This window comes from Microcaecilia unicolor, chromosome 14 (genome assembly GCF_901765095.1).
Source record: "Microcaecilia unicolor chromosome 14, aMicUni1.1, whole genome shotgun sequence".
Lineage (NCBI taxonomy): Eukaryota > Metazoa > Chordata > Amphibia > Gymnophiona > Siphonopidae > Microcaecilia > Microcaecilia unicolor.
This window is the reverse complement of record NC_044044.1, coordinates 32,673,493-32,816,300: the sequence shown is the minus strand read 5'-3', so window position 1 is coordinate 32,816,300 and position 142,808 is coordinate 32,673,493. Positions and strand designations below refer to the sequence as shown.

The 142,808-nt window shown below is 41.8% G+C and overlaps 20 protein-coding genes and 1 pseudogene across 20 annotated transcripts; 4 read left to right on the top strand and 17 right to left on the bottom strand.

Moving 5' to 3' along the window:
- Window positions 1-2,936: 2,936 nt before the first annotated feature.
- On the bottom strand, window positions 2,937-3,908 carry LOC115458442 (olfactory receptor 5V1-like). The gene is made up of 2 exons (XM_030188408.1): window positions 2,997-3,908; window positions 2,937-2,966 (listed from the first exon to the last, which is right to left on the bottom strand). The coding sequence occupies exons 1-2, from the start codon at window positions 3,906-3,908 to the stop codon at window positions 2,937-2,939; spliced, it is 942 nt and encodes a 313-aa protein (XP_030044268.1).
- A 3,538-nt stretch (window positions 3,909-7,446) lies between these two features.
- On the bottom strand, window positions 7,447-8,391 carry LOC115457421 (olfactory receptor 1009-like). Its single transcript, XM_030186840.1, has one exon. It carries the CDS (start codon window positions 8,389-8,391, stop codon window positions 7,447-7,449), a length of 945 nt encoding a protein of 314 aa, XP_030042700.1.
- A 5,805-nt stretch (window positions 8,392-14,196) lies between these two features.
- Window positions 14,197-15,141, bottom strand: LOC115457420 (olfactory receptor 1019-like). Its single transcript, XM_030186839.1, has one exon. The coding sequence runs from the start codon at window positions 15,139-15,141 to the stop codon at window positions 14,197-14,199; it is 945 nt and encodes a 314-aa protein (XP_030042699.1).
- A 4,271-nt stretch (window positions 15,142-19,412) lies between these two features.
- On the bottom strand, window positions 19,413-20,357 carry LOC115457419 (olfactory receptor 1019-like). Its single transcript, XM_030186838.1, has one exon. It carries the CDS (start codon window positions 20,355-20,357, stop codon window positions 19,413-19,415), a length of 945 nt encoding a protein of 314 aa, XP_030042698.1.
- A 2,996-nt stretch (window positions 20,358-23,353) lies between these two features.
- Window positions 23,354-24,334, bottom strand: LOC115457418 (olfactory receptor 151-like). The gene has a single exon (XM_030186836.1). It carries the CDS (start codon window positions 24,332-24,334, stop codon window positions 23,354-23,356), a length of 981 nt encoding a protein of 326 aa, XP_030042696.1.
- A 5,639-nt stretch (window positions 24,335-29,973) lies between these two features.
- Window positions 29,974-30,909, bottom strand: LOC115457417 (olfactory receptor 226-like). Its single transcript, XM_030186835.1, has one exon. It carries the CDS (start codon window positions 30,907-30,909, stop codon window positions 29,974-29,976), a length of 936 nt encoding a protein of 311 aa, XP_030042695.1.
- Window positions 30,910-37,222: 6,313 nt separating this feature from the next.
- LOC115458428 (olfactory receptor 5V1-like) lies at window positions 37,223-38,158 on the bottom strand. Its single transcript, XM_030188394.1, has one exon. It carries the CDS (start codon window positions 38,156-38,158, stop codon window positions 37,223-37,225), a length of 936 nt encoding a protein of 311 aa, XP_030044254.1.
- A 6,903-nt stretch (window positions 38,159-45,061) lies between these two features.
- On the bottom strand, window positions 45,062-45,991 carry LOC115457416 (olfactory receptor 5V1-like). Its single transcript, XM_030186834.1, has one exon. It carries the CDS (start codon window positions 45,989-45,991, stop codon window positions 45,062-45,064), a length of 930 nt encoding a protein of 309 aa, XP_030042694.1.
- Window positions 45,992-50,999: 5,008 nt separating this feature from the next.
- LOC115457415 (olfactory receptor 1009-like) lies at window positions 51,000-51,929 on the bottom strand. Its single transcript, XM_030186832.1, has one exon. The coding sequence runs from the start codon at window positions 51,927-51,929 to the stop codon at window positions 51,000-51,002; it is 930 nt and encodes a 309-aa protein (XP_030042692.1).
- A 4,265-nt stretch (window positions 51,930-56,194) lies between these two features.
- LOC115457414 (olfactory receptor 1052-like) lies at window positions 56,195-57,175 on the bottom strand. The gene has a single exon (XM_030186831.1). It carries the CDS (start codon window positions 57,173-57,175, stop codon window positions 56,195-56,197), a length of 981 nt encoding a protein of 326 aa, XP_030042691.1.
- Window positions 57,176-65,631: 8,456 nt separating this feature from the next.
- Window positions 65,632-66,573, bottom strand: LOC115457413 (olfactory receptor 1019-like). The gene has a single exon (XM_030186830.1). It carries the CDS (start codon window positions 66,571-66,573, stop codon window positions 65,632-65,634), a length of 942 nt encoding a protein of 313 aa, XP_030042690.1.
- Window positions 66,574-72,430: 5,857 nt separating this feature from the next.
- Window positions 72,431-73,491, bottom strand: LOC115457412 (annotated as a pseudogene).
- Window positions 73,492-78,000: 4,509 nt separating this feature from the next.
- Window positions 78,001-78,927, bottom strand: LOC115458435 (olfactory receptor 5V1-like). The gene has a single exon (XM_030188402.1). The coding sequence runs from the start codon at window positions 78,925-78,927 to the stop codon at window positions 78,001-78,003; it is 927 nt and encodes a 308-aa protein (XP_030044262.1).
- A 4,937-nt stretch (window positions 78,928-83,864) lies between these two features.
- LOC115458431 (olfactory receptor 1009-like) lies at window positions 83,865-84,791 on the bottom strand. The gene has a single exon (XM_030188397.1). It carries the CDS (start codon window positions 84,789-84,791, stop codon window positions 83,865-83,867), a length of 927 nt encoding a protein of 308 aa, XP_030044257.1.
- Window positions 84,792-89,853: 5,062 nt separating this feature from the next.
- Window positions 89,854-102,778, bottom strand: LOC115458429 (olfactory receptor 5V1-like). Its single transcript, XM_030188395.1, has 2 exons — window positions 101,829-102,778; window positions 89,854-89,877 (listed from the first exon to the last, which is right to left on the bottom strand). The coding sequence occupies exon 1, from the start codon at window positions 102,776-102,778 to the stop codon at window positions 101,852-101,854; it is 927 nt and encodes a 308-aa protein (XP_030044255.1). The 3' UTR covers window positions 89,854-89,877; window positions 101,829-101,851.
- Window positions 89,917-90,843, bottom strand: LOC115458434 (olfactory receptor 5V1-like). The gene has a single exon (XM_030188401.1). It carries the CDS (start codon window positions 90,841-90,843, stop codon window positions 89,917-89,919), a length of 927 nt encoding a protein of 308 aa, XP_030044261.1.
- LOC115458430 (olfactory receptor 151-like) lies at window positions 95,240-96,166 on the bottom strand. The gene has a single exon (XM_030188396.1). It carries the CDS (start codon window positions 96,164-96,166, stop codon window positions 95,240-95,242), a length of 927 nt encoding a protein of 308 aa, XP_030044256.1.
- Window positions 102,779-107,692: 4,914 nt separating the features above from the next.
- Window positions 107,693-108,550, top strand: LOC115457411 (olfactory receptor 5V1-like). Its single transcript, XM_030186829.1, has one exon. It carries the CDS (start codon window positions 107,738-107,740, stop codon window positions 108,548-108,550), a length of 813 nt encoding a protein of 270 aa, XP_030042689.1. The 5' UTR covers window positions 107,693-107,737.
- An 8,636-nt stretch (window positions 108,551-117,186) lies between these two features.
- LOC115458436 (olfactory receptor 5V1-like) lies at window positions 117,187-118,113 on the top strand. Its single transcript, XM_030188403.1, has one exon. The coding sequence runs from the start codon at window positions 117,187-117,189 to the stop codon at window positions 118,111-118,113; it is 927 nt and encodes a 308-aa protein (XP_030044263.1).
- Window positions 118,114-127,213: 9,100 nt separating this feature from the next.
- Window positions 127,214-128,140, top strand: LOC115458432 (olfactory receptor 1019-like). Its single transcript, XM_030188398.1, has one exon. It carries the CDS (start codon window positions 127,214-127,216, stop codon window positions 128,138-128,140), a length of 927 nt encoding a protein of 308 aa, XP_030044258.1.
- Window positions 128,141-133,988: 5,848 nt separating this feature from the next.
- LOC115458433 (olfactory receptor 1019-like) lies at window positions 133,989-134,915 on the top strand. The gene has a single exon (XM_030188400.1). It carries the CDS (start codon window positions 133,989-133,991, stop codon window positions 134,913-134,915), a length of 927 nt encoding a protein of 308 aa, XP_030044260.1.
- Window positions 134,916-142,808: the final 7,893 nt, after the last annotated feature.

Sequence of the window (142,808 nt, the reverse complement as noted above, 5' to 3'; positions counted from 1 at the left end):
TGATGGGGAAGCTGGTTGTGCTTTTTGATATATAGAAGCCTTTTGTCTGGCCAACAGTAAAGGATGTTGGAGATCTGTAGAAAATATTCTTACATTTGCTGATGAAAGGCTTCATGACTTCTTCATCTTCCCAAAATGAGAGATACTGAGCTTCATATATGATGATAGGATTCCTAACTGAGGGATTGCAATGTCTGTTAATATTTCTTACCTCCAGGATGAGCGACGGGGCTGCACCAGCTCTGATAACGTAATCCTCAGCTCTCAGTATATTTATACTCTCTAAAGGTCCCTCTGAGAAAGGATCCCTGAAGTTCATGATGAATAATCATAGATCAGCCACCAGAAATTCTCTGTTACTCTTTCATCAACGAAAACAATGGGTCTAAGTCATAGAAGCCAGCTTTGTGGGTGCCAGGGGTGGCTGAGCACCCCCGTTTTCAAGCAATCTCCTTCACTGTGTCAAGGGAAGGGAAGGTAATTTGTGTTGTATTTGGCAACCTCCAATCATTTTGAAATGGTCTAAGTTATCCCCAGCACACAGCAGAGTGCACAAGATCTCCAAAATGTGCAGAAATTGATTGTTTCCTGTATGTTTTTATTAACCAGGAACCTCCTGAAACTCATGCAATAAAAATACCCAAGATAGACTGAATGCCTTGCATGAAAACAAGAAAAATGTTTTGTCCATAAAAAAAATGAAGTCCTACCACAGTGGGTGATATCTTTCATCCTCACTGATATTGTCCCGAATAATTAATAATTAACATGCTCATTTGCATGCATTGGATAATTTTATTCTGTTTCATTTGCCACAAATGAAGTAATTTTTAAATGGTTTTCTTTTTTTTTTTCAAAGAATTTTATCCCATACATCAGAATAACTTGAGTACAGAAATATTCCCAAACCAAGAAATACTGAAAATTAATTCACAAAATCAAAGACAAGGAAATATTGGGGAATTAGACCACAATGCTGAAGGAACCAAGATTAACATCTCAGAGGGAAGGCAAAGCAAACGTTTCTTCCAACCATCAGTTTGCCTTATTTTCCTTTAATAGGTCTGAGAATCTTGGGAGACCAGTTCAAATTCCACTGTGGATCCTTGTGATCTTGGACAAGTCACTTGGGGATCCTTTCACTAAGGTGCGTTGAAAAATGGCTTGCGGTACTGTAGGCACGGGTTTTGGGTGTGCGCCGATCCATTTTTCAGCACGCCTGTTAAAAAAGGCCTTTTTAAAATTTTTGCAGAAAATGGACGCGTGCCAAAATCAAAATTGCCGTGCATCCATATTGGGTCTGCGACCTTACCGCCAGTCGTTGACCTAGCAGTAAACTCTCACGCGGTAACTGGACAGAAATGATCTTCATGCATCAAATGCCACTTGGCATGCGTCCGATACGCATGTGTGAAAGTAAAAATTATTTTTTGTCTGCACATATCGGATGTGCACAAAAAATGAATTATCGCAAGAGCCATGAGGTAGCTGGGCAGTAAGTCCATAAGTCCATTTTGGCGCATGTTGAGCACGTGTGGAGGGGCATAATCAAATTGGGGCGCATGATGGCCCCGAAAAGCGGCGTACTCGACCGCATTATTGAAACAAGATGGGCGGCCATCTTTTGTTTCAATAATACGGTCGTGGATGGCCAAATCTCAACATTTGGGCCGCCCTTACAGATGGCCGCCCTTAGAGATGGCCGACATTGGTTTTCGCCAATAATGGAAACTAACGGCGGCCATCTCAAAACCGGCCAAATCCAAGCCATTTGGTCATAGGAAGAGCCAGCATTTGTACTGCACTGGTCCCCCTCACATGCCAGGACACCAACTGGGCACCCTAGGGGGCACTGCAGTGGACTTCACAAATTGCTTCCAGGTGCATAGCTCCCTTACCTTGTGTGCTGAGCCCTCAACCCCCACCGAAAACCCATTCCCACAACTGTACACCACTACCATAGCCCTTAAAGGGTAACGGGGGGGGGGGGGCACCTAGATGTGGGTACAGTGGGTTTCGGGTGGGTTTTGGAGGGCTCCCATTTACCACTACAAGTGTAACAGGTAGGGGGAGGATGGGCCTGGGTCTGCCTGCCTGAAGTGCACTGTAGTACCCACTAAAAACTGCTCCAGGGACCTGCATAGTGCTGTGATGGAGCTGGGTATGACATTTGAGGCTGGCATAGAGGCTGGCAAAAAATGTTTTTTAATTTTTGTTTTTGGGTAGGAGGGGGTTGGTAACCACTGGGGGAGTAAGGGGAGGTGATCCACGATTCCCTCCGGTGGACATCTGGTCAGTTCGGGCACCTTTTCAAGGCTTGGTCATGATTATACCGATTTGGCCGGCTTTAGGAGAAGGCCAGCCATCTCCCAATTTGTGTCGGGAGATGGCCGCCCTTCTCCTTCGAAAATAAGCTGGCTAGTCACTTACACGGCTTAGTAAAAGGGCCCCTTAACCATCCATTGTAACATCCCCTGGGGTCAGGAAAATACCTCCTGTACCTGATCTTATCTCACCTTGAGCTACTACTGGAATTGGTGGGAGAGAAATCCCTTCCCTTTCCTTACTATGCATTAGCTCTAATCCTTTGGAGGTGCAAAGTTACAGCAGGGGACTTTTCCACAGTCACGAACAGTCTTCCATTCCTTTCACAGTATCACAGCAACCCACTCCTTTTCCATCTGTGAGACTAAGGGGTCCTTATATTACGATGCACCAACAGATGTAGCTCACTGTTAGCACACGCTAAATGATAAGAAACTCATAGGAATATAATGAGCATCTTATCATTTAGCGCACACAAAATCCATCTTAGTAAAATGACCCCTAAATGGAAGGTTAGCTAAATAAGGTTTGTGCAACAGAAAAATTAGAAAAATCAAGTCTTCGGCTGTTTCACTAGCACTTGAGTTTATCTCTTGGTTAGATGTGGTGGTTTAACCTTTGCTCACAAGAAAAATGTTCTTCTGAGTTGAAGGAAACTGCGTTCTTTTTACAACTTTTCTTATGGCTTCTTTTAGCTCTCTGTTTTTCAGGCTATAAATGATAGGATTTAACAAGGGGATTAAAACATTATACAACAGAGCAATTAGCTTGTTTAGGTCCAGGGACTGCATGGATGTTGGTTTTACATACAGACATGTCAGAGATACATAGAACAGAGTAACCACTGTGAGGTGGGAGGAGCAGGTGGAGAAGGCTTTGCGTCTTCCCTCCGAGGAACGGATCCTCAGGATGGTGGAGATGATGTAGATGTAAGACGTCATGGTTAACAGAAAGCAGGGCAACACTACAAGCACAGCCAAAACATAAGTCATGTGATCGATGGTGGAAGTGTTGGTGCAGGAGAGTTTCAGCAATGCCGAGATATCACAAAAGAAATGGTTGATCTCCCGGGACCCACAATAGGATAAATGTGATACAAGGACAGTGTGTGTCACTGGTTCTACAATCCCATAGATCCAGGATCCAATGGCCATCAGTACACAGAGTCTCAGATTCATAATTACACTGTACCGAAGGGGGTGACATATCGCCACAAAGCGGTCATAAGCCATCATGGTAAGCAGCAGAAATTCTACACATACTGAAGATAAGAAATAATACATTTGTGTAAAACACCCGACTGCAGAAATATGGTGACTGTTTCTTAAGGAGACGTCCATTAGTTTGGGGAGAGTGACTGAGGTGTAAGAGATATCGAGGAAGGACAAGTTACAGAGGGAAAAGTACATGGGGGTCTGCAGACGAGGGTCCAGGCACGTCACGATTATTATAGTCAGGTTCCCCATCAGGATGATCAGGTAAATCAGTAAAAACAGGAAGGAAAGGGGGATTTGTAGCTCTGGGAACTCGTAAAACCCCAGAATGAGGAATTCTGTCATTGTGGTAATATTTTCCTCTTCCATTAGATTCTTCTAAGTTTGCCAGGGGCACCTTGAAAATTGAAAAGACAGTTAAAAAAACTGAATATGTGCCCATTGAAACATTCAAAATTTAATTAGCAGTGTGACTTTCTATGGGAACTGTCAATTGAATGCAAAATGCATAATTTCACTGTTTTGACTCTGCTTCTCCTTCACTTTCCAGTCTCTTTCTGAGTAAAGTTCTCTGATCTCTATATACTCTCTTTTCTCAGTGCCTTCTCTCATCCCCTGATTTTTCTTCTCCGTCTGTCCTCACCAAACACTCTTCACCTCCAGATTTTACCTCATTCCTACTTCTCTTGAAAGAAATATCTCCAAGTAGATCCCACTGTATCACTTATCACATTGTCTCATGTCCTCTGCTCAAGCACTGCAGGAGTGATGGTACATTAATTCTAAAAATAACAATCGATAATACTGCCTACCGGACTCTTGCATTTATTACCTCAGGATAATGAATGTTTCTGTGCTCACTCTGCTCCTCAGTTCTCAGAAGTGTTTATGCACATTGCAGACCTTTCTGGAAAAGTATTCCACTGGACTGGACTGGTGGATGCACACTGGACTGTGGAGCTTTTCACTCTCCGAGATGTTCTGATGACGTTTGCTTGGTGACAATGAGTTGGGTGGTGAGGTTTAGATTTTGAGATCTGTAATTTATGTTATGTTATATTAATATCGTTGTCTCAGATGACTCTCCCTCTGGAGACAGTAGGGTGTGAGCATTAATTGGACTGTTTTGTTTTATTTTTAATATAGAAAACATGTCTTCCCATTGACAAAATGTGTTGCTATTTCATCAGCAAGATCTAGGGACTCTTTTACAAAGGGCATTAAGCACTTCACGCACAATTAATGTCCTGAAACAATGAGCCAATCAGTGGTGATAATTGCCCAATAGCAGCCAATTATTAATTGGCTATAATTGGAATTTACGCACTGACTGCATAGATGTTGGTTTCACATACATACAAACAAGCCAGCATTATGTAGAAGAGTGTAACGACCATGAAGTGGAAGCAGCAGGTGAAGAAGGCTTTGCGTCTCCCCTCTGAAGAACGGATCCTCAGGATGGTGGAGATGGAATTTACGCACTGACTGCATAGATGTTGGTTTCACATACAAACAAACCAGTGTTATGTAGAAGAGGGATAACGACTGTGAGGTGGGAGGAGCAGGTGGAGAAGGCTTTGCGTCTCCCCTCTGAAGAACGGATCCTCAGGATGGTGGAGATGATGTAGACATATGTAGTTAGTATTCACAATTAGCTTTACTGAAGGGTTAGTGATGATAATTGCCCAATAGCAACCAATTATCATTACTAGTTGGCTATAACTAGAATTTATGCTTGTGTCTTTTTAGGTGTTGTGACGCAACAGTGACTTTTTTTAATCCTGTAAAACTGCCTTATTTCCTGAAGTGTACATCTCTAGTTTGGCCAGCAGTTGGTGCAGGTTTATGTTTGAAGCTGCTGCAGTATCAAGCCTGTTTTCTTTGTTTAAGTCTTTTCAAAAGGCAATCTGCAGGTACACTCTCACCGTTACCCCCTTCTATTATATGGTGAGCCCTCCAAAACCCACCAAAAATCTACTGTACCCAACTGTACACCAGTAACAATAAGTGGCAACTTATTCAACTCAACTTACTAGACGTTCCTTAGGGAATGTCCAAAGATCTCAAAATAAAAACAACAAGCTTGTACTGCTGGGAGACTCCATTATTAGGAGAATCAACTTGGAATCACAGTTCGAGGAATAGAAAAAGATGAAATGCCTCCGGGATTCTGAGCTCCAGTAACACAAATCCAAATGTTAGTGAAATCATCAGGTATAAAATCTCCACTTTCTTCTTTCTTATTATTCATTTGGGATCGAATGACCTGGCTAGAAGATACGTCCAAATTTTGGGGGAGGGAATTAAACCCTTAGTCTGTACTATAACATTTTCAACATTTCTACCTGTTCATGGAAGGGAGATAAAGCTGGCTGTGCGTTGCAGCCTCTCAACACTTGACTCTGAACCAGGGATGTATTAATTATTTCCGGTTGCCATGTGCTAATAGCAACATTAGTGCATGACCTGAAAATAAAAAAAAAATAATAATTGAAAAAGCCCTTTTTTAGGGACACAACAGAAATGGGCTTAGCGCACAGGAATATCCCATATTAGGACATGCTAAATCCATTCAGTAGCTCGTCTTAGTAAAAAGGCCCTGCAATTAGGTCCTCTGAAGAAACATTTTGGGCCATCAAGCTGAGTTCCTTCAGACAATCCAGTTTTAGTTCATTATTTAACGTAATTAGTATTCGCAATTGCCTTTACTGAAGGGTTTCTTTCATTTAACATTATTTTGATGGTGAGCAATTTTCAGGTTACAATGAGTTGAGATGTGATCTCTCAATTTTATCATGCAAAGAACTTGAATCTGAAAGCAGAGTAATACCTGAAATTACAGCAGCATAAAAAGACATTATAATACGTGAACATACAAATCACCAGAGTCCTTCCTTTCTTGCCTCAAATCCTTCCTTTCTTGCCTCAAATCCTTTCACGTTGGTCCAATGAAAGGCTTCATGACTCAGTCAGTTCCAGTTTTCTCCATGATCTACATAACCACTAACTTCTGCAGTATTTTCGGACAAGGAAATAATATCACAGCACCTCTTATCTGTTTCCAGTAGATGAGACTCTCCATTTTTTCCCAATGATGTCACCTCCGGGTGCCTGGAACACAAGTCACCTCTGGCCCTTTAAACCTGGGACTTCATGCATGCGTGTGTCCTAAGATGCAAGCATCTGCCAGGAGCATGTGGAAAGAGAGGTGTGCCAGGCTGGAGGAGGCTGTGGGATACCAGGGGCAGTACACAGATGGCTGGGAACACAGATCCTGACACTGGCTTAGATTTCAGAGGCCTTCACAGACTCACGGAGGGGCGAGGTGAGCTGGGGTGTGGAGGCACAGCACCGACTGTGACAGCTACTTCATTATCTTGACTTTAGAAGAAGCACAAAGTCCAATAATACCCTCAAGCAGTGAACTTTATTTTGTAACAAGAATACTTTTTTTGATAGCTGGTGCATTGGTCCGAAGAGATTTCCCTCTATCCCCAAACCATAAAATAACTCTATAGTCTGAATTCAACTATAGCTGATGTTCAGACATTCAAAGATCAATTTCGTTCATGGGCAACTCAAAAGGTGTCCTGTAGGGAAAGATCCCAAAGAATGTAAATTTGGATATGATCAGCATAAGTAAAGGGGTCCATATTCAGACAACGATGGTCAGGATGAAAGGAAAACAATAAAACCAGGTTTACAGATCTCAAGTAATAAGACATTTATTTCTCAATTTGCAGAATCCTAGAAAGACTTCAATCTCCACCCATTCTGCTTCTAATAAAGCGACATCTATAATAAACAGTACTCTAAAGATGACCTGTTGCACTTAATTTCCACCCAAGGATATATTTACTTCTTCGAGCAACTCAATGTTTAAACCTTCACTAACAGTGAAAATATTTTATTGACAATCAGGAATTTGCTTTCTGTTGAAAACTTTCCTTATGGCGTCTTTCACCTGCTTGTTTTTCAGGCTATAAATGATGGGGTTAAACAGGGGGATTAAAACATTATACAGCAATGCATAGAACTTGTTGTGATCCACTGATTGTGTGGACGTTGGTCTGATATACAAACCTGTCAGAGTAACATAGAAGAGAATAACGACCATGAGGTGGGAGGAGCAGGTGGAGAAGGCTTTGCGCCTCCCCTCTGAAGAACGGATCCTCAGGATGGTGGAGATGATGTAGACGTAAGATGTCAGAGTTAACAGAAAGCAGGGCAACACGAAAAGCACAGCCACAGCATATGAGACATATTCAATAGTGGAGGTGCTGGTACAGGAGAGTTTCAGCAGTACTGAGACATCACATAAGAAATGGTTAATCACATTGGACCGACAATAAGAGAAATGTGACATAAGGACAGTGTGAGTCATTGGCTCCAGAAACCCAAAGATCCAGGTTCCTGTGACCATGAGAATACAGAGTCTTGGATTCATCATTACTGAGTAATGCAAGGGGTGACATATAGCCACATAACGGTCATAAGCCATGAATGTAAGAAGCAGAAATTCATCACATATTGAGATCATGAAAAAATAAGTTTGTGTAAAACACCCAACTGCAGAAATATGTTGCTTCTTTGTTAAGCAGATGTCCAGCAGTTTGGGGAGAGTGACTGAGGTGCAAGAAATATCCAGTATGGACAAGTTACAGAGGAAAAAGTACATGGGGGTGTGGAGACGAGGGTCCAGACATGTCAAGGTTATTATAGTGAGGTTCCCCATTAAGATGATCAGGTAAATCAGTAAAAAGAAAAGGAAAAGAGGGATTTGTAGCTCAGGAAATTCAGAAAATCCCAGAATGATGAATTCTGTCACTGAGGTGTAATTTTCATCCTCCATGGGTCCTGGGAACAAAAAGGGAGGCAAAGGAAGAAGTGACAGAGAACTCATTCTGTGAAAGTCAAGCAACAATTTAGATGAGAATTAAGACATCAACATGGGCTACCCATTAAAATAGATTATTTTACTGTTAACCCCAGTTAATAGTTACCAGGTCTCATGATATTTTAGCATAGATCCCATTTTATACAATGAGTTAGTGGTAACATAACACGTATACCATGTTGATAACTATCCCCCTTAATGTCAAAATTGAAATATGATGGGCTATAATTCCTATAATTGAATAAGCTTATGGAGATGTAATAAGCCAAGAACAATCAAGTCATCCGAGTCCCTTCTATAGATGTCCAAAATTCTTGGCTTCTATAAATCTAAAGGCACAACCAGCTTCCAGATCAAAAATCAGCAAAAAATGATACAGGGCAAATAGTATTAATTTATTATTTTCTAACAGTATCATCTGAAAGGAACACCTATATGGCAAAAGCATACCATGAGAGAAATGTCATATGTTTAAGCATTTGTCCATCAGGAATCCTATGTTCACCATGCAAACTGTGTAAAAATTCAATAATTCAGTAATATATATATAGAAAAAGTCTACTGGGTGATACTCTTTCAGTGGCATCAGGTTTTCCTTAAATATTGACAGCTGGGAGCTGAGTAAGATCCAGGTACTCAATGCTGGGCCATGTCTGGGTTAAATGAAGCCACAGGGAGGGGTGATTTATAGCCCAAAAAAGGAGTAGGGAAAGACGGCTCTTCTCAAACAACGAAGAAGACGTGGATGGATTGAACGCTTTATTGCAATTCGTAGGGAACCAGTGCACCTCCACCTTTTCTGTGGTTTTCTTCTCTCCTCAGGGGTGATTTATAGCCCACCACCCACAGAACTAACCGGATAAAGCCAGGACAGTTTAACCTTTACCTGTCCTCACTTTATTCGTTAGATATTCGGATTCCAAGCTGAAAATCATTTCTATCTGAATAAATTCTGGGACCACCTTGACTCTGTTCGGGCAGTGCCAGGGTGGTCAGAGCCAATATTTAGTGCCAATACCAGCTCAGCGTGGTTTAACCGACCCGGAGCCTTTCTTGCCTAATTACTCCACACTGAATATTGACCCGATTGCTTTTAAACATGTAAAATAGAAAATTAAAATGAACTTCCCTTTGGAAGGAGACTCGGCATGAGAATAACTCAACAGTAGCATTCTTTTGACGTTGCCTTCATCAGGGTCATAAACAAATACAATTGAAATTCTGTTTTAACAAGCTCATAGCAATTAAAAAAAGAAAACAAGCTATTTCTCTTCAATGAAAGCTCTGGTGTGTTTTGAAACTCTTTGGTGATTTCTGATGGGGAAGCTGGTTGTGCCAACAGTAAAGGATGTTGCAGATCTGTAGAAAATATTCTTACATTTGCTGATGAAAGACTTCATGACTTCTTCATCTTCTCACAATGAGAGATACTGGGCTTCATATATGATCATAAGATAATTAGTAACTTAGGGATTACAATGTCTGATAATATTTCTTACCTCCAGGATGAGCGATGGGACTGAACCAGCTCTGATCACATACTCCTCAGCTCTCAGTATATTTATACTCATTGCAGGTCCCTCTGAGAAAGGTTCCCTAAAGTTCATGATGAATAATCATAGATCACCCAGCAGAAATTCTGTATTACTCTTTCATTAATGAAGTTTATGTGTTTAAGTCATAGGCGCCAATGGAAATGTAATTTCTATTGTGTTTGGCAACCCCTAATGATTTTGAAATGGTCTAAGTTAACACCAGCATACAGCAGAGTGTACCAGATCTCCCAAAACATGCAGAAATTGAGTGTGTCCTGAATGCTTTTATTAACCAGGAAAATTCTGAAACGAATGCAATAAAAATACCCCAGGAGGAGCCTTCTTAAAGAAGGCTGTTGCCATGTGCACTCAACCACCTTTCTTGACCCTTTGAAAGGTTAACTTCAGGCCATTCCACCATTTCCTGCGGGAGTACAGGGCCCAGTACCCCACATCAGCATCAACAGTTTCAGAATTAACTGCACTGGCAGCCCACCAAGAAAAGCAGGAAACACCTGGCTTCCATTCCTGCCCCCCCTCCCTCTGTGTCTGCCCCAGAGTGCTTCCCTCCATTTACTCCAGGGGGAGCTCCTGCCCTTCTCTGATGGCAGCTAACTCTCTTCTACTGTCCTAGATGTAGTCAATTGAAGAATTCCCTCCCTGATGTTTGTGCTGCACCTCCAGGGCTCAGCAGAGAGAGAGGGGGGGGGGGGGCTGTGGTTACTTTGCTGGAGCAGCTACTAAGTAGGTGGCTGTCATAGGGGGGCAGCTCCATGGGCCGGGGTGAGCATACAGAGGTTCTGGCATGGTAGGGGCAGCTACAAGATCTGATGAACCTCTTGCCAACTGCTATTGAGTGTGAGGGATCCCCACCATCTCTCACCACACAGCCTTTAAAAACACCTCCACCTCCTTGGAACTCTCCTCCTCTTCCTCTCTCTGGGATCTTTCTTGTTTCCCCCATATTTTCCTCTTAGACTGCACTTCCATCCCTCATCTCCCCACTTTGACCATTGACCATTGTTAAACTGAATAAAGGTATAATACAATTGTTATAGCTGCTGTAATGTTTTTTTCCTTGAAAGGTAGAGTCCCCATCAGCTAAATGCAAAGCAATTCCTGCAGGTTATAGGTCATATAGATAAAGGGCAGAGAGCGAGCTCTGTATTCAGTGTGGAAACCTATTCTGAAAGGAACCCCCTCTCTATGCCTGGGATCTGCCTAGGTGCACCTCCGGACTGTGTCACACAGACCAGTACAGAAGGTCGGGCAGGTGGGGCAGGGACAGCTCTGACCATAGGGAAAGCCCTTGCAGCCAACTTCCCCTCTGTTATCTTTCCTGCTGTTAGCAGAGCTCAAGAATTCAGTGTTCTTTTAACATAAAAATTCAATGTACATTTGTCATAAAACAAGCAATCCTGCATTGAATTTTCAATCGGACTTTGAAGGGAGGATTTTTTTCAACCGATGATTACTTTTTTTTACCGTGTGCTCTAGAATTTGCTGAATTTTGCAGATCGGTTTCACTGGTTGGCCACAGTACTATGAGGTTTTTTGATTAGTGTATCAGAGCCAGTTCTTTCATTCACGGAGTGTTGTGGGTGTGCATCACAGTTATTGAGTGAATCTGATCTGTTATCGTTTTACTTTGTCAGCAAAGTGTACAGTTTCAAGAATACTTTTGCTACAGGGGAACAAATATGGAACAGAATTTGTCAATAGAGGAGAATGTTGCGGAGGTTAGTTTTCTAACAGGGCTTGTAAGTGAAATGTCAAAAAAATGTTCTTATTATGTAAAGGCAACGTGAGGTACCTATGTCCCTTTATAAAATAAGTGTGCAAAATGATTCCCAATAGCACAGAGTTTCTCCTGCTCTGAAGACGTGCATGTACTCTGCGTGTACTCATATATTTTATGAAATATATTTATATATTTCTGGATTTAGCTCATGCCCTTCCAGCAATTTGTGTTTTGATCCAACTGAATGTGAAACAACATCTTTGTGGGTGGTGTCAGATTAATGATGTTACAATAATCTATATGAGATAAAGCTGTGGCCTGCAAACTTTGATCAATAAAGAAATTACTTTATAGTACATAAGCACCGCCATACTGGGAAAAGACCAAGGGTCCATCAAGCCCAGCATCCTGTCTCCGACAGTGGCCAACCCAGGCCCAAAGAACCCGGCAAAAAACCCAAAAAAACAAAACAAAAATTTAAATGAATAATGTTCAATGGACTTTTCCTTCAGGAATCTGTCCAAACCCCCTTTAAACTCAGCAAGGCCAACTGCTGTCACCACATTCTCTCCGGCAACGAGTTCCAGAGTCTAACTACGCGCTGAGTAAAGAAAACCTTTCTCCTATTTCTTTTAAATCTAGGATTTATTTTAAAAGGAGGCACCAAGAATTTGAGTAAGTAGCGGTGCTGAAGTCACATACATTATGACCAGGGAAAAGAAGCCATTTACTCGTGCAAGTAGACATGTAAAGTCAATGGCATGTCCTTTGCCATTGGGAATACACGTGGGCACAGTGCATAAATAAAAGTGTAGATAACTATCTTAAAATCTAGGTGCATTCTGTAGAAATCAAGGTGCTGGCTTGTGCATCAGCTCTAAGGCCTGCAGGGTAGGCATCGGTTCTGCTTAAAATAGATGCCTTCTTTTAAAATTACCCTCTATTGGCTTAATCAGCTGTAGATTGCATGGCTACTGTCACTGACCACCAGATGGGTGAGTTCTTGGACTGCAGCTGGGCAAGTACCGTTCCCTCAACCCAAGGGTCGGAGCATCTCAGCTGACGGCAGCCGAGTACTTCTTGAAGAGAGCAGTCTAGCTAATGGCTCTAAAAAGAGCCCTTGGTGGCAGGCCTGGCAGAACCTGGAGTAAGGCAGGAACAGTCGGCGGTAAGGCTGGAGAGAAGGCAAGATAAAGACAGAGAAAAGCAAGGCTAGAGGCAGGGCAAGCTGAGGCTGGAGACAGGGCTAAGCAGGCTAGGCAAGGCAAGGCAGGAAACAGGATGAGGCAGTCCAGGAAAAGGCTGAATGTAGGAAGACCTGTTGCCAAGGTAATGAAGAGGATGGCCAGACTTTCTAAAATAGGTCTCCAGCCCAATGATGTCACCTCCGGGTGCCTGGAACAGAAGTCACCTCTGGCCCTTTAAACCTGGGACTTCATGCATGTGTGTGCCCTAGGATGCAGGCGTCTGCCGGGAGCATGTGAAAAGAGAGGTGTGCTGGGCTGGAGGAGGCTGTGGGATACCAGGCGCAGTACACGGATGGCTGGGAACACTGTGAAGGCCTCTGAAATCTAAGCCAGTGTCAGGATCTGACTCACGGAGGGAGGGGCAAGGTGAGCTGGGGTGTGGAGGCACAGCACCGACCGTGACAGCTACTTGATCCTTTAGAAGAAGCAGAAAGTCCAATAATACCCTAATATCTAGGTCAGACTCAGCACGTAATCTGGGCCCTGTCATTGGATATTTGGCAGTTTGATGGCATCTGGAAGTTCTCAAGGTGCAGCTGAATATCAATGCCTGGCTCAGACAGGACCCTTCGTTGCTTTGTTAAATTGCTTTCAATATCGGCTTGATTGCATTTAAATCCCATCCTCAAAATCAATTATTCCAAAACCTGTCCTGGGGGAACCCTGGCCAATCAGGTTTTTAGAATATCTGCAATGAATATGCATGAGATCGATCTTCATACATCGCCTTCTTCATATGCAAATCTATCTCATGATATTCATTGTAGATATTCTGAAAACTTGACTGGCCGTGGTTCCTCCAGGATGGGTTTGGGAACCCCTGCTCGAAATAATTCCCCTTACTGGTTGCAGAACATTAAATAAAATAGAGGGACGTGCAGAGCCCTGAGAACCCCCAAAATCTATAGACCAAGAATTAGAAAGGTGGCACCCATCCAACTTGTGGTGCCCTGCCAGTAAGGAAAGAAGCAGTGAAGTAACGATCAATATGATGAAAGGAAAACAATAAAACCAGGTTTACAGATCTCATGTAACAAGACATTTATTTCTCAATTTGCAGAATCCTAGAAAGACTTCAATCTCCACCCATTCTGCTTCTAATAAAGCGACATTTATAATAAACAGGACTCTACCTGTTGCATATAAGTTCTGCACTTAATCTTTAATTTCCACCCAAGGACATATTTATTTCTTCGAGCAACTCAATGTTTAAACCTTCACTAACAGTGAAACTATTTTATTGACAATCAGGAATTTGCTTTCTGTTGAAAACTTTCCTTATGGCGTCTTTCACCTGCTTGTTTTTCAGGCTATAAATGATGGGGTTAAACAGGGGGATTAAAACATTATACAGCAATGCATAGAACTTGTTTTGATCCACTGACTGTGTGGACGTTGGTCTGACATACAAACCCGTCAGAGTTCCATAGAAGAGAATAACGACCATGAGGTGGGAGGAACAGGTGGAGAAGGCTTTGCGCCTCCCCTCTGAAGAACGGATCCTCAGGATGGCAGAGATGATGTAGACGTAAGATGTCAGGGTTAGCAGAAAGCAGGGAAACAAGAAAAGCACAGCCACAGCATACGAGACATTTTCAATAGTGGAGGTGCTGGTACAGGAGAGATTCAGCAGTGCTGAGATTTCACATAAGAAATGGTTAATCACATTGGACCCACAATAAGAGAAATGTGACATAAGGACAATGTGTGTTGTTGGTTCCAGAAACCCAAAGATCCAGGTTCCTGTGACCATGAGAATACAGAGTCTTGGATTCATCATTACTGAGTAATGCAAGGGGTGACATATCGCCACATAACGGTCATAAGCCATGAATGTAAGAAGCAGAAATTCATCACATAGTGAGATCATGAAAAAATACACTTGTGTAAAACACTCAACTGCAGAAATATGTTGCTTCTTTCTTAAACAGATGTCCATCAGTTTGGGGAGAGTGACTGAGGTGCAAGAAATATCCAGTATGGACAAGTTACAAAGGAAAAAGTACATGGGGGAGTGGAGACGAGGGTCCAGACATGTCAAGGTTATTATAGTGAGGTTCCCCATTAAGATGATCAGGTAAATCAGTAAAAAGAAAAGGAAAAGGGGGATTTGTAGCTCAGGAAATTCAGAAAATCCCAGAATGATGAATTCTGTCACTGAGGTGTAATTTTCATCCCCCATGGGTCCTGGGAACAAAAAGGGAGGCAAAGGAAGAAGTGACAGAGAACTCATTCTGTGAAAGTTAAGCAACAGTTTAGATGAGAATTAAGACATCAACATGGGCTACCCATTAAAATAGATTATTTTACTGTTAACCCCAGTTATTAGTAACTGTGCGTCTTAACAGTAGCCAACGTTGATAACATCCCCCCTTAGTGTGAAGAGTTTCAGTCTCTGGAATCCAGAGCTAATATTGTGATGTCATAAAGCCTCATTTCCACCAATTGGAGAAAACCTCATCACTGATGTCATAATGGCTTGATCATCCTATACTCGGCTCACTTCTGATATTGTGATGTCATAATCGAACGGGGTGCCCAAGTTTTCATGAGGTCGTCCTCGCAGGACGTCCCGGCAAAGGGGCAGAGAAACCTGTATTATTGAAACAAGATGGGCGTCCATCTTTCGTTTCGATAATACGGTCGGGGATGCCCAAATCTCAACATTTAAAGTATTGAACCAATTGCTTTAAACATGTAAAATAGAAAATTAAAATGAACTTCCCTTTGCAAGGAGATTCAGCATGAGCATAACTCAACAGTAGCATTCTTTTTGCAACTTTGCCTTCATCAGGGACATAAAGAAATACAATTGAAATTCTGTTTTATCAAGCTCATAGCAATTAAAAAAAGCAAGCTAGTTCTCTTCAATGAAAGCTCCTGGTGTGTTTTGAAATTGCTAAAAATAAATTGCTGAATTATTGAATTTTTAAAACAGATCTGGCACAATGATATATGAAATGTTTTGCACATAAATTTCCTGATGACTAAATGATTAAAAATATTCAGACAGAAATTCAACAATATTTAACCATTTCTTTTGGCTGCCATGTCTGTCTGTTGATATTGAGTTACACTTAACCCTAGTTGTGCTGCAGAATTTCATCAGTGATCACTGTGACACCATCTGGGAAGCACCAGAGCAGAGGCAGAATCGGGGTGGACCCAGACGTTATCCCAGCAATGCTGCCTCTATAGTTAATGGAGGAAGTACGACCAGATATATTGCAGTCCTGCCTGGGCTAAACCTGGATAGCTTCCAGAAGCCACCGATGATCCAAATATTTAGTACCAGTGACTGAATATCTCCCTATGGAATTTCTCTAATGCTAAGCCTAGGAATACAGGGATACCTTTCAGATAAGATATACCAGGAGCATTTTGCACTGTATCACTTTCTGGTGATTTCTGATGGGGAAGCTGGTTGTGCTTTTTGATATATAGAAGCCTTTTGTCTGGCCAACAGTAAAGGATGTTGCAGATCTGTAGAAAATATTCTTACATTTGCTGATGAAAGACTTCATGACTTCTTCATCTTCTCACAATGAGAGATACTGGGCTTCATATATGATCATAAGATAATTAGTAACTGAGGGATTACAATGTCTGTTAATATTTCTTACCTCCAGGATGAGCGATGAGACTGTACCAGCTCTGATCACAAACTCCTCAGCTCTCAGTATATTTATACTCATTGCAGGTCCCTCTGAGAAAGGTTCCCTGAAGTTCATGATGAATAATCATAGATCACCCAGCAGAAATTCTGTATTACTCTTTCATTAAAGAAGTTTATGTGTTTAAGTCATAGGCGCCAAGGGAAATGTAATTTCTATTGTATTTGGAGTGTGGTAGCCGTGTTAGTCCACTCTTAAGGTAATCAATAGAAATCAAACAAAATAAAACATGGAAAAGAAAATAAGATGATACCTTTTTTATTGGACATAACTTAATACATTTGCTTATTTCCGATCTGACGAAGAAGGGCAACCTTCGAAAGCTAATCAAGAAATGTATTAAGTTATGTCCAATAAAAAAGGTATCATCTTATTTTCTTTTCCATGTTTTATTTTGTTTGATTTCTATTGTATTTGGCAACCCCTAATGATTTTGAAATGGTCTAAGTTAACACCAGCATACAGCAGAGTGTACCAGATCTCCCAAAACATGCAGAAATTGAGTGTGTCCTGAATGCTTTTATTAACCAGGAAAATTCTGAAACGAATGCAATAAAAATATCACAGGAGGAGCCTTATTAAAGAAGGCTGTTGCCATGTGCACTCAGCCTCCTTTCTTGACCCTTTCAAAGGTTAACTTCAGGCCATTCCACCATTTCCTGCCGGAGTACAGGGCCCAGTACCCCGCATCAGCATCAACAGTTTCAGAATTAACTGCACTGGCAGCCCACCAAGAAAAGCAGGAAACACCTGGCTTCCATTCCTGTCCCCCCTCCCTCTGTGTCTGCCCCAGAGTACTTCCCTCCATTCACTCCAGGGGGAGCTCCTGCCCTTCTCTGATGGCAGCTAACTCTCTTCTACTGCCCTAGATGCAGTCAATTGAAGAATTCCCTCCCTGTGCTGTGGGATGTTTGTGCTGCACCTCCAGGGCTCAGCAGAGAGAGAGGGGGGGGGGGGCTGTGGTTACTTTGCTGGAGCAGCTACTAAGTAGGTGGCTGTCATAGGGGGGCAGCTCCATGGGCCGGGGTGAGCATACAGAGGTTCTGGCATGGTAGGGGCAGCTACAAGATCTGATGAACCTCTTGCCAACTGCTATTGAGTGTGAGGGATCCCCACCATCTCTCACCACACAGCCTTTAAAAACACCTCCACCTCCTTGGAACTCTCCTCCTCTTCCTCTCTCTGGGATCTTTCTTGTTTTCCCCATATTTTCCTCTTAGACTGCACTTCCATCCCTCATCTCCCCACTTTGACCATTGACCATTGTTAAACTGAATAAAGGTATAATACAATTGTTATAGCTGCTGTAATGTTTTTTTCCTTGAAAGGTAGAGTCCCCATCAGCTAAATGCAAAGCAATTCCTGCAGGTTATAGGTCATATAGATAAAGGGCAGAGGGCGAGCTCTGTATTCAGTATGGAAACCTATTCTGAAAGGAACCCCCTCTCTATGCCTGGGATCTGCCTAGGTGCACCTCTGGACTGTGTCACACAGACCTGTACAGAAGGTCAGGCAGGTGGCAGCTCTGACCATAGGGAAAGCCTGGGATTTCGTGCATGTGTGTGCCCTAGGATGCAGGCATCTGCCAGGAGCATCTGGAAAGAGAGGTATGCCAGGCTGGAGGAGGCTGTGGGATACCAGGGGCAGTACACGGATGGCTGGGACCACAGATCCTGACACTGGCTTAGATTTCAGAGGCCTTCATAGACTCATGGAGGGGCGAGTTGAGCTGGGGTGTGGAGGCACAGCACCGACCGTGACAGCTATTTCATTATCTTGACTTTAGAAGAAGCACAAAGTCCAATAATACTCTCAAGCAGTGAACTTTATTTTGTAACAAGAATAATTTTTTTGATAGCTGGTGCATTGGTCCGAAGAGATTTCCCTCTATCCCAAAACCATAAAATAACTCTATAGTCTGAATTCAACTTTAGCAGATGTTCAGACATTCAAAGACCAATTTCATTCATGGGCAACTCAATAGGTGTCCTGTAGGGAAACATCCCAAGGAATGTAAATTTTGGATATGATCAGCATAAGTAAAGGGGTCCATATTCAGATCACGGTGGTCAGGACATTAAGCCTGGTTTAGAATATCTAGGTCAGACTCAGCACTTAATCTGGACCCTGTCATTGAATATCTGGCAGTTTGGTGGCATCTGGAAGTTCTCAAGGTGCAGCTGAAAATCAGCGCCTGGCTCAGACAGGACCCTTCCTTGCTTTGTTAAATTGCGTTCAATATCGGCTTGATTGCATTTAAATCCCCGCCTCAAAATCAATTATTCCAAAACCTGTCCTGGGGGAAACCTGGCCAGTCAGGTTTTTAGGATATCCGCAATAAATATGCATGAGATCGATCTTCATACATTGCCTTCTTGATATGCAAATCTATCTCATGTATATTCATTGTAAATATTCTGAAAAAACTCCAGGACAGGTTTGGGAAACCGTGCTCGAAATAATTCCCCTTATTGGTTGCAGAACAACATTAAATAAAATAGGGGGAAGTTTCCTTGCAGCGAATTAACTATCAATACTATGAAAGAAAAACAATAAAACCAGGTTTACAGATCTCATGTAACAAGACATTTATTTCTCAATTTGCCAGAATCCTAAAACGACTTCAATCTCCACCCATTCTGCTTCTAATAAAGCGACATCTATAATAAACAGGAGTGCAAAACTTATGTGCAACAGGTCATCTTTAATTTCCACCCAAGGACATTTTTACTTCCTCAAGGAACTCAATGTTTAAACCTTTACTAACAGTGAAAATATTTTATTGACAATCAGGAATTTGCTTTCTGTTAACAACTTTCCTTATGGCGTCTTTCACCTGCTTGTTTTTCAGGCTATAAATGATGGGGTTAAATAGGGGGATTAAAACATTATACAGCAATGCATAGAACTTGTTGTGATCCACTGATTGTGTGGACGTTGGTTTGACATACAGACCTGTCAGAGTTACATAGAAGAGAAGAACAACCATGAGGTGAGAGGAACAGGTGGAGAAGGCTTTGCGCCTCCCCTCTGAAGAACGGATCCTCAGGATGGCGGAGATGATGTAGACGTAAGATGTCAGGGTTAGCAGAAAGCAGGGAAACAAGAAAAGTACAGCCACAGCATACGACAAATGATCAATAGTGGAGGTGCTGGTACAGGAGAGTTTCAGCAGTGCTGAGACATCACATAAGAAATGGTTAATCACATTGGACCGACAATAAGAGAAATGTGACATAAGGACAGTGTGAGTCATTGGCTCCAGAAACCCAAAGATCCAGGTTCCTGTGACCATGAGAATACAGAGTCTTGGATTCATCATTACTGAGTAATGCAGAGGGTGACATATCGCCACATAACGGTCATATGCCATGACTGTAAGAAGCAGAAATTCATCACATATTGAGATCATGAAAAAATACACTTGTGTAAAACAACCAACTGCAGAAATGTGTTGCTTCTTTGTTAAGCAGATGTCCAGCAGTTTGGGGAGAGTGACTGAGGTGCAAGAAATATCCAGTATGGACAAGTTACAAAGGAAAAAGTACATGGGGGTATGAAGACGAGGGTCTAGACATGTCACAGTTATTATAGTGAGGTTCCCCATCAGGATGATCAGGTAAATCAGTAAAAAGAAAAGGAAAAGGGGGATTTGTAGCTCAGGAAATTCAGAAAATCCCAGAATGATGAATTCTGTCACTGAGGTGTAATTTTCATCCTCCATGGGTCCTGGGAACAAAAAGGGAGGCAAAGGAAGAAGTGACAGAGAACTCATTCTGTGAAAGTCAAGCAACAGTTTAGATGAGAATTAAGGAATTGAAACTGAGGGGGGAAGGTATCAACATGGACTACCCATTAAAATAGATTATTTTACTGTTAACCCCACTTATTAGTAACATCATGGATCATATTTCAAGCCTCATATCTGACAGAGGGAATACAATGTCTGATAATATTTCTTACCTCCAGGATGAGCGATGGGACTATACTGGCTCTGATCACATAATCCTCAGCTCTCAGTATATTTATACTCACTAAAGATCCCTCTGAGAAAGGATCCCTGAAGTTCATGATGAATAACCACAGATCACCCTGCAAAAATTCTGTGTTACTCTTTCATTAATGAAGACTATGTGTTTACATCATAGGAGCCAGATCTGTGGGTGTCGGGGGTGATGAGCACCCCCAGTATCAAATGAGTTCCTCCACTGTGCCAAGGGAAGTGTAATTTCTATTGTATTTGGCAACCGCCAATCATTTTAAAATGGTCTAAGTTATCCCCAGAACACAGCAGAGTGAACAAGATCTCCAAAATGAGCAGAGATTGGTTGTGTCCTGAATGTTTTTATAAGCAAATATTCTGCAACTAAATTGAGCTGAATATTCAGCCTCACATGTTGCTGTGTTAAGGCAGATAAATATCTGACCAAAACTACATGGGCAACTTGACGAGGTATCTTTGGTTGTTTTACGGTTACTGGCAATGTCTTGGCCATGACACGTTTGGTGTACAAATGTGTGGAGGACATCAGGCTGATGGTGAAAATTGAATTCTGGGTATGATAAAAGCCACAGTACTTCTTCAGAGGGTCCCAACGAGTTTATCGGTCATATATCACCACTCTCCAGTAGGGTGAACTTCACAGAACAGCAACATCAAGAGGCAGCTAGTGAGGGTCAGATTTTCTAAGTCCATCACCAGTGTGGGCCTCATACTTAGTGCAGTGGCTGCTGGGTAAAGTGCCAACACTTGTTACGTTCATTTAGCAGAATTATTTTTTTTAACTTATAAGGCATTTTCAGCAGCACATGTTCAAAGTTAGACCTATTTCCAGTTCTACACTGTTCGTCTTTGGAACAGTCTACCAGTGCAGATTTGTTCTTTGAGGAATTTATTTGCATTTAGGAAGATGTTAAAAAAACATATCTGTTCTCTTAATTTAATTTTTTGTTTTATTGAATTTTTGTTGCCTCAGTTCATCTTGTTGTTATGTTGCCTTGAATTCCTTTGGAAAGAGTTGGTGGGTTAAAAAAAACCTGATAAAATAACATAACATAACATATTTCAAAGGCCAAATTTTAAACTTATAACTTATCAACGTGGGCTATTTTACCACACATCCCATTTTATGCGATGAAACCTAGTTACTAATAATGGGATTAACAGTAAATAACATGTCTTAATGGTTTCCCACATTGAGAACCTTCCCTTTAATTGGCTGAATTTTGCTGCTAAAAGGACAGGGGTCATTGGCAACTATGGACCAGCTCTAACCCCACCTCCAACAAGGTGTATCTCTATAACCCACCATCATAGGTCACAGAGGTCAAACTTATCTGTCTAAATGCTGGTAAATGTAAAAAAAAAAAATCTTATGTAGGTGGCATTGACGCCAATTGCATGAATCTTGTTGAAAATCATTCTTTGTTTATGTTGGGAGAAAAAAGAGGGTTTAAGGAGACCCTCAGCCTGTGCAGCAGGAAGATAGAAAATGTATATATATCCATTGAATTATGGGTTAAGAAGTTGTAGGCGAGATAATTTTATTGCATGATCTTATTACAGAAGTGACCAGCAGTAACTGTGAAAGACACAATCAGCACATTAAAGCACAGAAAATGTACTTTTGACCTAATGTTTAACATTTTTTAACTGACTTTTCAAACAAGTCAATACACAATAGTAGAATGTGCTGTAACCCTCCCCCAGAGTATTCCTACCCAAATGATGCTTCCAAACTAATTCTTACTGCTGTATGCACTTGAGGTGCCAACAATTCCAGAAAGGGTTTCCATATTTTCATAAAACATTTTTTAACTGCCCTCCCTATGGTTTTCACTAACATACACTCTAGTGCAGACCTATAATTATTTTGCAAAACCATATGCATGAATTGTTGAGAATAAAGTGGACTCATCAATTACTGAGGTTATCAAGGACTTTTTCTCTCCATCCTTCCTAATCCTTACCCCTCCTTATCTCTTTCTCTTTTATTCATACTATCTTAGTTTACCTCTCCATATTCAATTTATACATCCCTAACCCCACTATTACTAAGTTTACTACAACTTGTAATATTCCCCTTCAAAACTTTGTAATTCTAATTACTATGTAAGCCGCATTGAGCCTGCTGTGTGTGGGAAAGCGCGGGGTGCAAATGTAATGAATGAATAAATGAATGAACGAATGACGTTTTATGCAAACTCACTCCCAACATAGTGCTTAACTGGACCCACAAAGCTTCCCAAAAACACTCAATGCTGGGGCAAGTCCGTGTAACGTGAACTCTTTGCCAGAGGACGTAGTAACAGTGGTTAGCGTATCTGGGTTTAGAAAAGGTTTGGGCAAATTTCTGGAGGAAAAGTCCATAGTCTGCTATTGAGACAGACATGGGAAGCAACTGCTTGCCCTGGCATTTGTAGTATGGAGTGTTGCCACGATTTGGGTTTCTGCCAGGTACAAGGGCGGGACAAATTGCTTGTTCTTTTGGCCGCTGTCGGTGACAGGGTGCTGGGCTCGGTGGACCCTTGGTCTGTCCCAGCATGGCGATGCTTATGTACTTATGTAATGCACTATTTATTTCTAGGATAAGCAGCATAAAACCTGTTTTACTGTTCTGTGATCTTGCAGGTACTTGGCAATGCTTATGTTCTTATGCATAAGTGTATGCCCAACTGAAAGTCATTGAAATGTTGGCAATAAACCCTTATGGCATATTGTCAGTTTATTGAACCTTTACTAAAATGGAAAACGTTCATCTGAACACGAGAAAACCTCTTTCTGTTGAAAACTTTCCTTATGGCTTCTTTCACCTGTTGGTTTTTCAGGCTATAAATGATGGGGTTAAACAAGGGGATTAAAACATTATACAGCAATGCACAGAGCTTGTTTTGATCCATTGACAGTGTGGACGTTGGTCTGACATACATAACTGCCACAGTCACGTAGAAGAGAATAACAACCATGAGATGGGAGGAACAGGTGGAGAAGGCTTTGCATCTCCCCTCTGAAGAACGGATTCTTAGGATGGCGGAGATAATGTAGACGTAAGATGTCAGAGTTAACAGAAAGCAGGGAAACATTACAAGCATAGCCAAAACATACGACAGATGTTCAACAGTGGAAGTGCTGGTGCAGGAGAGTTTCAACAGTGCCGTGACATCACAGAAGAAATGGTTAATCTCTTTGGTCCCACAATAAGAGAAACCGGAGAGAAGAACAGCGTGAGTCACTGGTTCCAGAAACCCTATGATGCTGGTTCCTGTGACCATGAGTATACAACGTTTCTGATTCATGATTACTGAGTAACGCAGGGGGTGACATATCGCCACATAACGGTCATAAGCCATGACTGTAAGAAGCAGAAATTCTCCACATACTGAGATCATGAAAAAATACACTTGTGTAAAACACCCAACTGTAGAAATATGATGCTTCTTTGTTAAGAAGATGTCCAGCAGTTTGGGGAGGGTGACTGAGGTGCAACAGATATCAAGGAAGGACAAGTTACAGAGGAAAAAGTACATGGGGGTGTGCAGGCGAGGGTCCAGGCACGTCACTGTTATAATAGTGAGGTTTCCCATCAGGATGATCAGGTAAAACAGTAAAAACAGAAGGAAAAGAGGAATTTGAAGCTCGGGGAATTCAGAAAACCCAAGAATAATGAATCCCGTCAGAGTGGTGATATTTTCCTCATCCATGGGTCTTGGACAGGGAAGAGATGGAAAGAATGAAGAGATGTTAAGAAACAGACAACTCATTCTTGGGAACACAAGTTCTGCCAATATGGAATGTGTTGCCCACTAAGATATAGCGCATAATTTCAATATACTGATCATGAAACTGGAAAAAGACATTATCTTATGACTCACAATTGGGAAGATAGTTGATATAACCATGCGATTAGTAGATAGATAATAGGAAATTTTATTGAATGATCACATTGACCTGTCCACTGAATTAATATAGTCTATCAATACAACAGTGGTCCGTATTTCACTGTAATGTTGGCCAGCATTGTCACTTAAGATGAAATCCAGGCCATCATTTGCTGAAAAAGTTTCTGAAATCAGACGGGCAGTTCTATAGATGTAAAGATATGGGTCGTTAGGATGAGTTATAGAATTAAAAAAAATTCCAAGCTAAGTTGAAACTTACTTGGCTTCCAGTTTTACAGTATTAGAGATAGGTGATGGCTGTTTTTTTTTACAAACACTGACTATATTTGCACCCGTCAGAGCTAAAGTACTGGCTTTAAAATCTGCATCCTGTTTTTAAAGTGAGCATTAGACACCGCCAGACAGGCATTAACTGTTTGAGCGCTGGAACACTTACCCCCCTGTTTACAAAGCCGTGCTAGCAGCTACTGGTGCAATAATGGCGACACAGCCTATTCACTTTGGGCTGTGTCAGCATTGCTGCACAGCTTTGTAAAGGGGGGGTGGGGGTGTTAGATATTCCTTCATGATTTCAGAAACCAGCAAAGAAGCTGAAAAAGTCTATTGAGTTTTGTAATTGGTCACAATAAGCTTCTTAGCACAGGTACGGGACCCTTTAATACAGGAGGGTAGGCGATGAAGCAGCTCAGTCACCCCTTGGGGGTGGGGGCACCACTGCTTAAGAACCCCTGCTCCAGTTGTATATTGTGACTTTCATTGCACTGTTCAAACCCCTTCTGATTGTTTTCAGTCCAGTCTGTTTTGTAACACATATCTTTATAGCAAGTTATTGTAACAACCCCCTGGTAGCAATCCCTCTGGGGTGGCGGTAGGCTCCCTTCAGCAGTCCAAAAACAAAGTCCTTCCAGACCACACAGCTTTTAGTTCAAACCTGTTTATTCCCCCTCCTCCACAAAACTCAGTTGCAAGGGTGAATGTCCCATTCAGTTCCAAAACATAGCACAAAGAAAAAACTCTGCATTTAAATCCAAGTTCTCCCAGTTCCAACCTCCCAGGACACAGCTACTTGACTCCTGTGACCACCCACTGCCTTCAATCCCTGCAACTCTGCCCCAGAGTATGATCACAGTCCATGTCAATTGGTTCCTCCCTCCTAACTCTCCTTCCTCCAAGCACTCCATTAACTCTGCTTCTCTGCTAGTTTGTTGGTTAGAGCCTTCCCCTTCCTCCCAGGTGGGAGGAATCTTGAACTGATTTCTGACCCAAGGGAATTGAGCTTTGTCATGACGGCTCCCCCTTCTGGCCCTTGTCTGCCATAGCAGCTGCTCTTTCCAGTCCTTACCTCCCTCCCTCCCTTCCACCTGGTGTCCCTAACAGGTTTTGGAACCTACCATCCCGATTCCTTCTCTCAGGGTCTTGTGGGGAATGTAGTCTGGCCCCATACCTCCTCCTAACCTGCTTAGACCCTCCAACCTCCTTACAGTATATAGTGCAGCTTTTGTTTTTTCCTCTTGTAGATCTTTCCACTCTGATCAAGCTTTTGTTTAATTCATTGGATTCATTCTGAGTTTGGACTTATTTATTTTATATATGAACTACCATCAACAACTGTAGCTTTGTGATTACTGCACAAGACCTAAGGGACAGTCTACATCCTACGTGGAACTATAAACAAGATAAATGAATAAGCATATGAAAAATATTAACCTATCTTACTTTTGTTTCATTGAACCAGATGTTATGATGGTTTAAGTTGCTCAGCCATAAGAAAATCCCCCTTTTCATGCATTTAGAGCACTTTTCACTGAGCACTATTTTCACCTATTTTTTGTATATGGTTTTATTGTTTAGATTATATTTTTGAATAAAGATACATTTTTTGATGCAAACAGCATGTTATATTGTCTTCAGTTTTTGATTAGTCTGTTTTATTGACACAATATTGTTATCTGTCAGTCAATTTACTGTGGTGATTTGTACAAAGTCTTTGTAGAAATCACCACAAGTCTTGATGCTCTTGCAGTATAATCAAATGTCAAATTGGAAAAACAAATCAGTCTTTTTAATTCCATTTTTTTCATTTTATGTAATTTTTTTTATAAAATGCAGAGTCTAAAAAAGGAAGCCACACAAAGTGTGGAGGTGCACTCAATCCCCACGAAACAATATAGAGAGAAAAGGAGAAGAGGGGGGGGGGGGAGAAATAGACTCTTTCCTATCTATAGGGGAGACGTATATTTGAAAAAAGTACCGTGTTTCCCCCAAAATAAGACAGTGTCTTATATTAATTTTTGCTCCCAAAGATGCACTAGGTCTTATTTTCAGGGGATGTCTTATTCGGGTGTAGTAGGGGGACTGTGGCTGTCGGGAACGGTATTGAAGTGGGGGGCGGTATCCTGCAGGAGTAGGCCGTGGCTCGCCTATCTGCCCACAGTGACCGCAGGACTCGAGCGGAGCAGAGCCGCCCTGGCCAGGCTGGGAATGGAGGAGGGGTATGAACTAGGGAAGGTAATGGAATGTGGGGCTGGGCTGCTCTGGCTGGGGGTCTCGGGAGGTTGTTAGAGGGCTTAGGGCGCAGGATCATCCCTACCGTATTACAAACGATAAAAACAAATTCAACGGTAGCTCCGTTCCCCGTTGGTGGCGCTTTATGCGCTCCTCCTGTACATTCGCAACACTTTCCATCCTTCTAGTCTGACTTAGCTCTTGGGCGATGGAGCAGCGCCGAAAGGGCTCGGTTACTCATTTTCTTTTCTTTCATTATTTCTGCAAGGGGGATGTTTCTTTTCTTTCCAGGCTCACTTACCGGTAGTTGATCTTCACAAAAGCGTGAAGGAGGATGGTAGGAGTCTGCTGGACGATAGATTTTCCACCTCAGTCTTGTTTCTTTAATGTTATTTCGTCTTTGGGTTGCAGCAAAAAAAATTAAGGTTTCTGTGTCCATGTCCCATCGGGGCCAAACAAAAACTTTGCTAGGTCTTACTTTCGGGGGAGGCCTTATATTTAGCAATTCAGCAAAACCTCTACTAGGTCTTATTTTGGGGGAAACAGGGTATAATATTTATTGGAACAGGTTGACTCAACACAGCCGTGTTTCGGCGCCGTAGCGCCTTCTTCAGGAGTCTTCCAACGGTATATCGAGTGCTTGAATGATTAATACTCCAAGATAAACCAATTTCAAAGAAAATGCAGTTCCTTCTCTTCCACAGCAGTGGCAGAGATGCATACAGTAAGCGTGGCCATAGTAACACATCCCACGTGTATAAGGTAAACACAGTTCACAAAGGGGCTTCCTAAAGGAAAAGTCCATAGACCATTATTAAATTGGACTTGGGGAAAATCCACTATTTCTGGGATAAGCAGTATAAAATGTTTAGTACTTTTTTGGGGATCTTGCCAGGTATTTGTGACCTGGATTGGCCACTGTTGGAAACAGGATGCTGGGCTTGATGGACCTTTGGTCTGTCCCAGTATAGCAACGTTATGTACTTATGTACTTGGGATTCTAAATGGAATCTTGCTGCTCTTTGGGGTTCTACATGGAATTTTCCTACACTTTGAAATTCTGCATGGAATCTTGTTATTCTTTAGAATTCTAGAATCTTGCTACTCTTTGGGGTTCTACATGCAATGTTGCTACTCTTTGGGTTTCTGCCAGGTACTTGTGACCTGGATTGGCCAATGTTGGGCTTGATGCCACGTAAGAGTATACACATGACAAAACGGAGCTACCGCCCGACTACTACATGGCTCTTGTGGTAATTTCAATTTTTGCACGCGTCCGATATGCTGACACAGGCAAATAATGCCATCAATGATGTATGTAGGGTAAAGGCACTTTTAATCATTACACAGTGAAATAGGGATTCACAACAATTTGAGATGTAAATGTCTTGTGTCCTCCCTTCTATGTGTTTTAATCTCGTGAATGTGCATTTTGATGTTATCAATCTGCTGCAGAAGGTATTCACTTTGTCTCACTTACAGTTTCCATGTATTGGAGACAGAAAAATTAAATTCATCACATAATAATAAAAGACTTCTCTTTATTAAGGACAGAATAGATGAACATTGATGTCCTATAGCCCCTGGTACAAAATAAGTATCTGAATGTATGTAAACCGCTTTGAATGTAGTTGCAAAAACCTCAGAAAGGTGGTATATCAAGTCCCATTTCCCTTTCCCTTAATATGCAGAACAGTAAGGAGTTAATTTTATAAAGTCATTTTTGCTCACGTGAGTAAATGGTCTCTGGCAAAGTACACGCGGTCATATAATTCCACGTATTTTACAGTGCTGATATTTTAAAAGAGTGGAGTTTGGGAGGAGTGAGCTGGACTTGGATTATAAAATATGCTGATTTCTTTGCATTCTTCAGTCTGTATTTGCAATGCCAGTGTGATTTCTGCAGTTATGCTGTGATTTATTAGACAAGTAGGCACCTATTCATTTTTATAAAATTTGCACCTGAAAATAGGTTTAAACTAGCTGCCCCCTTATAAATTCACCTTCTACATGTGTAGGTTTATGTGCAGTTGCCACTAAGGGGTAACTAATGGTTAGTGCAGTGGCCTGAGAACCAGGTTTGATTCCCACTTCAGCTCCTTGTGATCCATTGCCCCAGGCCTCAGATTGTGAGCCCAGTAGGGACAGAGAAAGTCCCTGCATATAATTTATTTATTTAGATTTTGTTCACACCTTTTTCAGTAGTAGCTCAAGGTGAGTTACATTCAGGTACACTGGGTGATTCTCTGTCCCTGGAGGGCTGACAATCTAAGCTTGTACCTGAGGCAATGGAGGGTTAAGTGACTTGCCCAAGATCACAAGGAGCAGCAGCGAGATTTGAACTGGCCACCTCTGGATGTCAAGACCGGTGCTCTAACCACTAGGCCACTCCTCCACTCTACTTTGGCTGTACCACAGAAAGGCGGTATATCAAATCCATGACCCCTTACCCTTTCACAATTTGGCCACAAACACTGCACTTAACCCTCTAGTGACGGCTGCTGTAGAGATAACTGCCTTATCTGCCAATTTTCTGTGGGCAATATCCGGATAATACCACTGATCATCCTGAGACTATCCGGATAATGTCACTGAAAATTCTTATAAATGACCTTGAGACTATGTGGATAATGCCGGGGAGGTGCGTAGGCATTCTTCATATAGTCAACGCTTTTTACCCACTACCCATCTAGCTATGCGGATTAATTTAGGCCACTAAAAAGTCTGTGTTAACTTAAACCACTGCACAATTTCGGATACTGGCTGAATTTCGCCGTTATCTAACTGTTCATGGTGGTCATCACAGTGTCGTTTGCTACCTGGAAAGCAGCTCTGAGTATGAGGAATACATTCAAACACCGGCATTAAAGAAGACCACTGATTATTGGCCTGACAGAGGAACATTTTCCATACTAGAAAGGGTTAAACACTGACTCTCAGTAAATTAATTTCTGTAAAAAAACTTTCCTTATGGCTTCTTTTACCTGTTTATTTTTCAGGCTATAAATGATGGGATTAAACAGGGGGATTAAAACATTGTACAACAGAGCAAAGAACTTGTTCTGATCCACTGACTGCATAGACGTTGGCCTCACATACAAGCTGGCTGTAGTCCCATAGAAGAGAATAACGACCGTCAGGTGGGAGGAGCAGGTGGAGAAGGCTTTGCATCTCCCCTCGGTGGAACGGATCCTCAGGATGGCCGAGATAATGTAGACGTAAGATGCCAGGGTTAAGATAAAACAGGGCAAAGCCACAAATACAGCCAAAATGTAGGTCACATAGTTAAAAGTAGATGTGTTAGTGCAGGAGAGCTTTAGCAGGGCAGATGGGTCACAGAAGAAATGGTTAATCTCATTAGACTCACAGTAGGAAAAATGAGAGAAATGGTAAATGAGTCCCACAGGATCCAGAAACCCCAGAATCCAAGTGCCTGTGGCCATCAGAACACAGAGTCTCAGATTCATAACCACACTGTAACGCAGAGGGTGACATATCGCCACGTAGCGATCATAAGCCATGGCTGTAAGCAGAAGAAGCTCTTCACACATTGAAACCATAAGAAAATACACTTGTGCAAAGCATCCATTTTTGGGAATAGCTCGTTTCTTTCTCAAGAGGATGTCCAGCAGTTTGGGGAGTGTGATTGAGGTGTAAGAAATGTCCAGCATGGACAGGTTGCAGAGGAAAAAGTACATGGGGTTGTGCAGATGAGGGTCCAGGCACGTCACGGCTATTATAGTGAGGTTCCCCATCAGGATGATCAGGTAAATCAGTAAAAACAGAAAGGAAAGGGGGATTTGCAGGTCTTGATGTTCAGAAAATCCCAGAATGATGAATTCTGTCACTGTGGTGATATTGCCAATTGCCATTCGATTCTGGGAGGAAAAGAGATACAAAGAATGAGATGATGCTGAGGGGCCCTTTTTACAGAACAGCGGTAAGCCCAACGCTCGCTCTTCCGGGACTACCACCGGCCTAATGTTGCCACTGGCGGTAGTCTTCCGGGACAAGCGTGTGTCATATCCGGGGGGAAAAGAAAACCCCCAGAAATGGCTTACGTGGCGATAACCCTGCAGTAATCAGGTATCGCCGTACGCTGCCTTTTTGCCACCTTAAATTGGGTGATGGTAAGGGCTCCCCTCCACATGGCCATGCGATAAGACTTCGCTTAAGGCATGGCCATGTGTGTCTGGGGGCTTTTTTACCTGCTGTGGTAAAAATTGCCCCTGTCACTAGCGCAGGGCCCTTTTTCCTGCATCTTGATAAAAGAACCACGAGTATAAACATAAACATATTTTATGTGTGAACCATGTGACCCCACTAAGACAAACAGAATATCTTTACCGCTGCTTTTGACTCCTAACCACTACTCACTTGCCCTGTACCCTTTTATCCCCACCTCTTTAATTCCCTTACCTCTTAGTTGTTCTGTCTAATTGTCCTACTTAGATTGTAAGCTCTTTGAGCAGGGACTGTCTTTTTCTTGTATGGTGTACAGCGCTGCGTATGCCTTGTAGCGCTATAGAAGTGATAAGTAGTAGAAGTATCTTATGTATGAACCATGTGACCCACTAAGACATACAGAATGTCTTTGCTATATTTCAATTTCCATTTATTCATTCATATTTCAGTTACCCTAACCATACTGAGTTACACAAGGCATAAAAATAAATTTTGTATTCTATTCTATTTGCAAGGAGCCTGGGAAACATTCTCAAATGAATTTACATAAAATGTGTTCATTATTTGTCTGTAGTGTTGACCAGTTGAGTCCAATTTTCAAACCTTCAAACTTGCACGTTGGGTTGAATCTCTTGGTCTTTCTTTCCCTGTGTCGTCTTCTATGAATTGAAATGAAACCCTTAGATCACAGAGGGCACAATTACCGAACCACCTCCTCAGGCCCCCCTTTAGATTGTGAGCCCCCCCCCTTAGATTGTGAGCCCACTAGGGACAAAATGTAAAGTGCTTTGATTGTAGCACAGAAAGGCAGTATATCAAATCCCATCACCCTTTTCCTTTCGGAGATGACCCAAGCTTACCCGGCTGAGTCTCAGCTTGGAATGATGGATGCCCACGTTGTGTTGTCTTCAGGAGCACTGGGAAAGTTGGGAATCAGACCAGGCGAAGGTTACTGTTAACACTTTTATCTTCAGGACTTATTACCCGCCTAATCCCTTAATAAGGTTCAAAGCGAGGTAACAAAAGAAATTACTGGTTCAATAGAGTGAATGCTGGTTTATTTCTCTTTCTTTTTAAATATTAATGTTATTTAAATTGTGAACTTGGATCCTTATAATTATGGAGTGAAAGAGCATATATCTCTTCTTTCCTTATTTCTTTCCGATTTCATATTATTCTTAAGCCTTTTCACGGTTGAAAGTATAAACTGTTATAGTAATCGGGTAAGAATCTCACAGGGCTGTTTTTTTCATCTTTTCTTTTTCTTCTTCATCTAAATGTTTTCTCAGGGGACCCATCATTTACCACTATACCCTCTAACTTGAATCTTCATTCTCAAAATTTAAGATGGGTCTAAAGAACTTTAAAAAAAAAAAAAAAAAGCTTTAAAGACTATTTTGCTTTTAAAAAAAAAGCTTTCCACTGCTAACTTCACCTTACAGCCACCTTCTCTCCACTACCGGGATTTATTGCACACAACGCGTGTTCCTATGTGTGCAAGATCACCTTAGAGCCTATCTTTGTGTGTAACACTCACTTTCCACGTGGAAATGGCTGGATATTTATTTATTTAACCCATTTATACCCCACATTTTCCCACTTAGTTGCAGGCTCAATGTGGCTTACACAATACTGTAGAGGCAGGCTCCGGTTCGGTAAAATACAAATACACAATATAGTATTAGGCATATAAGAAACAGCAAAACTGTTAATTTGGGTTGGGGGGGGGGGGGGTAGGCCTTCTTAAACAAATTGGTTTTTAGTGAGTTCCTGAAGTTATGATGGTTGTGGATAGATGTCACGGTTCTGGGCAAAGCGTTCCACAGTTGTGCACTTATGCAAGAAAAGCTGGATGCATACATTGATTTGTATCTAAGTCCATTACCCCATTCTTGATTTACATATGAAACACAGGGCTAGCGCTGTAAGCGTGCTAGCGGGTAACGCTAGAGACACCCGTATGTTCCTATGGCTGTCTCTAGCTTTAGCACGCGCTAAAAAACGCTAGCACACCTTAGTAAACAGGACCCAAAGATGAATATGGAACAGCCTGATGTCCAGTTATGCATTTTTACAGGATTGTTCCAAGAGATGTGGTTAAGGAGTTTAATTACCAAGCTAAAGGTTTGGGTTTGCCAGTGCCCCCGATACCCTGCATTGACCCTGCCCGGCTGTGTCGAAACTGGAAGCTGCAGTCGGCAATAACGTTCTTATGGAGGTTAATAGTGGGGTTGTCTGTTTCAGCAGCAAATGAACCTTATGCTTGTTCTCCCGCTGTTCACGTTCCACTGATTAAAGCTCTGTTAGAAAATATGAAAAGTTTTATGCTAAAATGTTACCTCTGTATACAGAGCCTCTTTCCTCGTTCCTTACTGTCCTGGTTTATCTTTTATGCTCAGTCTTCAGAACCAGGTGCAGTTCTGCCTCTTCTCCTGAAGGCAGATATATACTATTTATTTCTAACATCACTGCTGATTTCAGCTCTCAGAAGTATTCATACTGACTGCAGGAACCTCTGGGAAAGGATTCCCAAGGTTCACAATGAGAAAACAATAGAGCAGACAGTACAGATTCAAGGGAGTTTTGATTTGTGTCTTTGCATATTTTAAATGCATTACTCTTCTTCATGAAATGGAAGCACAGATTTTACCCAAAAGGACCAAATCTGCAAAGTGGGCAGAAAGATGAGTGTGGGGGGTCAGGAAACATTTGAAAGTGGAAATTAGCCAGCAAAATGTTGCTATGATATTGTTGGACCTGCTGTTTTAATAATGAATGTGACAATGCTGCAGCCACAATAATAAAATCACTCTTTGAGCAGTTGGCACGGTAGTGGGTGGAAGACTGCATGATATGAGCTTGGCAGTTTGCTGACTTTCCTTGTGATGCTAGTGCTTAATCATGAAGGTAGAGGCGGGTGCGGCGTACAGTATAGAGGGTGAAGTGCTTCAGTGTGCGAAGGAAGAGCGGGACTTGGGGGTGATTGTGTCTGACGACCTTAAAGCTTTCAAACAGGTAGAAAAAGCGACAGCCAAAGCCAAGATGCTTGGGTACATAAAGAGAGGCATGACCAGCAGGAAAAAGGAGGTGATAGTGCCGTTGTATAAATCTCTAGTGAGGCCCCATTTGGAGTACTGCTTGCAGTTCTGGAGACCGCACCTACGGAAAGATATAAACAGGATGGAGTCGGTCCAGAGGGCGGCTACGAAATTAGTATGCGGTCTTGAACGCAAAAATTATAGGAACAGGCTTATGAACCTCAACATGTATACGCTGGAAGAGAGGAGGGAGAAAGGAGACATGATAGAAACGTTTAAATATCTCAAGGGCATTTATGTACAGGAAGAGAGCCTTTTTCAACTGAAGGAGAGCTCTGGAATGAAGGGGCATATGACAAAGTTAAGAGGGAATAGGCTTAGGAGTAACCTAAGGAAGTATTATTTCACAGAAAGGGTGGTGGAGGCGTGGAATGGCCTCCCGGTGGAGGTGGTGGAGTCGAGGACTGTTCCAAAATTTAAAAAGGCATGGGATAAGCATGTGGGATCGCTGAGGAACAGGATGAATTAAGGATTACAGAGGATGGACGGACTGGATGGGTCATATGGCCTTTATCTGCCCTCATGTTTCTATGTTTTCTATGCCATTATCTGCCCTTAGAATAACTGGCAACATTGAAAGGGCCACTTGGTGTTCAGCTGACATCATCTGTCATCTTACCATGTTAATGTTTGAGAAAAATGTCCAAAAACTCACAGACAACCACAAAATAATAAACAAAGCAAAAGTGGAAGACAATAGGTAAGAGTGCTGAGAACCAGGCCATTTACACAAATACTGCACAGGAAGGAGCATGTTTCACAGGGGTTTATGCAGCTCAAGCAGTGTGTATGTGGGGGAGCGAGAGGGGGTGAGCTTGGGGTAGGCTTATGTGCACTGTGCATAGGCATTCCCGAGGTTGTAAATCTATGCAAGACTGCGTGCATTACACCTCCAAGGACGCTAAGGTCCTCCCAAGGAGTATCCATATCCACAGCCTCTCCAAGAGACATTACACGATTTGTTCCATCTTTGCTTATACCCTACACTGTAAATTAAAATGTTCTATTACGTGTTGTGTTGACATTGCAAGTAGTATACTAACCCATACTTTGTATTGTTATTTGAATATTTTTACTGCTGTAATTGTCTATTGCTCGTGTTTGATCTATTCTTACTGTACACAGCCTCGAGCAAATTCTTTCAAAAAGGTGGTAAAGAAATCCTAATAAGTAAATAATAAAATAAATTACACAAGTATAATTTATTAAAGCCACCTATATTGTCTGTATAAAACAGGCAACTTTCTGAGGCATTAGCCTTGTAACATCAAAATGTGTTTTGTTTCGAGCATTGAACAGTTTAATAATTATATACATTAACAGTCCAATCTTTATCCATGTTTTTGTGAGCTAGTGAGGGCATTGCCTGGAAATCTGACTTCCTAGGTCCGTCTGGTATTGCCGGAGAGTCCCTATCAACGTACAGGCAATGACCCAGGCGGGTTCTGGGGTGTGTTGGTTCCAGCTCTACTTTCCTATGGGCTGTGGTACTGCCGGGTCATGCCCCTTGGTCTTCTTTTTCTTCCCTTGCTGGATGACACTGTTCACCTGAACCCTGGCAGCTTTGACCCAGCTGAATTCTGGGGAGTTTGTACCCGATTGCCTGCAGTTTCTCACTGTGCCTCCTTTTATCATCAGCTTATCACCTCTCCCCTTGCCTCTACCTTCAAGGGAGTGAAGGATGGGGTAGTTTACAATGCTTGCAACCTCCCAGAGTAAATCTTCAAGTGTTTAGGCATTTTTTATATACGTGAAAAGTAAAGCTAATGTGCTGTGTTCCATCTGACATGAGGAAGTTACGAAGTGGACTTCCATTTCCACTCACACTATTTTAGCACAGGTTTCCATTTTATACGATGAGACCTACTTACTAATAACAACAGCCCAAGTTGATAACTTCTCCCCCCCCCCCTTAGTGTGAAGAGCTTCAGTCTGGTAACCAGAGCTGATCTGGAGGGGCATAATCGAACGGGGCGCCCAAGTTTTCCTCAGGACATCTTCACAGGACGTCCCCGCGAAGGGGCGGGGAAACCTGTATTATTGAAACAAGATGGGCGTCCATCTTTCATTTCGATAATACGGTCGGGGACGCCCAAATCTCAACATTTAGGTCGACCATAGAGATGGTCGTCCTTAGAGATGGTTTTCGGCGATAATGGAAACGGAGGACGCCCATCTCAGAAACAACCAAATCCAAGCCATTTGGTCATGGGAGGAGCCAGCATTTGTAGTGCACTGATCCCCCTCACATGCCAGGACACCAACCGGGCACCCTAGGGGACACTGCAGTGGACTTCACAAAAGCCTGATTGTGATGTCATAATGGCTCATTCCACCAATAAGAGCCAACCTCAGTGATGGGACAATGGCTTGATTGCCCTATATTTGGCTCACTTCTGATATTGTGATGTCATAATGTTTCATTCCACCAATACAAGCCAACCTCATCAGTGATGCCATAATGGCTTCATTGTCCCTATACTTGGCTCACTTTTATTACATAGAGCAGTGATTTCTATTTCTAGAGACCTTAAGGTGAAAGTTATCAATGTGGGCCTACCATTAAAATGTGATATGTTACTGTTAATCCCAGTTATTAGTAACTATCTCTCATTGCATAAAATGGAACCTGAGCTAAAGTAGAACATGTTAGTGGTATAATAAAATAAACAGTAGCTCACATTGATAACTTCCACTAAATCAGGGATACCTTTACTTTTCAAATGCTTAGGCAGATTTCAAATGAGTAAATTTACCCCCTGCAGGATAGTGGAAGGTTGTACTATTGAAAACAACTCAACCATCATTCCCAGCCCTCATTACTGAGATTTCTAATAATAAGTTATCAAAGAGCAGCCATACCCACCTTACAGATTAATGTGCAAAAATGTTCTTTTGATTTTTAGAAAACATGTCTTCTCTTAAATGTGTTTCTCAGAGCTCTGTGTACCTCTTTGTTTTTCAGACTGTATATCATGGGATTAAATATGGGAACTAGAATATTATACAGCAAAGCAAAAAACTTATTTTTATCTACTGACTGCATGGACGTTGGCCTCAGATACAGGCAGAACACTGACCCATAGAAGAGAATAACGACTGTGAGGTGGGAGGAGCAGGTGGAGAAGGCTTTGCGTCTCCCCTCTGAAGAACGAATCCTCAGGATGGCGGAGATGATGTAGACGTAAGATGTCAGGGTTAAGATGAAACAAGGCAGGTCTAGAGTCACAGCTAAAATATACGTCATGAGGTCAACAGTGGAAGTGCTGGTGCAGGAGAGCTTTACCAGAGCTGAGAGGTCACAGAAGAAATGGTTGATCTCTTTTGACCTACAATACGAGAGATGAGGAAGAAGGACAGCATGTGACAGAGGACCCAGGAACCCAGAGATCCAGCACCCTGCAGCCAGGAGAACGCAGAGCCTCAGATTCATAATTATAGTGTATCGCAGGGGGTGACACACTGCAACATAGCGGTCAAATGCCATGACGGTAAGCAGGAGAAGTTCTTCAAATAACGAGAACAAGAAAAGATATACCTGGGCGAAACACCCAACTGCAGAAATACGCTGCTTCTTCCTTAAAAGGATATCCAGGAGTTTGGGGACAGTGATTGAAGTGTAGGAAATATCGAGGAAGGACAAGTTACAGAGGAAAAAGTACATGGGGGTGTGGAGATGAGGGTCCAGGCACGTCACGGTTATTATAGTGAGGTTCCCCATCAGGATGATCAGGTAGACCAGTAAAAACAGAAGGAAAAGGGGGATCTGCAGCTCTGGAAATTCAGGAAAACCCAGAATGATGAATTCTGTCACTCTGGTGAAATTTTCAACTTCCATTGGATTCTGGGTGGAGAAGATGCTGGAAATGAAGTGATTGAGGAGATAAAGCTGTAGACATGACTGAATATCTTTGTAATACAATTCATTAACCGAAAGAACCTGAGACAGAAATTTTAGTCTTGTTCACATGCCTGAAAGCTGGGCAATTAATTCACGTAATTATTCACTGAGGGGCCCTTTTACTAAGGTGTGCTGAAAAGTGGCCTGTGGCGCGTGTTTTGGACGCACGTAGGTCTTTTTTTGTGGCCGAAAATGGGTGCGCAGCAAAATTAAAACTAGCACGCGTCCATTTTCGGCCTGAGACCTTACGGCTACCCATTGACTTAGCGGTAGGGTCTCACGCACTAACCAGGTGGTAAAAGCCAGCGCGTGTAAACTGCCAATTACCGCCAGGTAAGTGCCACATGGTAGAAAATATTTTCTACTGTGTGTTTTGGACGCGCGTCAAAAATGGAATACCACCCGGGACATGCATTAGCTGGGTGGTAGTTCCAATTTGACATGCATTGGATGAACATAGGCACCTACATCTACTAAGTAAAAGGGCCCCTCAGCTCATAGTCTATATGGACATTTGCTATGGGAAGTCGTCACAAATTAGGATGCTTACTTCCTGAATGTGTTAGGTGTCTACGTACCAGAATTACCCTCTATATAGTGCCTCTGTCATGCACGCACGCATGCAGCGAGACGCTTTTCTCTAACTGTCTGCGTATCTTCAATAGCACATGGGTGGACGCGATTGATCTTACCCCACTGAATGCTCTGGCTAGAAGGTTGATCACTCGTGGCAAGACATTGAACCCATCTAGATCTACGACTAATAAAGCCCCTGTTCCAAATTTGTCACCCCCTCATACTAGATGCTACCCTCATTCTCAGTATCACTGTTCACGTCTTTCCTTGAACAGACTCTGACCAGGTTACTGTGTGTTGCTGTATTACTGTGTTGAAGGTCTGGCGAAAATCTCACAGTGCTGTTTCTGCATCTCTTACAGAGGTCATTTTTCCTTTGCCCAAGGGATTGGTTAACACCAAAGTTATTCCCTTCCTGTTGTTTATTGAATTAACTGTGTAATCCTAAACATTTTCTCATCAAAACCTCCTAATCGCTGCCAATCAAACTTTTCTTTGGATAGGACGTGGCACCTGATATTGGACCAGCATTAAAGCATTTTACAACATGTCAAGCCATTAACATTACCTGAGTCCATTCTTCAGATGTAGAAATACAGAGATGAGGCTGTGCCTGATCCATGGAGCTTACACGGGACATTTTGCAAAGCTCTTTAGGTGGGTAAAATGTGTTCCTGTCATGACCATGTCTAAACACGGCTAAAAGAACATGTGTTCTTCCATAATCTCTGTATAGTCAGCTGTGTTATAAGAGGGCGTCTCATGGACATGTTCAGGCCAGGAGGAGAATAATGTGTACAACCGGCATTATTTAACCCTTCACATAGAGAAGATTACTGCTCTGCATTTCATCTGTTCCTTGAAAAAGGGTGACACTGTATCTCAATGTTTTACAAAGTGTCGTTGGCTTCCAATTTTCCCAGGGGTAATGTTTACATTTCTCTGTCTTGTTTATAAAGTGTTACATGGGCTAGCCCCATGATATTTTTCAGCCCAGTTTGTTTGTTTTTTCCTGAAAATAAAGGATCACCAGATCTACTGCCATGTTATTTCTTTATTAAAAGCCTTGGTCTTGTAATAGTTTTTAGAGGAGGAAATCTTCTATCTTCCACGTCAATCTACTTTCAGTTTCGAAAGTATATTAAAACTTTCTTATATAGGAAATTTGTGTTATAAATAACAAGCTAACTAGTTATTAGGTTGTATTTCGTCTTGTTCTTCCTGGAAATGTCCAGCATCTTTTGAATTGTGATCCGCTTAGAACCGAGAGGTATTAGCGAAACACGAGCCATATTGTCATGTAATGTAATGCTTATAAATCACTGGCACCTCTCCTGAGTACCTCCTGCTTTAAATGCTGCATTTTATCTCATCTCACCCAGTCCTAAACGGTGCTGTCGAACTGACCTCGGATTGTAAATGCTTCATCTTTCTTCTCATCTGTTACCTCCCTGCAAAAAGCATGGATGTCACACCTGCCTGACCTTGCTGTCTTTCCTCTGTGCCTTTTTCCCACCTCCGAATGTCCTTTTCCCTTTACCTCCTCCCCTCTAAATACACCTCCATAATCTCTTATGTCTTGAACAGATTGTAAACTCTGTTGAGCAGGTTACACCCCTCCATGCCCTGTATAAACTGTTTTGTTTAAAATTCCATCTTCTTTCTCTTTAGGGATGCTGTGTGTTTATCCCACAAAGTTTTGAATGGCATCAGTTTGTGTCTCCACCACCTCCACTGCGAGGGTATTCCAGGCACCGACCCACCCTCTTCACGAAAATATATTTTCTGTTGTTACTCTGAAGCCAATCATCCTGCAACTCCAAACCATATCCTGTCATTCTACCGCTTCCCTTCCCTTTAAATATCTGAACTACATCTCCTTTCTTCTAGGGTGGACATATTCAGGTCTTCTAGTCTCTTCTCATACAACGTTTGGTGCAAACTCCATCCCATCTTTTCTTGCTTTCCTCTGAACCCCTTCTAGTGTTATCTATAGAAATGATAAGTAGTAAATTCTGCGTCAGTCCTCAGAAGATTCTGAAATGAGAAGGCCAGGGTCCTCCGCTGTCTGTTCTCTGCACCTGTCACACACTGCCTCCCCTTTCCTCCCTCTATGACTCCTCAGGGCATGAGCGGTACAGAAAGGCCTGAGGAAAAAGGTCCTTTCCTACATACCCTAGAATGTGCTAGAAGGCATCAGTTTCACATCATGCTCCTTACCTCCAGGATAAGGGAAGGGCACTGCGTCAGTTCTGATCTGGTAATCCTCAGCCCTCAGATATCTTTATGGTCACAGCTGGTCCTGCTGGGAAAGGGAGGTGATGATGCAAAATCTTAGTTCAGTCGGCAGATACTGCAGAGAGTCGTGGTGTTCACATTGGATTAGAATCCGTCACCACTTTGTGCCAACAAGGAGGTTTTGGAAACGGCTGGCAAACTCTGCAAGTACTTTTTAGCTATGGGCTTTGCCCTAAATCAGAAAGGAAAAGGACTCTTGTAAAACCTTTTCAACCCTGACTGTATTATCTTCAATGAAACAGCAAAGTCTGTGTGGAGTTATTTTCCTCACCTGACCTAAGCGGGGCCCGGGGGAAGCCTCTTCTGCCTGTGACTAAAAGTAATGCGCACTGTGGAACACCAGGTCTAATTGTAGACGTGGTAGGGGACGGAAATTAAGCAGCTGGACAATTTTTAGTGTTTGCTGCAGAGGATATAGTGAGTTCTAGAGTTCAAGGTCTATGGAAGTATAGAGAAACAGGAAAGCAAGTAAAGATTCCCCCCCAAGCCTTACTTTCCTCTTTGTACTGTATATGATATGGGGAAAATAATACATTTATATAGGAAGGAATATTCAGCCCATGAGTTCACCTAACCCTGGATATTCAATGCCTGGACAATCTGAATATCCGGGTATATTAGCGGGCAAGACCCTTTAGAATATCGACCCCATAATATCTGTTCATTATGCCATACATGGCAGCATGACATTACTACATTGGTCTGGTATGGATTGGAAATTGATACGGTTGTGTCACAGTTTTTCACCCTTTCATGTCATCTTGTAGATAATCCAGGAAAACCTGTAACTTTCCAGAACTTTGTCAGTCAATCAGGAAAATGAGATTGCCAGATCCGCTGCTTTTGTGCATGAAACTTATTCTGTTTCCCTCTTTTTTATTATTCAGATTTATAGACTGCATCTTCCCCGGGGGCTAGGGTAGAAAAGCGATCATTGTGATAAAAGCAGGGCAAAACCAGAGTAAATATAAAATGGTAGAGTTAAAATAGATGAAAAGATACCTCACATCCTTTTATAATTACAGAAAAAAAGAGTAACAGAAATACTGTTAGAACCCAGCTCAGATGCTGTATAAGGCATGAGTGAATAAATTATTTTTCAGACAGGGTTATAAGTCAACCAAAGATGGAATTTGGAGTCATGGTGGGGCATAATCGAAAGGGACGCCCAGGTTTTGCTGAGGACGTCCTCACAAAACATCCCACTGGAGGGGCGGGGAAACCCCTATTATCGAAAAAAAGATAGACGTCCATCTTTCGTTTCAATTATATGGTCGGGGACACCCAAATCTTCAAATTTAGGTCGTACTTAGAGATGGTCGTCCCTAGACTTGGTCGTTTCTGATTTTCGCCGATAATGGAAACCGAGGACGCAAGCCCTTTGGTTGTGGGAGGAGCCAGCATTCGTAGTGCACTGGTCCCCCTGACATGCCAGGACACCAACCGGTCACCCTAGGGGGCACTGCAGTGGACTTCAGAAATTGCTCCCAGGAACATAGCTCCCTTACCTTATGTGCTGAGCCCCCCAAAACCCACTCCCCACCACTGTACACCACTACCATAGCCCTTACGGGTGAATGGGGGCACCTACATGTGGGTACAGTGGGTTTCTGGTGGGTTTTGGAGAGCTCACATTTACCACCACAAGTGTAACAGATAGGGGGGGGATGGGCCTGGGTCCGCCTGCCTGAAGTGCACTGCACCCACTAAAACTGCTCTAGGGACCTGCATACTGCTGTGATGGACCTGAGTATGACATTTGAAAGATATTTTTGAGGGTGGGAGGGGGTTAGTGACCACTGGGGGAGTAAGGGGAGGTGATCCCCGATTCTTTCCGGTGGTCATCTGGTCAGTTCGGGCACCTTTTTGTGGCTTGGTCATAAGAAAAAAAGGACCAGGTAAAGTCGTCCAAGTGCTCGTCAGGGACGCCCTTTTTTTTCCATTATGGGTCGAGGACGCCCATGTGTTAGGCACGCCCAAGTCCCGCCTTCGCTACGCCTCCGACACGCCCCCATGAACTTTGGTCATCCCCGCGACGGAAAGCAGTTGGGGACGCCCAAAATCGGCTTTCGATTATGCCGATTTGGAGGACCCTGTGAGAACGACGCCCATCTTCCTTCTGATTTGTGTCGAAAGATGGGCGTCCTTCTCTTTCGAAAATAAGCCTGATAGTGGACTACACAGTATATTGAAGTAGCAATGGCTACAAAGCAAAGAGAATGTTTATACGTTGTTTTTTTTATTGATTTCAAAGCTAATATATCACAGTTCCTGTTGGCTACAAGGCAGTTCACAAATCATATAAAATACAGGCAATACAAATAATACGAAAAACCATAAAAGTACCTGGACAATAAAAATACCTAACCAAAGTCTCTAAAAGAACTGGGCTTCAATTTGCAGAAAGAAAGAGGATTAAAATGATTAAACAATCAATGCACAAGGACGTACATGGGAAAATTCCCTCATATTAGTAGTCGTCGTTCTGGGGATTCTATTATAAGGCATGCTGCAAATAGTGCAGTACTCGAGAAGGGACACACAGTAACGGAGGTGTCCTTTTACTACTACTACTACTACTACTATTTAGCATTTCTATAGCGCTACAAGGCATACGCAGCGCTGTACAAACATAGAAGAAAGATAGTCCCTGCTCAAAGAGCTTACAATCTAATAGACAAAAAATAAATAAAGTAAGCAAATCAAATCAATTAATGTGAACGGGAAGGAAGAGAGGAGGGTAGGTGGAGGCGAGTGGTTACAAGTGGTTACAAGTCAAAAGCAATGTTAAAGAGGTGGGTTTTCAGTCTAGATTTAAAGGTGGCCAAGGATGGGGCAAGACGTAGGGCTCAGGAAGTTTATTCCAGGCGTAGGGTGCAGCGAGACAGAAGGTGCAAAGTCTGGAGTTGGCTAACTGTTGGCTAATTCATACTGTAAGGCAGTTTTTTCCCAAGTCCGGTCCTGGAGTACTCTTTGCCAGTCAGGTTTTCAGGATATCCACAATGAATATGCATGAGTTTGATTCACACACACTGCCTCCATTATATGCAAATCTCTTTCATGCATATTCATTGTGGATATCCTGAAAACCTGACTGGCAAGGGGTACTTCAGGACCGGACTTGGGAAAACACTGCTCTAAGGGTTCCTACAGGGGGTCCTTGATTGGAAGCTATTCTAGATAGAATATTAGCTGAACAGGCTGGAGATGCAAGTGAGTGCACGAGTACTTACAGCACGTGTAATTAAACTCTGGAATTCATGTGGTAAAGGCGGTTAGCTTAGTGGGGTTTAAAAAAAGGCCTGATTGGCTTCCTAAAGGAAAAGTCCATAGACCATTATTAAATTGACTTGGGGAAAATCCACTGCTATTTCTGGGATAAGCAGCATAAAATATATTGAACTTTTTCAGGATCTTGCCAGATATTTGTGACCTGGATTGGCCACTGTTAGCAGCAGAGGGGTAGGGTGCACACAAGTATTGCCACACTGGGACAGACCAAAGGTCCATCAAGCCCAGCATCCTGTTTCCATTACGCACTATTTAAGATATGTGTAGTTACAGAACATCAGTTAGGTGAATATTTGGCACTATTCTAATCATTTATGCAAACGCAATCCAGTTGCTCCCGTCCATGCTGATTCCAATCTCAAAATGGCTGCAGTGACCTCCTGTGGCAGTCTTGCCAAGTCATGGCAGACATTTTGACTGCGGAACTGGCAGGGGCAGGAGTGATTGGGGATCACTTCTATCCCAAAGAGGTCACTACTCTACTTTTTGAAATCTGCCAGGTACTTGTGAACCAGACTAGCCAGTGTCAGACATGGGATATTGAGCTTATGGACCTTGGTGTTAAGCACATAATAATGTGAAAAGGCCAAACTGCATAACAAATAATACAATTTAAAAAAATCATATCTTGAGTCATATATCTTCTATAATTTGGTGATTAATGCATAGAAAATATTACTTATATCTACTGAAAACTCTTCTCAGGGCTTCTTTGACCTCTCTGTTTTTTAGACTGTAAATTACAGGGTTAAACATGGGAACAAAAGCGATGTACAGTACAGAAAATGCTCTGTTTTGATCCACTGACTGCGTGGATGATGGTCTGACATACAAACATGTGAGAGTCCCATAGAAAAGAAGAACGATTGTGAGGTGGGAAGAACAGGTGGAGAAGGCTTTTCGTCTCCCCTCCGAGGAACGGATCCTCAAAATGGTGGAGACAATGTAGACATAAGATATCAAAGTTAAGGCAAAGCAAGGCAGCTCTACAAACACGGCCAAGATGTAAGTCACATGATCAATGATGGAGGTGCTGGAACAGGAGAGTTTCAACAATGCTGAGAGATCACAGAAGAAATGGTTAATCACATTGGACCCACAATAAGAGAAATGAGATATAAGTATAATGTGGGTCACTGTTTCTATAAAGCCCATGATCCAGGTCCCTGCAGCCATCATTCCACAGAGTTTCCAATTCATGATCATAGTGTAACGCAAAGGGTGACATATCGCAACATAACGATCATAAGCCATGACTGTAAGCAAAATATATTCGACACCTATTAAGAACAAGTAAAAGTATAACTGTGTGAAACACCCAACTGCAGAAATATGCTGCCTCTTTCTTAGGGAGATATCTAGCAGTTTGGGGAGGGTGACTGAGGTGTAAGAGATATCAAGGAAGGACAAGTTACAGAGGAAAAAGTACATGGGGGTGTGCAGACGAGGGTCCAGGCACGTCACGGTTATTATAGTGAGGTTCCCCATCAGGATGATCAGGTAAATCAGGAAAAACAAAAGGAAAAGAGGGATTTGCAGATCTGGAAATTCAGAAAACCCCAGAATAATGAATTCTGTCACTCTGGTGATATTTGGCTCTTCCATGGTTACTGAGAAGAGAAGAAGACACACAAAGAAATATATGACATATACAATCATTCTATGAACACAAGACCTGTAGACATGAAATACGTTAACCACTGAGACATTCAGAGAAACATAATAACATGATCAATCTAACTGATAGAAATCAACTTCAATATTCAGCAATCAATCCACTGTTGGGTGACTGCAGCGAGATAGAAAGTCTTCTCATGGAACAAAAGTATGAACAAACCCAAGATCAAGAAAAGTAACCTTCTCCCCTCCTCTCCCCCAGCCCATATTTAAAATAAAATAACCCTGTAATATAATCAAAGCTACTTCTTATTCATAGGTTTAGTTAAGGACATGCAAAATTGAACCCCCCCCCCCCCCCGACTCACCTCTTTGGAGATCCTGATGGTCACCATTTTATTTCTTGTTGCAAACCACTGAGATCAGATCAAACCACTGGTGGACAAGATGTTCTCAGATAAGATTGGGTGATTCTTCAGTGAGATGGATGGTTCTGGTGAAAGAAAGAGAAACATAGCTGGAATAATCATGAACTTGTTTTCTCATTGCTCAGATTCAGAGACAAGCAGTGGCTTTCCTAAGTCTCCATGACTAATAATGTTTGATAGACTTTTCCTCCAGGAACTTTGCCTAAACCCTTTCTAAACCCAGATAAGCTAAGGACTTCCACTCATCATCTAGCTACAGATTTCACAATGTAATTGTTCAGTAGGTGAAGAAATAGCTTAAATAGTGCTTCATAGATTCTACCCTGATTTTGGTACTGTTGGAGAGGGAGTGAATGGCATGGAGGAAGGAGTAGGTAAATATTTATCTTTTCCATCTCCTTCTCCTTCTCTTCTCAACAGGCTTCTCTGCTTCTACCTAGAAATCTGGCCTAATTTTCCACCCTCTTCAGAGACTCTAGTTAGAGTCTGCTGCTTCCTCCTCTGAATCCTTCACATGGAAGCCTATTTCTTCATAGCAGTCTTTGTATAATTCTTGTGTCCTGTCCTCCATTTCTCACTGGGGACACTGGGTGTCCTTCAAACATGACAACACTAGGAATACATCAAGTAAACTCTATGATCAAACTCCTTACCTCCAGGATGAGGGATGGAATTGCACCTGCTCCATTCTGGTGATCCTCAGCTCTCAGACGGACTTATATTCACTGCAGGTGTCTCTGAGAAAGGATTCCTGGAGGGATGATGAAATCACAGAACACAGTGAAGTGTCAAAGGAGCTTTGCTTATTGCATTTGGTTAAAACCTGAGCTTCCAATGCTAAGTGTCTACATTAGTCACAGCACAGGACAGAGCATACTGAGCCTAAAAATTGTGCAAGATTAATGTTCTGTGTTGGTGAAGTTTCAATAACTAGGAGCAGGAATCTATCTCTAGCAGCACAGAGTGGAATAAAGGTGCAGACAATATGAACATGTGATCTTTATCTGCCATTATTTACCCTGAGGACAGAATCAAAATCCTTGCCAAGGCAAAACACATACTTAACTCATGGTAGAGGGAACTTTGAATATTAATCTACCTGTTGGGGGGGGGGGGGGGGTTAAGTACCCTATTGTTCAATAACTTTCCATCCCTGGGAACTGGTCCAGAGTCTATGGGTAGAGAGAAACAGTGCATGTACCTAAATTTGAATATTCAACTGAAAAGTGATGTGCAAAACAAGTAGGTGAAATCTCTGAGGGTCCCTTTTCTGAGGGCAGTAATTAGTGTAAAATCCTGTGCAAGCATGCGCTTTGCTTATTTGTATAAAATTCATGAATAAATGCACAAACATGGGATGGCTTGATTGTAGCCCCCTATATTAAGATGCAAAGTTGCCACGGTAAAATCCAAGAGAATGTGTTAGTCTTGAGAAGACTAACACTAAAAGCTGTGACCTTCCCACCGCCCTCAACTGAACAAGTGCAGCCCTACAGTGTAATAGATGACAAATGATTGGAAGTGGCATCTTAGATTATTGCAATGCTTTATATATGTGCTTACCAGCAAAAGTCTCTAAGAAAGTTGAAATGCTGCAGAATACAGCAGCTAGGTTTTTGCTTGGTGGTTACAAGATGGGAAAATGCGTAAATCCCCTTCTCCCTTTCTGGTTACCGATAAGCAACACTGAACATCCAAACCGTCAACTTGTATAAACAAAGTACTTAACACCCGGAAACAACTCTATTTAAAGGAGAGATTATATCATCATGTTCCTCAGACCCTTAAATCATCTTTGGACATTTTTAGAAATTCTGTCACTTGCTAGTTGGACAAACAAAGCCCTGTGGTGTGGATTTATCATTCACTGATGTCTCTGTGGTAACTTGTGGTTGATTTTATCTTTTTAGAAATAAATGGGCCTTTTTCCTCAGGCCTTTCTGTACCGCTCATGCCCTGTTTCACATCATGCTCCTTACCTCCAGGATACGGGAAGGGCACTGCGTCAGTTCTGATCTGGTAATCCTCAGCCCTCAGATATCTTTATGGTCACAGCTGGTCCTGCTGGGAAAGGGAAGGTGATGATGCAAAATCTTAGTTCAGTCGGCAGATACTGCAGAGGGTCGTGGTGTTCACATTGGATTAGAATCTGTCACCACTTTGTGCCAACAAGGAGGTTTTGGAAATGGCTGGCAAACTCTGCAAGTACTTTTTAGCTATGGGCTTTGCCCTAAATCAGAAAGGAAAAGGACTCTTGTAAAACCTTTTCAACCCTGACTGTATTATCTTCAATGAAACAGCACAGTCTGTGTGGAGTTATTTTCCTCACCTGACCTAAGCGGGGCCCGGGGGAAGCCTCTTCTACCTGTGACTAAAAGTAATGCGCACTGTGGAACACCAGGTCTAATTGTAGACGTGGTAGGGGACGGAAATTAAGCAGCTGGATGATTTTTAGTGTTTACTTGCTTTCCTGTTTCTCTATACTTCTAAAGACCTTGAACTTACAAGCTATGCCTAGAACTCACTATCTCCACTGCAGTAAAGAGCACCCCCCCCCCCAGCCTTACTTTCCTCTTTGTACTGTATATGATATGGGGGAAAATAATACATTTATATAGGAAGGAATATTCAGCCCATGAGTTCACCTAACCCTGGATATTCAATGCCTGGACAATCATGGCTTCCAACATTGAATATCCGGGTATATTCACCGACCTGGAAGTAAACCAGGCACCGGTCAATATTCAGATTGGTGCCCGCTTAATTCATTATATAAAGTAAGGGCAGACTGAATATCACTGTTAAGCAGCTAAGCTGATGCTCACCCATGCTCCGCTCCTGAGCCACCCCCGACCCAGCCCATTAGGGGACGGCTGGTTTGCAACAATATTCCGTGAAAGTACTCGGTTAAGTACCGCTGAATTTCTGGGAGTGGCTAGATTAGTGGGGTTTAACCGGGCAGGAGCCACTCCTGACCGGTTAAGTAGTTTATAGTTTATTTGAGATTTGTTATACCGCCTGGGCCAACTGGCAGGTGTCGGCGGTTTATAACAATTAAAACAAACAGAAAAGGAACTATAACAGATTGATAGGATAGATAAGCAAGCAAGAAAGAAACATGAACTCCTAGAAAACAGGGCTCAGGGCAGGGCCAAGGGTGGGTAAAAAGGGGGTAATGTAGGGAAGAATAGGACGAGAGGGGAGGGGATTGGGGGATTGGCAGGACAACAATGGTCAACCCCCAAAACTACAACCTAAGGTGGGTCAAAGGCCTGAGTAAAGAGCCTTCAATTCTGATTTAAAACTCTGCACAAACATGGAAGGGATTCCAGTTGGGCAAGTCTGGGAGTGGGCAAGACCCTTTAGAATATCGACCCCATAATATCTGTTCATTATGCCATACATGGCAGCATGACATTACTACATTGGTCTGGTATGGATTGGAAATTGATACGGTTGTATCACAGTTTTTCACCCTTTCATGCCATCTTGTAGATAATCCAGGAAAACCTTCCTGTAATTTTCCAGAACTTTGGTAATCTCAGGAAAATGATTGACTGACAGATCCGTTGCTTTTGTGCATGAAACTTATTCTGTTTCCCTCTTTTTTATTTTTCAGATTTATAGACTGCGCTTTTCTACCCTAGCCCCCGGGGAAGATGATCATTGTGATAAAAGCAGGGCAAAACCAGAGTAAATATAAAATGGCACAGTTAAAATAGACGAACAAGGTACCTCAAATCCTTTTATAATTACAGAAAAAAGAGTAACAGAAACCCTGTCTGAAAAAGAATTTATTCACTCGTGCCTTATATAGCATGATTTTAAAGCAGTTTACATAACAGCAGAAACTACAAGAAAACCTTAAAATACCATCTGAGCTGGGTTCTAAGTCAACCAAAGATGGAATTTGGAGTCGTGGAGGGGCATAATCGAAAGAGACGCCCAAGTTTTGCTGAGGACATCCTCGCAAAACATCCCGATGGAGGGGTGGGGAAACCCACGTCCATCCTTCGTTTCGATAATATGGTCGGGGACACACAAATCTTAAAATTTAGGTCGTATTTAGAGATGGTCGACCCTAGACTTCGTCGTTTCTGATTTTCGCCGATAATGGAAACCGAGGACGCCCATCTCAGAAACGACCAAATGCAAGCCCTTTGGTCTTGGGAGAAGCCAGCATTCGTAGTGCACTGGTCCCCCTGACATGCCAGGATATCAACCGGGCACCCTAGAGGGCACTGCAGTGGACTTCAGAAATTGCTCCCAGGAACATAGCTCCCTTATCTTGTGTGCTGAGCCCCCCAAAACCCACTCCCCACAACTGTACACCACTACCATAGCCCTTATGGGTGAAGGGGGTCACCTACATGTGGGTAAAGTGGGTTTCTGTTGGGTTTTGGAGGGCTCACATTTACCCCATAAGTGTGACAGGTGGGGGGATGGGCCTGGGTCCACCTGCCTGAAGTGCACTGCACCCACTAAAACTGCTCTAGGGACCTGCATACTGCTGTGATGGACATGAGTCATATATCTTCTATAATTTGGTGATTAATGCAGAGAAAATGTTACTTATATCTATTGAAAAGTCTTCTCAGGGCTTCTTTCACCTCTCTGTTTTTTAGACTGTAAATCACAGGGTTAAACATGGGAACAAAAGCGATGTACAGTACGGAAAATGCTTTGTTTTGATCCACTGACTGCATAGATGATGGTCTGACATACAAGCACGTGATAGTCCCATAGAAAAGAAGAACGATTGTGAGGTGGGAAGAGCAGGTGGAGAAGGCTTTTCGTCTCCCCTCTGTGGAACGGATCCTCAAAATGGCAGAGACGATGTAGACATAAGATATCAAAGTTAAGGCAAAGCAAGGCAGCTCTACAAACACGGCCATGATGTAGGTCACATGATCAATGATGGAGGTGCTGGAACAGGAGAGTTTCAACAATGCTGAGAGATCACAGAAGAAATGGTTAATCACATTGGACCCACAGTAAGAGAAATGAGATATAAGTATAATGTGGGTCACTGTTTCTACAAAGCCCATGATCCAGGTCCCTGCAGCCATCATTCCACAGAGTTTCCAATTCATGATCATAGAGTAACGCAAAGGGTGACATATCGCAACATAACGATCATAAGCCATGACTGCAAGCAAAATGTATTCGACACCTATTAGGAACAAGTAAAAGTATAACTGTGTGAAACACCCAACTGCAGAAATATGCTGCCTCTTTCTTAGGGAGATATCTAGCAGTTTGGGGAGGGTGACTGAGGTGTAAGAGATATCAAGGAAGGACAAGTTACAGAGGAAAAAGTACATGGGGGTGTGCAGACGAGGGTCCAGGCATGTCAGGGTTATTATAGTGAGGTTCCCCATCAGGATGATCATGTAAATCAGTAAAATCAGAAGGAAAAGAGGGATTTGCAGATCTGGAAATTCAGAAAACCCAAGAATAATGAATTCTGTCACTCTGGTGATATTTGGCTCTTCCATGGTTACTGAGAAGAGAAGAAGACACACAAAGAAACTGGTTAACGTATTTCATGCCTACAGGTCTTGTGTTCATAGAATGTGTTGTATATGTCATCAATGAGACATTCAGAGAAACATAATACCGTGGTCAATCTGATGAATACTGAACTTGATTTCTATCAGTTAATCAATCCACTGTTGGGTTACTACAGCCAGATGGAAAGTCTTACCATCTGGCTTTGTTCATACTTTTGTTCCATGAGAAGTCTTCTCATGGAACAAAAGTATGAACAAAGCCCAAGACCAAGAAAAGTGACCTTCTCCCCTCCTCTCCCCCCAGCCCATATTAAAAAAAAAATAACCTTGTAATATAATCAAAGCTACTTCTTATTCATAGGTTTGGTTAAGGACTTGCAAAATTGAAACTTTCCCCCCCGACTCACCTCTTTGGAGATCCTGATGGTCACCATTTTATTTCTTTTTGCAAACCAAAATGCCTGGCTGAGATGAGATCAAACCACTGGTGGACAAGATGTTCTCAGATAAGATTGGGTGATTCTTCAGTGAGATGGATGGTTCTGGTGAAAGAAAGAGAAACATGGCTGGAATAATCATGGAATTGTTCTTCAACTAGTTGTTTCAAGGAGAAGGTTGCAAAATTTGAAGGAAAATTATTTTTTGGTTACTCCTATGTTCATGAAACAATAATCCATGGCATGAATGAGTTCTAGGCAGATGGGGTAATTATTTAAAAGGTTTTTCATGTGTAAACCCTTTTTTAAATTGCTGAAAAGCCTTTTCTAGAATTGTGTGGCCATTTAATCCCATTTATGAACACATGCTGACGAGATGACACCTACGTGGCACAGCTGTGATGTAAATTCATGAGTTTATACTTAGAACCTGCCCCAATGCCGATGCTCCAAAGTTGGTGTATTATGTTTGTTGATTTTATAAAAGCACAGAAGCCCCCTACTCTGCCTTTTGAAATAGCAAAACATCAAACTATCCAAGGAGAGGAGCATAAAAACCAATCAACCAACAAACTTGCCAGTCACACAAACTACATGGAATGTAGCACAAAAGTGAACCCTGCGTTCACCAATAGGAGAAAAAGGTCTCAGATGTCACCGGCTGCCGCTATGTTTTTTTTTTTTTGTTACATTTGTACCCCGCGCTTTCCCACTCATGGCAGGCTCAATGTGGCTCAATACGGCTTACATGTGGCTCTAATTCAGCCATTAAATATTGGGGTACTGGAGGTTTTCTTAGTTTGACTAAATCAATACATCTGTGATTAGCTTTCTGAAAAGGTGCTGCCTTCCTTATGTCAGTAAAAAAAGCCTTATCATCAACTTGTTTAATTAATTTCAAATATGTTTCTATCCCCCAAAGCTCCACTCTGATATATCTCTGCTCTCATCCCTTCCTGTGCTACCTCCCTCCAGATATCACATAAGGACATAGGATATAGGGCTTGATGAATCTATGATGTCACCCCTTAGAGCATTTTCTGTTTCTACACTGCCCAATTCAATTCACAAGCACCCAGTAGGATCCCTCAGAGCAGCTTCCTTTCTCATTGCTCAGATTCCGAGACAAGCAGTGGTTTTCCTAAGTCTACATGACTAATAATGTTTTATAGACTTTTCCTTCAGGAACTTGCCTAAACCCTTTCTGAACCCAGATATGCTAAGGACCTTCCACCTCATCATCTAGCTACAGATTTCGCAATGTAATTGTTCAGTAGGTGAAGAAATAGTACCAAAATCAGGGTAGAATCTATGAAGCGCTATTTAAACTGTTGGAAAAGATACATATTTAACTGCTCCTTCCTCCATGCCATTCACTCCCTCTCCATCTCCTTCTCCCTCTCTTCTCAACAGGCTCCTCTGCTTCTACCTAGAAATCTGGCCTCATTTTTCACCCTCTTCAGAGGCTCCAGTTAGAGTCTGCTGCTTCCTTCTCTGAATCCTTCACATGTTGACCCCCCCCCCCCCCCTAGCACAGCTCTCCCCTCTTCACTCACTGTTGGTAGGAAATGGAAGTCTATTTCTTCATAGCAGTCTTTGTATAATTCTTGTGTCCTGTCCTCCAATTCTCACTGACACTAGGAATACATCAAGTAAACTCTATGATCAAACTCCTTACCTCCAGGATGAGGGATGGAATTGCACCTGCTCCATTCTGGTGATCCTCAGCTCTCAGACAGACTTATATTCACTGCAGGTGTCTCTGACACTTTACTGTGTTCTGTGATTTCATCATCCCTCCAAGAATCCTTTCTCAAAGGAGCTTTGGTGTGTGCATTTGGTTAAAACCTGAGCTTCCAATTCTGAGTGTCTAAATTATTCACAGCACAGGACAGAGCATACCAAGCCTAAAAAATGTGCAAGATTAATGTTCTATGTTGGTGAAGTTTCCATAACTAGGAGCAGGAATCTATCTCTAGCAGCACAGAGTGGAATAAAAGTGCAGACAATATGATCAAGTGATCTTTATCTGCCATTATTTACCCTGAGGACAGAATCAAAATCCTTGCCAAGGCAAAACACATACTTAACTCATGGTAGAGGGGACTTTGAATATTAATCTACCTGTTGGTGGGGGGGGGGGGGGGGGGGGGGTTAAGTACCCTATTGTTCAATAACTTTCCATCCCTGGGAACTGGTCCAGAGTCTATGGGTAGAGAGAAACAGTGCATGTACCTAAATTTGAATATTCAACTGAAAAGTGATGTGCAAAACAAGTAGGTGAAATCTCTGAGGGTCCCTTTTCTGAGGGCAGTAATTAGTGTAAAATCCTGTGCAAGCATGCGCTTTGCTTATTGGTATAAAATTCATGAATAAATGCACAAGCATGGGATGGCTTGATTGTAACCCCCTATATTAAGATGCAAAGTTGCCATGGTAAAATCCAAGAGAATGTGTTAGTCTTGAGTTACATTCAGGTACACTGGATATTTATATGCCTCTGTCCCTGCAACAGCAGTTGAGGATGTCCTTCGATATGCTTCCTTCCCTGCGACCATCATAGGTCATAGAGGTCAAGCCTATTTAAGTGCTGGAAATGATATAACGTTTATGTAGGTGGTGCCGGCTAGGGATGGGCTTTTTGCAACAATATGGGATATGTCAATGAGTATCCCATGTTGTTGCATATTGTTATCAAAAGAAAATGAGCAGAAAAAAATATTTGCAAAGAAGACACCCATTACTCACGTGCATATACCCCCTAATTCTGTAAACGTCGCACACAATTTAATTAACAAGCTCATTAGCACCAATAATTGGCTTTTTCATGAACTATTATTGACACTAATTAAATTTAATTGAACTTGACTTGTGTAAATTTAGGCATGGGATCCACACCTAAAATTTACCTGCAATTTGAAAAAGGGGGTGTGGAAAAGGGAGAGTCATGGGCGGAATTGGGGAGCTCCTAAAATTTATGCGCATTGTTATAGAATAACGGGTACATTTGCACAATGTTTCAGTTGGTGCAAATGTACCCGGGCAAATTCCCGGGCATAGGAGCTATTCTATAAACCGTGCCTAACTTTAAATGCAGCTCACAGAACAGCGCTTTTTCAGCGCTGATTTTTAGAATCCAGCCCATAGTGTGCACTCAACGACGTCGCTCCCATGACGTCAAAACTGGGCAAACAAAAATGAACAACATGGGAAATGATATGAAAGGAACATTTTCTGCCTCCCCATCCCCAACGTTGACACTGACTGCGCAAGCCTTGTTGCATATTATCCTCTCTGTAGGTAAGAGGAAAAAGGAAAGTTTTAGAAGACCATCAGTCTGTGCGGGTTGAAGTCAGCTAATTCATTTTACATAGATTCATTGAAACAAGGGGTCAAGAAACAATTTGTTGGTGAGACATTTTTCTTGGGAAACTCAATACAGAAGTGACCAGCAGTAACTGCGGAAGAAACAATCAACATATTAAAGCAGAGAAAATGTTCTTTATTTGACCTTTGTGCGTACATTCAGGTCATTGTAAAAGACCCCCTTAATATTTTGTCTCTGATACTTAGAAAGTGAGAAATTAGTGTACTAAGGCGTTAGCGTATTTAGCACATGCTGAACACTAGAGATACAAGTAGGAATATATGGACATCTCTAGCATTTCACGCACGCTAAAAATGCTAATGCAACTTTGTAAAAGGACCTCTAAATTTCTCCCGGAACTTACAAAATGCATGACCTGAAGTACATAAGTTTATGTACAAAAGAAAGTCTTTGACAATATGTCTCAAGGATTTATAGCCAACATTTCATTTTATTGCACGTTTGCCAACATGGAAAATGTTCTTCTGAGCTTGAGGAAATCTTTTTATATTGAAAACTTTCTTAATAGCTTCTTTCACCTGCCTGTTTTTCAGGCTATAAATGATGGGGTTAAACAGGGGGATTAAAACATTATATAACAATGCATAGAGTTTGTTTTGATCCACTGATTGTGTGGACGTTGGTTTGATATATAAACCTGTCAGAGTGACATAGAAGAGAATAACCACCGTGAGATGGGAGGAACAGGTGGAGAAGGCTTTGCGCCTCCCCTTTGCTGAACGGATCCTCAGTATGGCGGAGATGATGTAGACGTAAGATGTCAGGGTTAACAGAAAGCAGGGCAACATTATAAGCATAGCCAGAATGTACGACAAAAGGTCTATAGTGGAAGTGCTGGTACAGGAGAGTTTCAACAGAGCCGAGAGATCACAGAAGAAATGGTTAATCTCTTTGGTCCCACAATAAGAGAAACCAGAGAGAAGAACAGCGTGAGTCACTGGTTCCAGAAACCCTATGATGCTGGTCCCTGTGACCATGAGTATACAACGTTTCTGATTCATGATTACTGAGTAACGCAGGGGGTGACATATCGCCACATAACGGTCAAAAGCCATGAGTGCAAGAAGTAGAAATTCTTCACATATTGACATCATGAAAAAATACACTTGTGTAAAACACCCAACTGCAGAAATATGATGCTTCTTTGTTAAGGAGATGTCCAGCAGTTTCGGGAGGGTGACTGAGGTGCAACAGATATCGAGGAAGGACAAGTTACAGAGGAAAAAGTACATGGGGGTGTGCAGGTGAGGGTCCAGGCACGTCACTGTTATAATAGTGAGGTTTCCCATCAGGATGATCAGGTAAAACAGTAAAAACAGAAGGAAAAGGGGAATTTGAAGCTCGGGGAACTCAGAAAACCCAAGAATAATGAATCCCGTCAGAGTGGTGATATTTTCCTCATCCATGGGTCTTGGACAGGGAAGAGATGGAAAGAATGAAGTGATGTTAAGAAACAGAGAACTCATTCTTGGGAACACAAGTTCTACCAATATGGAATGTGTTGCCCACTAAGATATAGCGCATAATTTCAATATACTGATCATGAAACTGGAAAAAGACATTATCTTATGACTCACAATTGGGAAGATAGTTGATATAACCATGCGATTAGTAGATAGATAATAGGAAATTTTATCGAATGATCACATTGACCTGTCCACTGAATTAATATAGTCTATCAATACAATAGTGGTCGGTATTTCACTGTATTGTTGGCCAGCAGTTTTCAATGTTGAATTCCTCCAACTTTCACCACAGCTTATCCTCAAGGCTTTTTCTGTCCTTAAGGTTTTTTTCTGTGTTTTGATCTGTCACTTAAGATGAAATCCAGAACTGAGGGAGGCCATCATTTCCTGAAGAAGTTTCTGAAATGAGATGGGTAGTTATGTAGACATAAAGATATGGGGTGATAGCTTGGAAAAGTTTAAATTCTATAACTCATCCTAAGCTGAAGCTTTGTTGGTTTCTGGGTTTACGATATTAGAGAAGATTTACTCGACCAGTTCTTAGGTAGGAATAATACTAGAGGTCTCAGATTTTAGAAGAATTTGGGAGATGTATCATCTTAACATTGTGAAATGATTCTACAAGATTTCTCATTTTCTTCTGAAGTTGATAGGAAGTTTGATTGAAGCAATTTTCAAACTACTCACTTAAGGGATAGTTTTAAAACCATTAAGGTTTAGGCTTATTAAAAAGTATTGCTCACAGTAGATTTGTCTTCCAGACGTTTTCTGAGCTAATTTAAAGCGATTGTGATGGTTGTGTTCGTCCATGTGGAGGGGCGTTTTGGATATGATGTCTAAATCTAATTTTTGACATTTTTTCAGAAAATGTCCAAAACTCAAGTAATGAACAAGTCCATTTTCAAACCAGAAAGACGTCCAGCTTTTTGTTTCAAAAATGACCATTGGCTGGACGTGTTCTTTTTGGACCATTAAAAAAAATGCCCAAGAGAAAAACATACAAAAACAAGAAATTGGGATGTCTGAGGGAGGCCAGGATTCTTAATAGACTGGCCACACAGACATCCCAGTAGAGCAGTGGGGCACCCTAGGGGGCGCTGCAGTGGACTTCACATAAAAGGTCCCAGGTACACATCTCACAATTACCCCCTTATATTGTATGTTGAGCTCTCCAAAACCTACGAAAAACCTACTGGTACCCAACTATGCAGCACTACAAATAGCCATTATGTTTGCAGGTGTCACCTATATGTGGGTACAGTAGGTTTTTGATGGGTTTTGTAGGGCTCACGCTTTCCACCACAAGTGTAACAGTTAGAGTGGGCTACGGGCCTGGGTCCTCTTCTCCACAGTGCACTGTAATGACCACTAGGCTGCTCCAAGGACCTGCTTTCTGCTCTAATAGGACTGGTCATAACATCTGAAGCTGTCCTAGAGGCTGGTATGTACTGTTTCTTTCACATCTTGGGGGTGGGGGAGGTCACTGACCACTGGGGAGTAAAGGGTGTCATGCCTTAATCCCTCCAGTGGTCATCTGGTCACTTAGGGCACCTACCTAGTTGTGATTGAAAGAGGTCTAGACCAAAACGTCAAACTTTTAGCCCGTTTCCATTTGCTTTGTTCCATTATGGCAGAAAAATGTCCACATTTTGGGAACACCCAAATCCCACCCCCACAACACACTCCCCCATGCCCCCTTGTGATTTGGAGGCACCGGATATGAACAGCATGGAAAAGTCTTAAAAAATGGGTTTCAAAAATTGCGATTTGGACATTTTGGCAAAAAGAGAAAAAAAAGTCTATCTGCAGCTTTTGTTCTTTCTGGACGTTTTTCTGTTTTGAAAATGAGACTTTTAATTAAGCAGAAATAAGGGTAAACCCATATGAAGAAGGGAATATGCCTGTGAAATGCTTCTGTTATCCCTCAAAGCTCCACCCAGAGCTTGGCTTAGCTCCTGTGTTTTCTGCACAAGAACAGTAAAAATCCATCAAGCCCAGTCTGCTGTTTCTAACAGAAGCAAACCCAGGTCACAGGCTCCTGGTAGGACCAGATCTACTCCCTGAGAGAAGCAGTGGCTTTCCCAGGTCTCTCCTGGCTAATAATGGACTTTTCCTCCAGGAACCTGTCTAAATCCTTTTAGAACTCAATTATGCTAACTACTTGTCCCATGCAAATTCCACAGCTTAATTATTGATTAAGTCAGGAGGTCTTAACCTTTTTGTGCCAGGGACCCCTTTTACAGTCTGGTAAAGCCTACGGACCCCTTCTCAGGAAAATATATTTAAATACATAAACTAAAATACCGAGATATAGATCATATTATAAAAGAAATCAATTATGCTTAAATACAGTTATCAAAATTTCAGTTAGAAGTTAGTGACCCCAGGTTAAGAACCCCTGCATTAAATGAAGAACTATTTGGCTTCCTATTGGAAAGGATAAACATTTACCTGCTCCTTCATCCATGCCAGTTCACTCCCTCCTCTTCTCAACAAGCTTCTCTTTCTCGCTACTGCAAATTTGGCCTCATTTTTCACCCTCTTCAGAGGCTCCTCTGCATCCCTCAAATGCTGCCCCACCCACCGGCACAGCTATGTGACTCCTTACTCACCGCTGGTGGGAACAAAACTTTTTATCCCCCGCAATAACTGGTTCTTTCCTCATGGAAGTCTTTGCATAATAATTCTTGTGCCCTGTCCTCCGTTTCTCACTGGGGACGTTTCAAATATGACAATGCTACCAGCAATTCATCAAGATAGGCTCTGTGATCAAACTCCTTACCTCTAGGATGAGGGATGGGCTGCACCAGCTCCGATCTGGTATGCTGTACTGTCAGAAGTATTTATACACAATGCAAAATCCCTCTGGGGAGGGTCCCTGGGGTTCAGACAGAAATCACAGATCATACAGCAAAGATTCAAGGGAGCTTTGGTGTGTGTGTTTGGTTAGAATCTTCCCTTCCATTTCATGATCAAGGGCAAAGGATCTATATTAAATAATCAATATTGTGATGCATTTGAAAGTAAGGATGCCTTTCTAATGCCAGTTTGTTAAAAAATGCAAACATTTTAAGGAACTAACTCCTCACAATTTACATAAAATTAACGGACTAATTCTCCACAAATTGCATGAAACTCAATGTTCAAAAATAAGACTGCATACATAATTTATGTTTTTATATTTATAATCTGGGCGATCATGGTTCCTTTCTTGGTTGACGTAGACGCTACTGGGTTAACTGTTTAATCTCAATAATCTTCATAAATGTTAAAGTCAAACTTTCTGTACCCTTAACAGCAAAGACTGGAAGAATGGAGCAGACTGGTTGAACATTTGGGATTAGACTCAGTAAAAAAAATGCACACTGAGGACTATTCTAGAAACGGTGCTCTGAGTTGGGTAGCACTGGACTCTTCATCCAACTTTGGGTGCGAGAATTTACACCATCTGAAACCTGGTATAAACATTCCTTCAGATCCCCAAATTCAATAATACTGCACACGCATTTTTAATGAAAGCCCATGACCCGTACATGCCCCTCCCATGGTCACGTCCCCTTTTTACTTGTGCACTAAGGGACAGATATTTAGACTGCCGGAGGCAGCTTGGCTCGCTCCTGCTGCCGACGGTGAGACCAGATATTCAATGCCAGATCATTTCCGGTTTATTTTTGGCTGGTTTAAACGTGATCAGACAAACCAAGATTCAACACTTTCCAGTTAAGTTTATAGCGGTCAAAGACAGGCCTGCTATTTTGGTGATTTGGCTACCAAATTTAGTCAGACATCACTGAATATTAGCGGATAATCGGTTATACAATTGGTAAGCCGCTAGCCCCTAGATTCTATATAGTACACCTAGAGATCCGTGTCGAAATTGGCGTGGGTTCTATAACAATGCGCGGAACTCAATTGGCATAGTAAGCCAATGAGCTCTAATAACAGCACTTAACAAACAAAAAATGAGCACTAATTGGCACTGATTAGAATTTAGACGCACAACTCGCTAAGCGAATTCTATAATGATGTGCACCAAACTTCTAAAGTGTGCAGGCAAAAAGGGGGCGGGGAAATTGGCATTTCATGGGTATTCCAAAATTTACATGCCTACTTAAAGAATGCACTGGAAGTTACACCACATTTTCGTTGGTGTAAATAGATGCGCGTAGATTTAGGTGCTGAAATATCAACTATGCGTATTCTATAATTGGCGCCTAAATCTAGGTTCCAATTATAGAATACGCTTAGTCAGCACTGATTTCAGCACCGATATTTTAGACACCATACATAGAATCTCCCCCTAAGTGCTGACCGAAAATATTCGGCGGGAGTTAACTGGCTATCTCCTGCTGGATATTCGAAGACAGCCAGTGAAACACTATTTAACCAGCCAGGAGCCATTTCTGACTGGTTAAATAGCGCTGAATAACAGGGGATAAAAGATACATGCATTCATCTTTACAGAATAGCGTTGTGCAAGATGTACCCGTAAATCCTAATTGCAGCCAATGAACTCCTCCAATAATTGGTTGCCTGTAGAGGCCAGGATTGAGTTTAAGTTTTCTCGCTTGATTTATAAGGTCTTCGTATTTGGTAACCCATTTAAAATTTCAGTCTAATAATAGAGTTGTAATTTGTTTTTTTTTTTTTTGCTCTCTATTAGGGGAATAAAAAGATTTAGAGTATTTAATAGCTTTTTAACTGTGCAAGCACTGAAATTATGGAAGGATTTGTATCCATGTGTTAATTTCCAGTTGGATTTTAACCTTTTTAAGAAGAATTTAAAAACTTTAGCAGATTTCTACTTCATTAAGCTTCCCAAGAATTTCTCTTGGCTTCTTTGATGCAAGCCGCTCAGAATCTTGAGATAGATTCGGTATAAAAGTGCAGGGTGTAATGTCTATATGTCTACCATGGATATCTTTGAAGGTAATTTTAAGAGGCGCAAGTTATGGACAGAAATGACCTTTTACAAAACTGACTGGGCTACGGTGGGGAGGGGGGGAGACCTCTATGGTGGTAATTCACTGTGGACCCAATATTCAGCCAGCAGCGGGCAGCACTTTTGCTCAAATTATACCCCCCCCCCCCCCCGAACATGTCTACACCCTGGTTGCTTAAAACTATGCATTGTTCTGAAACATGCAAACATTTACACACGGGGTAAGCTGTTAAGAGGTCTTTCATTTGTAAAAAAAATACCTCATAATGTTCTTCCACGTGCCCAAGTCACTCACCCCCCCCCCCCCCCCGTTTACTAAGCTGCGCTAGCGGCTGCTGTGCGCTAATGCCGACACGTCGGCATTGCCACGCAGCTTAGTAAACACAGGGTTAGAAAATTGTCAGGATTCGGAATGATCATGTTTACTACACAGGCTTTAGGGTGGATGCAAAGTGTTCGTGGAGGAACACTTTGAAATGGAATTTAATGCAATTTTCAAACAGTTAAGTAGCAGCACCAGTTTTCCCCCTCCACGAATGAAAGTTTTGGAACTGTAAGTAGCGATCCCCATTTCTTCTTTGAACTTTGTGGAATGGCTAAAACACATCTGGTTCGATATTGGGGCTTGGAAGGAATTTTTGAGCACCAACTCAGAAGTCCTTTACGTATGAATTTTCAACATGTAAACTGCTCTGAGATAGGACCAAGGTTGGAGCTGGGGCAGATTCCTACCTATAGATGGCAGCAATATTCAGCCGCTTCCATAGTCGTAGTGGCTGAATAACCCTCCATAATGGCTGAATTTATTTATTTTGTTATTTTTGTTACATTTGTACCCCATGCTTTCCCACTCATAGCAGGTTCAACGTGGCTTACATATTATATACAGGTACTTATTTGTACCTGGGGCAATGGAGGGTTAAGTGACTTGCCCAGTCACAAGGAGCTGCCTGTGCCTGAAGTGGGAATCAAACTCCCGAATATCTGTATAGCAGCGATGATTGGTGCTATCTTCATATAGGACCGAATTCTGTAAATGGTGTTGAAGAAAACAGAGCTTAGTGCTCTTCTGTAAATGGCGCTCAAAGTTAGGCGCTGTTTAAAGAATAGCGCTAAACGCCGGGATGTGTGACTGCTTTCAGAGCACCAGTATTTACACTAACTGAACCCTGGTGTAAATCTTTGATCCCCCTTATTCTGTAACAACATGCAGAAATTGCGGGAACACCCCCTGATGTGCCCTCTTTCTGGAACTATGCATAACATTTTCGCACTGATCCAGGTGCGTAAATTTGCACACGTACATTACATAAGGTATGATGTGATACTTCGTTTGTATACCTGACCTTGATTTGTCCTTGCCATTTTCAGGGCACAGACTGTAGAAGTCTGCCCGGCACTGATTTTGCTTCTGAATTACTGGTGTTGCCATCTAATCACTGCTTCCATGGTTCCATGGTCTACTATACAGGATTCCTTTGTGTTTATCCAACACATTTTAAAATTAATTTTCATCTCCACCACCTCCTGCTGGAGGGCATTCCAAGTATCTACCATCCTCTCTGTGAAAAAGTTCTTCCTGACATTATTCCTGAGTCAGCCCCCTGTAACCTTAATTCATGTCCTCTAGTTTTAGCACCTTCCCATCTCTGGAAAAGGTTTGTTCATAGATTAGTACCTTTCAAATATTTGAATGTATCAACTTTTCCTCCAAGGTATACATCTTCAGGTCATCAACTCTCTCCTCATATGTCTTGTGGTGCAAACCCCATAAATGTGGATTACTTAAAAAGATTCAGATGATGTTTAAAAAATGCTTCCTGTGGTGTTTAAATATTGGTCCAACTGTATGAATATTTTAACAGCCATTCATTCATTGAGTTATGATTTTGGCGCTCATAGTGACATAAAATATACAGAAAAATTGGTACATAATGATATCAGGCCCTAAAGCAATAGAACATATTTATAATTATAAATCACACAACTCAGTTAATTCCCTCTCAAGAATACAGAAACTCAGCTCTCAAGAGAAGCTCAAACAAAGAAAATCATTTTAGAAGCTTTTGGAGACGTAGTTGTTTATCAGACAGGATTAGGAGGTCATCTCGGCATTCAGGATGAAAATAAAGGCACACCTTAGTGCTCTGAACAATGTACAAGATGGTATAAAATGGGACGTACAATACGGTGAAAATGACAGAGGCAGATGGCATTTCATAGACTAACTAATTTATTGAGCATTGAGCTTTCGAGGATCAGCTTCCTTGTCATCAGGTGCATGAACTGTAATTCATAATACAGTGTAGGATAATGTAGTACAATAGAACAGAGTTGAGATAATATTATTAACTGATTCTTATTATATATCTGTACTTTTCCATAGTATTCCAGATGTGAAGAGAGGAAGAGACAAAACCTAACACATTACTGACAAGGCAGGTGTTCAGCGGCCTTTGTAGGACAGGCTCCCACAATGCGGTATTGGAGCGTCTAAATGGAGGGGGCCCAGTTGTAGACTTTCTCCCTTACAACTAGAGTTATGCTCATGCATGTTATTAGTACCTAGGTCCCGTTGCATAATAAAATAACTAATGCTAATGGTATTAGCATGCACTGGAAACATAGAAACAAACAAAATGATGACAGTTAAAGACCATCTAGTCTGTTCATCCACAACATCTACTGATCTGTACTATCCCTTCCTCTCCCTCAGAGATCCTATGTGCATGCCTCAAGCTTTCATAAATTTCAGCCTATAGCAGTAACCTAAGGAAATGCATCTTAGTGGAAAGAGTGATGAATTCATGGAAGGACCTATGGTGGAGGTGGTGGAGATGAAGACAGTATCTGAATTCAAGAAAGCTTGGGACAAGTACATAGGCTCAGGAGTGATATAAGAAAATATGGGAAGGGTGGTGGATGTGTGGAGGTGGTGGAGATGAGGACAGTATCTGAAATATAGAAACCGAGAAAAATGAGACAGATAAAGACTATGTGGCTTATCCAGTCTGCCTACCCATGCCATCTACTATCCCTTCCTGTCTCTTAGAATTCAGATACAGTCTTCATCTCCACCACCTCCACGTAGGTCATTCAATGAATTCACCATCATGTCCACGAAGAGTTATTTCCTTAGGTTTCTCCTGAGCCTGTCTCACATTCATCCTATGCCCCTTCATTCCAGAGCTTCCTTTCAATCGAAGATGCTCATCTCCCTTTCATTTATACCACAGCAGTATTTAAACATCTCTATATAGGAAAATTTAGCTTGTAAGCCTACACAAAGTTAAATTACTGTAGTACAGTCATTAGGAAAGGGGACGTATGATAAATATAAAGATACATAGCATTTTTATTATTAAACAGATAATAAACTGACTTCCACAGGTCTTTAGAATGATCAAAGAATATCTATTCACACCCAGAAACTGCAGATAATGTTATTTTAACCTTAGGAAAATAATTTTCTATTGAAATTGAAAACTGCTCTCAAGGCTCCTTGAACCTCTTTGTTTTTCAGGCTGTAAATCACAGGGTTAAACATAGGGATTAAAATGTTATATAACAAAGCAAAGAGCTTGTTTTGCTCCAGTGACTGCATGGAGGTGGGTCTGATATACAAACACATTATAGTCCCGTAGAAGAGAATAACGACCGTGAGGTGGGAGGAGCAGGTGGAGAAGGCTTTGCGTCTACCCTGCGCAGAACGGATCTTCAGGATGGCAGAGATGATGTAGGCGTAGGATGCCAGGGTTAACAGAAAGCAGGGCAAGTCTACAATTGCGCCCAAAATGTAAGTCATGCAATCAATTACATAGGTGTTGGTGCAGGAAAGTTTTAGCAGTGCCGAGGGGTCACAGAAGAAATGGTTAATCTCATTACATCCACAATAAGAGAGCCGGGAGAGCAGGATAGTGTGTGTCACTGGGTCCAGAAACCCAAAGATCCAGGTCCCCACTGCAATCAGTATACAGACTCTTGGATTCATAATCAAAGTGTAGTGAAGGGGGTGACATATGGCCACGTAGCGGTCATAAGCCATGACAGTCAGCAGAAGAAATTCTACACATACTGAAAACATGAAAAAATATGTCTGTGTGAAACACCCAACTGCAGAAATCCTCTGACTCTTGTTCAAGAAGATATTGAGCAGTTTGGGGAGAGTTACTGAGGTGTAGGAAATATCGAGGAAGGACAAGTTAGAGAGGAAAAAGTACATAGGGGTGTGCAGACGAGGGTCCAGGCATGTCACGGTTATAATAGTCAGATTCCCCAACAGGACAATAAGGTACATCACTAAGAACAGAAGGAAAAGAGGGATTTGTAGGTATGGGATATTAGGAATACCAATAATGATGAATTCTCTTGCTGTGGTGACATTTTCCCCTTCCATTGGATTCTGGCTGGAGGAGAGATTGAGGAAAAGACCCAACTTTATTCAGAGAATGAGTTGAGTATCTTGCAATGAGCTGTAGGAATGAAAAACATGTTCTCACTGAGAAATACTTGAATATCCTTCTGATTGAGATCAATACGAAACAAACCCAGACAAGTGTTAGATAGCAGAGCTCTGCCGAATATCAAACGTTAACAATGGGAGGTAAAATTAACTCTGCATAAATGTTGAATTTCAGTCTCTAGACTGAAGAAGGTTGAACACAAAATGATCTTTCTCTGAAACTAACAAAGAACCTACAAATGTCTCTCACCCAACATGCTTTCAGGTGCACCTTCTGTTTTTCTTATTTTGGGATTGTTTTCATTATAATATATTCCACTAAATCCAGTCCTGAATGGGGCTGTTGAAATTTCCCCAGAATTCAAATGATTCCTCTCAGGATTAAACTCAAAAGGAAATGGGCAGTCCTAACATTGCTTGGCTCCCGTCCAGTCCCAGAACTCAGCCCCCTACATGTGCAGTAGGCTGAGTCCATATCTCTTTGGTGTCCCCGGCTGCCTCATGGCACACAGCATGGACATTGCACCTGCTTACCCATTACTCCAAAGCCTCCTGCTCTCTCTAAGCTCAGCTTAAGCTCTGGCTTTAGCTTCTCAGCAGACGCCTCTCTCTCCACTTCAAAGCTCATATCTTTACCTTCTTAGAGACACCTAAGCCAACTTAACCTTTTGCTCCCTGTTCTCTCTATCCATCACACACCATCTCCCCTCAGCAAAACAGTCTCTTAAGTATCTTACCCCTGTGTCAGTGCTGTCTTCCATATCACTGTACGCTCTTTGCTAAGAGTCCAGGACACATTTACTGCCTCAGCTCTTTCACCATTTTCCACGGTCTTTGTATAACAATATCCTGATCGCTTTCTCTCTCTCTCTCTTGTGCCCAGCACAGCAGAGATTTATTGAGCTTCAGACAGGTAATACATGGTATCCTTAGAGTTCTTACCTTCAGGATAAGAGATGGGAGTGTGTGGTAATCATCAGACATCAGAGGTACTTTATCCTCCCTGCAGGTCTCTCTAGGAAAGGACCTCTGAGGCAATGCAAAGGATCAAGCAGAAGGGCAAAGATATGAGCTAACTTAGTGATACTAGTTTCGTCAGCAAGAGTAATGGACATATTTTAACCAAAAGCATAGAACAAACTCACTAAACCTCCTGCGTCTTCTGAAATATCACGTTTTGTGCAGGTCAGTGGTCTTGTCACGGAGCCCACGTAAAGTGTGTCCCACCCTATTATGCCCTGATGCCGTTAAGACAAATCATGGAATGGGTTTCTAAATGGCAACATGTACTGGGCACTGCTGTGTGTCAGACACACACGCACAGGAGCTGGAAAAACTTCCAAGAGCTGTTCTCCACATGCTGTTTCCAAAGTTACCACTGTGTATCTGGCCTGGAAGGGAGAGGGTCTGAAGGGATAGAATGAAACATACAGAACATTCTATTGATTTGGGAATAATAATAAAATAAAGTGTGATAATATATCTAACCATTAGATGGCACTGTCAACAGACTTGAAAGAATGCATTTTATAGTTTCACCACTAGGAGCCCATACACAGACCAACCACTAGTAAACTACATACTTCAGTCACTAGGTGTCACTGCACATAGCAACCGGGTTCAGTTGCCTACTGTTACCATAGAGACCAAACATTAAGAAAACTATCTAGTTTAGTCACTAGGCTTCTCTGTAAAACGTGCAACAGCGAAAGTGAGATACCCTTCTGAATCACAGGGATAGAGGGGTGTGTGTGTGTGTGTGGGTGCATAGTGAGGTAAGCATGCAGAGTTTGCATTATGGAATTATTTCTGTGTGCACGCTTTGGTATCTATCAGCCTGTGTAGGGAGTGTGTTTGTAGGTTTGGGTGTCTATGCATATCACATGGCTTTGTATGTTTATCTATGTGTGTTTTTTTTTTGTTTGCACTCTTGTGTGTTTGCATGTATTTATATGTAGGTCTGTTTTTTGGGCATGAATATCTGTATATGTATGTCTTTACATTTTTCATACCCTGCCGGTCTTACCAATTCGTAGTGGCTTGTGAGGATACATCTGTGTTGGCTCTGTGCAGCTGCGATAGGAGAGGATCAGTTTGAAATGAACATTCCCGAAATGACTATGTTTCAAAGTTTCCACGTTGCAGGTACAGAATGACATCTATAGAAATGTATTGGAACACTTTTTTTTTTTGGTGTGGGGGGTGAGGTGCTATTTTCTGGAACTCCCCATCTGGTCCATTTTGGAACTTGGTATGTTTTTTCACAGGAGCGATACACCCCCCTAATGACCCCCCTTCCTCCCACTGTGCCACAGCCACCACAGAGGAGACAATGCATGGGGGGGTTCACCCCCATTTCCCATTCACCCTGTATGCCTTAAATGCTCTCACAGCCTTCAGGACGACCTTCTGTCTTCACTAGTTTTTCCTCCATGCCAAAGTTCGTCCCATTCTATTAAATTCCCCGAGTTAATTTGCTCCCAGACTGTGAGAAAATTATGCATAAGGAGTCAAGGATGCCTGGGGGGGGGGGGGGGGGTGGAAAGGAAAAAAAAGGAATTCTGGATCAAATTATGGGTAGAAATGATGAGCATCAGTTGTTGTGTTATACTTAACTTCTTTAACCAGTGTGAGCAGAGAATCCATGACTTATGTAAGAAATGTAGACTTAATCCAGTAGTTCATGGCGTGGAGGAATAGAAATCAGAACTGGTTTTCTATTGCAAGTGCTAATCCTGACACTGAAGCTGAAGAAAGTCAAAATGCACAGGGCAAAGGAGAATAAAGGTAAAAACATGAAAGGAAGCAGCTATCAGGCCTGCAGGCACTTTTCACATGCAAACCCACAAGCTTTCTTTTTCAGATTTGCTGTGGGTAGACTACAAAGCAGTCTTAGGGCCTCTTTTAACCCAGAATTTTACCCGTGCTAAGCCCAGATTCAAAACAGCACTTTCTTAGGACAAACAGTACAATCTCAATTATCCGATGTAAACGGGACTGAGCTCTAGTCAGATAAGTGAAACGTTGGATCATAAGGAAAACAATGGTAACCCCTTAAAAATGCCCGTAAAACAGACTTTGTGCATAAGGAACAGGCATAGGGTGTCTGTATTTAAAATATTGTTTATTAACATAAGTACATAAGTACATAAGTAGTGCCATACTGGGAAAGACCAAAGGTCCATCTAGCCCAGCATCCTGTCACCGACAGTGGCCAATCCAGGTCAAGGGCACCTGGCACGCTCCCCAAACGTAAAAACATTCCAGACAAGTTATACCTAAAAATGAGGAATTTTTCCAGTCCATTTAATAGCGGTCTATGGACTTGTCCTTTAGGAATCTATCTAACCCCTTTTAAACTCCGTCAAGCTAACCGCCCGTACCACGTTCTCCGGCAATGAATTCCAGAGTCTAATTACACGTTGGGTGAAGAAAAATTTTCTCCAATTCGTTTTAAATTTACCACACTGTAGCTTCAACTCATGCCCTCTAGTCCTAGTATTTTTGGATAGCGTGAACAGTCGCTTCACATCCACCCGATCCATTCCACTCATTATTTTATACACTTCTATCATATCTCCCCTCAGCCGTCTCTTCTCCAAGCTGAAAAGCCCTAGCCTTCTCAGCCTCTCTTCATAGGAAAGTCGTCCCATCCCCACTATCATTTTCGTCGCCCTTCGCTGTACCTTTTCCAATTCTACTATATCTTTTTTGAGATACGGAGACCAGTACTGAACACAATACTCCAGGTGCGGTCGCACCATGGAGCGATACAACGGCATTATAACATCCGCACACCTGGACTCCATACCCTTCTTAATAACACCCAACATTCTATTCGCTTTCCTAGCCGCAGCAGCACACTGAGCAGAAGGTTTCAGCGTATCATCGACGACGACACCCAGATCCCTTTCTTGATCCGTAACTCCTAACGCGGAACCTTGCAAGACGTAGCTATAATTCGGGTTCCTCTTACCCACATGCATCACTTTGCACTTGTCAACATTGAACTTCATCTGCCACTTGCACGCCCATTCTCCCAGTCTCGCAAGGTCCTCCTGTAATCGTTCACATTCCTCCTGCGACTTGACGACCCTGAATAATTTTGTGTCATCGGCGAATTTAATTACCTCACTAGTTATTCCCATCTCTAGGTCATTTATAAATACATTAAAAAGCAACGGACCCAGCACAGACCCCTGCGGGACCCCACTAACTACCCTCCTCCACTGAGAATACTGGCCACGCAATCCTACTCTCTGCTTCCTATCTTTCAACCAGTTCTTAATCCATAATAATACCCTACCTCCGATTCCATGACTCTGCAATTTCTTCAGGAGTCTTTCGTGCGGCACTTTGTCAAACGCCTTCTGAAAATCCAGATATACAATATCAACCGGCTCCCCATTGTCCACATGTTTGCTTACCCCCTCAAAAAAATGCATTAGATTGGTGAGGCAAGACTTCCCTTCACTAAATCCGTGCTGACTTTGTCTCATCAGTCCATGTTTTTGTATATCCAGCAACAGATCAAACATGGTTTCCTTGTAGCGTGTGACGCCAGAGAGCTGAAAGAGAACCTGCGCACTTCTTAATGGTAATGCGATGACATCACTAGGGGGGAGGGGTTGTCAGATATACCGGATGGTCAGATGGTCGAGACTGTCCTGGATCCCCAAACCTTTTTTCAGGTCACGCGCTAATGTTTGCTATTAGGAGGCATAAGTACTTCCTGCATTAACTCTGCGTTTGCCAGTTAGCTGGCAAACACTTCCCCACCCTTACCACGCCCCAGACAAATGATGGGAAAGTACCACAAAACACTTTAACATGGTCACGTGGATTAACTGCTAGTAAAGTGCTTAATGCACCTTATTAAAAGAGTAAAGCTGCCCACTGGATCCAGATTCACAGGGCATGCTGGGATTTGTAGTCTTGCTCTTCATAGGAAATAGAATAGAACTACAAGTCCCTGCATGCAATGGGGGTAAACCCAGGACTGGATCAAACCTGTCCTGCAAATCTGGATCCAGTTGGCAGCCTTATAATACAGGCCCATAGACTTTACCCCTCTTTTTTTGTATGGAACACAACATGTGCAATGTATAGGATGCACAGGTAACATAAGTTCTTTATTTTCATTTTCCTGTACTATTTGCAAGGTGTTTTTTTTTCATTTGGGTTTTTTTTTTTTTTGCTATATCTTCATTTACTAAATTGACCCACAAAGTTTATAAACACAACTCATGATGAACTACCCAAAACCCCTCGGATCATAATCTGTACCCACTAAGAGCATCACCCAACTCTCTCCTGACTCCCATCCCCCCCCAACCAGGATTAGGCAATGCATCTTCCCCATCCCCTACCAAAGAGGGAGCCCAAACCCCCTGGAACTTACCAGGGATGTCAGTGGTACATTAGGGGCAGGAACAATCCTCAATCCCACCCAGCCCCAACGCCCTGAAGCAAAGGTAGGTATGACCCCTGGACTGGATTACTAGGAGCCGGAGTCATATCAGCACTTAATCGGTCAACTGCCCCATAACGCTCCCAAAATAGCTGGTTTGCAGTTTGGCGCCAACCGGTTATCTTCAGCGGTACGAACCACTAACCCTAACTGCTGAAAAGGCGATTTAACTGGCCAGGTGATGTTTCTGGCAGTTAAATCATGTTGAATATTGACCCATACGATTTTAGCATGAGGTGGATATTGTAAATGTCAAATATTACATCTTGATTTTTATCTGAACTCCTTACTGTCGTCTTTGTAATTAACATGTGCCCCTGATCAATATACAAAACAGGAATATTTAATTGCAGACATTATCTTCAGAATAAGAAATATACTTATTAACAACATGACAGCAATACAACACCCAATCAGTTTCACTTCATCCCTATCCCAGACACCAAACAGGAACATTTATTTTCTGTTAAAATTTTTCTTAAGGCAGTTTTCACCTCTTTGTTTTTCAAGCTATAAATGACAGGATTGAGCACAGGAATTAAGACATTATATAGCAGAGCTAAGAGTTTGTTTTGCTCCAGTGACTGCAGGGATGTCGGTCTGATATACAAAGACATCATAGTCCCATAGAAGAGAATGACGACTGTCAGGTGGGAGGAGCAGGTGGAGAAGGCTTTGCGTCTTCCTTCCGTGGAACGGATCCTCAGGATGGTGGAGATAATATAGACGTAAGAAGTGAGAGTTGTAATGAAAAAAGGCAGACCTACAAACACAACCATGATTAATGTCACAATTTCAATGGCAGAAGTACTGGTACAGGATAATTTTAGCAGTGCTGAGAGATCGCAGAAGAAATGGTTAATTTCATTGGACCCACAATAAGATAATCGTAATAGAAAGACAGTGTGGGTCACTGGTAGAAAAATTCCAAAGACCCAGGACCCGACTGCCATCAATACACAGAGTCTCAAATTCATAATCAAAATATAGCTCAGAGGGTAACATATCGCAACGTAACGGTCATAAGCCATAACTGAAATAAGAACAAATTCTGTAGTTGTTAAAAACATAAAAAAATACACCTGTATAAAACAATGATTTACAGAAATCCTCTGCCTCTTCTTCAGGAAGATGTCCAGCAGTTTAGGGAGGGTGACTGAGGTGTAAGAGATGTCGATGAAGGACAAGTTACAGAGGAAAAAGTACATAGGGGTCTGCAGACGAGGGTCCAGGCACGTCACGGTTATTATAGTGAGGTTCCCCATCAGGACGATCAAGTACATCAGTAAAAACAGAAGGAAAAAGAGAATTTGCAGCTCTGGAAATTCAGGAAACCCCAGAATGATGAATTCTGTCAGTGTGGTAATATTTTTTTCTTCCATTGGATTCTGGAAGAAGAAGAGACCTCGTACAGTGAATATATTATGGGAAATCTTTCAAAGGGCGGCTGCTGCATATCGTAAGCTGATAATTTTTCTGTTTCTCTTTATTTCTAACATTCAGCAGGACTATCCTTGTAGATCTGACAACTGAATACCTTGCTGGTCAACTTAAGAACCTAACTTTGTTCAACTTTAAACTACGGCCCCAACCCAAAACGCCCCAGGACATCAACTGGTCCATGTAAAAAGTTATGTATTTGTTAACCCAGCATCATTTTTTTTAACGAAACTCCTGAAGATCACATCAGCATTATTGAATATCAACCTGATAGTTCATGATCCCTTATTCTGGTAGAAAATATGTAAATCTGAAATCTAAGACCATGTTAGTGCCACAAGCTACGTCTGTTGTTTGTGAAGGTGCAGCAGGGCAGAGACTGAATAGGGCAGATGCCCCAATATTCAGACGGAAGCAGGAAATGCGGTTAGCTACCAACGCCAGCTCCGACCCTGGATATCTGGCACTGAATACTGAGTTTCAGGTTTGGCGGCTGCAACTAATTGCTCTCTTAACTGCTCAACTTAGCCACTTAATCACTGAATAGTCGGCTGCGTCTTGTGGCTAGCTGTTCAGTAGCGATAACTTGCTATCTTGCGTTGAATATTAGCGCTATTTAACTGGCCAGGGGCCATTCCCAGCTGGTTATCAGGCCTGTGATTTATTCATTCATTTCAGTATTTATACTTCGCTTAGAACTAAGTGGTTTACAGTTTCATTTTACAGGTACTGGTCTGTCCCTAGTGGGCTCATAATCTAAGTGGTACATTGTACTACTGTTGTACCTGGGGTAATTGAGGGTTAAGCCACTTGCCCAGGGTCACATGGAGCTGCAGAGTGAATTAAACCTGGTTGCCCAGAATCTCAACCCATGGCTGCTCAGGCAGCAGCAGGAATCAAATCCAGTTCCTGAGGTTCACAAACCATCATTTTCTATTTTTTTTAATAGGTTATGAAGACCTACTACATTGGAATATAGCTGGGCAGCTGCTGTGGCTGAATTGGTGACTGAATTATTCAGGGTTTCTGGCTAGAAATGTGAAGAGAAGGACACTGGATAAGATCTGCTATATGCATTCCCCAGTTTTCCCATCTTCTGGCTCCATGTCTGGCTTATCTGCTCTGAGGCACAGGAAATCTTAACATGTTTACTCTCCATATAAGAATAAGTTTCCAGACACTTCAAAGTACACAAATGATAGGAGATACAAATTTTACTCACCCCCTCTACAGTACAAAATAACCATACAAAATCTGCCAATAATTCTTATGATAAACCTTTAATACACTCATAAGAACATAAAATGCAAGATATACGATGCTGGGTCAGATTGATGATCTACTGAGCTCAGCATCCTTACTCTGAGAGTGGGCAGTCTGGGTCTCCTGAATTACCTGTCAAATCCCGAAATACAAAAGTCTGGTCCATGTGCCTCATTCCAGAAGTAGGACATGGACACATCTCAGACTGTCTGGCTAAATAAAATTTCAAAGTCCTGTCCTCTAGAAACGTATCCAAAACGTTTTAAAACTCTGTGACAGATGGTGAGGGCAGAGCAGAAGTCAAACATTATTGCAAGTGAAGTCATTCTCTCTAAAGCATCTCACCATCCACTCTCAAAAGCTCCTCTATTCCTGAAATTAAAGTTCTAGAAAGAAGCATCAGATGCAACGTCCTTACCTGCAGGGTAATGGCAGGAACTGATCTGAGGATCCTCAGTATTTACAGCTATTTATCCTCACCGCACACAGCTCTGGAAGGATTCCAGAAGACGAAAAGCAACACTTGAGGTAGGTTCGTTTTCTCCTTTGTGGTTAGCTAACCACAAAGGAAAAAAAAGAACCTTCCTCATGAGTTTGGTTAGAGTATGGGACACCCTTTGAGTGTAAGTTTTTCATTCATTTCTATAGGTATCACTGGAAGAAGTAATGCAGAATTAATAATAATAACAATTATACAGCATGTGATAAACTGAGTTTAATTTTCAGCAGGACATTTTGAAAAAAATTGGAACCTCTAATACCACCAAATATACAAGTCTCAATTATGGGGTCGATAATCACTACGGTTTAACCAGGCAGGAGGTGGCCGTTCCCTGATAATGAGTGATACATGGGGGGCTTTTTTACTGAACTGCGGTAAAATCTGCAGGTACTGTACTAAGGGGTAAGTTTTTCAAGGCATGTTAGCATTTTTAATGCGCCTTCAAAGTTAAAATGCGTTCAACGCTAACGTGCCAATACATTCCTATAGGCGCAATAGTGTATAACGTTTGTCAACCATTAATGTGCGTTAAAATTGCTAGCATGTCTATAGCATTCCTTTATAAACCCAAGTCTTAATGCGGGACTTCACTGTGTGATAGTTGCAAATGTAACACAGCAACCAGTAGGGACATTCCCAACATTTGTCTTTACAGGTCCCGCATTAATGTTCCATTCATGCGCACTACTCTGGAGCAGTGGATGTGCCTACCTTGGTTGCCACCAGGGATGGAGCACCCCCCCCTCCGTAAAGCAAGGGGTGGGCTGAGCAGTCGCTCAGCTGCAGGCTGTGCCGGGCCCCTGCCCAGGAACAGAGTTGACTATCGCACGACTGCTCAGTGCAACCCTTACTGCTTGGAACTAAGGTGGACCGCCCCCAGCACCCCACCCTTGGTATGCTAGAGCTCTGGAGTTAGCATGGAAGCACTTCGCACCTCCTACTGAGAAGGCAGTAAGTGATCCCGCGTTAACAGCCCATTAGTCAGTTCGTGTGCAGTATTTGCAGCTCGCTAACCACAAACCACCTTCCACGCCCATTCTCTGCCCATGAAACCCCCGCACACAAAATGCTATTATCACCCCCGAACTGCGAAATATTGCCAAGCCCCTTAATGCAATAAACAGCGTATTATGTGTTTAAAGTGGTTTAGCAAATGGGCTCTTAACAGAGTCATGTCACCAATTATCAGCTGATCTTCACACCAACATCTGGCGAGTTCTAAAGTGGTCTGGTGCAGAGCCAGGAGTGACCTGGTACCAGCGATGCTCAGTGGATAAAGTTAGGACAGTTAAAAGGCCAACGCAGTCTCAGAGGATCCTGAAAAGTGTGTCATTCTTATATTATGATGCAAAGCTCACAGTGTGACTTCAGGATAATTTATTTTACATGAAATGGGTGTAGGGGAAAGGAAAAACATAATGCTGGGTTTGCATACAGGTTAGAGTGGGAGGCCCGCAGAAATGGTTAAATGCATTTAAATGTGGTCATTATGCAGCCCGCAGCTAACAGCCTGTTGTGATGCTTTTGAACTTTGACCCCAAAGAAGGAGCTGATCTGAGAGCTGTTGGCCAGGCTTTGCAGGGACACAACAGGTCTACATTTTGGCTATATGAGTGGACAGCATTGTGCAGAAATTGGGAGCTGTGATTGTAATGCAGATTAATTTATTCTTGGGCAGCACTGAAGATAAGAGAATATTTCTTTTTTTATTAAGATAGTACAGCAGATACACATCACAGGCTACGAGCCAGATTAATGAAGAAAAGTTTAATATCACATGGCTGAATTTTCCAAAGCAACTTAGTGGTCACAGTACAATGACCTCACATAACGCGATAATTTTCTAAGGGAAACAGACTCAGGAAAAGTAAACCTACACATCTGCCACGTTTCCCATCCTCACCCCAGGATCACCTCCCCAGCGTTCACGTGTACGTTTAAGCACATTTTCAGAAGTCCAGTTCTGCACATTTATACATCGAAATTCCTTTGAAAACGAACAACCGATGTTAACTGCAAAAGTCTTTCTGAACATCAACACCATTGTGTAGAAAAGTGGACAGGCGTTAAGAAATTCAATTATGATGATGAAACTGTATATGTTATAAAATCCTATTATTTAAAAATTTCTGCTCCCGTACATGGAGGCAAATACTACAAATCTCAAAGATTATACCCGAGACTCATCACTCTTTATTTGAATTTCCGACAATCCTTTCTCATTTTTGGTAAATCACGCGTGCCCTCGATCATTATACAAAACTGAAATACAGAATTCCCAACATTAAGGTTATTCTATTGTACCTAGGTAGATGTGCTGATGATTGGGAGTTACACATCAATAAGGAAGCGACTAAGCAGTATAGAGCGACATGGAAGGGGGGGTGTATACAAGGACGAAGCATGGTCGGACTATGGGTGTGTGTTATCAGTTATGCCTGTCACTTTTTGCATAGAGTCGCTCCATTTATACCAGGTCAATTGCAAGTGTAAATAGGTCACGTCTAAACTTAACATGTTTGCATGGAAACACCTAATATTCTGTAATCGTATATTCACGATCAACACTCAGCATTAATCTGCTTTGATTCAACTTTAGAAAAAAGTACATATATTTTGAAAGCACAAGGGCTGTACAGCAGCCAACGTATTCGTCTTCATCTCAAGCCCACTTACCGTACAGGGTTTATTTTCCATTTAAAACTTTTCTTAAGGCAGTTTTCACCTCTTTGTTTTTCAAGCTATAAATGACAGGGTTGAGCACAGGAATTAAAACATTATATAACAGAGCAAAGAGTTTGTTTTGCTCCAGTGACTGCAGGGATGTCGGTCTGATATACAAAGACATCATAGTCCCATAGAAGAGAATGACGACTGTCAGGTGGGAGGAGCAGGTGGAGAAGGCTTTGCGTCTTCCTTCCGTGGAACGGATCCTCAGGATGGTGGAAATGATGTAGACGTAAGAAGTGAGAGTTGTAACGAAAAAGGGCAGACCTACAAACACAACCGTGATTAATGTCAGAATTTCAATGGCAGAAGTACTGGTACAGGATAATTTTAGCAGTGCTGAGAGATCGCAGAAGAAATGGTTAATTTCATTGGACCCACAATAAGATAATCGTGATAGAAAGACAGTGAGTGTCACTGGTAGAAAAATTCCAAAGACCCAGGACCCGACTGCCATCAATACACAGAGTCTCAAATTCATAATCAAAATATAGCTCAGAGGGTAACATATCGCAATGTAACGGTCATAAGCCATGACTGAAATAAGAACAAATTCTGTACCTGCTAAAAACATAAAAAAATACGCCTGTATAAAACAATGATTTAAAGAAATCCTCTGCCTCTTCTTCAGGAAGATGTCCAGCAGTTTAGGGAGGGTGACTGAGGTGTAAGAGATGTCGATGAAGGACAAGTTACAGAGGAAAACGTACATGGGGGTCTGCAGACGAGGGTCCAGGCACGTCACGGTTATTATAGTGAAGTTCCCCATCAGGACGATCAAGTACATCAGTAAAAACAGAAGGAATAAGAGAATTTGCAGCTCTGGAAATTCAGGAAACCCCAGAATGATGAATTCTGTCAGTGTGGTAATATTTTTTTCTTCCATTGGATTCTGGAAGAAGAAGAGACCTCGTACAGTGAATATATTATGGGAAATCTTTCAAAAGGCCGCTTTTGCATATCGTAAGCTGATAAATTATCTGTTTCTCTTTATCTCTAACATTCAGCAGGACTATCCTTGTAGAACTGACCACTGAATACCTCACTGCTCAACTTAAGAACCTAACTTTGTTCAACTTTAAACTACGGCCCCATCCCAAAACGCCCCAGGACATCAACTGGTCCATGTAAAAAGTTAAGCATTTGCCAGCCCAGCATCATTTTTTTAAAGAAGCACCTGATGATCACATCAGTATTATTGAATATCAACCTGATAGTTAATGATCCATTATTCTGGTAGAAAATATGTAAGTCTGAAATCTAAGACCATGTTAGTGCCACAAGCTACGTCTGTTGTTCGTGAAGGTGCAGCAGGGCAGAGACTGAATAGGGCAGATGCCCCAATATTAAGCCGGGGGCAGGAAATGCGGTTAACTACCAACGCCAGCTCCGACCCTGGATATCTGGCATTGAATACTGAGTTTCAGTTTTAGAGGCTGCAAATAATTTCTCTCTTAACCGCTCGACTTAGCCAGTTAATCACTGAATATTTGTGCTTTAGTCAGCTGCGTCTTGTGGCTAGCTGTTCAGTAGAGATAACTGGCTATCTTGCGCTGAATATTAGCGCTATTTAACTGGCCAGGGGCCATTCCCAGCTGGTTAAATAACACTGATTATCGAGCCTGTGATTTATTCATTCATTTCAATATTTATATATCACTTAGATTATGAGCCCACTAGGGACAGACCAGTACATTGTAAGTGGTACATTGTACTATTGTTGTACCTGGGGCAATTGAGGGTTAAGCCACTTGCCCAGGGTCACATGGAGCTGCAGAGTGAATTAAACCTGGTTGCCCAGAATCTCAACCCATGGCTGCTCAGGCAGCAGCAGGAATCGAATCCAGTTCCTGAGGTTCACAACCCATCATTTTCAATTTTTTTTATAGGTTATCAGGACCTACTACATTGGATATAGCTGGGCAGCTGCTGTGGCTGAATTGGTGACTGAATTATTCAGGGTTTGTGGCTAGAAATGTGAAGAGAAGGACACTGGATAAGATCTGCTATATGCATTTCCCAGTTTCCCCTCTTCAGGCTCCATGTCTGGCTTATCTGCTCTGAGGCACAGGAAATCTTAACATGTTTACTCTCCATATAAGAATAAGTTTCCAGACACTTCAAAGTACACAAATGATAGGAGATACAAATTTCACTCACCCCCTCTACAGTACAAAATAACCTAACAAAATCTGCCAATAATTCTTATGATAAACCTTTAATACACTCATAAGAACATAAAATGCAAGATATACGATGCTGGGTCAGATCGATGATCTACTGAGCTCAGCATCCTTACTCTGACAGTGGGCAGTCTGGGTCTCCTGAATTACCTGTCAAATCCCGAAATACAAAAGTCTGGTCCATGTGCCTCATTCTAGAAGTGGGACATGGAGACATCTCAGACTGTCTGGCTAAATAAAATTTCAAGGTCCTGCCCTCTAGAAACGTATCCAAAACTTTTAAAAACTCTGACTTGACTTGCCATGATGTTTGAGTTCTGCTCTGCCCTCACCATCTGTCAAATTCTCTCTAAAGCTTCTCACCATCCAGGCTGAAAAGCTCCTCTATTCCTGAGATTAAAGTTCTAGAAAGAAGCATCAGACGCAGCGTCCTTACCTGCAGGGTAATGGCAGGAACTGATCTGAGGATCCTCAGTATTTACAGCTATTTATCCTCACCACACACAGCTCTGGAAGGATTCCAGAAGACGAAAAGCAACACTTGAGGTAGGTTCATTTTCTCCTTTGTGGTTACAAAGGAAAAAAAAAAGAACCTTCCTCATGAGTTTGGTTAGAGTATGGGACATCCTTTGAGTGTAAGTTTTTCATTCATCTCTACAGGTATCACTGGAAGAGGTAATGCAGAATTAATAATAATAACAATGATACAGCATGCGATAAACTGAGTTTAATTTTCAGCAGGACATTTGGGAAAAATTTGGAACATCTAATACCACCAAATATTCAAGTCTCAATTATGGTGTCGATAATCACTATGGTTTAACCAGGCAAGAGGTAGCCGTTCCCTGATAATGAGTGATACATGGGGGGCTTTTTTACTGAACTGCGGTAAAATTTGCAGGTACTGTACTAAGGGGTAAGTTTTTCAAGGTGTGTTAGCATTTTTAATGCGCCTTCAAAGTTAAAATGCGTTAAACGCTAACGTGCCAATACATTCCTATGGGTGCAATAGTGTATAACATGTGTCAACCCTTGATGTGCGTTAAAAACGCTAGCGTGTCTATAGCATTCCTTTATAAACCAAGGTCTTAATGTGGGACTTCACTGTGTGATAGTTGCAAATGTAACACAGCAACCAGTAGGGACTTTCCCAACATTTGTCTTTACAGGTCCCGCATTAATGTTCCATTCATGCGCACTACTCTGGAGCAGTGGATGTACCTACTTTGGTTGCCACCAGGGATGGAGCACCCCCCCCCCCCTCCATAAAGCAAGGGGTTCTCTGAGCTGTCACTCGGCTGCAGGCTGTGCCGGGCCCCTGCCCAGGAACAGGAAGTTGATGGGGGGGGGGGGGGAGGGGATTTCCTGAGACTTCCTGAGCCGGTACTTCAAGCTTCAAAACTAAGGTAAAAGCCCACCTATTTGATGCTGATTTTAAGATGGCCAGAGATGAACTCCTAACCCTTGTTCACTTGTTCAGAATCCTTATTTTATCATCCTCACTTTAATATTGCCTTATCTCTTGTTTGTCCTGTTTGTCTGTCTGTTCTAATTAGATTGTAAGCTCTGTCAAGCAGGGACTGTCTCTTCATGTTCAAGTGTACAGCGCTGCGTACGTCTAGTAGCGCTATAGAAATGATAAGTAGTAGTCTTTGGGATTCCGGAATCTTGCTATTATTTGGGTTCCGGAATCTTGCTCTTTGGGATTCCGGAATCTTGAAACTCTTTGGGATTCCAGAATCTTGCTACTCTTTGTCCTTATTCCTTATTATCCTGTTTGTCTGTCCTAATTAGATTGTAAGCTCTGTCGAGCAGGGACTGTCTCTTCATGTTCAAGTGTACAGCGCTGCGCACGTCTAGTAGCGCTATAGAAATGATAAGTAGTAATAGTATTCTTCAAACAGCAACAGAAGGGACATCGATCCAACGTAAATCCCCACATCCAACAACACAGCTCAACCAATGATCGTACTGGACAATATACAATCTTCATTCTAGTCATCCTTCATGGTGCCTGACACACACCTACCTCATTTGACTACAATACAACCTTGTATTTGTTATCAACCGACTGGCGAACGCCTTTACGGTACTATGTAAGCCACATTGAGCCTGCAAATAGGTGGGAAAATGTGGGGTACAAATGTAACAAATAAATTACTACTATTTATTTATTTATTTTGTCTTTGAGATTCCGGAATCTTGCTACTTTCTTGGATTCTGCACAGAATCTTGTTACTCTTTGGGATTCTGGAATCTTGCTACCCTTTGTCCTTATCCCTTATTTGCCTTGTTTGTCTGTCCTAATTAGATTGTAAGCTCTGTCGAGCAGGGACTGTCTCTTCATGTTCAAGTGTTCAGTGCTGCGTACGTCTAGTAGCACTTTAGAAATGATAAGTAATAGTAGTAGTAGACCAACAGAGTTGACTATCGCACGACTGCTCAGTGCATCCCCTTGCTGCCTGGAACTAAGGCGGACCGCCCCCACCACCCCACCCTTGGTACGCTAGAGCTCTGAAGTTAGCATGGAAGCACTTCGCACCTCCTACTGAGAAGGCAGTAAGTGGTCCCGCGTTAACAGCCCATTAGTCAGTTCGTGTGCAGTATTTGCAGCTCGCTAACCACAAACCACCTTCCATGCCCATTCTCTGCCCATGAAACCCCCTCACACAAAATGCTATTATCACCCACGAACTGCGAAATACTGCCAAGATCCTTAATGCTAGCAGTTAGTGTGCAACAAACCATGTATTATGTGTTTAAAGTGGTTTAGCAAATGGGATCTTAACAGAGTCATGTCACCAATTATCAGCTGATCTTCACACCACTGTCTGGCTAGTGCTAAAGTGGTCTGGTGCAGAGCCAGGAGTAACCTGGTTCCTGGCACCAGCGATACTCAGTGGATAAAGTTAGGACAGTTAAAAGGCCATAAGTCCTGCTATCTGAAAAGTGTCTCATTCTTATATTATGATGCAAAGCTCAGAGTGTGACTTTAGGATAATTTATTTTACATGAAATGGCTATAGGGGAAAGGGAAAACATAGCTACGGGCTGCATAATGACCACATTTAAATGTGAGAGAATGTTAGTGGTTTGAGTGTGATAAACTTGCATGACTATGAGTTAGCAAGAGAAAAATACGAGGATCAAATTTATATGTATTATTAATGGAATAAAGGTATTTTTTGCATTTCCAACGGTTGTTAATATGTGATTGTTTACTTAAGCCCGACCAATTATTGAGTGTGTCACTTCTTGCATAGAGACGCTCCTATTTACACTTGCAATTGACATGCTATAAATGGTCGTGCCCATGCAAACATGCTAATATTATGTAATGATATCTTAACGATCAACACTCAACATTAACCTGCTTTGATTCAACTTTAGAAAAAAAGTACATATATTTTTATGTGTTTCAACATTTTTTATTGAACGCAGCTCAATCAAGTTACACAATTTGCCAGAAAATACATAACAGTATAATATAAACCCTATTCAGTAACATCTCAATAGTCTACATATTCCCACCTCAGAAACATGTCCAAACCCAATAAAAGTACATCTATTTTTAAAGCACAAGGGCTGTACAGCAGCCAACCTATTCGTCTTCATCTCAAGCCCAGTTATCGTACGGGGTTTATTTTCCATTTAAAACTTTTCTTAAGGCAGATTTCACCTCTTTGTTTTTCAAGCTATAAATGACCGGATTGAGCATTGGAATTAAGACATTATATAGCAGAGCTAAGAACTTATTTTGCTCTAATGACTGCAGTGACATTGGTCTGATATACAAAGAGATCATAGTCCCATAGAAGAGAATGACGACCGTGAGGTGGGAGGAGCAGGTGGAGAAGGCTTTGCGTCTTCCTTCCGTGGAACGGATCCTCAGGATGGTAGAGATGATGTAGACGTAAGATGTCAGAGTTATAATGAAAAAGGGCACTCCTTCAAACATAATGACGATTAATGTCAGAATTTCAATGGCAGAAGTACTAGTACAGGATAATTTTAGCAGTGCTGAGAGATCGCAGAAGAAATGGTTAATTTCATTGGACCCACAATAAGATAATCGTGAAAGAAAGACAGTGTGGGTCACTGGTAGAAAAATTCCAAAGACCCAGGACCCGACTGCCATCAATACACAGAGTCTCAAATTCATAATCAAAATATAGCTCAGAGGGTAACATATGGCAACGTAACGGTCATAAGCCATGACTGAAATAAGAACAAATTCTGTACCTGCTAAGAACATAAAAAAATATGCCTGTATAAAACAATGATTTAAAGAAATCCTCTGTCTCTGCTTCAGGAAGATGTCCAGCAGTTTAGGGAGGGTGACTGAGGTGTAAGAGATGTCGATGAAGGATAAGTTACAGAGGAAAAAGTACATGGGGGTGTGGAGACGAGGGTCCAGGCACGTCACGGTTATTATAGTGAGGTTCCCCATCAGGACGATCAGGTACATCAGTAAAAACAGAAGGAAAAAGAAAATTTGCAGCTCTGGAAATTCAGGAAACCCCAGAATGATGAATTCTGTCAGTGTGGTAATATTTTTTTCTTCCATTGGATTCTGGAAGAAGAAGAAGAGACCTCGTACAGTGAATATATTATGGGAAATCTTTCAAAGGGCGGCTGCTGCATATCGTAAGCTGATAATTCATCTGTTTCTCTTTATTTCTAACATTCAGCAGGACTATCCTTGTAGATCTGACAACTGAATACCTCGCTGCTCAACTTAAGAACCTAACTTACTTGTTCAACTTTAAACTACGGCCCCATCCCAAAACGCCCCAGGACATCAACTGCACCTGAAGATCACATCAGTATTATTGAATATCAACCTGATAGATTTCAGACTTACATATTTTCTACCAGAATAAGAGATCATGATCTAAGACCATGCTAGTGCCACAAGCTACGTCTGTTGTTTGTGAAGGTGCAGCAGGGCAGAGACTGAATAGGGCAGATGCCCCAATATTCAGACGGAAGCAGGAAATGCGGTTAGCTACCAACGCCAGCTCTGACCCTGGATATCTGGCACTGAATACTGAGTTTCAGTTTTGGCGGCTGCAACTAATTGCTCTCTTAACTGCTCAACTTAGCCAGTTAATCACTGAATATTTGTGCTTTAGTCGGCTGCGTCTTGTGGCTAGCTGTTCAGTAGCGATAACTGGCTATCTTGCGCTGAATATTAGTGCTATTTAACTGGCCAGGGGCCATTCCCAGCTGGTTATCAGGCCTGTGATTTATTCATTCATTTCAGTATTTATACATCGCTTAGAACTAAGTGGTTTACAGTTTCATTTTACAGGTACTGGTCTGTCCCTAGTGGGGTTATAATCTAAGTGGTACATTGTACTACTGTTGTACCTGGGGTAATTGGGGGTTAAGCCACTTGCCCAGGGTCACATGGAACTGCAGAGTGAATTAAACCTGGTTGCCCAGAATCTCAACCCACGGATGCTCAGGCAGCAGCAGGAATCAAATCCAGTTTCTCAGGTTCACAATCCATCATTTTCAATTTTTTTTTATAGGTTATCAGGACCTACTACATTGGATATAGCTGGGCAGCTGCTGTGGCTGAATTGGTGACTGAATTATTCAGGGTTTGTGGCTAGAAATGTGAAGAGAAGGACACTGGATAAGATCTGCTATATGCATTTCCCAGTTTTCTCCTATTCTGGCTCCATGTCTGGCTTATCTGCTCTGAGGCACAGGAAATCTTAACATGTTTACTCTCCACTAAAAATAAGTTTCCAGACACTTCAAAGTACACAAATGCTAGGAGATACAAATTTCACTCACCCCCACTACGTACAAAATAACCTAACAAAATCTGGCAATAATTCTTATCATAAACCTTTAATGCACTCATAAGAACATAAAATGCAAGATATACGATGCTGGGTCAGATCGATGATCTACTGAGCTCAGCATCCTTACTCTGACAGTGGGCAGTCTGGGTCTCCTGAATTACCAATCAAATCCCGAAATACAAAAGTCTGGTCCATGTGCCTCATTCTAGAAGTGGGACATGGACACATCTCAGACTGTCTGGCTAAATAAAATTTCAAGGTCCTGCCCTTTAGAAGCGTATCCAAAACTTTTTAAAACTCTGTGACAGATGGCGAGGGCAAAGCAGAACTCATACATCATTGCAAGTCAAGTCATTCTCTCAAAAGCTCCTCTATTCCTGAGATTAAAGTTCTAGAAAGAAGCATCAGACGCAGCCATCCTTACCTGCAGGGAAATGGCAGGAACTGATCTGAGGATCCTCAGTATTTACAGCTATTTATCCTCACCGCACACAGCTCTGGAAGGATTCCAGAAGACGAAAAGCAACACTTGAGGTAGGTTCATTTTTTCCTTTGTGGTTACAAAGGAAAAAAAAGAACCTTCTTCAAGAGTTTGGTCAGAGTATGGGACACTTGAGGCAGGTTCAAAATGAACCTTCATCATGAGTTTGGTCAGAGTATGGGACACTTGAGGCAGGTTCAAAATGAACCTTTCCTTATGAGTTTGGTCAGAGTATGGGACACTTGAGAGAGGTTCAAAATGAACCTTCCTCAAGAGTTTGGTCAGAGTATGGGACACTTGAGGCAGGTTCAAAATGAACCTTCCTCATGAGTTTGGCCAGAGTATGGGACACTTGAGGCAGGTTCAAAATGAACCTTCCTCATGAGTTTAGTCAGAGTATGGGACACTTGAGGTAGGTTCAAAATGAACCTTTCCTTATGAGTTTGGTCAGAGTATGGGACACTTGAGAGAGGTTCAAAATGAACCTTCCTCAAGAGTTTGCTCAGAGTATGGGACACCCTTTGAGTGTAAGGTTTTCATTCATTTCTACACTGGAAGAGGTAAATGCAGTGCAAAAGAGTAGCAGAATTAATAATAATAACAATGACATACCATGGGATAAACTGAGTTTAATCTTCAGCAGGACATTTGGGAAAAGCTTGGAACATCTAATACCACCAGATATACAAGTCTCAATTATGGGGTCGATAATCATAATGGTTTAACCAGTCAGGAGGTGGCCGTTTCCTGATATTGAGTGATACATGGGGCTTTTTTTTACTGAACTCCTGTAAAATTAGCAGGTACTACACGAAGGGGTAAGTTTTTTCAAGGTGTGTTAGCATTTTTAATGTGCCTTCAAAGTTAAGATGCGTTCAACGCTAACGTGCCAATACATTCCTATAGGCGCAATAGTTTGTCAACCATTAATGTGCTTTAAAAACGTTAGCATGTCTATAGCATGCCTTTATAAACCCAGGTCTTTACTGTGTGATAGTTGCAAATGTAACACAGCAACCAGTACATAAGCACATATGCACTGCCATGCTGGGAAAATACCAGAGGTCCATCAAGCCCAGCACTCTGACTCCGACAGCGGCCATTCCCAACATTTGTCTTTACAGGTCCCGCATTAATGTTCCATTCATGTGCACTACTCTGGAGCAATGGAAGTACCTACCTTGGTTGCCACCAGGGACGGAGCTCTCCCCCCTCCGTAAAGCAAGGGGTGAGCTGAGCAGTCGCTCGGCTGCAGGCTGTGCCGGGCCCTTGCTCAGGAACAGGAAGTTGATGGGGGGAGGGGACCAAAAGAGTTGACTATCGCACGACTGCTCAGTGCATCCCCCTTGCTGCCTGGAAGTAAGGCGGACCGCCCTCACTACCCCACCCTTGGTACGCTAGAGTTCTGGAGTTAGCCTGGAACCACTTCGCACCTCCTATTGAGAAGGTAGTAAGTGGGTCCCATCTTAACAGCCCATTAGTCAGTTCGTATGTAGTATTTGCAGTTCGCTAACCACAAACCACCTTCCACGCCCATTCTCTGCCCATGAAACCCCCTCACACAAAATGCTATTATCACCCACGAACTGCGAAATACCGCCAAGCCCTTAATGCTAGCAGTTAGTGTGCAACAAGCCGTGTATTATGTGTTTAAAGCGGTTTAGCAAATGGGATCTTAACCGAGTCATGTCACCAATTATTAGCTGATCTTCACACCACTGTCTGGCAGGTTCTAAAGTGGTCTGGTGCAGAGCCAGGAGTAACCTGGAACCAGCGATATTCAGTGATAAAGTTAGGGACAGTTAAAAAGCCATAAGTCCTGCTATCTGAACCCAGTCTCAGAGGATCCTGAAAAGTGTGTCATTCTTAAATTATCCTGAAGTCACACTGTGAGCTTTGCATCATAATATATTTTACATGAAATGGGTATAGGGGAAAGGGAAAACATAATGCTGGCTTTGCATACAGGTTAGAGTGGGAGGCCCGCAGAAATGGTTAAATGCATTTAAATGTGGTCATTATGCAGCCCGCAGCTAACAGCCTGTTGTGATGCTTTTGAACTTTGACCCCAAAGAAGGAGCTGATCTGAGAGCTGTTGGCCAGGCTTTGCAGGGACACGACAGGTCTACATTTTGGCTATATGAGTGGACAGCATTGCGCAGAAATTGGGAGCTGTGATTGGAAGGCAGATTAATATATTCTAGGGTAGCACTGAAGATAGGAGAATAATTCTTTTTTTTATTAAGATAGTACAGCAGATACATATCACAGGCTACGAGCCAGATTAATGAAGAAAAGTTTAATATCACATGGCTGAATTTTTCCAAAGCAACTTAGTGGTCACAGTACAATGACCTCATATAGTGTGATAATTTTCTAAGGGAAACAGACTCAGGAAAAGCAAACCTGCACATCTGCCACGTTTCCCATCCTCACCCCCAGGATCACCTCCCCAGCGTTCACGTGTACGTTTAAGCACATTTTCAAAAGTCCAGTTCTGCACATTATACATCGATATTCCTTTTGAAAACGAACAACCGATGTTAACTGCCAAAGTCTTCTGAACATCAACACCATTGTGTAGAAAAGTGGAGAGGTGTTAAGAAATTCAATTATCATGATGAAACTGTATATGTTATAAAATCCAATGATTTAAAATGTTTCTGCTCCTGTACATGGGGCGAATACTGCAAATCTCAAAGATCATACCTGAGACTCATTGCTCTTTATTTGAATTTCCAACAATCCTTTCTCACTTTTGGTAAATCATGCCTGCCCTTGATCATTATATTTTATTTTTGTTACATTTGTACCCCGCGCTTTCCCACTCATGGCAGGCTCAATGTGGCAGGCAATGGAGGGTTAAGTGACTTGCCCAGAGTCACAAGGAGCTGTCTGTGCTGGGAATTGAACTCAGTTCCTTAGGACCAAAGTCCACCACCCTAACCACTAGGCCACTCCTCCACTCTGAAATACAGAATTACCAACATTAAGGTTATTCTATCTATTGTACCTAAGTCGATGTGCTGAGGATTGGGAGGTACACACCAATAAGGAAGCAACTAAGCAGTACAGAGTGACATGGAAGGGGGGTGTATACAAGGACGAAGCATGGTTGGACTATGGGTGTGCATGCAAAAAGTGACAGGCATACTGATACAGAGACGCTCCTATTTACACTTGCAATTGACCTGGTATAAATGGTTGCGTCTAAACTTAGGTGTTTCCATGCAAACATGCTAATGTTCTGTAATGGTATCTTCATGATCAACACTCAGCATTAACCTGCTTTGATTCAACTTTAGAAAAAAGTACATCTATTTTGAAAGCACAAGGGCTGTACATCACCCAACCTATTCGTCTTCATCTCAAGCCCAGTTACCACACAGGGTTTATTTTCCATTTAAAACTTTTCTTAAGGCAGTTTTCACCTCTTTGTTTTTCAAGCTATAAATGACAGGATTGAACATTGGAATTAAGACATTATATAGCAGAGCTAAGAACTTATTTTGCTCTAACGACTGCAGTGACATTGGTCTGATATACAAAGAGATCATAGTCCCATAGAAGAGAATGACGACCGTGAGGTGGGAGGAGCAGGTGGAGAAGGCTTTGCGTCTTCCTTCCGTGGAATGGATCCTCAGGATGGTGGAGATGATGTAGACGTAAGATGTCAGAGTCGTAATAAAGCAAGGAAATGCCAAAAAAGCTCCAAAAATGTACGTCACGTTTTCAACGGCAGAAGTACTGGTACAGGACAGTTTTGGCAGTGCTGAGAGATCACAGTAAAAATGGTTAATCTCGTTGGACCCACAATAAGATAAACATGACAGAAGGACAGTGTGGGTCACTGGTTCCAAGAGCCCAAATATCCAGGACCCTGCAGCCATCAAAACACAGAGTCTGGAATTCATAATGACAGTATAGTGCAGAGGGAGACAGACTGCAACGTAACGATCGTAAGCCATGACTGAAATAAGGACAAACTCTACACTTGATAAAAGCAGAAAAAAATACACCTGTATAAAACATCCATATACGGAAATACCATGGTTTTTCCTTAAAAAAATGTCCATTAGTTTGGGGAGAGTGACCGAGGTGTAAGAGATGTCTACGAAGGACAGGTTACAGAGGAAAAAGTACATGGGGGTGTGCAGACGAGGGTCCAGGCACGTCACGGTTATAATAGTGAGGTTCCCCATCAGGATGATCAGGTAAAATAGTAAAAACAGAAGGAAAAGGGGGATTTGCAGCTCTGAAAATTCAGGAAACCCCAGAATGATGAATTCTGTCGCTCTGGTGATATTTGGCTCTTCCATTGCATTCTGGAAAGAGAAGAGACCTAATGAAATAAACATATTAGGGGAAATATTTAAAAGGGTGGCTGATGCGTAAAGTGAGTGGATGATTTATCTGTCTATTTTATTGATTTTCGGTATTTATATACCACCTAGACCTAACAATTTCTTTACAAATACTTTGATGTCCCCATGCATACCTCCGACCCACCCCCATCCTCCCACCCTGTCAGACTGTCATAGTAATGCTTGAATGTTTTCACTTATATACACTGTCAGCTAGCACATTTGCTTATTTCCGATCTGACGAAGAAGGGCAACCTTCGAAAGCTAATCAAGAAATGTATTAAGTTATGTCCAATAAAAAAGGTATCATCTTATTTTCTTTTCCATGTTTTATTTTGTTTGATTTCTATAGATTCTACGTGGAATGTTGCTATTCCACTAGCAACATTCCATGTAGAAGTTGGCCCTTGTAGATCACCAATGTGGCCGCGCAGGCTTCTGCTTCTGTGAGTCTGACGTCCTGCACGTACGTGCAGGACGTCAGACTCACAGAAACAGAAGCCTGCGCAGCCTTCTACATGGAATGTTGCTAGTGGAATAGCAACATTCCATATAGAATCTCCAATGGTAGCAACATTCCATGTAGAATCTCCAATGGTAGCAACATTCCATGTAGAATCTCCAATAGTAGCAACGTTCCATGTAGAATCTCCAATAGTAGCAACATTCCATGTAGAATCTCCAATGGTATCTATTTTACTGTCATAGTAATGCTAGAATGTTTTCACTTATATACACTGTCAGCTAGCACATTTGCTTGTTTCCGATCTGAGGAAGAAGGGCAACCTTCGAAAGCTAATCAAGAAATGTATTAAGTTATGTCCAATAAAAAAGGTATCATCTTATTTTCTTTTCCATGTTTTATTTTGTTTGATTTCTATTGATAACCTTGAGTGGACTAACACGGCTACCACACTCCTCTATTTACAAATACTGACACCGTCCCTAGTGGGCTCATAATCTAAGTAGTACATTGTACCTGGGGCAATGGAAGGCTACGTGACTTGCCCAGGGTCACACGGAGCTGCAGCAGGAATTGAACCCAGTTCCCCAGGATCTCGGCCCACTGCTGATTGTTAGCGTAGCAGGTTGTGGACCTGGGGAACCGGATTTAATTTCTGCTGCTGCCTAACAATTGGGCCACTCCTGTCTTTATCTCGGATATTCCTCAGGATTATCCATGTAGATCTGACAGCTCAAGGCATAGTCCTCAACTTATTTCTTTGCACGTTAGTTATACAGCCTAACTTTTACTAACAAAGTCCCCACCTCAGAATTTCCCAGTCCCTCCTTTTACAAAATGGATACATTTTAGATGATCTTCCCCCAACTTTATGCACTTGTCAGCCCAGCATTTTTTAAAACAATCAGCTGAAGTTGATTGCATTAGTACTCTTTAACTTCAGCCTGAGTACGTGTAAAAATGAAAGATCCTTTATTCTGGTTAAGAACGTCTGTTGGGGATCAGCTAATGACATTGGGTTGGTGCATAAGTACGCAAGTGTTGCCATACTGGGACAGACCGAAGTTCCATCAAGCCCAGCATCCTGTTTCCAACAGTGGCCAATTCAGGTCACAAGTACCTGGCAGAAACCCAAAGAGTAGCAACATTCCATGTAGAACCCCAAAGAGCAGCAAGATTCTAGAATTCTAAAGAATAACAAGATTCCATGTAGAACCCCAAAGAGTAGCAACATTCCATGTAGAACCTCAAAGAGTAGCAACATTCCATTCAGAATCCCAAGTACATAAGTGTTGCCATACTGGGACAGACCGAAGGTCCATCAAGCCCAGCGTCCTGTTTCCAACAGTGGCCAATCCAGGTCAAGATCCCAAAACAGTACAATACATTTTATGCTGCTTATATCTTAGAAATAAGCAGTGGATTTTCCCCAAGTCCATCTTAATAATGGTCTATGGACTTTTCCTTTAGGAAGCCATCCAAACCATTTTTAAACCCTGCTAAGCTAACTGGAGGCCAGTGGCTCATTGGTACCTTGCAGAAAGGTCTGAGGAGACTCATAGGGCATATGGTCTTTATCTGCTGTCATTTTCTGCTCCTAAAGATTAGAAAAGGTTCGGATACATTTCTCCTGCAGGTCCTCGTAATCTCAGCTCTATTCTGACTTGATTTGCATGCTGATTGAGTTCAGACCCGCCCTCTACCATCTATTACATTCTCTCTAAATCATGGTACCATCTACTCCCAAGATTAAAGATCTATAAAGAAGCATCAGACGCAGCGTCCTAACCTGCAGGGTAACGCCAGGAACTGCACCAGCTCTGCCCTGAAGATCCTCAGCATTTACACTGACTGCACAGAGCTCTGGGAAGGATCCCACCCCAGAGGATGAAAAAAACAACAACATGCATTGCAAACCACATGGGAGACAATCAACCTTGTTTCATGTATTTGGTTGGAGAATTCGATGGTCTAGGAATCTAATTTTTACATACATTTCTGTAGAAATCACTGGAAGAGGTAGTACAAACAAAAAGGGGTTACAATGTTTATCTATCTATCTATATATTAAAAAAGCCTGTGGATATTAACACAGACACATCAATTTTCAGTAGGACGTCTGGAGCATATAATGTTATTTGGTGCCACCAAATATGCAAGAGTAAACTAGGAGGGTCGATATTAAACCATGCTGAGCTGTCCGTTGATATTCAGACTCACTGAACCAGGTAGCGGCATGAAAAATTGGCTTCAATGTCATAATCTATATGTATTTGTAGTCCCAGGCCCACAACACCCGTTCCCTGTCCTGTCATTCTACGTTACGCACTAACATTTACCCACCGAATATATGCAAATCCTTCTCCATTAAAAACATCTTCTGGCCTTCCCCCAATTCCACTTCCCACCCCCAGACACTCGTACTCTATTAGTGGCCCTGCTTTCCTCTGAGGGCAGGAAAGATCCCCAGTGCTGCCATAGCAAATGAAGCAAAGATCATCAGTTCTGGTGCCTCTGTTAAAATTGTTTCTAGGTCTCCGATTTACTTTTGAAACAATGAACTGCCTTTGGGACGTTCGACCTGGTGTATCGACTCTCATTTAACGTTGATGTGTATAATCTGCTTAACCTTCAAGTTCTAGGTGGAGGAAAAACCAGATTAAAATGACGTATTTAAAAAAAAAATCTTTTTATTAGCAAGTGGAGCAAATCCTTACATGAAAACAAATGTGTACACAGTATAACAATAATCCAGGGGCCTTGATCCACAGTCATTGATATGACGTCCCTACTTGTTCATGAGGATTGATTATCTGGTGCTTTTTCTGGGGACCAGTGGAATTAATCCCTCCCTCTATCTGCTCTATAGTCTCCTCATCTTGGTCTCCCCAATCTGTAATTGTAATTATTACCTTTGAAAAAGCCGGGTTTTCTAAACTCGATGGAAGCTCATGCAGTCTGGCATTAATCTGATCTCTGGAGAGTTAACAGTGGCCCTACCCAGTGCCTGAAAAATGTATTTCGTCCTCAAACTGTAGAAGCAAAACCTTTCCCATATCTCTCAACCTGGAGAGCTAATGGGGCTACAGAAACAACTACCCTCCATGCTGTGTAAAGCAGAGCTCAATGATCTGAACCCAGAGAGGATTCCACTTTGTGCCTCAAGACGTGATGGGCACTGAATGGCCTTGTTAGGGGAATTTATTCATTTCACCTGAATGTCGTGGGACAAACACACTGTACCCAGTGAAAAGGGGAAAACGTTATGACATAACTTTAGCAAAGAATAAACAATCCATAATCTAAAAAATAATCTTCCAGCCAAAAAATGTTCATCTTTCTTTTCCTGTAACGAATGTTATTAACACTGCCTGCTCTTCTTCCGACAGTTCACACGTGTGCAAGAGTCCCTGCGTGTGCATATAATCACACATATATGAACGCGCCCTCTTTAAAAGACTGCACAGTATTATCAGATAAAGACATTTTGTGGCAAATGGCAGCTTATCCCTAGAGCTCTCTGCCCTTCACATCATCATGAAACTGCGTGAGACAAAATAAGTCAGATAATGTGGTTAAACATTGCTGACACAAGAAAATTTGAATTATTTAAATATTTTCACAGCATTACTAGCCATGAATTGTGTCTTCCAACAGTCCACCTCAGAAGCCTTCCATAAAACATTCATACATTATAATGCCAGGTCCTAGGTGTAGGTATTTAGATCCTGGAACCCCAATCTCTTGGTAATTCCCATAACAGAAATATATTCATGTTGTTACTAAAGATAAATTATTTCACTTGATGCTTCTTATTCTGTGTCTCTGATACACTGGGGATGTACTGACCTGGGTCCCCAAACAGAGAAAGTATTCTGAAAGTAACATTTATTTTCTATTAGAACATTTTCTTAAAGCAGTTTTTACCTCTGTGTTTCTGAGACTATAAATGATGGGGTTAAACATGGGAATTAGGACGTTATACAACACTGCAAAGAGTTTGTTTTGATCCAGTGACTGCAGGGAGGTCGGTCTCATATACAAACACATTGTAGTCCCATAGAAGAGAATAACGACCGTCAGGTGGGAGGAGCAGGTAGAGAAGGCTTTGCATCTCCCCTCCGTGGACCGGATCCTCAGGATGGTGGAGATGATGTAGACGTAAGACAGAAGAGTTGTAATAAAGCAGGGTAGCTCTACGAAAACAGCAAAAATGTACGTTGCACTTTCTATGGTCGAGGTGCTGCTACAGGAGAGTTTCAGCAGCGCGGAGACATCACAGAAGAAATGGTTAATCACATTGGACCTACAGTAAGAGATGTAAGATACAAGAACAGTGTGTGTCATTGGCTCCATAATCCCAGAAATCCAGGACCCAATGGCCATCAGCACACAGACTCTCTGATTCATAATTACAGTGTAATACAGAGGGTGACATATCGCAACGTAGCGATCGTAAGCCATGACTGAAATGATAAGAACTTCTACACAACCAAAGCACAGGAAAAAATACATCTGTGTAAAGCATCCCTTTACGGAAATTCTCTGAGTCTTCCTTAAGAAGATGTCCAGCAGTTTTGGGATACTGACCGAGGTACTACAGATATCGATTAAGGACAAGTTGCAGAGGAAAAAGTACATGGGGGTGTGCAGTTGAGGGTCCAGGCATGTCACGGTTATTATAGTGAGGTTCCCCATCAGGATGATCAGGTAAATCAGTAAAAACAAGAGGAAAAGGGGGATTTGCAGCTCCTGAAATTCAGAAAACCCCAGAATGAAAAATTCTGTCGCTGTGGTGGTATTTTCCTCTTCCATTGGATTCTGGGATGAAAAGAAATAAATGAGTTAGAAACTGACTTGTGGCAGGTGACTGGATAGTGGGAAGTGGAGTTTACCCTGAGGAAAGAGGTGTCACCAATGGTGCATCTCAGGGATCAGTCTTCAGATATTGCACAGGACCCATCAGGAAAGGTCTAGGGTTCAGCACAATAGCACTCTTGTAACAGAGTAGATACCCTGGCAGATACGGAAAATACAAAGAGATTCAAGTGAAGCTTCGAGAATGGGCAAGAGCCTTGAAGCTAAGATTTAATGCTAAAACAATGGAAGGTCAGGATTTTGAGTTTTGCCGAAGCTCAAGGGAGCAGTACACTATGGGAGGGCGATCTTATCTGATAATCTTAAGGTAGCCAAGCAGGTAGATAGACTGACAGCAATATCTGATGGATGTTTGACGAGGATGTCCAATAGGAAAAATGACGTGCTATTTCTGTATGTGTCTTTGGCGAGGTATTACTGGAATAAAATGCCCCCTCTATACCCCCGCACACATTTCAATGCCTTGTCTCCCATTTTAGCCTTCATCTGTTCCATTTCTCTTCTTCCTATTAGGGGCAGAAATCTGCCTACCATCTTCTTCTGCACTTCTGCTTTGAATATATCTGACTGCAAACGATGGATGTGAGGTCTAACCAGTTCCTAATATACAACACTCCATCATTATCTACTGTATTACAAATTGAGAGCAGCTTAAACTCCGACTGACATACTTAATGGTTATCCAAAGAAAACCTTGCAAACTAAACTCTGCCAACTTCTAAAGCTAGGTTTTCAGCATAGGAGCCGACTCTGTGCGTGCTTGAGCACCCCCAATATTGAGAAAATTCTTTGTATGTGTCCAGGGAGGGGTTATTTCCACTGGGCTTAGCACCCCCAATAATTATGAAAAGTTGGCTCCTATGGTTTTCAGTAGAACTAGGTTTTCCTAGAGAAACTTTCTACAGGGTTTTCATGGTCCCCCTATATTTCAAATGTTCAGCAGCCTAAACAATTATCTAAAGGAGACAGCCTGTAAAGAATTAAGCCCTTTGATCAGACTGCTTTTCCCATAATTATCTACGCATATCCTAAGTAAAGCAGGTTGTTTACAGATAAAATCAGTGCTTCCATGGATAAACTTGTCCCTTCCAGGAAGCCCCTGTCGTTAATGGCAAAGACACTGTTATGAGTTATCACAGTCAAACCCTTGATGGAGATTTTTAGCATTTATCTCATTGGGTTATTTTGAATTCTATTTTTTTAAAATATTTAACCAGCTAATTATTCTAAGCACATTTAATTTTATTACCTTTTCAGGTCTGGTGCTAAAAATATTCAATTATATCTCATTGATACAAAAGTGATTTGAAATAGTGCAACGTTTAACTGCCTGGCCCCGTTGAGAAGACAAATATATTGAAAAGGAGAGGCGATGAAATATACCGTTGCAGGACATCAAATTTCAGTTGCAGTGGTTCAGATAAAGCTCAGGGTCTTTCTGTGGGAGATGCTTTATTTCCTGAAAATGAATGAAGGCATTGAAAAGTCTAAAATTTCTCTCCTGTTTAAACAGTGGTGATGACAGTACCCCGGGTGCTGGAGACTCCAGTGAGGTGTTTAATCCGTACGAGGATAAATTAGGTTATGCTAGAAGATGGAAATGCAGGAAAACCATTAATCAGACTTTCAGGATTTTTAATCTAGATGCAGAAAGAACAAAGCAATAAAAAGAGATTGTACATGTCTGTCAAGACCCCAACCAAATTTCTTCATAATATCAAATTTCAAAAGATCACATCTTCATATTTATTGAGATCTGCTTTGCCTATTTACTAACTACTATTCTCTCTCAAAAAAAGCCCTCCTCTCCCAAAATCAAAATGCTGATAAGTAGCACTGCGGCGTCCGAATGGCACTAGCTCAGATCAGATAATTCTCGGCAGTCAGAAATATTTATCCCTACTGTGAATTCCTTAGAGAAACGATCCCTAAAGTCAACATGTGAAATCATAGCACGCACAGCAGAGAATCTAATGAGTTCTGCACCAGCTGATCAATGAATTGATCTTATCTACATCAAAAGATACTCATCGACAATGCAAAATCTGTGATTCTGTCTTAGGACTTTTCCTTCTTGTATCACAAGAAGGCGCTTTTCTAAGAATTATTAGAAGCATGCTAGTTACATGAATATTTAAAGATAAAGATAAGATAGGTGAGCAAACGGCATTTTATTGCATCAACCCCTCAATATATTTGAAGTAGTTCTGCATATTTAACACATTTTGAATATGATTAATGCATTAAAATGTAACTTGCGATTAACTCATTAAAATTATTAATGCATCAAGCTCCCTGCTGGGGAGGGGAGGGCAGGGAAAGAGAATAGATGGAAACTAGACAAATTTCATGAGAAAGAAAAATGGAAGAGCGTGGAATATGAAAGATGGATATAAGGCAGGAAGTGAAGAAGAAAGGAGGGGAGAAAAGAAGTAGTAAATGGAAAGGACTGGAAACAGCACAGAAAGAGGGAACAAGTAATTGTTGTCTCGTGATTTTATTTTTCTAGTTTAGTAATTGAAACATGTCAGTTTAATTAAGAGTTTAACTGCATCGTGCCCCCCTCACATTTCCTCCTGCTCATATGTGATTTATCTGGTACTACATTGGTTATTTTTGTGAACCACTTAGGTTTTGTATTATGCAATGTAGGGCCAGCACCCATATAGCTTCCAGGTAGCGGCTGAAGGTGTGGATCTGCGTCCCTTACTCTCACCCACCCCAACATGATCCGGCACCACCTCCTAAACCCTCCACTCACATCAAACCCTGATACCCCTACTCTCGTCAGACTCCCCTGAACCCCCCTCACATCAGATCCCTGATCCCCCTACTCTCATCACACGTTCATGATCCTCCTGTTCACATCATACCCACCAAACTCCCCCCCCCCAAACCCACTCATCTGTAGTTTCCCACCCTCCAGAGCCTGAAGACATCCCTGGGGCTGTAGTGTCAGAGATTATTCTGAGTGGGGTATTATAGTCACAGTGACCCTCTAATAGCTGATGAATTGCACATATGTCTAGAGTTGTAATCATGTTTCTCTATCAGCTGCATCCTAGGCCTCAAATATTTTAGTAAAGTGTTTTGATTTATGAACAACTCAAACCATGGTTGATTTCTGTTTCCCTGCTGGATCCCTTCAGGGTCTCTACTACTACTGCTAATCATTTCTTTAGTGTTACTAGACGTAGTCAGCGTTGTACACATTATATGCAGGTACTTTCTCTGTCCCTAGAGGGTTCACAATCTAAGTTTTTGTACCTGGGACATTGGAGGGTTAAGTGACTTGCCCAAGGTCACAAGGAGCTACAGTGCGAATTGAACCCATGTTTCCAGGATCAAAGCCCACTGCACTGACCATTAGGCTCTTCCTTCTCTTAGGGCCTTGCTGCAAGTCTTCCTTCTGTCAGAGAGGCCCTGTGGGTTGTTTGAGGCCTCGGCAAGCATCTTGATATGCCCTCGTACCCAGGTGAGATGTGGAAGGAGGTTTACACTTAATCTACTAGAGATGGAAAAGTTTCTTCCACTATTCTTTCTCTGTCCCAGTTCTTTCTTCCCTTTTGGGTTTTCCTATATTTTCCTCAGTCGACTCTGACGATTTTCTCTCTTATCTCTTCTGCTCCCTCTATATATCAGGACTTGTATCATCTATCTTTTCCCCAGTCTATCCCTCCCTCTCTTTCTCCTGTTTTTCCCTCCAGCTTCCCCTTCCCTCCACTCTTTTCTCTGTTTGTTCCAGTTCTGCTTAATTCATTTCACACCCTTCTCTCTCTCATCACAACCTCTCTTGCATATCTCTATTTCTTCTCATGTCTTTAGTCTTGGTTCTCTTCCGGTATCTTAGTTCTCTTTTTTAACCCATGTGCTCTTGTGGGACAAATCTGTGGCATGGTGTGGGAAAAGGGACACTGCCCAGTACAGTAAGAGACTAGGAGGGAGCTGATTTGACAACTTACAACAGATCTGCCTCTTAGCAATATGAGGGGACCTTTTGCAAAGCTGTGTCAGCGTTTCTAGCTTGCGATAAATGCGGAGACGTCTATGGTTTATGTTTAACTTATTCTTGCTGTACACTGCCTGGAGTGAATTCTTTCAAAATAAATAATAATAATAATTATAAAAAATAAGTTCTGCAGAAACTGGGAGCAGAAGGGTAAAACAGGGTGGGACAGATTAATTTAGTACAGGGCAGCACCGAAGATAGGAGAACAGTTCTGTGTATTTTTAGGACAGTATTGCAGATATGTATCAAATGCTAGAAGCCAGCTTAATAAAGAAAAGTTTAATATCATAACCGGTGAATTGTCTAAAAGTTTCACAGTGGTGAAAATAACTAGCATATATCATAGTACAATGACCTCTTATGGCTTAGGAGACATGTGATAATGAACACAGAATAAAGACATTTTTCACTGCACATCACGCAGGAAACTTTCAAAAAGTTCACTTCTACATAAAGTCTACGGGTACTTTCTACCGTTTGAAAATTAATGTAAAATCTAAGACAAAGAGGCTCAGGAAATGTAAAGCCGAAAATCGGCACCTGCTGCTTGTGGGGATCATTTGTCCCTACCTCACCCCCAGGATCACCTCCCCAGTATGCTGGGGGACTTTTAAGCACATTTTCAAAGGTCTGATCTTACACATTTGTACACTGAAATCCCTTTGAAAATGAGCAAACGATGTTAACCAGAAAAGCTTTTTTGAACATCAACCCCATTGTGTTGAACAGTGAGGAGGGAAAAGAAACTCAATTATTGCGATGACCGCAGAAAAACTAATAATTCATACCAAAACCCAATGATTTTTAACAATGTCACGAGTTCAAAAAAAGAGCCGTCTGTCACACCATTACATGGGGGGGGGGGGGGGGGGGATATATTGCAAATCTCAGACTGTCCTTTCTCTTTTTGGTAATTCACATGTGCCTCGATCATAATGTCAGAAATTTGGTATTCCTGTTTTGTATAAAGGAGGTCATTCTATAAATTGGGGTGTGCGTTCTACATATGCATATCCTAAATGCCAATGATTGCACAAAGATGACCTAGGTGGTTTTGGCTAAGGAAGTGTGTAACGGCAGAATGGCGTATGTCTGGGCTTGGGCGAATCTTGAAGTGCTGTGTGTAACTTATAGAATATTATCAGTTATGCACATCACTTGACGTAAATGGTCATGCCTAAACTGAAGTGCTCACATATCAATTTCATCAAAATCTAAATAAATATAACAGGTTACACCTTTTTCAGTAGTAGCTCAAGGTGAGTTACATTCAAGTACACTGGATATTTCTTTGTCCCAGGAGGGCTCACAATCTAAGTTTGTACCTGAGGCAATGGAGGGTTAAGTGACTTGCCCAAGGTCACAAGGAGCAACAGTGGGATTTGACCCGGCCATCTCTGGATTGCAAGACTGGTGCTCTAACCACTAGGCCACTCCTCCACACCATTTATAATGTTATCTTGATGCACGGATGCTGTTATAGGAATTGGCGCACCTAAATAGAACCTCCAATTCATAGGACTTACCTCTTAAATAAACATTAACTCGCCTTGAGTCTCTCCTCAGAAAAAGATCTGTACAGCACCCAACCTATCCCGATCATCAAACAGGATTTATTTCACATTTAAAATTTTTCTTAAGGCAGTTTTCACCTCTTTGTTTTTCAAGCTATAAATGACAGGGTTGAACACAGGAATTAAGACATTGTATAACAGAGCAAAGAACTTATTTTGATCCACTGAGTGCACAGATGTTGGCTTCATGTACAAACACATTGTAGTCCCATAGAAGAGAATAACGACCGTCAGGTGGGAGGAGCAGGTGGAGAAGGCTTTGCGTCTCCCCTCCGTGGACCGGATCCTCAGGATGGTAGAGATGATGTAGACGTAAGACATGAGAGTTGTAAAAAAACAAGGCAGGGCTAAGAAAGTCCCAAAAATGTATGTTATACTTTCAAGGGCAGACGTGCTGGTACAGGACAGTTTTGGCACTGCTGAGAGATCGCAGTAAAAATGGTTAATCTTGTTGGTCCCACAATAAGATAAACATGATATAAGGACAGTGTGGGCCACTGGTTCCAAAATGCCAAACATCCAGGACCCAGTGACCATTAATACACAGAGTCTGAAATTCATAATGACAGTATAGTGCAGAGGGAGACAGACTGCAACGTAACGATCGTAAGCCATGACTGAAATAACAACAAATTCGGCACTTGTTAAAAGCAGAAAAAAATACATCTGAATAAAACAGCCATATAGAGAAATCCTCTGACTCTGCCTTAAAAGGATGTCCATTAGTTTGGGGAGGGTGACGGTGGTGCTTGAGATATCCAGGAAGGACAAGTTACAGAGGAAAATGTACATGGGGGTGTGGAGACGAGGGTCCAGGCACGTCACGGTTATTATAGTGAGGTTCCCCGTCAGGATGATCAGGTAAATCAGTAAAAACAGAAGGAAAAGAGGGATTTGCAGGTCTGGAAATTCGGAAAACCCCAGAATGATGAATTCTGTCACTCTGGTGATATTTTCCTCTTCCATTGGATTCTGAAAGGAGAAGAGAGTCTTGTGCAATGAATATATTATGAGAAATACTTAAATCAGCTGCCGCCCTTTCATCTGTTTACTGCTGCCGTTCAGCAGGATTGTCCATGTAGATCTGACAGCTGAATTGCATTTCCCTAAACTTCAGCACCTGAAGTTGAACGATATAAGTGTTTTTGAATATCAACCCATTTAACCTTAAAAATGAAAGATCCTTTATTCTGGTTTGGAACTTCTCTGGGGATCAGCTAATGATTAGGTTCAAAATCTAAGACCAGGCTACTGCCCCATAGCTGTATTCTCGTTTGGTGGATTGGTACAGAAAATTGCAACAGATAAAGACAATCATCGCAATGCAGTCGTACAGCTTTCTGGATTATGTTTCTAATGGTTAAATGGACCCTACGATAGATGGTGGGGGCAGAAGAGAAATGCATGATGTTTGAGTTTCTATTACTCTCCCTCTCTGTATCTTCTTACCATCTGCCCATAAACCTCTTCCACTCCTGAGATTAAAGTTCTAGAAAGAAGCATCAGATGCAGCGTCCTTACCTGCAGAGTAATGGCAGGAACTGCTCTGAAGATCCTCAGAATTTACAGCTATTTATTCTCACTGCACACAGTTCTGGGAAGGATTCCAGAGGATGAAAGAGCAACACTCAGGGGAGAACGTGAGCTTGCATCATGCATTTGCTTAGAGTATTGATACCCTTTGAGTCTAAATTTTTCATTCATTTCTATAGGTATCACTAGAAGAGGCAGCACAGACCAAAATAGTAGCAGAATTAACTGCGGCGGGCGGGGGGGGGGGGGGGGGGCAGGACATGGGATAAAAACAGACAAATGTTCAGCAAGACGTCTTTAGAAAAATTTGGAACATTTAAGCTATATTTTTCAAATGATTCCAATATCTAAGTATACATCTACGTATCCAAATATCAGGGCTTCTACGTGTTAGTGGACCAGTCAATATTCAGATAGCACTGGTCATCATTTTTTTAAAGCTGACTGCTGTTGACTAAAATTCAATACTGAGCCATATCCAGGCCTGACATTGAATAACTCGCACAGAGGATCATCAATTTAACGAATTCTGAACTTCCTTTACAAGTGTGGTGCCCCTTCCCAGAAGTCCTCCGTCCCCCCCCCCCCCCCCCCGGCTTACCTTCATATACAATGGTGGCCTAATGTTTAGACCTTCTTTCTAGAATTAACCCCATAGTGCTGTATGTGGAGTATAGGATATACATTTGACCCAGACACGGAAAAACCAGATCTAACTTCGGCCTTGAATGTTCATGATAAGTGGTGCCTCATAGTTCTCAGCTTCAGAATAACTGTTGGAAAGGTTCCAGTTTTGATCAGGTAACCTCAGCAGCCAAACATATTTATCCTCACCCTGAGTAATGCACAACAGTGAATGACGTTACTTCTGTTCCTTTGAAATAATACTTAACACCCATTAATTGATCACTAGGTATAACATAGAGAGCAACATTTTTGATGGTTCCACCCCTAAATATTTGGTTGGTACTTGAGCTTCATCCTCTCATTCATTTGAAACAAGATGACCAGTGGAGTGCCTCAAGGGTTAGTACTGGGCCAATCTTTCTGATTGATATCTATGAAGGAATAGAAGGGAAATTTTCAAAAGATCTGCACCAGAGTGGACACCCATGGGAGAACAGAAAGAAAGTGATGTGCAAAAACTAGAGGGCCAGTTAAATGCAAGGCAGTTAACCTTTAATGCAACGAAATATAGGGCGCCTAAAAAATCAGCACTGAAATGTGCTAAGTGTATTCTATAATTGGTGCTTAGATTTAGGTGCCGATTATAGAATACGCTTAGTTGACATCTCAACGCAAAAATCTAAGCATATTCATATACATCAATGAAAAGCTGGCATAAATCCCAGCGCATAGATTTAGGCACACTGGGCCATATTCTATAACTAGGTGCGTAAATTTCACAACACCCATAAAATGCCTATTTCCCCACCCATAACCAAGCCCCTATTTGCTTGTGTGTATTAGAAGTTTGATGTAAATTCTGCGCCTAAATTCTAATCAGTGCCAATTAGCGCTCATCATTGCTTGTTAAGTGCTATTATCAGCGCTCATTAGCTTGTTAAATTATGTGCTGTATAGAATCCGGGAGTTATAGTGCAAATACCCAAAGGAACTGTATATGTTAACATGGAGAGGCTGATGAGCATGGAGTTTGGGATGATAGTATCTGAGGATCTCAAGGTGGTGAAAAACTATGAGTTGTCAAAGTTAGAAGGGCTCAGTCACAAACAGAAGAAAAAAACCTCCACGAATGAAGCACCAAGTGCAAAACAGTAGGGGAGACCCAAAGTAAGGAACCTCTTGCAGAGGTTTCCAAATTCTTTTTATTGAGTGGAGGAGTAGCCCAGTGGTTAGTGCAGTAGACTTTGATCATGGGGAACTGGGTTCAGTTCCCACTGCAGCTCCTTGTGACTCTGGGCACGTCACTTAACCCTCAAAATGGTAAGAGGTCTCCATCAGAAGATGTATGAGAAGAAACTAGGGGGAGGGAGTGTTTCAAATGCTCAATGAGTGTGGTGGAATGAATATTGCTGTAATTAAACTCTGGAATTCGTTGGTAAAGAAGGTTAGCTTAGCAGAGTTTAAAAAAGGTTTGGATGGCTTCCTAAAGGAAAAGTCCATAGACCATTATTAAATTGGGGAAAATCCACTATTTCTGGGATAAGCAGTATAAAATGTTTTGTATTTTTATGGGATCTTTCCAGGTACTTGTGACCTGGATTGGCCACTGTTGGAAACAGGGTGCTGGGCTTGATGGACATTTAGTCTGTCCCAGTATGGCAATACTTATCTACTTATTCTTCAGTGCATGCTTTAGATGTACAGGTATAAGCAGAACCTTTTCCAAAATCTGTAGCAAACTGCCTTATATTTGCATATGGAGAAAGCTAATCATCTTTAAGGGCAGAAAGAACTGAAATGTATTCAAGCCTGGTGGCCAGAGAAACATGGTTTGGATATCACTACATTTTATTCCTTTTAATACTGGGGCGTATACCATTTTTGTACTTCCTGTGGTCTTGCACTGCTCAGGCGTGTGCTGTGCAGTGTTTTTCACCTCGTTATTCCTGTTGGTCAAGAAGGACCAGATATTTTAATTGTAGACCTAATGTTGAAGCTCTCTCTATTCTCTGCCGTGTTGTCAGGCTCAGTGATGCTTTCCCAGTGGGATCTGCAGTGAGTATGAATATAAGTGATTGCTGTGGATTACTAAATTGGAGAGTATGCAGAAGCAATCCTTATTACCAAGGTAAGAGCTGTGGCAATGTGGAACTTTGTTGATCTTAGCAGTCAGGGATTTGAGTGTAGTATTTATTTCTAAAGCTCAGGTCTTTCTGTCGTACCTGTCTGCATCTTTATGTACGTCTCATTTTGACCGTGTGACAAATCATTGGATAAATAAAAATAAATGCAAATTTGAAGGACATGCAAATTTAACAGTAAAAGGAAGATTCTATATTTCCCCCCTGTCTTCTTAAGTCTGTCAGGGGATAATTAACACAGGACGGAGAGCTACCTGCAGAAAGAAAGGACAAATAGGTGCAGACAGAGGTTGCAAGACCCTTCCCCTAAGAGCTTTCAATGGAATGGAAGGTGGGAATGAAATAGGTTGGAAAATGCAGTGCTGACTGGAGCAGTGAATGAAGCAGAGCAAAAGGAGATCTGGAGGTAAAGAACAGACAGGAATCAGAGAGAATTAACTTTGACAAGATTGTGGAGAAAGGAACGCTATTTTACTAAGGGTAGTAATATTAAAATGTAGGGTTGTGCCAGGAAAATAGGTCCTTTTCTTTTATTTCATGTTATTATCACTTTACTTTGATTAAATCTCTCCATTTCATTCATCTTGTTGTACCCACTTATCATTTTTTTAAAAATTTGTATTTGTAATTTCACAGATAATTACAAGATACTCTTGTTCCAGAAACTCAGAGATAACATAACTCAAGAGAGGAAAAAACAATTACAATTCTCATATCAGAAAAAAAATTCCCTTTTCTTAGACCGCCATAAAGGACCTCAATAGGGGGGAGTCAAATACGTTGAGCAGAACAAACAAATTATTCAAAATTATTAGGTAGTAGGGTAGTTAATACTACACTATTTCCCCTAGCCCGAGAGGTCATTTGGCAATCTTCTTTAATTCAACAAAGCTTTTCAATTGTTCAGATTCATAGAAAATATACTTATTGTCCAAATATTTGATCAAACATTTACATGGGTAAGCTAGCAAAAAGCTAGCCCCCAATGCTTTAACTTTATCTCTCAATAAGAGAAACTCTCTCCTTTTTTCCCTGGGTGTACCTAGTAACATCCGGGTAGATCCACACTCGGGCTCCCAAAAAAGATTTTTGAGCACTTTTAAAGTATAGTTTCACAATTGAATTAAGGTCCTGCTCAAATACAAAGGAAACAAGCAAGGTTGAGCGAGTTTGGATTTCAGGCAAAGAGTTTTCTAGAAAAGCTGTCAAATTCCACTTATCATTTTTGACATTAATGTTGTTTTAGGATAGCCATGTGATAGGAGTTAGTGTCCTACTGTGGATTAAAAACTGGTTAAAAGATAGAAAACAGAGAGTAGCGTTAAATAGTCAGTATTCTCAGAGAAGGGTGGGGTTAAGCAGGGGATAATATATGTGTAGAACAGAGGCAACTATTTTTCTCTATTTCTCAGCTGGGAACATTCTTCATAGTTTCAACCTTACTGTTCTTGGAATGAGTGGAATTTCTAATCACCTCTTACTTTCCATCTCTTTTTAATTCCAGATTCTAATGGAAGAGGAAAATATCACCAGAGTGACAGAGTTCTTCATTCTGGGGTTTCCTGAATTTCCAGACCTACAAATAGCCCTTTTCTTTCTATTTTTATTGATTTACCTCATCGTCATGTTGGGGAACCTCACTATAATAACCGTGACATGCCTGGACCCTCACTTGCACACCCCCATGTACTTTTTCCTCTGTAACTTGTCCTTCATAGACATCTCTTACACAACTCTTACTCTCCCCAAACTGTTGGACATCTTCTTAACGAAGAGTCAAAGAATTTCCTCCGTTGGGTGTTTTACGCAGCTGTATTTGTTTATTGCCTTGACGTATGTAGAATTTTTTCTGCTTACTGCCATGGCTTATGACCGTTATGTGGCGATATGTCATCCGCTTCATTATCCCATTATTGTGAACGAAAAAGTCAGTGTATTGATGGCTACTGGGTGTTGGACCTTTGGGTTTTTGGTTCCAGTGGCAGCCACTGTCCTTATGTCACATTTCTCTTATTGTGGGTCCCATGAGATTAACCATTTCTTTTGTGATATCTCATCTCTGCTAGCTTTGTCATGTAGTAGAACGTATGTTATTGAAGGTATGAGCTTAGTCTTTGGTATTATCATAGCATTGCCCTGTTTTATGACAATCCTGATATCATATATCTACATCATTTCCACCATCCTGAGGATTCGTTCTGCAGAGGGGAGACGCAAAGCCTTCTCCACCTGCTCCTCCCACCTCACGGTCGTTATTCTTTTCTATGGGACTATAATGTGTTTGTATATGAGACCAATGTCTGTGCAGTCACTGGGTCAAAACAAACTCCTTAGTCTGTTGTTTAATGTCTTAATTCCCATCCTTAACCCTCTCATTTACAGCCTGAAAAACAGGGAGGTAAAGGGGGCCCTAAAAAAACTTTTTATTAGAAAATAATGTTTCTAAATATTATTAACATTTAAATGACTGGCATAAAATGTAGACCCCCCTTGAGAGATTTAATGCACTGTAGTTGAAACTGAAGACTTTATTTATATATCTATATAATTATTTGGTGGATTTTGGACAAACAATGATAATGGGTAATGTACTTGTGTAGGCTTTACTCAACTTTTTTCTTAGAATAATTACACAACGCACCAGCTCTTCGGAAAGATTTTCTTTTATGATCTGGTGACTGTTTGGTCTTTTGCCAATCTGTGGGCCCCTTTTACTAAGCCGCTTAGGTGCCTTCGCCTGCCCAACATGCGCCAAATTGGAGTTACCGCTCGGTTACTGCGTGGCCCTTGAGGTAATTTCAATTTTGGCTCACATACGCTACACGTGTCTGAAAAATATTTTTTATTTTCTGGCGCACGTAGCAGACACACGCCAAGTGGCATCTGACATGTGTAGGTCACTACAGCCCAAATTCTTTACCACTAGGTGTATGGCTGGCGGTAAGGCCTCAGACCCAAAATGAACGCATGTCCATTTTTGGAAAAAAAAAAGAGGCCTTTTTACAGGTACGCTGAAAAATGATTCTGCGTACGCCCAAAACCCACGCCTACGCTACCGCAGGACCCCTGTGTTTCTTAAGAAAAGGGTAAATGCTCTGGGATTTTTGGATGAAAACGTTTCCTAACTTCATTGTACTCTCGCTAATCAACTGGTCAATAACGAAACATGTATAATACAGAGACAGCATTTTTCATAGTTTCACCCCTGGTCTCCTTGGAATGACCAAAACTTCTAACCATCTCTTCCTCTGCATCACCTTCTTTAGTTTCAGATTATAATGGAAGAGGAAAATACCGTCACTGCAACAGAATTCATCGTCCTGGGCCTCCCTGAATTTCCAGAGCTGCAAATCCCCCTTTTCCTTCTGTTTTTACTGATTTAATTGACTGTCCTGATGGGAAACCTCACTGCTATAACCATGACGTTTATGGACCCTTGTTTGCACACCCTCAGAAACTTTTTTCTTCTGTAATGTGTCCTTCCTCGATATCTCCTATACATTCCTCACCCTGCCCAAATTGCTGGACATTTTCTTAAAGAAGAGTCAGAGGATTTCCTCAATTGGATGCTTTTCACAGGTGGACTTATTTCTGGCCTTGACATATGTAGACGTTTTCCTACTTACAGCCATGGCTTATCACCGTTATGTGGCGATATGCTATCCACTTCATTACACTGTTATAATAAATGAAAAAGTCAGTATATCAATGGCTACTGGGTGTTGAATCTTTGTATTTATTGTCCCAGTGGAGCACACAATCATATTTCTCTGATTGTGGGTCCAATAAGATTTATTCTTGTTCTATGATATCTTAGCTCTGTTGTCATTCTCTTGTAGTAGCATTTGTGTTATTGAAGGTTTAAGATTAATCACTGGTATTATTATAGGGCTGCCCTGCTTTATGATAACCCTGACATCTTACGTCTACATCATCTCTGCCATCTTGAGGATCCGTTCTTCAAAGGGGAGACGCAAAGCCTTCTCCACTTGCTCCTCCCACCTCATGGTCGTTATTCTCTACTATGGGTCTATATTGTGTTTGTTTATGAGACCAACATCTATGCAGTCAGTGGATCAAATCAAACTCTTTGCTCTGTTGTATAATATCTTAATTCCCGTCTTTAACCCCCTCATTTACAGTCTGAAAAACAGGGATGTCAAAGGAAGCCGAAAAAGTAGCCAACGCTAACCGTGTAGACGCCCATAGGAATATTATGGGCATCTACATGGTTAGCGTGTGCTAATGCTTAGGACATGATAAAAATGCTAGCCTGCATTAGTAAACAGGGGCCTTTGGTCTACAATGGGTGTCAGTCATTTGAATGAAGTGTTTCTCTCTTTGTTACACAAATTTACTTCTGGTCATTAAACATTCAAGACAGCTTTTTCCTTTACAAAAGTGAGCAGAAATATAACCAGTTATCACATAACCAATATTTACAGAGACAGATTTGTAAAAATAGCATTGGAAACAGGGAGAATGGAATTACTATTAATGGTAATAGAACAATGAGGGATGGTTGAAGTATTTCTACTACTGCACAAACCAATTGTGATATTAAAGATGTGGGAAGGATATACCGTAGGAGAAGAGGGTGTGGCCATAGGCAGATAGTGGGCATTTCAAAAATAACTATGCACACTATTATAGAATACAACCAATCGGTGCCTAACTTAGGAGCAGGTATTGAGGCCTGGTTTTAGTTGACCTCAAATGGGTGCACCTACATTTTAGTCACAAGATCAGCACATGAGCGTATTCTATAAACTACGCATAACTTTGAGTGTAGTTTATAGAATCACGCTAACCGCGTGGTTCTAAAGCGTCGATTTTTAAGGCATCATATATAGAATTCCCTCCTGACTGACACAATTTTTTTGATGTGCTCATTCCTAACAGAAAATATTAAGGGAAGCTCTCCAAAGTCTCATACAAATAATAAAAGAAATGATGAAGCAGCGAAGCTTTCAACACTGATACACCTTGTTGGCAACTTGAAGCTTCCTGCTCTTTAAGTTTGTCAGGTTCCTGTAACCTGGATTGGCTACTGTTGGAAGTGGGATACTCAGTTAGACGGGCTATCATAGCGGCCCACCATAATCATGAGTTTGACATACAGAACTAACCCACTTGGAGACATTTCTCACATCCAGAAGATATAAATTGTTGCTGCCAGGGTAATGTCTTCATCTGGCCACTGCTGGGGTGATCATGTGATGATCATTTGATAAGCTGAAGTAGAACGGATGCCTCATTGCACAGTTTCCTGTCATTCAAACATCTTACTTATAAGGAAAGTCTGGAAATAAAAAGTTATAAAAAATAGTTTCTGAGAATATAGGCTGCAAAATGTGGCTCAACGCACGGACACATGATATGTCGATAAAGGTGTAGAGCCAGATTGCCTTGTCTTCTGGTTTGATTATGTTTCTATAACAAACTTATTTGAAACTTAATGGTGGTACAGTGATATAAAGGAAGTGTTATAAATCCCCAAATTGTAAGTATTGTGAAAATCTAACTAAATTGGTATTTGAAAATGTTCTGGGGTGAATGCATAACTTTATACTCACTAAACTAAATTTTGGAGCATAAAAAATGGGTAACAACAGAAGTAGATTAAGGGCAGATGGTTTCATCAGTAGGCTCTTAAATCTAGGCAAATGAGTGACAGGCCCAAATTGTTAAGCTCCTAAATTAAGACAAATTTCCAGCTGAAACTAGTGCACAAATTTAGGAGCGTAAGGAATGCTTTTACTAAAGTTGATCATGCTTTAAAAAAAAATAATTGCTGGCTGGGAATTGAGTCATTAAGTCTGTTTCCCATACATTTTATGACAAAGACCACTGACCATGTTAGCAGTTGCCCTCTGGATCTCTCCCTATGCACCCAAGCATCCTTCTACCTTTCGCTGTCACCCTTTTCTACCTGTTTGGCCGCCATAAGATCATCACATAAGCATCCTTCTACCTTTCGCTGTCACCCTTTTCTACCTGTTTGGCCGCCATAAGATCATCACATACGAACACACCCAAGTCCCGCTCTTCTGTTGTGCACAAACGTTCTTCACCCCCTAAACTGTTCCCTGAGGTTTTTGCAGCCCAAATGCATGACTCTACATTTTGTAGCATTAAATCTAAGCTGCCAATTCTAGACCATTCCTGTAGCTGGCTCCCCTCAGTTCAGGAGACCTGGCCTTTGCGGCAAAGTGTACCTGATGAATAACAGCTGCTCAGGCACAACTAAGGCAGGGGAGGTCTTCAGCTGATGGGGCTTGGTATCCCCACTGGCTCAGGTATTTATATCATGAGGAGCCAAGGGCAGAGATCAGGGTCTTGTGGGGGGGGGGGGGGGAATAATTGCATGCCCACCCATTGGCAGTCTGGCTACACCACTGCTACCAAGTTATCTCCCACTGACTGGGGTCCCACAAGATATTCAGAAGTACATAACTGAACAGTGCTGCTAAGATATCATCTGACCTCTCTGATGCTATCTGGTTACTTCCAGGGCCGTCCAGGGGTAGAGCCATCAATACACCACTGATATGGATATGATAAGGAATGGATCCACAGAAGCTTAGCTGAAATTGGGTGGCGGGGGGAAGAGGGGTTGGTGGTTGAGAGGCTAGGATAGGGGAGGGCAGACTTATACAGGGTCTGTGCCAGAGCCGGTGATGGGAGGCGGGACTGGTGGTTGGGAGGCGGGAAATACTGCTGGACAGACTTATATGGTCTGTGCCCTGAAAAAGACAGGTACATATCAAGGTAAGGTATACACATATGAGTTTATCGTGGGCAGACTGGATGGACCGTGCAGGTCTTTTTCCTGCCGTCATCTACTATGTTACTATGATATTAAGCAGTGATACTAGGACAGCTTACTGGTTAACTTAAGATACCTTTATTTCTACCCTGAGTATCTATGATACCAGGCTACTTCTGGGGAGAAAACCTGTGGAGATCTTCATGAGGCTGGGGTGCAGACTTCAGTGTACCAGGAAGATCATTTATGATGATCATTTGCACTGCGTGTAAAACCCAGAACTTTAGGGACTGAACATAGCCAGATGACTTGAAAACAAATTGCTGGGGAAGCATCCTAGTGGTTAGAGCACCAGGCTGACAACCAGCAAAGAATGTTTGCTGGTTTATAAAGTATTCCAGGAAGCGACCGCTGTGCAGAATCTTTCATTCACTTTGCAAAGTCCTTCATACAATCCTCGAGTTTCTCTCTGAGATCACCCTTCATCTCAAGAGAGGAGGCGAAAAATACCACGAGGAAAAGAATGATGACCAAGAGGGTGTATTTATTAGCTCAACTGGGCCTGGACCCGGGTTCAGTATTCAAATGTACTAATAAAGTCTGCATTTGGTTCAAACTAGCTTCCTACATGTGCAAAATCTATCCTGACCCTTCTAAAATGATCTCCATAGAGTCTATCAAATTATCATTAAGACTCCCTTCCTTACTGGGCCATTTTTGCACTCCCTGGGGTCCTGCCCTGCTCGGTAAAATTCCCCCTCACTTTTCCTCTTGATAAAGGAGGCACAAGATTTTCTAACCCTAGACCTAAAAGCTGGAGTCTCTCAATTCTCTGCCATGTGCTCCACATTTTCAGTCTCAGGGATCCTTCCCCAGTGAGATCTGCAGTGAGTATGAATATACCTGACTACTGAGGACCCACATCAGAGCTTGTGCGGAGCCAAACACTTTTTCCAAGGTAAGGGCTGCGGGTTTGATGCATTTAGTTGCCCTTTCGATTGCGGCAGTCAGAGCACTGAGCACAGGGTTTACTATTTGAGCTGAGATCTTCCTGCTGTATCTGTCTGTCAACATTTCTTTTCCTTATCCAATGATTTCTCACTGGGTAAATATGAGACATGTACTTGTGAATTTGAGGCTAATGTAAAATTAATTGCAAAAGCAAATGTTTCAGAATTTTGAGGGCAGATCTGACCTGTGTTTCCAGAAGCACCAGTAACAAACGTGGAGATGTAACAGAGGATGGAGAGGTACATGCAGAAATAAACGTACAGATAGAGGTTGCAAGACCCTGCCCCCAAGAGCTTACAAAGAATGGAAGGTAGAAATCACAGGAAGTTAAGTAGGGTGGAAAATGCAATGTTGACGGAGCGGTGTATGAAAGACGTATGGGAAAGGGACAAAAGAAGATTTGATTTGACTTATTGACTTGATATACCGCATTACACAAAAATGCATCAAAGCGGTTCACATAATTAATAAAATAAATAATCAAGTATACAAAAGCATCAAAACAGGCATACGATTTTAAAAAATAGCAAACAAAATCAGGAAATGTCATGTACTATGTTACAAATGCTGAGCAGCATAATCACAGCTGCCCCTAGGAAATCTGAAAGATCTGCAGGTGAGGAGCAGAGAGGAGGAAGGAGTAGTCTGGAGTTGGAGAGGGCGAAGGAGAGAAATAGACTTTGATTTGTGAGAGAGGAGCGATGCTTTACAAATGCTGTGCCTGAAAATATGGGCTGGCGACGATCAGCATTTTGCTGATCACTGCAGGCGTCATGGTCAGAAATTTAATTTCTGGGTTGGAGGAGCCAACTAAGGCATATCAGCACTCAGAACTTATCCAGCTATGGGTTACTGCATAAAGATAGGACTGACTTTTATGCATTTAACCTGGCTGGTTTAATTTTGAATATTGACATTTAAGTGGCCAAATACCGCCCCGGAATTCCCCCCCCCCCCCAAAAAAAAAATAGCTGGTTTTGAGTTCAGAACTAACCAGTTAAGAGCCACTGAAAATGAGCTGTTAGTCCCAACCAGATGATTTAACCGGTCAGGAGCCGTTTCTGGCTAGTTAAATCACCTTGAATGCCAATCCCAATGTCTTTTCTTTTATTTCATTTTCTTATGCATTTATGTTTTGTACTCTTTTCCCTCCATTCATCTCATTAATGTTGTTGCAGGATGCACCATTTGTAAAATTTGCCAAAGTTCACATATTCTGAAAAAAGATTCGGCTGCTCTAAAAATGTCATGTTAGTATTTTTTGTGTCTTCGAGATGACGATCGACACAACCCAAAACAACAAATATCAAAAATAAATGAACTTGAACACTGGTGTTTTCAGGTTGCGTTAAAATGACTCTACATTCTCATTAAATTATGTGTAGGTTTTTAAAATTGACTTTTTGTTTGAAGACCTTTTACTTTCTCTTGCTAAGTTGTGCTTCCTTCTACATGACGGACATTTGTATTTCAGAAATTTGTAAATTACCTCCTTTCCTTTAAAATTCATGTGCAAATTCTATGTGAAATCAAATCATATCCAGGTCCATTAAAGCAGGTGTTAATTTTAACAGATTCTCACTTAGTGAACATTGCTAAACAGCAATACATTTTACAGCTTGCTTCCACTCTAGCATGATCCGTACAGAGGTTAAGTGGGTCACCCAGTTTTTCAGGCTGTGTTGGTTGCCAAATCTTCTTACGAGTCCTGGCCGATATTCAGCTGGGATCTGCATAAGACACATATGCTGGTCTTGGCTGAATATCGGCCAGGCCCCGCATAATTTTAAGGAGGTGCATTAACCCTCCCTGAGTCCCCCTTCCCTCCCTCGATCCAGATCCCCCTCCCATCCACCCCCAAATGAGTGGTGCCATCCGCAACCTATCTCCACTGGCGTATGGTGCAGTAAGGAACTCTCGTGGAAATCTCGCAGTCTGCCGTCTCATGAGACTTGCGCCAGAGTTCCTTCTAGCACCATGGAATGGAAGACGTAAATGACACCGACTGTACATACTACAGCAGGACAAGTTTATTCACTCCTACCCCAGCTAAGATAATGTTCAAGAACCTTTTTGACCTCATTTGCAATTTTCTTTAAATTAGTCCCTTATTTTCGTATTTCTGTTACGCTGTCTTATCTGTCTAGCTATATGTTCCATCTTTGCTTACTCCCTGTGTTGTCTATTAAAATGTTTTATTGAGTATTGTGTTGACATTGTAATTGTGTCATAATTTGTAATGTTGTTTGAATATTTACTGCTGTAATTGTCTATTGCTTATGTTTGGCTTATTCTTGCTGTACTCCACCTTGAGTGAATTCCTTCAAAAAGGCGGTAAATAAATCCTAATAAATGAATAAAAATAAATAAAATGAAACTTTAAGTTAAAGAGCCTGTCTGAAATACTTACTGTGATGTGCTAGTCCTGTTACCTTATTATTCTAGGACTGTATGTTTTTTTTTAAATTATGCTTCTTTTTATTGTTTTGTTATGATCACTCTTTGCAGAAATTGACTTCAAATGAAGATACGAGACAGCAGTGGATCTGTTCCCTTCAATGTCCCTGTCTTTCTGCTAGGTTTATCGCCTGGTCATCCCCACTTTTTGCTCTTTGTCTTGCTGACTTTCTTTTCTTTGGCCAGTCTTCTTTCTGCCAGGAGCTGCCTCAGCTGAGCAAACATCTGCCTTGGGAGACACTGAATCAGCTCTTCTGGAAGGTCATCTCCTGTACATTTGGACTCTAGGCATTTTGTCTAGTTGTCTATGTCTTAATGCTGCCCTGGGGGTGAAGGTGAGAGAAGGAAGAGTCAAGGATGACAATCATCTCTGTTTAATTAATCGGTCTTCTAAGTATAGAACCCTAGCTTGATAACAAAAAGATAGTCCTTACCATCAAGTGATGGGAAATTCCTTGTGCTGTATCAGATCTTCTGATTAACAACAAGTAAGGATATCACAGGGCTGATGCATTGGTGCAGCTTTTAAGCACATTAAAGAATTTTCTTCCCAACAGCTGGTTGGTATATAATTATTTTAAGAAGGGAGTGAGTCAATGAATAAAGGCAGTGATGATTTTGTGCAAAGTAGAGGATTTAAAAGTTAAGGACCTATTGTCAATCTTCTACAGGAAAGGGTAAATGTTCTGGGAAGGTCAATGTAATAAACTAATCATTAATCAAACACGTGTAGAACAGCGATAATTCTTTCTTGCTCAGGAACATTGTTCTCCTTGGAATGAGCGGGATTTCTATTCACCTCTTCCTTTCCATCTCTTTTTCAGTCCAGACTTCTAATGGAAGAGGAAAATACCACCACAGTGACAGAATTCATCCTTCTGGGGTTTCCCAAATTTCCAGAGCTGCAAATCCCCCTTTTTGTGCTTTTTTTACTGATTTACCTGATCATCCTGATGGGGAACCTCACTATTATCACCGTGACATGTCTAGATCCTCGACTGCATACCCCCATGTACTTTTTCCTCTCTAATTTGTCCTTCCTTGATATCTTTAACACCTCAGTCACTCTCCCCAAACTAATGGATATTTCTTTAAGGAAGGGTCAGACTATTTCTATTAAGGGATGCATGACACAGATGTATTTCTTTATAGTCTTGACATATGTAGAATTTTTTCTGCTTACAGCCATGGCTTATGACCGTTACGTGGCGATATGCCACCCCCTTCGTTATGCTGTTATTATAAATGAAAGATTCAGTGTATTGTTGGCTACGTGGTGTTGGACCTTTGCATTTTTGGTTCCAGTGATGCACACTGTCCTTATATCACATTTCTCTTATTGTGGGCCCAATGAGATTAACCATTTCTTCTGTGATCTCACAGTTATGGTGAAGTTGTCTTGTAGCAGAACAAGTTTTGTTGACAGTATGACTTCTGTGATTGGAGCTTTTGTCGCATTTCCCTGCTTTATGACAATCCTGATATCTTACGTCTACATCATCTCCGCCATCTTGAAGATCCGTTCTTCAGAGGGGAAACGCAAAGCCTTCTCCACCTGCTCCTCCCACCTTACGGTCGTTATTCTCTACTATGGAACTATAATGTGTTTGTATATGAGGCCAGCATCCATGCAGACAATGGATCAAAACAAACTCTTCGCTCTCTTGTACAATGTCTTAATTCCCATGCTCAACCCTCTCATTTACAGCCTGAAAAACAGGGAGGTAAAAGCAGCTGTAAGAAAAGTTTTTAATGGAAAATAAAACTTTCCAAATGTTAATAGCACTTACTTGTGATTTGTAGTGATTGACTAAGACAAGAGCAGGCCAATTCTGTGACAGGGATCCTTGTAGATAGAAGCTTTATACCCAGTTCTGGAACTAGAAAAGAAAGTTGCCAACATTGAGGTGTGAATTCTTTAACCATTTACGCCTGCCCTGTGTCTGGCATAATACCAGTGCAACTTTAATGTTCTTGAAATTATGCATTTAAGTGGGACTCCACCTCTGTCCTGCTCATGCTCCACCACTGAGGTGCTATAATTAGCATATGTAAAACCTTGAGCTTCATAGTAGAACATAGGGAGAGTCATGCTGAGTTATACTATTGGGTTCACTACAGGGGCGTATCTGGACTTCGCCGGTAGGGGGGTCCAGAGCCAAGGTGAGGGGGCACATTTTAGCCCCCCTCCCCGGCGACCCTCCTGTTGTGTACATGCAGGACGTCAGAGACGAGTCAGACTCAGAAAGAAGAAAACAAACTAACGAAGGACGACGGCTTCGGCTGGTGGGAGTTGCGGTCCCCCGCCAGCAAAGGTAGGCGATGGCAGGTTGGCAGCGGGAGGGGGGGTTGCGAGGGCCATCGGTAGGGGGGTCCAGGGCCAAATCTACGGGGGACCCTGGCCCCCGTGGCTCCATTGCAGATACGCCCCTGGTCCACTAGGTCCAGTGGCCTTTCTGGGACAAATTCTGTCAGGTAATCTGGACAGATCACTAATAATAACACCCACTCCATGTTGCTCTCTCGTAGAAGTATGTGGTGGATATGAGTCTGCCTCTTGGAATAATATCTTGGAGTTCATCTGCCTTCTAGACGCTTAATTAAGCTACAGAATGTGTTCAAGGCCTCTGGTATAGACGCGTTTACAAATAGCTTAGACAAGAATAGCCATACTGGGTCAGACCAATGGTCTATCTAGTCCAGTATCCTGTTTCCAACAGTGGCCGATCCAGGTCACAAGTACCTGACAGAACCCAAATAGTGGCAACATTCCATGATACCAATCCCAGGGCTTCCCAATGCATGTCTCAGCTTTACTAAATGTCTTTAAAACGTTCAATTGCCAAAAGTGTGATTTGCATGGAAATGAGTTGACCATGCTGTAGAGGTATCCCCCAGCATGGCCACAGGAAGGACTACGTATGCATTTGCAGGGCCTGGAAGGGACTAGGTTAAATCAGAGGCAGACAACCCCAGAGAAGTAAGTGCTATCACAGAGAGGAGCAGGAGGAATGTGTGAAGAAGGGATGTTGCATCAGAAACATAATACAGATTGGTTATGCACAAACTCAGCAACACCTCAGCAGTGCACCAAATCCCCCAAATACCAGCACCCTTACTGAGGAAGGGAGAAATAGGCAACCTCTCAAGTGCACCTAAGCCCAGTATGTAAAGGGTACCATTCTTCTTCTCCAAGGACCTGTCACAGGTACAGTAGCAAACGTTACCAGTCCCAGTGTGACTACTATATCAGGTCATTACCAGGACACTCAAGGGCTGTGGGACAGGTCCAAGATCACAATGAACCACAGTGGGAATCGTACTCCACTCCTCCAACCATCACACTTATGGCATCACATCAGTAACTTAGGCTGTGTCCACAAATACGGTGGGACTGCAAGTGAGTACGTGTAGCTGGCGTCAGGAATCCAGGGCGCTGTTCAAAACTGTATCTGATCTCACTGTCCAACCAGTCACCACTATGAGTTGGCAATTATCTTTGAGGACAACTTCAAACACATGTTAGAAAGAACTTAAATGTATTCAAGCCTGGGGACTGGAGAAACATGGTTTGAGCATCACATTTTACTTCCTTTCCTACTGGGCGTATGCAAATTTTTGCACTTCCTGGGGTCCTGCCCTCACATTATTATTCCTGTTGGTCAAGGAAGACCAGGTATCCTAACCCTAGACCTAAAGCTGAGTCTCTCAATTCTCTGCCATGTGCTCCACCTCATCAGCCTCAGGGATCCTTCCCCAGCGGAATCTGCAGTGAGTACGAATATACTTGACTCTGAGGGCCAGATGAGAGCTTGTGCAGAACCAGTCATTGTTTCCAAGGTAAGGGCTGTGGGTTTGCCTAGATCGAATGAGCAACAAAATGCAGCAGAGTACTGAGTACAGTGTTTAGGTTATAAATTTCTAAACAAATAAAAGCAGAGTTGAGATCTTCCTTCGGTACCTGTCTGCATCTTTATGTATGTTTCATTTTTACCAAGACAAATCACCGGACGAGAATAATCAATGCAATTTTCAAGCAACATGAAATCGCCAATCTATCTATATATAAGAAAAGTATCATGGAAAGGAGATCATTGACAAGGGAAAACACTTTAAGAAAATCAAATTTCCAAAACACAAAAGTTCACCACTTGGCAAGAAAAACAACATCGCAAGAAAAAGGAAAAGTTTGCTGTACACAAAGTCAAAATATGCCCAGTTCAGTTAAGCAGGTTGTGAATCAGCCGGAATAGAAAGCTGTAGCTTTTATTGCTGTTTAATAATGGTCACCAACTCATAGAAAGAATCAGGTAACGATGGTTGGTTGGGTCGTCAAATATATCAGAATGTCTTTTTTTATCATTCTGTTTTCGTCCCGCGAAGGGGCGGGGAAACCCTTATTATCAAAACAAGATGGGTGTCCATCTTTCATTTTGATAATTCAGTCAGGGACGCCCAATCTCATCATTTAGGTCAACCTTAGAGATGGTCGACCTAAATGTTGAGATGGTCATCCCCGGTTTTCGGCCATAATGGAAACCGAGGACGCCCATGTCAAAAATGACCAAATCCAAGCCCTTTGGTCATGGGAGGAGCCAGAATTTGTAGTGCACTGGTCCCCCTGACATGCCAGGACACCAACTGGGCACCCTAGGTGGCACTGCAGTGGACTTCAGAAATTGCTCCCAGGTGCATAGCTCCCTTCCCTTGGGTGCTGAACCCTCCAAAACCCACTCCCCACAACTGTACACCACTACCATAGCCCTAAGGGGTGAAGGGGGCACCTACATGTGGGTACAGTGGGTTTTGGAGGGCTCCCATTTACCACCACAAGTGTAACAGGTAGGGGGGATGGCTGTGGGTCCACCTGCCTGAAGTGGACTGCACCCACTAAAACTGCTCCAGGGACCTGCATACTGCTGTCATGGAGCTGGGTATGACATTTGACGCTGGCATAGAGGCTGGCAAAAAAATTGTAAGTTTTTTTTAGGGTGGAAGGGGGTTGGTGACCACTGGGGGAGTAAGGGGAGGTCATCCCCGATTCCCTATGGTGGTCATCTGGTCAGTTCAGGCATCGATTTTGGGGCTTGGTCGCAAGAAAAAATGGACCAAGTAAAGTCGGCCAAGTGTTCATCAGGGACACCCTTCTTTTTTCCATTATTGGCCGAGGACACCCATCTCTTAATCACGCCCATGTCCCGCCTTTGCTACGGTGCCGACATGCCCCCATGAACTTTGGTCATCCCCGCGATGGAAAGTAGTTGAGGATGCCCAAAATCGGCTTTCGATCATGCCGATTTGGGCGAACCTGAGAGAAGGATGCCCATCTCCCGATTTGTGTCGAAAGATGGGTGCCCTTCTCTTTCGAAAATAAGCCTGATAGTGATGTTCTTGGACCTCACTGATATTTCATCTGAGTGGATTTAACCTTGCTTGTTTTCCTTATAGGAAAGGGAAAGAAGATGTTATTATAAGTCTCAGGTTGTCCACGACACAGGAAATATAATATTATTACTATTGCTTATCATTTCTATAATGCTACTAGACGTACGCAATGCTGTACACCGAACATGTAAGACACAGTCTCTGCTAGACAGAGCTTACAATCTAATCAAGACAGACAAACGGGACAAATAAGGGATAAGAGAATTACTTATGTCTGTTTTATCATTCCCACCTTGAGTACTGAGTGGAGGAGTGGCCTAGTGGTTAGGGTGGTGGACTCTGGTCCTGAGGAACTGAGTTCGATTCCCACTTCAGGCACAGGCAGCTCCTTGTGACTCTGGGCAAGTCACTTAACCCTCCATTGCCCCATGTAAGCCGCATTGAGCCTGCCATGAGTGGGAAAGCGCAGGGTACAAATGTAACAAACAAAATGTCACTAGACAAGTGAATAGGAGTGCTTTCAGTCTAGATTTGAGGAGAAGGGTACAGATAATGGAGATATACCTAATGATTTGAGTTCCCAGGGAGAAGTGTAGGGAGAGATGAGAGTGGAGAGGTACTGAGGAGCTGCAGAGTGAATGCACTTATAGGTCAATAAGAGGAGTTTGAATTGTATGCAGAAATGGATAGGGAGCCAATGAATGAAGTGACTTGAGGAGAGGGCTAATATGAGCATAGCGACACTGGCAGAATATAAGTTGTGCAGCAGAGTTTTGAACAGATTGAAGGGGAGAGAGATGTATTAATTTATAGCAACAATTTTATTTATTGAGTTTATAAAAGTAATTTAATGATCATGTCTAAATATCCCCCGTTTGAGAACCAACCTTGTGGTTTCCCCCTGCTTCCCTGTACGAAAGGAAAGAGGATGTAACTTTGACTCTAACTCATGGAGTGTCCAGGACATAAGAAAAGTGTGAGGTCATTAGATAATCTACTGACTGTGGCACAGATAGGAATGAAATTAGATAAAGGGTTGAAGAATGATTAGGTAAAGGAAGAGAATATAGACGTTTGTACTATTTTATTGATTTTACCTATGAAAAGATGGAAATTGAACGGTGATATCTGTGTATGTCTGGCCATTCTTGGGAAAGTAGCATTCATGTTCTGTGAATGTTGACGTCACCGGAGTTGATATTCAGTCTGAGATAAACAGGATTCTACCTAGTTATCTCCCACTGACCAGGTTTCCAAAATTGATTCAGCAGCATATCATGCTGACGATCATTTACACTAAGGTGCGCCAAAATGTGGCCTGCGCTGGTGGAGACGCATGTATTGGACGCACGCTGGTTCATTGTTCAGCGCACCTGCAAAAAAGGCCTCTTTTTTTGGCCGAAAATTGGCGTACGGCCAAATGAGCACCAAGCTGATAACCTGTAAAGCATGTTTGGTGGTCTATAAAGTATTCCAGAAAGTGACCTGAAAGTGAATGAAAGATTCTGCACAAAGTCCTTCATACAATCCTTGAGTTTCATCTGAGGTCACCCTTCATCTCAAGAGAGGAAGCAAAAAAGATCATGAGGAAAAGACCGATGACCAAGGAGATTCACTGGTTAGATCAACTAGACCTGAACCTGGGGTTCAATATTCAAAATGTACTTATGTAGTTCTGAAATGACCTCCTTAATCTAACAGTTTATCTTTAAGGACAACCTCAAACATATGCCAGAAAGAACTGAAATATATTCAAGCCTGGTTTCATCACCATATTTTACTCCCTGTCCTACTGGGGTCCTGAGCTGTGCAGTAATTTCACTTCACTATTCCTGTTGTACAAGAAGGGCTAATTATTCTAACTCTAAGGCTAAAGCTGGACTGTCTACATTTTCGGTCTCAGGGATCCTTCCCTAGTGGGTTCTGCAGTGAGTATAAATATACCTGACTACTGAAGTTTAGCAGATCAGAACTTGTGCAGAAGCAATCGTTACTTCCAAGGTAGGAGCATTTCATTTCAACTCTGATCTTAACAGTCAGGTTTTGTTTTTGTTTTTTTTTTTTGCTGTACCTGTCTGCATGTTTATGAATATCTTGTGTTTCTTGAAAAAGGTTTTAGCCAGTGACGGGTCACTGGATAAGAATAATGAATGCAATTTGTGAAACTGCTGTCAAACTGCAGAAATTCTGGTGGAATCTGTAAATTTGAAGCTAATGCAAAAATTAATTGCAAAAGCAAAATATTCAGAATTTTGAAGAAAGGTTCTGGATATTTTTCCCCTCAATCTTCTTAAATCTGGGTGGTATTTCAAAAATCATCACTTCCAAATGCAGAGAAGAAATGCAGGATGTAGAGCTACACTTAAGAAATAAAGGAGAAATGGGTACAGATAGAGTTGCAGGACCCTCCCCGAAGAGCTTACAATGGAATGAAAGGTAGATGTGAAAAGGAGTCCTGTAGGGTGGAAGATATAGTGCTGACTGGAGCATCCTATGATAGATATAGGGAACAGGGAACAGGGAGGAAGGCAGGATCTGGGGGTGAGGGGAGAGGTACCTGCAGGGAAGAGGGGCCAAAGGAGATCTGGAGGAGAAGAGAGGAGACAATCTTGTCACTGTTTTTACTAATGATATTAAAATCAAAATGTAGGGTTCTGCCTGGAAAATATGTCTTTTTCTTATGCTTTTATGTTGTTTACATTTCTTCCCTCCATTTGTCTTGTAGCAAATTTTTCATGTTTTGTTAGGAATGTTATTATAACGGTGCACATCATGGGGAAAAAAAGTAATAAAAATACAAAAATGTAATTTCAGTATTCCTTGTGTCACTGAGATGAGAAACAACACAACCCAGAACAACAAATACCATGCTTTATAGAACACTGGTCTATCAAAATAAATGAACATTGCATTTTTAAACAACATGAAAATACCAATCTTGTTAAATCATACACAGATTTTTTAAAATTGATTTCATATAGAATTAAAAAGGAGAAGGTGCTCATGGAAAGGGGGTAATTGACAAGGAAAAAATAATCGGATTACAAAATTACAAAAAATATACTTGCAAGGACATTGTAATAAGAAAAAGCAAAAGTCAGATTATGTCCCGTTCCGTCAAGCAGGTTGTGAATCAGGGGGAGAAGTGTGATGGCAAAGTTCTAGAATTTATTGCTCTTTAATACCACTCACTGACTGACAGATAAGGGGCTCCTTTTACAAAATGCTGGTACCAATTAGCGGCATGCTGAATGTGAAGAGGCGGGGCTGGTGGTTGGGAGGCGGGGATAGTGCTGGACAGACTTGTACGGTCTGTGCCAGAGCCGGTGGTTGGGAGGCAGGGCTGGTGGTTGGGAGGTGAGGATAGTGCTGGGCAGACTTGTACGGTCTGTGCCAGAGCCGGTGGTTGGGAGGCAGGGCTGGTGGTTGGGAGGCGGGGATAGTGCTGGACAGACTTGTACGGTCTGTGCCAGAGCCAGTGGTTGGGAGGCAGGGCTGGTGGTTGGGAGGTGAGGATAGTGCTGGGCAGACTTGTACGGTCTGTGCCAGAGCCGGTGGTTGGGAGGCGGGGATAGTGCTGGGCAGACTTATATGGTCTCTGCCCTGAAGAGCACAGGTACAAATCAAAGTAGGGTATACACAAAAAGCAGCAAATATGAGTTATCTTGTTGGGCAGACTGGATGGACCGTGCAGGTCTTTTTCTGCCATCATCTACTATGTTACTATTTAATTCCCAGGGTCGTCTTTACATTCATGATGTATTGTAAGCCACATTGAGCCTGCAAAGAGGTGGGAAAATGTGGGATACAAATGCAACAAATAATAATAATATTAATTCAGCACATGCTACTTGGTATCACCGTTTTGTAAAAGGAGCCCAAAACTGATAAAAGTAACCCAGTGGTTGAGTGGAGGTTGTACCTTTATTAGGCCAGCAAATGTGTCAAGAGTGTCCTCCTTCCTCATGTCTGGTGGTCTTACATAATATATTTCAGGAGGGTGATGAACGACCCACCTATTGTTATTGGTTAACGGGATCAAATGTAGACTGAAGTCCTGGTGGTAAAAACTTGTCCATGGCCACTGTTTCACTGTACATTGATTGTGGTTAAAAATAATTAACTGCATTAGATTGATTAGTGTATGACAGGCTCTTGTCATCAACTTTGTGATGTGGACTTCACTTCACTGGAATCCAAGTTTGCTGTGCCGTGGATTTTTGTGTCCCTGAAGATGTCTCTGTTGGAAATTTAAAGGTCAGTGTGAGAAACAAATGTTCTTTTTTTTTGTTGTTGTTACTAACCTTCAATGTGCCAGGCTTAGAGACACATCTGGAGCAGAGAGTGTTTAAAAGGAACTATACATTAAAGTGAGAAGACTGATTACGACAGTCTTGGAAAACTGTTTGAGAAGACCTCAAAACTGACACCATATGCAACTGATTTGAAGGAGGGACACTGTCTCTCTTTAAGTGCCTTGTCATTCTTGACTCCCTCATCCTTCTTTCTCATCCCAAAGTATAGAAAACAGGGGGGGGGAGGGGGAATTGGAGGCTTTGTTACATAGTAACATAGTAGTTGACGGCAGAAAAATACCTGCGTGGTCCATCCAGTCTGCCCAAGACAAACTCATATGTGTATACCTTACCTTGAATTTGTACCTGTCCTTTTCAGGGCACAGACCATATAAGTCTGCCCAGCAGTATTTCCCGCCTCCCAACCACCAGTCCCGCCTCCCATCTCCGGCTCTGGTACAGACCGTATAAGTCTGCCCTCCACTATCCTCGCCTCCCAACCACCAACCCCTCTTCCCCCCACCTGCTCCGCCACCCAATTTCAGCTAAGCTTCTGAGGATCCATTCCTTCTGCACAGGATTCCTCTATGCATATCCCACGCATGTTTGAACTCCGTTACCGTTTTCATCTCCACCACCTCCCGCGTCGGGCTCCTGCAGTAGTCCTGGATTGGCGCAAAGCAAGCCTATTGCCATGCACCAACCCTTTAGTAAAAGGGTTCCTTAATGCATTACAATTGAAATTGAAGATTTGGTTATTTATATATTGTTATAATCTATTGGTGGTTTCTGGATAATAATAATGGGTGATGTACATATGCAGACTTTACCCACATAAAAGAAGTTCATTTCAAACAGCTGGTGTATTGTATAATTATTTTACGAAAGGAGTGAGTAAAATTCAAAGTTAAAGACCTAAAGTTCTGCCACCCTTGTAGCAGGTACTTCTGTATGAAAAGGATAAATGTTCTGGGAAAGACACGATTGGATGGAAGGTCTTCCTAAGCTCAGTGTGTTCAACGTAATCAACTAATCATTAAACAAACACACGTAGAATGCAACAACTAATATTGTGAGTTTTTAGGTTGGCAACATTCTTCATAGTTTTACCCCTGTTCTCCTTGGAATGAGCGGGATTTCTAATCACCTCTTCCCTCCCTCCTCTTTTTGGTTTCAGATTACAATGGAAGAGGAAAATACCACCACAGTGACAGAATTCATCATTCTGGGGTTTCCTGAATTCCCAAAGCTGCAAATCCCCCTTTTCCTTCTGTTTTTACTGATTTACCTGATTGTCCTGATGGGGAACCTCACTATAATAACCGTGACATGCCTGGACCCTCGTCTCCACACCCCCATGTATTTTTTCCTCTGTAACTTGTCCTTCCTCGATATCTCTTCCACCTCAGTCACTGTCCCCAAACTGCTGGACATCTTCTTAAGGAAGGGTCAACGTATTTCTATAAAGGGCTGCTTGGTGCAGATGTATTTTTTCCTAGCCTTGGCAACTGTAGAATGTTTTCTCCTTACAGCCATGGCTTATGACCGATATGTGGCAATATGCCATCCTCTTCATTATGCCGTTATAATAAATGAAAGAGTCAGTGAATTAATGGCTACTGGCTCTTGGACCTTTGGATTTTTGGTCCCAGTGATCTACACTGTCCTCATGTCACATTTTTCTTATTGTAGGTCCAATGAGATTAACCATTACTTTTGTGATCTCTCAGCTCTGGTGAAGTTGTCTTGTAGCAGGACATATACTGTGGAAGGTATGAGCTATGTTGCAGGAGTTTTTGTCGCATTTCCCTGCTTTATGACAATGCTGATATCTTATGTCTACATCATCTCCGCCATCTTGAAGATCCGTTCTTCTGAGGGGAGACGCAAAGCCTTCTCCACCTGCTCCTCCCACCTTACGGTCGTTATTCTTTACTATGGGACTCTACTGTGTTTGTATATGAGACCAAAGTCCATGCAGTCAATGGATCAAAACAAACACTTTGCTCTCTTGTATAATGTCTTAATTCCCATTCTTAATCCTGTTATTTACAGCCTGAAAAACAGGGAGGTGAAGGCAGCTCTAAGAAAGATTTTTATTAGGAAATAATGTTTCCAAATATTAATAACACTCAATCAGGACATCTACTTGTTAGAGGAGTTTTCCCTGCTTTTCTGTCATAAATGTTCATCGACTTTTCCTTTATGAAACAGGACAAAAAATAGAGTGAGCTGGTGATCAGGAATGAAGCAACCATCAATGAACTAACTTGGAAATTAAATTAATAGTTGGCCAGATAAACCTGGGAGCATCCAAGGTTGAGTATGATGTTATCTAGGGATTATCCTCTTCACGTTTGGCAAAATTGTCCCTTCCAAGTTTCTTTTAAGCTGTCCAAAGAAAGTTTATTCAAACTTCAATCATTTCAAGAAGGTTTAATTTAGTGAAACACTTTTTTTTTTTTTTTTTTAGTGAAGGTGATTAGTTGAGAATTTTATTTTGGCAGATGGGGACAAATATTTGTGGCCTCACTCCTTGTCTGCTCTGAATGAGGTGGATTTCTATTAATGTCTGTTTCAATTTTAAAATTCAGGGGATGTGTGAATATTTATTGATTTTTCATTTGCTTCTTTTTTTTGCTATATAAATTTGCATCTGGTTATAACCTTTAATGATGGATCTTTATTTATTGAGTTTCTCTGTGAAATCGCTTTGAGTATAAATACAAAGGTAGTGTATCTAACCTATAATAAACGTAAACAAACATTAGAGATGTTTCTCCTCTATCAAACGTAGGAGCCCTTTTACTAAGGTGCTCCTTAAAAATGGCCTGCGCTGGTGAGGGCGCGTGTTTTGGATGTGCGCAGGTCCATTTTTTGGGCCAAAAACAGACATGCGGAGAAATAAAAATTAGCGTGTGTCCATTTTGGGCCTGAGACCTTACCACCACCCATTGACTTGGTGGTAAGGTCTCACATGTTAATCAGGTGGTAATCGTCAGCTCATGTACACTGCCAATTACCACCCGGTTAGTGCCATGTGGTAGAAAGTAGAAAGTATTCTCTGCCGCGTGTATCGGATGAGCGTAAAAATTGGAATTCCCGACCGGGGCAGGCGGTAGTTTCAATTTGACGTGTGTTTGACATGCATAGGCGCCTATGTGGCTTAGTAAAAGGGTCCCTTAGATTGAGTAGCATTCTACTGGAGCGATTAAGGGAAGTCATCCCTTTAATACCCTCAGTGTTTGCTTGCCTCCCTCCCCCCAAATGCTAAACTGGCAAGGGATTCCCACCTCTGGCAATATGGGTGTTCGTGCTGACATTCAAGTCCCGGCACATGGATTTCTACCTGGCCATTTTCTAACATGGATGTTCCTAAGCTGCCACATTGCCTTCCATGGATAATCTACTGTCTGTGTCACAGATATGAATGAAATTAAAGGGTCAAAAAATTATTAGGAAAAGGAAGAGAACAAGATTAGAAGTTTCTACTATTTTATTGACTCTGCCAATGAAAAGTTGAAAATTGAATGATGATACCTGTGTTCTCTGCTCAATCTTGTGAAAATAGCATTCATGTTCTGTGGATATTGATATCATTGGGGTTGATAATCAGTGGAAAAGGCCCTTACCCACTTATCTCCCACTGACCAAGTTTCCACTGGAGCTTCAGCAGCTCATAACTGGATAGAGATGCTATAGATCCAGTCTGACCTCTGTGGTTCTATCTGGTTAGTGCTGGGTCCATCTGGAGGTGAAGCCAGAAGTTATCTGAGAACTACTGATATTCTTAAGTAATATTGGAATAGCTACCTGGTTGACTTAGCAGATAAGTGGCCTAGTGGTTAGGAGTGGCCTAGTGGTTAGGGTGGTGGACTTTGGTCCTGAGGAACTGAGTTCGATTCCCACTTCAGGCACAGGCAGCTCCTTGTGACTCTGGGCAAGTCACTTAACCCTCCATTGCCCCATGTAAGCCGCATTGAGCCTGCCATGAGTGGGAAAGCGCAGGGTACAAATGTAACAAAAAAATAAAATAAAAGTTATCTAGGAAGCTCTCTGAGTACTAGTGATACCCTGGCAACTTCTAGCACACCACAATTAAGAGATAAATAGTGTTGATACCTGGATACATTATGGCAGTAAATATCTGGATGTAATTCAACTGGTGGATGAATATTGACTAGAATCTATTGTAATAAGGCATTAATAGAAAATTCAGGATGCTCATGAATGATGACCAAAAACCCAGAACTTTCTGGCCAGGACATGGGCACCTGAGGTGAGAACAAGTTGCTGGAGGAGAAGCCTTGTGGTTAGAGCACCAGGCTGACAACCAATAAATCACGTTAGATGAAACTCGATAATTGTATAAAGAATTTCTGAAAGTGAATGAAAGATTCTGAACAGAGGTCACTTCCTGGAATACTTTATAGACCATCAGAGATCACCCTTCATCTCAAGAGAGGAGGCAAAAAAGATCATGAGGAAAAGACCGATGACCAAGGGGATTCACTGGTTAGATCAAGCTTGGACCTAGGGTTCAATATTCAAATGTACTTATGAACTTCTGAAATTACCTCCTTAGTCTAAACAGTTTATCTTTAAGGACATCCTCAAACATATACCTGAAAGAACTGAAATATATTCAAGTCTTGGGATTCTTTACCATAAGCTCTACATTTTCAGTCTCAGGGATCCTTCCCTAGTGGGATCTGCAGTGAGTATAAATATACCTGACTACTGAGGTTTACCAGACCAGAACTTGTGCAGAAGCAATCGTTATTTTCAAGGTAAGAGCTGTGGGTATCCTTCATTTCATAGCACCTTTGACCTTAACAGGCAAGTTGTTTTTATTTATTTATTTATTTGCTGTACTTGACTGCATTTTGTCTGAATGTCTTGTATTTCTTTAAAAAGATTTTAGCCAGTGACAATTCACTTGATAACAAAATGCAATTCTGAATTTGGTGACAAAATGGACATTCCAATGCAATTTGTAAATTTTAAGCTAATGCAAAAATTTATCGCAAAAGCGAAGCATTCAGAATTTTGACGAAAGGTTTTGGAGAGTTTCCCTTTGTCTTCTAGGCAGGTTGCAAAAATCACCAGATTCAAATGAAGAGATAAAATACAGGATGGAGAGCTACATTTAGAAATAAAGGACAAACGGGTACAGATTGAGGAACTCAAAGAGCTTACAATGGAATGAAAGGTAGATGTGAAAAGGAGTCCTGTAGGGTGGAAGATATAGTGCTGACTGGAGCATCCTATGAAAGGGAGGAAGGCAGGATCTAGGGTTGAAGGGAGCGGTACCTGCAGGGAAGAGAGGCCAAAGGAGATCTGGAGGTGAGGAGACAGAGAGGACAGACGGTAAATAAAGGATAGAATTAAACAACAAATATCATTCTTTATAAAACACTGGTCTATCAAAGTAAATGAACATTGGTATTTTCATTGGTTGTTTGAAAATACTACGCAGTATTCGATATGATAGCACATGCTACAGTGCATGACTGCAATGGGGCATACATGTGGCCAGGGCATGGGAGGGGCTGCCACTTACACTGTACCACAAAGACTACTGATAAGGGGTCAAGGCAGTGTCATTGAATGTAGACTGGAAAGCTTCTATATGACAGGATTTTAAAATCCTTGAATCCCTTTGGTCGCTTTTGTAAACAATCACATGGATATGGTTAAGCTGTTGCATGATTGGTTCATTTTTCTGACAGCATCTTGCTGCTATAGCCATCTTGGAAAGTTTTAAACAGCAGCGATAAGTACTTGAAGGTAAATCTGCTCTTCTATTAAAAGTAAAATCTGTCCTCTTGATCTGGGTTTCAATGTGTTTTTTCTAGCAAAAAAGGTGCTGGTACTCAAATGCTAGGCCACCCTTCAGGGACCCACCCCACAATAGCTAGGCCCCCTGCAACTAGTCACAGAATCTATGACAAGGCAGAATTGGTGTGTAGAGCCTGAGCTGTTTCATTAAAACTTGGGGACTATGGGTCAATTTTAGCAGACAATGGAAAAGGTGCCGGTACTCAAATGATAGGCCACCCTTAAGGGGTGGGGTGATCACTGAGGGACCCACCCCACAATAGCCAGAATCTATGACAAGGCAGAATTGGTGTGTAGAGCTTGAGCTCTTTCATTAAAACTTGGGGACCATGGGTCAATTTTAGCAGACAATGGAAAAGGTGCCAGTACTGAAATGCCAGGCCACCCTTCAGGGATGGGGTGATCACTGACGGACCTACCCCACAATAGCCAGGCCCCCTGCAACCAGTCACAGAATCTATGGCAAGGCAGAATTGGTGTGTAGAGCATAAGCTCTTTCATTAAAACTTGGAGTCCATGGGTCAATTTTAGCAGACAATGGAAAAGGTGCCGGTACTCAAATGCAAGGCCACCCTTCAAGGATGGGGTGATCACTGAGGGACCCACCCCACAATAGCCAGGCACAGAATCTATGACAAGGCAGAATTGGTGTGTAGAGCATAAGCTCTTTCATTAAAACTTGGAGTCCATGGGTCAATTTTAGTAGACAATGGAAAAGGTGCCGGTACTCAGTACCACCTGAAAAAAAGCCCTGCACAGGACAGAGCGAGAGACACCCACACACAGTGAGGCCAGGCTCCCTGAGAGACAGACACACAGTCAGGACAGAGAGACGCAAACAAACAGTGAGGTCTGGTTCTCTGAGAGACACAGGACCAGTGGGTTTTTTCTAGCAAAAAAGGTGCCGGTACTCAAATGCTAGGCCACCCTTCAGGGGTGGGGTGATCACTGAGGGACCCACCCCACAATAGCCAGGCCCCTTGCAACCAGTCACAGAATATATGGCAAGGCAGAATTGGTGTGTAGAGCCTGAGCTCTTTCATTAAAACTTGGGAATCATGGGTCAATTTTAGCAGACAATGGAAAAGGTGCTGGTACTCAATTGCGAGGCCACCCTTCAGGGGTGGGGTGATCACTGAGGGACCCACCCCACAATAGCCAGGCACAGAATCTATGACAAGGCAGAATTTGTGCATAGAGCCTCAGCTCTTTCATTAGAACTTGGGGACTATGGGTCGATTTTAGCAGACAATGGAAAAGGTGCCGGTACTCAGTAACCCCAAGTACCCCCTCAAAAAAGCCCTGCTCGTGCACAAGTATTGCCTGAAATAAGGAATCATTTTGAACTGAGTTAAGAATTTAATGAGTATTTGACATTTTTTTTTTCATTATAGGACATGAAGACATTTATAATTAGTGTCGCTCCTGATAAGCTTATATGTGACACGGCAGTGATCTGTTAAGCACAACAATTTTCAGATAAGTTGCTCTTTGTATGTGTTAAAATTTTTTTCTTTATTTTAAGTAATACTTTTTTGTAATATATACTTTTTCAAAGTTAAATAGGAGGTTTTTCTGACTTATGAGGAAGCTCCTCAGTACAGGCCTGGTTGACTGAATGTCTGAAGTCTTTCCCTCCTGACTTAAGAAGAAACTCAGTTGTGGTATATTTGCCTAAATTCAAAACCAAAAGCAGCAATTAATTAAGGACATGCTGTGCGTCTCCTCTCCTCGTCAGATTTATGCATTACAATTAAAAATAAAGAGTTTGGTTATTTCTATACTGTTATAATAAATTGGTGGTTTTTGGATAATAATAACAGGTGATGTACATATGCAGCCTTTACCCACATAAAAGAAATTCATTTCAAAATGGTTGGCGTGTTATATAATTATTATAAGAAAGACGTGAGTAGAGAAGCAAAGCTAAGGACCCTACTGGCACGTTTCCAGTAGGTAATTCTCTATTAGATTGGATGGAAGATCTTCCTAAGCTCAATAAACTCAATGCAATAAACGTTTGTTTAATTGTTAAACTATTATTCTATATTTCTCAGTGATGAGTGGGATTTCTAATCACTTCTTCCTCTCCCTCCTCTTTTTGGTTTCAGTTTACAATGGAAGAGGAAAATACCACCACAGTGACAGAATTCATCATTCTGGGGTTTCCTGAATTTCCAGAGCTGCAAATCCCCCTTTTCCTTCTGTTTTTATTGATTTACCTGATCGTCCTGATGGGGAACCTCACTATAATAACTGTGACATGTCTGGACCCTTGTCTACATACCCCCATGTACTTTTTCCTCTCTAACTTGTCCTTCCTCGATATCTCTTGCACCTCAGTCACTGTCCCCAAACTGCTGGACATCTTCTTAAGGAAGGGTCAACGTATTTCTATAAAGGGCTGCTTGGTGCAGATGTATTTTTTCATGGCCTTGACATCTGTAGAATGTGTTCTCCTTACAGCCATGGCTTATGATCGATATGTGGCGATATGCCATCCTCTTCATTATGCCGTTATAATAAATGAAAGAGTCAGTGAATTGATGGCTACTGGCTCTTGGGCCATTGGATTTTTGGTCCCATTGACCCACACTGTCCTCATGTCACATTTTTCTTATTGTGGGTCCAATGAGATTAACCATTTCTTCTGTGATCTCTCAGCTCTGGTGAAGTTGTCTTGTAGCAAAACAAATTTTATTGACAGTATGACTTCTGTGATTGGAGCTTTTGTCGCATTTCCCTGCTTTCTGACAATGCTGATATCTTATGTCTACATCATCTCCGCCATCTTGAAGATCCGTTCTTCAGAGGGGAGACACAAAGCCTTCTCCACCTGCTCCTCCCACCTCACAGTCGTTATTCTTTACTATGGGACTCTAATGAGTTTGTATATGAGACCAAAGTCCATGCAGTCAATGGATGAAAACAAACATTTTGCTCTGTTGTATAATGTCTTAATTCCCATTCTTAATCCTGTTATTTACAGCCTGAAAAACAGGGAGGTGAAGGCAGCTCTAAGAAAGATTTTTATTAGGAAATAATGTTTCCAAATATTAATAACAATCAGGACCCTGTGTATTAAGGACATCTACTTGTTGGAGGAGTTTTCCCTGCTTTACGTAAGTATTGCCATACTGGGAAAGACCAAAGGTCCATCAAGCCCAGCATCCTGTTTCCAACAGTGGCCAATCCATGTCACAAATACCTGGCAAGATCCTAAAAAAGTACAAAACATTTTGCACATAAATGTTCATCGACTTTTCCTTTATGAAACAGGACAAAAAATAGAGTGAGCTGGTGATCAGGAAGGAAGCAACCATCAATGAACTAACTTGGATGCTTCCAGGTTTATCTGGCCAACTATTCATTTAATTTCCAAGGTTGACTATGATGTTACCTAGGGATTATCCTCTTCACTTTTGACAGTATTGTCCCTTCCAAGTTTCTTTTAAGCTGTCCAAAGAAAGTTTATTCAAACTTCAATCATTTGAAGAAGGTTTAATTTCATGAACCACTTTTTTTTTTTAGTGAAGGTGATTAGTTGAGAATTTTATTTTGACAGATGGGGACTAATTTTCATGGCCTCACTCCTTGTCTGCTCTGAATGAGGTGGATTTCTAATAATGCCTGTTTGAATTTTGATTGTTTCCTTTTACCAGAATCCAGTGGAAGAGAAAAATATTACCCTAGTGATAGAATTCATCAGTCTGGGGCTTTCTGATTTTGCAACTGGAAAATCAGGAAGCCCCTTGATGGGTGAACTCACTAGTATAACTGTGACATGCCTAGACGCTAATCCCATGAATGTTTTTCCTCTGTAACTGATCCTTCCTTGATATATTGAACACCTCATTCATTCACCATCCCCAAACTAATGGATATTTTTGAAAGGAAGGGCCAGTGTATTTCATTAAAAGGATGCTTCACACAGATGTACCATCATTTAACAGTCATCAATCATAACTGTAAACAGAAAAAGGTCCACAGACACAAAGGCCAGGAAAGAAAATCCATCAGCTTCATTATGCTATTATTATAAATCAGAGAGAGACTCTGCATTGATGGCCACAGGGACCTGGATTTTTGGTTTTTTGAAACCAGTGATACACATTCAGGTGAATTTTCAAAAGAGAAGGGCGCCCATCTTCCGACACAAATCGATTTTCTCCAGAATCATACAATTTTTACGATTAGGACATTGAGCTGTGCTTTACTGAAGTAAATTGTTACTCAGTAATATTTCTCATTTTCCCATGTATAACATCGGACACACAACATACCCTATTGTACACCATAATTTCAGACTCCTGAAGCAGGCACCTATGTGCCGAAACACAGCCGCTGTGTTGAGCCTTCAGTGTATTTCCAATAAATTCTTACACATAAGAATTATTCCGTCTCCCTTGGGTCCTTTGGAAGAATCCATCCTACTCTTTGGTTTATGTGTTCCATTGGATTGAGAGTTCCTCCACTTTTTGTGGCTGATCTCTTCTTCCGCCCAAGTAAACTGCCCCTTATTGATTTATTTTAATAAATTATATTAATAGTTACTTGCCCCCCTCCCTTTTTGAAGCCCTCTTCTCTGGTGTATCTGGTTTTCGTTCTACAGGTTAGTTCAGTTCAGGTGAAATCTCAGTTATTTCTAGTAAATATTAACATACTAGTAAAAAAGCCCCGTTTGTGATGCTAATGAAACGGGGGCTGGCAAGGTTTTCTTCTGTGTGCATGTGGGAGTGTGTGTGTCCCTGCCCTCTGCCCTCTCTCCCTTCCCCTGTGCTGTCTGTCCTCTCTGTCCCCTCCCCCCTCGGAGTCGAGTCCTTCAGTGTTAAGTTTCCTGCTGTGTTTGTGTTACAAAGATAGTGAGGGCTTCTGCCCTCTCTCCCCTCCCCCCTCTGAGTCATTCACTGTTACAGAGAGAGCGATTTGATTTCGTGCTTTGCTGTGTTTTCCTTCACTGTTTGTGTTACTGAGAGAGCGAGGGCGGGGCAGACAGTCATGGGGAAACCGGATATCTCTCCCCTTCACACTTCCGGCTGGAGGCTTCATTTAGAACATTGGTGGTGCCTTTTATATATAGAGATATTTATATTATTTTATATACCTCCTGTTTTGTAGTGCTTGACAAAGACATCAAAGAGCTGATATCCAATGAACGCCCTGTATATTAAGGACATCTTATTGCCAAATGTGTTCTTGCTTATCTTTGCTTATAGATTCTTATTGACTATGTAATTAACTACTGCCCATGTACTCAATGGCACTTTACCCAAATACAGCTGCTGAATATCCAGGCAGACGTCCCTGGCATCCTCATGTTAATGCCGGGGTTAATCTTTCATTCACTTTGCAAACTCCTCCATACCATCCTTGAGTTTCCTCTGAGATCACCTTTCATCACAAGACAGGAGGTAAAAAAAAAAGGCCATGAGGGACAGATGACCAAGGGGATTGATTGATTAGATCAACTAGGCCTGGACCTGGGGTTCAATATTCAAATATACTCATGCGGTCAGCATCTGGTTACAATTCAGCTTTCATATGTTGTGAGACATTGAGTGAGGGTTGGGAGTGGCCCAGTGAAATAACACAGCTGGACAAAAGGGATGAACTCAAAATAAGTATTTATTTAAAGGAGTCCCTGGGCCTGTTCCTTCATAGGGCCTGAGGCATAGTGTGGGTAAATCTCTCTTATCTCTCCCCTTCTCTTCCACTGCTAATTCCAGACTCTGTTCCTTTTATCTTGTTGCACCTCTCGCCTGGAATAGACTACCCGAGCCTGTACGTCTAGCTCTGTCTTTGGCCGTTTTCAAGTCCAAACTTAAAGCCCACCTCTTTACCACTTCTTTTGACTCCTAACCACTACTCACTTGCCCTGTCCTTTTATCCTCACCTCTTTATTCCCTTACCCTTATTGTTCTGTCTGTTTACCTGTCTTATCTAGATTGTAAGCTCTTTGAGCAGGGACTTTTTGTGTATGGTGTACAGCGCTGTGTATACCTTGTAGTGCTAAGTAGTAGTAGTAAACCTCTGTGGTTCAGGAAACACAGTTATTAAGCAGGCTTCTGGGAGCAGGCCTAACAGTTTGGGCCCAAACACAGCCTATCCTATAGCTCTTGGTTTCCCTCAGAGGCCCAGGTCTGGCTTCAGCTGGACCTCAAAGCAAAACTTGCAATATTCAGTCCAGTACATCTTCCTGTGTCTCCAGAGTCTTGCTGGCTTCCAGGAAAGATTTCACTATGAGGTGCTGCTCCCTATGCCTGGAATAGACTCCCTGAGCCAGTACGTCAGGCTCAGTCTCTGGCTGTCTTCAAGTCTAGGCTTAAAACCCACCTCTTTGCTACTGCTTTTGACTCCTAACCATGACTCTCTTACTCAACACCCTCACTTATCACCCCTACCACTGCAATTTCCCCACCCCTAGCTGTCTGTTCCTCTGTCCAATTTAGACTGTAAGCTCTGTTGAGCAGGGACTGTCTTTTCATGTTAATTTGTACAGCGCTGCGTAAGTCTAGTAGCGCTATAGAAATGTTTAATAGTAGTAGTAGTAGGTACGAGCAATGGATTACCTCAGCCAGGTCACAGCAGCTAGATGTATTCAGTAAGGGCTGTTACATAAGAAGGATCATTTTAAAAGGCAAGTTCAAACACATGCCAGAAAGAACTGAAATGTATTTGAGCCTGGGGGCTGGAGAAACATGATTTACACAACGCCACATCATTTTACTTGCTCTTTCACTGGGTGTGTGTCATTTTTGCACTTCCTGGGGGTCTTGCATTGCTCAGTTCTGTGCAGTAATTTCACCTCAATATTTCTGTTGGTCAAGGACCAGATAGTCTAACCATAAACCTAATGCTGAGCTCTCTCTAGTCTCTGACACGTGATCCACTTCTCCAGCCTCAGGGACCCTTCCCCAGTGGGAACTGCAGTGAGTATGAATATACCTCATTGCCGAGAATTACCAGATCAGAGCTTGTGCAGACACAATCATTATTACTGAAGGTAAGGGCTGTGGGAATGGTGCATTTGATTGGCCCTTCCACCTAGGCAGTCAGGGAATTCATCGCAGTATTTATTTCCAGAGCTAACGCCTTTCTGCTGTCCCTGTCTGTAGCTTTATGTATGTCTCGTTATTACCCAGCAACAAAAAATATGATAATGACAATAAATACAATTTTGAAATTGTGTGTCCATCTGCAGAAATTCTTGTTCTATTTGTAAATTTAATCACAAAAGGAAAATTTTCAGAATTTTGAGGGGAGATTCTGGATTTCTTCCCTCTGTTTCCTTAAACCTGACCTGTGTTTCAAGAAGCACCAATTCTGAATGGGGAGATGTAATACAGGAAGAAAAGCTACACAAAGAAATAAAGGATAAACAGGTACATACAGAGACTGCAAAACAGTTTACAACATAAAGGAAGGTAGAATTGGACTTGATAATACCGTTTACATATTATATACAGATACTTATTTGTACCTGGGGCAATGGAGGGTTAAGTGACTTGCTCAGAGTCACAAGGATCTGCAGTGGGAATCGAACCCCATTCCCCAGGATCAAAGTCCACTGCACTAACCACTAGGCTACTCCGCCATGTACAACGGAAAATGCAGTGCTGAATGGAAGAGGGAGCAGAGGGCTGGATTTCAAGGTGGGGATGAGGAATCTGCTGGGGAGGGAGAGAGGCAAGGAGGAAGGGACACGCAGGAGACAGAGAGGGCAGACGGCTGGTAAATAAAGAAGAGAAATGGACTTTGAGAAGATTGTGGAGACAGGAGCGATGTTTCAATAATGCTAATAATATCAAAACAGAGGCATGTTCCTGGAAAAAATGTCTCCTCTTCTTTTATTTCATGTTATTTTGACATTACACTGTTTAAATCTTTTCTCGTAGCACACACAGCAGCAATAGCAAAAGGATATCTGTAAAACTTGCCAATGTTCATATATTGCAGAAAAGGATTTCATGCTATAAAAATGTATTTTTTTGGTTTTTGAGATAAGAAACTGATATGCTAGTGATTGATAAAAGAACGACATCTATCAAAAAGAACTTGAACTTAACATTGGTGCTTTCATATGACTGGGCATCCTAGTTAAATTATCTAAAGGTTTTAAAACTTTTAAATTTATCTGTAAATTCCATTCCAAATATAAGAAAAATATCATGGAAAGGAGAGCATTGACAAGGAAAACACTTTAAGGAAATCAAATTCCCAAAATACAAAAGTTCGCCACTTTGCAAGAAAAAGGAAAAGTTTGCTGTACACAATGTTGTATATACTGTCTGCTGCCACATTTGCTTGTTTCCGATCTGCCGAAGAGGGGCAACCTTCGAGAGCTAGTCAGGAAATGTATTAAGTTATGTCCAGTGGAGGAGGTGTCATCTTGTTTTCTTTTCCATGTTTTATTTTGTTTGATTTCTATTGATAACATTTACTGGAGAGTAACGGGTTATACGACTCGTTCAAAGTAGGGTATACACAAAATTAGCACATATGAGTTATCTTGTTGGGCAGACTGGATGGACCGTTATGTTATGTTCTTGCCAAGTCAAATTATGCTCAGTTCAGTTAAGCAGGTTGTGAATCAGCCGGAATAGAGTGGCAGAATTCTGTAGCTTTTATTGCTGTTTAACACTATTCACTAACTTAGAGAAAGAATTTGGTAAAATTAACAAAATGGTTGAATGGATCACAAAATATATTAGGAATTTTCTTAATCATTCTGTTTCTTTTGCTAATAGGTGATATTAATTTACACTTTAAAGATCATCTGTTTACTAATGTGATATAACGATAGAATTCAAAACTGATATGAATCCTATTTCCAATGATCTACTCATGTAAAGGGGTCACTGAATTGATTTTCCAGCTACGTCCTGCAGAGCTTCAAATTATTCTTATGAACATAATGGTACCCGCAAGTTATTACCATGGTCTGACCAGTCGATGTTAGATTTCTTGTATATCTTCCTGGGACACGTTGTCCCAACACGTAACCACACCACACGATGGAAAAGAAATGGGTGAGAGAAGGATAACTTTTGGTCTCAACTTTTGTCCCATTTAGATACTTGTAAATGAGATCCACGTTATACTGGCAGACTGGTTGGAAGCCACTTCCTCCTTCTTGGACATGGTGACCTCACTGAGTCTGAAAACAATGACCTCCAGAAAGCTAAGTTAAGCAGCAAAAGCGATGCAGGAAATGAAGGACAGACAAGAGTTCATCACTACCAATTTTTATTGAAGACAGACCCAACTTGGTCAACTTTTGGCTTTGCCTTCGTTTTGTATTTTGTTGATCCTTAATGACTATCTGATGAATATTCAGTCAGTGGTGGTCAGTGTTTTTTTAAAATGCCCTTTGCCACAGGCAGGTACTCAATGCAATGCTGTATATTTAATGTACTCAATGCTGGGTACCTTGAGTCATGAATAAGACACTGATGCAGACACCAGCTGAATAATGACTGGGACCCACATAAGCTGAAAAAGATTCCCTCACCACCTCTGAGTCCCTTCCCCTTCCCTCCCCCAATGACACAGAGCTCCTCATCCACCTCTTCACCTCCATAGGTCCCCCAGTCCTACCTTGTTTATCCCTGGTGGTTTCGGGGAATCCTATGCTCATTCTGCCCATTGTGGCTGCAGTTTCAATGGCCATCTTGGGGACATCCTGTTGTCAGGGGTGGGAAGGAGACAGGATCGGAGGAATGGATGGGCACTGATTAATTTTCAGTCTGGTGCCCAGTTAGCTTATTGGCTAAAATGAGGACAGCCTTTTCACTGACCAAACTTTAGCCACATATTTAAGTGGTGAAGTACTGACTCCAATCAGGCACTGCCCAAGTTCCACCTACCCCAACTACCCTACTGTAAACTAGACTAGGAGGGTCGGTACTTCTGATATTCAATAGAACTGTATGGTTAAATGCCACTGATGATCAATGATTTAACCGGGCAGAAGGCTCTCCTACCCAGTTAAATCACTTTGAATATTGTCTGGCTTTTTATTTTACCCTGCATATAACCTCTTGTCATTCACGTTGGAACTTACAGGTGTTGGTGGAATATAGACCAGAGATAAGATTAGGAGTCTGGTGGATTTTATTCTGGAGGAATCTACTGGTATTCATTTATGGGATCAAACGTACACTGAAGTCCTCATGGGAAGAGCTTGTTTATGATGGGAGAGGGGTTATGATAGATGCAATAGGGAGGTAGAAAGGGAGGAAGAGAAAGATAGATAAGACAGTTGTTGCTAATCAGAAGATCTGATCTAGCACAAGGAATTTCCCATCGGTGGGTGGCAAGGAACAAAGTCATCATATGGCTGATGCAGCCTTTACCCACATAAAATAAGATACAAGCTGATGTCTTCTGTAATTATTTGTAGAAAAAAGTGAGTAAACAAGTAAAGGCAGTGATGGCTTGGTCTTGTGCACATTCTAGTATTAAGAGTTAAGGAGCTATTGCCAACCTTCTGGCCTGTATTTCTTCAGGAAAAGAGTAAATGTTCCGAGATAGGCATTTTTGGATGGATGGACTTCCTAACCTCAAAGTCCTCCATCTACTGAACTAATCATTAATCAAACAAAGGTGGAATAAAAGCAACTGTTCTTGTGTATTTCTCATTTGGGAAGATCCTTCATAGTTTCACCCCTGCTCTTCATCCCCTTTTTAGTTCCAGACTAAAATGGAAGAGGAAAATAACACCACAGTGACAGAATTCATCATTCTGGGGTTTCCCGAATTTCCAGACCTGCAAGTCCTATTTTTCCTTCTGTCTCTACTGATTTACCTGATCATCCTGATGGGGAACCTCACTATAATAACCTTGACATGTCTGGACTCTCGCCTGCACACCCCCATGTACTTTTTCCTCTGTAACTTGTCTTTCCTTGATATCTTTAATATTTCAGTCACTCTCC

Coding starts and splice junctions, on each gene's coding strand:
- LOC115457417 (XM_030186835.1), bottom strand. CDS start 30,909: ATGGCAATTGGCAATATCACCACAGTGACAGAATTCATCATTCTGGGA.
- LOC115458435 (XM_030188402.1), bottom strand. CDS start 78,927: ATGGAAGAAAAAAATATTACCACACTGACAGAATTCATCATTCTGGGG.
- LOC115458430 (XM_030188396.1), bottom strand. CDS start 96,166: ATGGAAGAGGAAAATACCACCACAGCGACAGAATTTTTCATTCTGGGG.
- LOC115457416 (XM_030186834.1), bottom strand. CDS start 45,991: ATGGAAGAGCCAAATATCACCAGAGTGACAGAATTCATTATTCTGGGG.
- LOC115458433 (XM_030188400.1), top strand. CDS start 133,989: ATGGAAGAGGAAAATACCACCACAGTGACAGAATTCATCATTCTGGGG.
- LOC115458428 (XM_030188394.1), bottom strand. CDS start 38,158: ATGGAAGTTGAAAATTTCACCAGAGTGACAGAATTCATCATTCTGGGT.
- LOC115458431 (XM_030188397.1), bottom strand. CDS start 84,791: ATGGAAGAAAAAAATATTACCACACTGACAGAATTCATCATTCTGGGG.
- LOC115457413 (XM_030186830.1), bottom strand. CDS start 66,573: ATGGAAGGGGAAAATGTCACCACAGCAAGAGAATTCATCATTATTGGT.
- LOC115457415 (XM_030186832.1), bottom strand. CDS start 51,929: ATGGAAGAGCCAAATATCACCAGAGTGACAGAATTCATTATTCTTGGG.
- LOC115457411 (XM_030186829.1), top strand. CDS start 107,738: ATGTTGGGGAACCTCACTATAATAACCGTGACATGCCTGGACCCTCAC.
- LOC115458442 (XM_030188408.1), bottom strand. CDS start 3,908: ATGGAAGAGGAAAATATTACCACAATGACAGAATTCCTCATTCTGGGG. Junction 2,967..2,996: donor AAGAAGCCATAAGAAAAGTT/GTAAAAAGAACG, acceptor CCTTCAACTCAG/AAGAACATTTTTCTTGTGAG.
- LOC115457418 (XM_030186836.1), bottom strand. CDS start 24,334: ATGGATGAGGAAAATATCACCACTCTGACGGGATTCATTATTCTTGGG.
- LOC115457420 (XM_030186839.1), bottom strand. CDS start 15,141: ATGGGGGATGAAAATTACACCTCAGTGACAGAATTCATCATTCTGGGA.
- LOC115458434 (XM_030188401.1), bottom strand. CDS start 90,843: ATGGAAGAGCCAAATATCACCAGAGCGACAGAATTCATCATTCTGGGG.
- LOC115457419 (XM_030186838.1), bottom strand. CDS start 20,357: ATGGAGGATGAAAATTACACCTCAGTGACAGAATTCATCATTCTGGGA.
- LOC115457421 (XM_030186840.1), bottom strand. CDS start 8,391: ATGGAGGATGAAAATTACACCTCAGTGACAGAATTCATCATTCTGGGA.
- LOC115457414 (XM_030186831.1), bottom strand. CDS start 57,175: ATGGATGAGGAAAATATCACCACTCTGACGGGATTCATTATTCTTGGG.
- LOC115458436 (XM_030188403.1), top strand. CDS start 117,187: ATGGAAGAGGAAAATACCACCACAGTGACAGAATTCATCCTTCTGGGG.
- LOC115458429 (XM_030188395.1), bottom strand. CDS start 102,778: ATGGAAGAGGAAAATATCACCAGAGTGACAGAATTCATCATTCTGGGG.
- LOC115458432 (XM_030188398.1), top strand. CDS start 127,214: ATGGAAGAGGAAAATACCACCACAGTGACAGAATTCATCATTCTGGGG.